This window comes from Bufo gargarizans, chromosome 5 (assembly GCF_014858855.1).
Source record: "Bufo gargarizans isolate SCDJY-AF-19 chromosome 5, ASM1485885v1, whole genome shotgun sequence".
In the NCBI taxonomy this organism is placed as follows: Eukaryota; Metazoa; Chordata; class Amphibia; order Anura; family Bufonidae; genus Bufo; species Bufo gargarizans.
In genome coordinates, this window is record NC_058084.1 from 185,629,418 (window position 1) to 185,773,596 (window position 144,179).

The window sequence follows — 144,179 nt, forward strand, 5'->3', positions numbered from 1 at the left end:
TACAATATCCGGTGAGTGTACACACATAACCCAAAAAAAAGGTAAAAAAGATAAGCCTCTACCTTTGTGCTTTACACCATCATAACCCTAGACATTAGGGATACTGGCGCCCCCTTTGTGGTCCTTTTTTGCGCTTTCGCGCAACCCCACTGTTTTCTTTAATTCCAGAACCACCATTCCATGGCTCCTGGCGGTCTATGTGTCCAGCACTGCAGCGATGAGCTGCCCGAAAGCTCCAGCCAATCTCTGGTCTCACCAAACCCCTGACTTTTGCATTGTAAGGCAGCAACTTTCTGTAAAATCATGTCTTCTAGAAATTTTCCTGGGGTCCAAATTTATTCTAGATGTCTGTTAAGAAATAATTAAAGACATATTCACCTAGTGAACTCAAATTTGAAAACTGACCCAAAATTGGAAACAGCACAAGGTATTCACAGTTAGCCTCTAATATTGAAACCTGAGGTGATGCCAGAGACAATAGCTCAGTGCAGCTGCAGGGGTGTGGACCGTCCGTAAAGGGGGACACATCCAAATAATACCAATTAAATATATATATATATATATATATATATCATCAAAGGATGAGGCAGCACTCCAAATGAGGTGAAAAAATGGTGGATCTTTTATTCCCCTTGCAACGTTTCAACCGCTCAATGCGGTCTTTCTTAAGCACCGCATTAAGCGGTTGAAACGTTGCAAGGGGAATAAAAGATCCACCATTTTTTCACCTCATTTGGAGTGCTGCCTCATCCTTTGATGTTATACTCATGATAGCCGTGTGAGCCAAATACACAAGGGCTTCAGTTGGAAGATGTATAGTTCAGCATGTCCACAAGAAGACTGCCACAGCTGTGACCAGAATTTGGGGCACCTTTGGGTGGGGGAATATATATATATATATTTTTTTTTTAACTATTCTGATCCTTTTCTCTAACAAAAATTTTCCAGGACAGTGAAGGGAATTATTCCAATATGCGTTGTGGTCTTGGGCAGTGAAAATTTCTTGCAAAGTCATAAAGGATCTATGTCATATCTAAGAACCTGTTTGCATATATTAATTTTATGGAAAAAGCGCAATTCTACTGTGTAGCATTTGTGAGTTAGAGTTGGTCTGGGAATTTTCCTGACCTTGTCCAAATCCACCAAGTGCATCACTAGCAATGCCTGTGTTCCCCTTTCATCCAGGACGAGATGTTCAGCCTCAACAGCCACTGGCTATTCTTGCACATGTGACTGCTGAGGCCATTGATTGGCTGCAGCAGTCTTGCGACCAAGAGCAGGTCCATCACTTCCTGTCCAGCAGGAACAGGAGTATTTGGAAAGAGGAGTGAGGGTAACATATACATAGTTTATAACGCTGAAAAAGGACATCTGTCCATCCAGTTCAGCCTGTTATCCTGCAAGTTGATCCAGGGGAAGGCAAAAAAAAAAAACTGAGGTAGAAGCCAATTTTCCACATTCTAGGGCAAAAAAATCACTCCAATCAGGCAATCAGAATAACTCCCTGGATCAACTACCTTTGTACTTACAATGGTTTAGTGCCGGATCCATCTTGTTAATTTTGGAGATACAACCAGATCGGTTCTGAACGGATGCAGATAGTTGTATTATTGACTGGATGTGTTTTTGCTAATCCCTGACGGATCCAGCAATAACGCAGCTGTGAAAGAAGCCTTACTTGTGTCAAAGAAATGCCAAATCATTCTGATATGCAATTCTGTTTGCACAGTAACTGATATAATCTTTTTTTTTTTTTTGGTGTACAGTCTTTTAGTATCAGTCTGATCACCTTGATTTGTTTAACTAGCAACTGAGGTAAATCATTAAACAAAGCAAAAAACTAGGTTTGTTTAAACCTTTTGTGCACTTTGATGTGCATGTGTCACGCTTCGGTGTGGGAGGGAAACACCACGCCGAGCATAGGAGGTAAGGGGGGGAACAGGGAATCAGGCCTGAGAACTAGGGAAGGAAAATGGACACCTCCTAGTGAAAACCCTAACCAAAATCCTGACTGACTACCAGTATGAACAGAAACCAAAAGGACCCTAGTACTAATGGCAGGGTCAGGATTAACAGTAGTCTCCTTCAGGCCCAATACAAACAATAGGGAAATGCAACGCACAGAACCCAAACAAAATACAAAAGGGAAAGGAAAGACTAACTTCAAAGGAGCAATGGAAGCACCAGGAACTCAGCCGAGATCCAACCACAATCTATCCAAAGTTCCAAACAGAAGCTATATACCGCACAGCATTGTGGGAGAAGCAACTATAAATAGAGAAGGTTAAATTACCCTAATAGTCACACCTGGGGAAAGAAGGTGTGGCAAGCACCATTTGATCCAAACAAAAAACATGTCAGATCAAACCACGTGTTGCCAGTCTCACCGATCTCCTGCCACCTGTCGCAGGAACGTCCGTGACAGTACCCCCCTTCTACGGGTGACCTCCGGACACCCAGGACCGACCCTATTCGGGTGAGACCTGTGAAAAGCTTTTACTAAATGACTGGCATTCGTGTCAGATGCCAGTACCCACATCCTCTCCTCTGCTCCATAACCCTTCCAGTGAACAAGATAAGAAGAGAGCTACGGAGAACTCAAGAGTAGATTATGTTAGCGATCTGAAATTCCAAACTACCGACCACCATGACAGGAGCGGGTGGCAAGGAAGATGGCAAAGATTCAACATATCTCTTCAACAAAGATTTATGAAACACATTATGAATTTTAAGGGGCTGAGAGAGTTCAAGATGAAAAGCTACAGGATCAATAATGGCAGTGATCTTACATGGACCAATAAATCTTGGACCCAACTTCCAAGAAGGTACCTTCAACTTAACCCTTTCAGGCACGGAGGATTTTTTATTTTATTTTATTTTTTCATTTTGTGCTCCCTACCTTCCCAGAGCCATAACTTTTTTATTTGTCTGTTCACATAGCAATATGAGGGCTTGTTTTTTCGTCACCATTTAATATTGCATATGATGTAGTGGGAAACTTTCCTCCTCAGGGATACCAGAAGTATCTGAACCAGAAAATGTGCCAAACTGCGGGTGAAACCCATATGCCCCAAAAAACGGCGACTTCCCAGTGGATTCCTGTCTACGATTATTTATGGCAAACTCTGCCAAAGACAAAAACAAAGACCACTCCTCCTGGTTCTCAGAGACAAAACATCTCAATTAAGTCTCCAGACTCTGATTGGTGCATTCCGTCTGTCCGTTTGACTGAGGATGAAAAGCTGAAGAAAAGGACAGTTGTACCGACAGTCGAGTACAGAACGCTTTCCAGAATCTGGAAACAAACTCCCATGATCCGAGACCAGGTCAGAGGGAATGCCATGGAGTTTCACAATATTGTCAACAAACACTTGTGCAAGTGTTTTAGCATTAGGTGGGCCCGGCAACGCTATAAAATGCACCATTTTACTAAAGCGATCAACTACCACCAGAATAACTTTCTTTCCTGAAGAATTAGGTACATGAGTCCATGGTCTGGACAGGATGGGCAACGGAAGTAGAGATTAGTAGAGAGTGTTGAGCGCGAACATTCGAATCACGAATTTTAATCGCGAATATCGCTACTTTGAGAATTTGCTAATATTTAGAATATAGTGCTATATATTTTCGTATTCGCGAATAGTGTTGAATGTTCTAATCGTGAATTCATTGTGAATATATTACATTGCCGATTTTTCGCAATCAAGTAAACAATGACTGGAGATCACGAATTCTCGAATTTGCAAATTTATGGCGAATATTCTGGCAAAAATTTGCGAAATATCGCGAATTAGAATATTGCCTATGCCGCTCATCACTAGTAGAGATTCGGAAGGCCGAGTATGTGTCACCTTAGCGCATGCACAGGTACTATATCTGAAGTCGATTCGCATGAAACTTTGTTTCAATATTGTACGGAGCGAGTGCTCCGTACAGTATTAGAATGTATTAGTATACTGTAAAAAAACATTTCCAGGTTTGGTTCCAAGCGGTATCAATTTCTGAAGTTATTATGCGAAGTCTAGCGAGATTTCGCGAAGTAATAACTTTGGCTCATCGGAGCCAATACATTCTAATACTGTACAGAGCGCTTTCTCCGTACAGTATTGAAACAAAGTTTTATGTGATCATATGTTCCTGATGTGACATCACAGCCCGAGCAGGGTAAATAGAGCCCAACAGGAAGAACGGAGCTGAGTAGCATATTTCAGTTAAGTATTTAACATTTCTTTATTGTAGGGTTGTCTGGTTTCCTGAAACTGGGAAACCCCTTTATCCCTTTATAGGGGTTTTTAAGGATTTTAATATTGATGGCATATCCTCAGTATAGGCCATGGTGGGGGTCCAACACCATTCCCCCTGCTGATCAGCTGTTCTGCAGCAGCTCTGGAAGTTGGCACCGGACCTACACCGCTTTTTCCGTTGTGTAGCAGACAGAACTGGTAGCTGCAGTGCTGCTCCAATTCACTGCAGAGCTACTGCAGAACAGCTCATCAGCAGTAGCTGTTCTGATCTGACCCTGCCTAGCAGATATTGATGGCCTATATTGAGGATAGACCATCAATAATAAAATCCTAGAAAAATGCTCGTTAAGGATTTCTTCAATGCAACAACATACAAACTATGGGAAACATTTATCATTTGCAGTATTTTTTGTGTTAGTTGTAAAGGGGTTCTCCAGGCTTTTAATATTAATGACCTATCCTCAGGATAAGTCATCAATATTAGACCGGTGGGTGTCCAACACCCGGCAACCCTGCCGATAAGCTATATGAAGTGAAGGCGCTCACATTGTGCACGTACTGTCTCCCTTCTCTCTTTCTGCTTGCTGCTGTTATGCTGCAGCGAGTAGGAAGAGAGACGGGAGATGGCACATGCGCACTGCACGTGCCGTCTCTTCATACAGTTGATCGGCGGAGTTGCCAGGTGTCAGACCCCTGCCCATCTGATATTGATGACTTATCCTGAGGATAGGTCATCAATTTTAAAAGTCTGGAGAACCACTTTGCTTTATGAGTCTGCACCAAATTTATGAAAAGGTCCTAAGTCTAACACATGCCCCCCAATGCTCAGGCCCCTCATATAGATTATACTTACCTCACTCCCTGGCACCCGCATCACTCCTGATCCCCACACGACCGCCGCTGAAACTCCCCGAGGGTGACACTAGGGAGGCTCATCCCCTTTGCAGCCTGCTATTGGCTTTCCCCCGTTGCTGAATGTATTGATCCGTGCAATGGGCAGATGCAGTGGGGGACTTAGGCCTCTTTCACACGGGCGTCATTTTTTTTGCCCGGATAAGAGCCGGGTGCGTTGCGGGAAAATGCGCGATTTTTCCGCGCAAGTGCAAAACATTGTAATGCGTTTCGCACTCCCGTGAGAAAAATCGGGCATGTTTGGTACCCAAACCCAAACTTCTTCACAGAAGTTCGGGCTTGGGATTGATGTTCTGAAGATTGTATTATTTTCCCTTATAACATGGTTATAAGGGAAAATAATAGCGTTCTGAATACAGAATACATAGTATAATAGCGCTGGAGGGGTTAAAAAAAATAAAAAAAGTTAACTCACCTTATCCTCTTGATCGCGTAGTTCCCAGTCTCTTCTTTACTAGATGTGGGCTAAATGACCTGTGGTGACGTCAGATCACATGCTCCAATCACATGGTCCATCACCAGTGGTGATGGAGCATGTGATCTGACGTCATCAAAGGTCCTTTACCTGTATTTAATGCTCACCATGTTATAAGGGAAAATAATAATGATCGGGTCTCCATCCCGATCGTCTCCTAGCAACCGTGCGTGAAAATCGCACCGCATCCGCACTTGCTTGCGGATGCTATGCGATTTTAACGCACCCTATTCACTTCTATGGGGCCTGCGTCGCGTGAAAATCGCACAATATAGAGCATGCTGCGATTTTCACTCGACGCACAAGTGATGCGTGAAAATCACCGCTCATGTGCACAGCCCTATAGAAATGAATGGGTCAGGATTCAGTGCGGGTGCAATACGTTCACTGCACGCATCGCACCCGCACGGAAAACTCGCCCGTGTGAAAGGGGCCTTAGACTTTGGAAAACCCTTTAATAATATATTTGGCTTGAGTGTAATGTGGTTTACATCTATATGTGTAAAAGTACATTAGTATGTTGCCTGGCGTATTCGCAAGTAGTAGATCTCACTTTTAGCTCTTAACCCCTTCCCGATACTAGGACAGCACTGGCCGGGTCTTTAAAGATGGCTGAGCAGAGCGGGCGCCATAGCCACGGGGTGCCTGCTGTTTCTTATAGTAGACACCCGTGGCTAATGTCTGCAACCGGTGGTAATGCCGGTCACGGACATTTTACACTTCAGATGCCATGGTCAAATTCGAATCACCCCCCTTTCCCCTAACTAAAAATAAAAGATCTAAAAAAATTAAAAATACACATCACGGGTATCGCAATATGCAAAAACGTCCATAGTCTAAAAATATAAAAATATCTTCCCCATAAGGCAAACAGCGAAACTGAAAAAATCACCAAAATGGCGAATTCGCTGTTTTTGGTCGCATCGTTTTCTACAAAAAAAAAATTAATAAAAAGTGATCAAAAAGTTAGACATACCCCAGAATGTATCTGATTAGATTTTTCCATAAGACATGCTATTATTGTACAAATATAGTGACTAATCAATAAAAACTATACATACCGTATTTATTATCAATGTAATCATTACCAACCTATCCAATAAAAGTAACTGTGCTGCACACTGAACGACACAAAGTGTAAAATGTAATATCAATCAATGACGGTATTTTTTTCCATTCCCCCAGAAAGAGTTAATAAAAGTTAATCAATCAGTTATATGAAATGAAACATACAACTGACTCTGCAAAAAAACAAACCCTCTTATTTGGCTGTAAGTTACCTGTACAGTATGGTTGTAAAACTATGACCATGATATATTTTAAAATTTATGTCTTAAAGTCTTAAAGAGGTATTCCATCTTAGACATTGATGGTATATCGCTAGGATATTCAATGTCAGATAGCTGTGAGTCCCACTTCTCGGAGCCACTCTTATCTCCAGAATGGGCCCTGAAGTGAAGGGAGAGCAGCTGTGCATGCACGGCCACCCCCAGTTCACCACTATGAGAGTTCCGGCTATTTCCAGTAGTCCCATAGCCTTAAATGGAGGGCAAGATGTGTATGTGTGGTGTGCTCTCCTTCACTTAGGGTGAAAAATTGGTATGATGGATATATATCATGGTTGCTTATAGGGTAAAAAATTGGTATGATGGATATAATAGGGAATATATCCATCATACCAATTTTTCACCCTATTAGCAACCATCACCCTTGGGGCCAATTTTGCTGTCCCTATAGGGCCATTTAGGGTTCATTTATTAGGGTTAGGTTCCGGACGAGGCCACCCCATGCGGGGAAAGGACCCTGTGTTAGGAGGCACCTAGGGACTTACAGGCCAAGTAGGGCAAAAACAGGGATAGATTCTCCCTGCAGCCCCTGGCACCAGGTGAAATTGAATAGAGGACGTGTTTTTCGGATCCGAGAAGCCCCTCATCCTCCAGGGTTTTGGACTACAAGGTCCCGACTGGCACCACCGGTAAGATCCACCCTTTTATTTGCCTCTTGGCATCTCTATTAGTCTGTGGCACCTTGCCAAAAGACTGCATTCAGTGCATTCAGTGTTTATTTGTCGTTCAGCTCCGCGTCTCTGTATAATTGCTAGCGGACTTGAGCGTTGGTGACTCACCCACGTGGGTCCCATACTGTTGATTGTTGTTTGTCTTGTTTGTCTGGTAGGGGCTTTTTCTTAAAACAGTCCAAATAAACTTTAAGTTTTAATACGTTACTGCCCCTCACTCGTTCGTCACCTCCACTATGTAATTGACAACTATATCTATGCAGGTTGTATTCCAGTGCTAGGAGAGCTATATTATGTGGGATAGAAGGATAAAAAGACACCACATCTAAGATGAGCCAGATGTATTCATCTCTCCAGGGTTTGTCAAGGAAAGCCCTCAGAACATCTGATGTATCTATGACAATTCCCGGTAGTCTCTTAACTAAGGGCTGGAGAATGGTATCTAACCACTCCCCTAATCTTTCGAATAGTGAACCAATACCCAAAACTATGGGGCGGGGGGGTACACTTTTGTATGTGTCTTGGGTAGAGCATGTATGATGGGAATGACTGGAGTCTCCACACACACGCTGTATTCTTTATCATTAATGAAACCCTTGTCTTTACCTTTATCCAACAAGGACATATAGAGTTTTTTAAATTTATCAGTAGGGTTTCCCTCCAGTCTTCTGTATGTGGAAGAATCAGACAGCATAGCCATCATCTGCTCAAAGTATACATGCTTATCCATAAGTATCACGGATCCCCCCTTACCCGCCATCTTAATTACTAGGTCTGAACAATCCCTTAACTGTTTTAAAGCCTCCACCTGTTGTCTAGTGAGATTCTGATACCTTTGTTTCTTATTAGCCTGGAGAGTATGGATCTCAGTGAGTTCCCTCTCCAAGGTTTCTTGGAAGGTATCCATGCTTGGAACCCGTGAATTCACAGGGTAATACCTGGCATTTTTTGTTTTAAATTCCTGACTGTCAACCTTGGCATCAAACATTTGGATTTCTATTTGCAAATTCTCAAGGCAAACTAATGAGTATTGTTCTGCAAAAGAAAGACCAGTAAATACATTATGAACTGACTCCCGGGGTTTCTCATTATCATCCCCATTAGCATGTAATGTTGTGGAACTATCGGAGAAATGTCTCCTCAGAGTCAGATTCCGAACATGAGAAAAGAACTCATGTATTGTTATCAATAGCACATAACCATAAAGACTGTTGGGAGTTGATTTCAGAATATATGTAGTATATATCATATAATACTCAAGATATAAATGGTTTTGAAAATACTGTAATAACTAAATCTGTCTGAGAGACAAGGTATTATTCCATCTAAATCACTATATATACATGATCGTGGGACAACTATTATGACACCGTGGTTTCGGGTTGCTCATATTTACTAACCTTATGATCTTTCCCTTTCTCTACAGGAGTGTTTTTTTGTTTTTAATCATTCCCCCACTCTTAAGATGTTCAGACAATATTTTTAATATTTTGAGGATTTGCGGAGGAATGTTTTAATACTGTCATGTGTTTTATATACTAAAAAAGCATTTCAAGTGACGTATGTCGATGGGTGTGGGCGGGGGGTTGTTTTTTTTTTTTTTTTTTCCTGTTACGGCGCTCACCACATAGGAAAATTTTTTGATATTTTAATAGTTTGGACTTTTCAGAATTGACGATATGTAATACGTTTATTTATTGTTTATATATTTTATATGTAAAAGGGGGTGATTTATACTTAATATTTTTTTTTTTACTTTTTTCTTTTTTTTCACTTTTTATTTAATAACTATTTCCCCCTTAGGGGCTAGAACCTGGGATATTTTCATCCCCTGTCCTATTCACCCTAATAGAGCTCTGTGAATAGGACTTCACACTCTCCTTGCTGCCCTGCACACAGCAACAGGGAGCTTTGTGCACATGGCTGCCATGGTAACTGATCGGAGCCCCAGGATTACACTGCTGGGGCTCCGATCAGAAACTGCTGCTGCCACCAATGAGGAGGAGGGGAGGGGACCCTGAGGCCACTGCCACCAATGTTTTTAATACTGGGGGGGTGCACTGCGCCACCAATGAAAATTACTTACAGATACAGGAGGTGGGTGCGGCAGAATCAGATAGCCGGCATCTGACCTCTGACAGGGAGCTGTGATCAGCGGCAGTTAACCCCTCAGGTGCCGCACCTGCCTCCTGTATCTGTAAGAGGACCTTTCATGGGTCCATACTTTATTAACTAAGTAGCAGGACATGTAGAGTGGCGCCCAGGGATCTCCCTGCACTTACTATTATATCTGGGCGCCGTTCGCCTGCTGTGGCCCCCGTTACATTCTCCCGTGCTGTATGCTAATCACTAGCATCAGAACACCAGGGAGGAGACATCAGCTTCTCCCCCTAGGCGTCCCTTCTCCCTGGCTGTGACGCTCTACGCAGTGAGTGGACAGCGCTACAGCCAGGGAGAAGGAACACCCAGGGAGAGAAGCTGATGTCACCTTCCTGGTGTTCCGATAGTAGTAATTAGCATACAGCACAGGAGAATGTAACAGGGGCCACAGCAGGTGAACGGAGCGGCGCCCAGGAATAATAGTAAGTGCAGGGAGATCCCTGGGCGCCGCTCTACATGTCCTGCTTCTTAGTTAATAAAGTTCAGACCCGTGAAAGGTCTTCTGGTTAATTATCATTGGTGGCACAGTGGCCACAGTCCCTCCCCTCCTCTGCCCACTCTCTCCTCATTGGTAGCAGTGGCTGGAGAGCATCACAGTTGGAAGGAAGGAACACTCTCCTTCCTTCCCGCTGTACGGCCACACGCTGTGTGTTATGTGCGCGTCTCCGCTCCTCTGTATTGCCACGGCCCAGCAAACAATCTTCCAGGGACCAGTCCTGGGCTGCTGCCCGGCGGTTGGGGACCGCTGCTTTAAGAGATTGTCTCACTTCAGAAAGTGGCATTTATCATGTAGACAAAGTAAATACAAGCCACTTAGTAAGGTACTGTTATTGTCCATATTGCCTCCTTTGCTGGCTGGATTTATTTTTCCATCACATTATACACTCCCCATTTCCAGGGGTTGCGACCACCATGCAATCCATGCAATCGGAAAAAGCACCAGCCTCTCTAGTGGATGAGACAATGGAAGCTCACATAGGAATGCATGCACAGCAGCTCCTGTCCCGACCACTTCATATCTGTACTGCAGCGGTGGCTGTAACCCCTGGAGCAGTTTACAAAGCGATGAAAAAATGAATCAAGCCAGCAAAGGAGGCAATATGGATATAATACATTAGTATGTGCCTTGTATTAACTTTGTATTACATTTGTTGAGATCAGCCGTACAAACCCTTTGAAATTATTTCTAGATTTAAAAAAGTTGCTCTTCATTGGACAAATAATTTTAGTGAGCACGTTTATTTAATTAGCAAAGGTTCACAGAACCGCGCTTGGTGCGGTGAAAACAGATAATGTGAGTACAGTACAATAGACCCTCAAACAGATAGGAACTGACTGTATAAAAAATCTGGGGAGCCGAGGTCGGTCTGGGAGATGTGGCCAACACAAGGCCTAGGTTTCCTGGAACGCGGTTATGTGAATCAGCCCTTATAGGAATTTTACCGCATGTAGATGAGCTGCTGAGACATAGGATATTACCTGAAAAACTGCCAAGTCATTCTGACATACATTTTTCTTTTCTGTTTGCACTCCAAGTGATGTCATTTTTTTAATCTATACATAGCTTTATTTAAGTAGCTCCTATTTAAACAGAGAGTGATCATTCCATATATGTAGTAAGAAGCCAGGTAGGTTTCCTTAAAAGAAGAGTCTATAGATCCAGCTAAAGAGGTAAGACATATTCTGGATTTCTCTTCTTTATATTGTTTTTTTTACTTTTATATTTTCTTAGAAGTACAGTATTACATTTTGTATTTAAGAAAGAAAGCTTTTAGAAAAGTATTGGCAACTCAATTATTGTACATGAAACATATTTGATAATTTCTACCGTAATCAGTTGTATAACTAAGATACTAAGATTGACTATGTACAGTGCCTTGAAAAAGTATGCATACTCCTTGAACTTTTTTCACGTTACACCCACAAATAAATGTACAGATGTAGTCGAGTTAACACTCATGCTTAATAAGACGTGTTAACTAAACTAGTTGTGTTAAGCAGACACCTTCAATTGCTTTTCAATGGCTTTTGTTTCGGAATATAATGAGGAGTTAAGAAATTTGAGTTAAGAGTTTGTGTGTTAACTCTGCTCAGCACAAAATACCACCCCAGCAGCAAGAAATGAATACTACATTGCTGCACAAAACACTGCCCCAACAGTAGCAAATAAATACCACAGTACAGCACAAAGGACCTCCCCAGGAGCAAGAAACAAATACCAAAGTGCTTAATGGGGTTGTCTTATGTCAGCAAATAGTATTTATTATGTAGAGGAAGTCAATACAAGCCACTTACTAATGTATTGTGATTGTCCATATTGCTTCCATTTGCTTAATTTGCCGGCTGGATTCATTTTTCCATCACATTATACACTGCTCATTTGCATGGTTACCACCACCCTGCAATCCAGCAGCAGTAGCCATGCTTAACACTATAGGTAAAAGGACCAGTCTATAAGCCCATGGTCCCGGCCACCAGAGAGGCCAGCGCTATTTCCTATAGTGTGCAAACACAACCACCCCAGATGGATTGCAGGATGGTCATAACCATGGACACGAGAAGTGTATAATGTGATGTAAAAATGAATCAATCCAGCAAAGGAAGCAATATGGATAATAACCAATACATTAGTTAGTGGCTTGTATTAACTTTCTATACATGATAAATGATATTTGCTGAAGTGACACAACCCTTTTAACAAAATACCTCCCCAATAGTGGCAAATGGATACTACAGTGCAGCACAAAATACCATACCTGCACTTGCAGTGGGCACTTGGCGCGCCGGGGGTCTCTTCTACATGTGTTATTAGAGTTTTTTAAGTATTTGTCATGACGCCAGTTGCATTTCAGCAACGAGGGATTAGATCCCCCTATGTAAAAGGTGATGGTGGACCCCAGGTGTAGGATTTGGTAGCAGAAATGGAGTCCAGACTTTTATTAAAGTAGAACACAGCTTTACTTGGCATAAAGTTTCATCAGGAAACAATCTTCCAACTTTATCTTGGTTATCAGCAGTTTTAGGGCTCTTTCACACTTGCGTTCTTTTCCTCCGGCATAGAGTTCCGTCGTCGGGGCTCTATGCCGGAAGAATCCTGATCAGTTTTATCCTAATGCATTCTGAATGGAGAGAAATCCGTTCAGGATGCATCAGGATGTCTTCAGTTCCGGACCGGAACGTTTTTTGGCCGGAGAAAATACCGCAGCATGCTGCGCTTTTTGCTCCGGCCAAAAATCCTGAACACTTGCCGCAAGACCGGATCCGAAATTAATGCCCATTGAAAGGCATTAATCCGGATCCGGCCTTAAGCTAAACGTCGTTTAGAGCAGCACAATCTTCCCTTTGCAGGGGGTCAACTCATGCAGGGCCTGCTGCTTCCCCAGACAGGGGCTACTCTGAACTGCCTCACAACCTGTCCCCAAGGAGGGGAAGGCTAGACTTGACCTCTCCCTTAGGAGGGTAGATTAGATTGACCTTCACTAACTAAACTCCTCCCTCTCTAGAGAGGGCTGGAATGGAACTAAAAGGTTCCTCTCCAGGGAAACTAGCTCTGCCAAGATTGCCGCCATCTGCTGGTGAACCAGGCACATTACACTTAAACAGTTATTTGCAAGGAAAAATATATACACATTATGCAGGAAATGGCATTAAGTATGCAAGATGATACAGGATCAAACTATAGGAGAGAGTGACGGTACAAAAAGAGTGGTAATGCCTCTCTGGGGTATTACACACTCAGAGCCAAATGAATAGCTGCACAAAATACCTTCCCAGCAGTGCCACACAAATACCACATTTGAAGCAGCTTTGGCTCTTTTCTCACCCCTTCCTCTCTGGAAACAGCATTTTTCCCCTTCTCACCCCCATGCTCCGCTATTTTTTCACCATTTTTGACAGAACCTCTGGCACAGATGTGAACATGAGCTACCATGAGACTAGCATTATTTATTTATTTTGATGGCGCAAATTGTACAGCTCTTTACATAGGGTGCACTTAATCATATCAGTCTCTGCGGCCAGTGGAGTTGACAATCTAATTTCCTTACGTTAGTCATAGGATGCCCTGTGTTACAACCTGATTATCAAGGTGCAATATCACACTCCATGGATAGAGTTTATTAAATGTTTTATGAAAGTTTTCTGCCATTAAAAAGTCACATATTTTTGTGCATTGCATATTTGTGCTAAAGCTTGCAATGTTTTCTTCCTTTGCCTCTTCTGAGAAGTAATGAGAAAAATGAACAGGGATAGACGGGATAGAGTAGAGCCACAGTCAGTCTGACAGATTTAATATAAATCAATCCAGAACGTTGGCATAAATGTTAGCGGAAATCTATGCCTACTCATAGAAGCAGTAAATTGCAGTTTCTGGGGAACAGACAGGAAAAGTTACACCAAATTGAAAGGGGTATCCTCTGGATAGATCATCAGCATCTGATCGGCGGGGATCCGACCCCCGGGGCCCCCACCGATCAGCTGTTTAAGAAGGCAGCGGCGCTCCAGGAGCGCCGCGGCCTTCTCACCGTTTACCGCAGGCCCAGTGACGTCACGACTAGTATCAACCACATCCCCCCACCACTTGGAACAACCTGTAAAGGGAAGCTAACTTACCTGTTTACAGATGCTGGCTCCTTGCTCCTTATCTTCCCAGTCTGCGATGCTCCACTGGACTCCCTTGCTATCAACATCTCGTTTAACAGGGTGGTGGGCGGGATGACGTGAGGGATCGCGTCTCGATCCTCCCCAGTGCTGGTCTCTCCCCTCCAGGCTAATGCTGGCCAGCTGAAGCCAAACAGCTGATGCCCAGACTCATGCTCTGAGACGCTGAATCTTACCTGGTCTGACCGCCGATCGCTTCTCCTGCTGCTGCTGTGGGCTGCTGCCGCTCCTTTCGTCCTGCTCTGGGTGTCCTGTCCCTCGGCCGTGCTTCCTTGCTTCCTCGCTGCCCCGCTCCTCTGCCTGCTGTCTGCCGTCCTCGCTGTGGCTGCTTTGCTTGGGCCCTTGACTGGTTCTGATTGGTGGGCTCTGCTGGTGCTGCCCTGCCTGCCGTCTTCCTCTCCCTGTGGCCGGACTGCCTTGCTCGCCTGGTTTCACCCTGCTGCTCTTTGCGGATACTGAACTGCTACTCTGCCGGATATCTTGCTGCCATTATACTTCATATCGCTGTCGCCCCTCTCCTCCGTTAGCCACGGCGTGCACTGGGACTAAGGCTCTGGACATCACACCCTGGTCACGTGAGAAATAGAAGTATTCTATTTTATTCAGTCTACACTTGCAGTACTGCTGATTCTTATGCTATTGGTGTAGAGAGGGGTTAGTAGTGCACACGGCAGCAAAGAGGGTGTAGTTCACTGCCAAAACTTTGCGTTACGCAAAAAAAAAAAAAAAAAGGCAGCCGGCGCGAAAAGAATCAAAAGAAATATAAAGGAAATATAAAGGAGAGTAAGGAGAGTACAAAGTAAAAGAAAAGACAGAGGCGAGGACATAGGGGAGGCGGGGGGGGGGGGGAAACCGGGGAAAAAGCGGTGGTAAATCAAAGGAAGAGAACGAAAAAAAAAAAAAAACTAGCACGAAAAGAAAAAGGGAGGAGGAAAAGGAAAGAAGGGGAGGAAGGAAGGAGAAAGAGAAAGAAAAAAAAAAAAAAAAAAAAAAAGAAAGGCAACAGGAAAAAAAAATGGCCCCAAAACGACGCTCAGTTGATTCCTCTGCAATTAAGCCTGGGGCAAAGACCCCAGAGAACAAAATCGACAAGTTTTTGAAATCGCCCTTTCTAAATGATAAAAATCCTGCTAAAACCAAACCCCCTGCTAAGACGAAAAAATCCGCTAAAACTTCCCAAAACGACGAACTTTCCCAGGATGGTCTAGAGGACGCGGATCAGGAGGTAGGCGAGGAAAGCCTCTCTGTACAAATGCGAACCGAATACGATCCAGCTGTCTTGGACAGAATTCTAAGCGCTGTGGAAAATAATGGCACTTTAGTGCAAGGAATGTCCACTCAATTGGGGTCAGTGCAGAGCGATATCTCATTAATAAGAGAAGATCTAGTAAAGATTCGGGATCGAGTCCATAGCATGGAAAAATCTGTTGACTCTCTGCAAACTGACATGGGCATATTAAAATCTAAAACTTTGCTTCTTCCTTCAGAAAATCAAGCACTTCAAAACAAGATAGAGGACTTAGAAAATAGATCAAGGCGCAACAACGTTCGTATAATCGGTTTCCCAGAAGGAGTTGAAGGCCGTCATCTAGAGGAACAACTTAAGGACGTGCTTATGAACAGCTTTGGCAGCGATAACTTTTCTTCTATGTTTCAAATAGAAAGAGCCCACCGAATTCCGGGAGGGAAACCTACCCCAGGGAGACCCCCGCGTGCAGTCTTAATTAAATTATTACTGTCCGCGGATAGAGATAGTATCTTGAGGAGAGCAAGAGAATGTACACCTATTGAATATCAGGGTACAAAACTGCTCTTCTTTCCCGATTTTGCACGGCAGACTCAGGAAAGAAGAAGAAATTTTATAGAGATAAAGAAACGCTTGGCGGCTAAGGAGATTAAATACTCCTTACAATACCCAGCGAAATTAAGAGTAATTCATAACGGGTCTTCCCTTTTTTTTGAGTCACCACAACAGGCATCAGACTGGATGGATCAGATGGGCATCTGAAATTGTGCTTCACTATGATTGGAGGGATAGGAGGGGGGGCCAGGCTGGGGGAGAACGGCCGGAGGTTAGAGGTTCGCTGACTAGTTCGGGCGGATCAAGAGAGGGGGGGGGGGAACCCCCCTTGCAGGAATGGCTTTTTTTTTTTTTCTTTCTCTTTTGTGAGTGATGTCCACTAGAATTGTAGCTTGGAACGGCAGAGGACTTGGGGAAAGAGTTAAAAGGCAAGCGATTATGGATGCATTAAAAAGATATCTTCCAGCAATTATCTGTATAGTAGAAACTCACCTAACTAAGGAAACCCTGTTCCGCCTGACAACGGGATGGCAGTCCCAATCGTATCATTCTACCTTTAGTGGCTCTTCCAGGGGTATTTCGGTTCTTATTCATAACTCCATAGATTTCACCCTTATAAAATCTCATATAGATGCCCAGGGCAGATTTATTTTCGTGCATGGCAAGCTTAATGGTGACAGTTATATCCTAGCCTTTTTCTATATACCTCCGCCATTTTCAATGTACCCACTGCTTCAGTTAATGCTCTTTTCTGAAAAGAGACCAGAATGCCGCTTAATCTTGATAGGGGATTTTAATGCGGTCACTGATCCTAATAAAGACAGATTTTCACTTGATGTGGAAAAGGGGAGGTATCCTTGTAACTCCCCGCTGCCTCAATTCTGCTCTGAGGTGGGAGTGGTGGATATATGGGAACATCTTGGTGGAGGAAAGAGAGTATACTCCTGTTTCAGTAGGGGGGGTAGAGCAATGTCTAGGATCGATCTAGCATTTACTAATGAGAGCAATCTGAGTAATATCTGTAAGATGCGATACGGAGTAAGAACAGTTTCGGACCATTCACCCGTACTGGTTGAGGTTCGCAGCGGGAAGAATAAGGATACTAGGGGGCTAGGATTTAAGCTAAATCCATACTGGCTCACTATTCTGGACAATCTGCCGACGATTAAACTACTGATATCCTCCTTTTGGGAGGTTAACCCTCCATCTGATAATATCAATACAGTATGGGATGCCTTGAAAGCATATTTGAGGGGGGTCTTTATAAGTGAGATTGCCGCAGTAAAGAGAACATTTAGGAAGAAAGAGGAGGAACTGGGTAAGATCGCTGCACTCACAGCTGAGCGATATGCTAGCCACCCCACTGAGCACAATAGGCAAGAGATGCAGAAGGCTAGTTGCTCCTTGGAGAAATATGTAACAGAGAAAGCAAATCATAGGGTATTCTTCAAGGGGCTCAATTATTTCATCGAGTCTGGACGTCCGGGCAAGCTTCTAGCTAGAATAATTTCGCAACAAGATAAGAAAAAACAATCTATTATCTCAATTCGTAATGTAGAGGGCGAAACCATAACAGATCCAGAGGGAATTGGGAATATTTTTCTACAATATTTTGCTCAGATATATAGATCTTCCCCTGGACTGTCATCTGAACTGGTGATGCGGTTCCTGGAGAAAATTCCACTTTCTATGTTAAATGAAACTCAAAAAGAATATCTGGAGGAGGAGCTTTCTCTTGCTGAGTTGCAGGAGGCCCTTGGGTCCGTCTCGGGGAACTCATCGCCAGGAACAGATGGCCTTCCATATGAGGTCTATCGCAAGCATAGTGAGGTGATCCTCCCCCAGCTGCTGGAGGTTTTCTCCCAAGCAGCACAGGGAGGGAGATTACCACACTCTATGATGGAGGCCCTTATTGTTCTAATTCTAAAAAAGGATAAAGATCCGGCAGAATTGAGCTCCTATAGACCAATCTCCTTATTAAATACAGACGCTAAGTTACTATCAAAAGTCCTTGCTAGGAGGCTCTCGCGGGTTATCCCTACGATTATCCATCCAGATCAAAACGGCTTTATGCCAAACAGGGGCACCCATCACAATTTGCACAGGCTATTTATGAATATTCAATCCCCGGGGCGCGGCGCCCGCTCCATCCTGTCGTTGGATGCTACTAAAGCCTTCGACAGGGTGGAGTGGATTTTTCTTTGGGAGGTAATGAAAAAAATGGGCTTTGGCCCAAAATTTATGGCAATGGTCCGGCTACTCTATAACTCCCCAGTCGCCAGGATTAGGATCAATGACTTGATGACAGAGAGCTTTATTCTGGGAAGAGGCACCCGCCAAGGCTGTCCCCTTTCTCCCCTTTTATTTAATATTTATATCGAACCCTTAGCGGCCATGATACGACATGATCCGGAGGTGGCTGGCTTTGGCATAATGGGGAAGTATGATCGCGTGTCCCTCTACGCAGATGACATTCTGGTTTTTATTCATCAAACAAATACCACCCTCCCTCGCATAATGGATCTGGTCGGTCACTTTTCCGACATATCCGGACTTGAGATCAATTGGGAGAAGACCGTACTTCTCCCTATAGACGAGCTGCGAGGCGAATTAAATAATCAGATAATGATCTCTGACTCAACAAAGTACCTGGGGATAATAGTTTCCGCCAAACCTCAGGAATACTTACAACTTAACCTGTACCCCTTGTTGATGAAGTTAAGAGCAAAAATTAAGATATGGCAAAAAATTCTGCTAGCAAGAGCGGATAGAATTTCACTAATAAAAATGGTAGTGCTGCCCCAGGTTCTTTATGTCCTGCGCAACTCGCCTATATGGATTACAGACAAGCATTTTAGATTGATAGAGCGGATGCTTAATGACTTACTATGGGGGAGGAAGCGTGTGAGACTGAAGGCACTTTATTTCTCCATGCCTTATAGTCGGGGAGGTCTTAATCTTCCATACTTTAAGGGTTATTTTGTAGCCTCCCAACTCTGCCTTTTTAATGACTGGGAAAATAGTCCTTTCTGCAGTAAAGTGGTGAAGGAGGCAGGTTTTTCTGATTTCTTCACTGTACTGGAATCCGATTACCTACTAAATATACTGAGCGGGTACACACTTTTCTCCAGAATGGCTATAAAGACCTGGTCGGTCATAAGGGGTTGGTGTGCAGTTAAGGCATCGCTTATCTGCACCCCATTATGGCACAATCCAAAACTTCTTAATTTAAACGACTTAAGTTGCTGTCAGTACTGGAGGACTAAAAATGTGCAGTACTTACATCAAGTAGTCAGCGGTGGACAAATTTTGCCCCTCATGGAACTAAGGGCAAATTTAGGTGAGGTGGCCTGGTTCGCATATTTTCAATTGAGGTCAGCACTCTTTAGCACTTTGAACAGCCACCTTTTTATTATAGACACTCCTTTATTTTTACAGGATTTAATCGGTAAGAAAACTGTCACGAGAATTAAACTATCTTACTGTTATAGACACTTAATGGATAATTTTTTTCTGGATGTTCTTTCTCCAGGACAGAGAGCCTGGTCTTCTCTTCTTTCAGAGGTGGGTCCCCCAAACTGGGAGAATATAGGGGAAAGCTTAAAATTGGTTTTACACAATTCTAACCACATTGTTGTACAATTTAATATTCTGCACAAAATTTATGCGACACCTATATGGCTATACAGAAGAGGACTCAGGGCCTCCTCTGACTGCCCCCGCTGTGGTGATTCTAACCACATTGTTGTACAATTTAATATTCTGCACAAAATGTATGCGACACCTATATGGCTATACAGAAGAGGACTCAGGGCCTCCTCTGACTGCCCCCGCTGTGGTGATCCCGGGGCAGATCATTTACATCTGTTCTGGGACTGCCCAATGGTGAGTAGGTACTGGAGCCTGGTCCAAAAGAATCTGGTGCGTAAACTTAAAATTGTTGTTCCTCTGTCTCCTAGGATATGGGTCCTGGGAGATTTATCTGAGGTTAATCATCAACCCATAAAAAGTCACTTGTTGATCAAGGTGATGTTCTTGGCGAGGCTTCTGATTTCTAGATCCTGGTTTTGCCCTTCTGCCCCAGATTGTAAGAACTGGCTGGGTCTGGTGGAGAAAGTGAAAAGCTATGAGAAGATCCTGCATAAACAAAGAGGATCTTACTTAAAGTGGAATAGTCTATGGAAAGATTGGGATACGGCTAATTAATTAGGATCCCCTTTTTTTTTTTTTTTCCCCTGCAAGGTGGAAGGGGGGGGGGGCGGGTTGGTGGGGAGAGACGGGGAAAATGCTATCTGTCCGGCTTTTCAGCATTTATTCTATAGATGTAGAATGTGAAGGTTCAAATGTCGACACTATTATGTATACTCGTATGAAATTATTGTCAACCACGTTCACAGATTAGAATTGGCGGACTTATGGATTTTATAATGTTAATTATGCAATATGTATTTAAGTTTTTGTATCACAACAAATAAAATAAAATAAAAAATAAAATAAAAAAAACATCTTGTTTAACATTGCAGCAGTCAATCACTGGCTACTGCTTATGCCGTCTCCTTTTACGGCATGACAAAATGGTTACATGACGCAAGGGGATCCAGTCTTTGCTATGGACAGTTATTGGATGCGGCAATGTTGACAGTGAGGGAGCCCAGTGGTGGCTGGGATGAGAAGGAGCAGGGAGCAAGTGCCAGGAATCAGGTAATTAAGCCTCCCTTCATAAGTCTTGCCAAGTCATCATCAGTCATTATTATTGTGCTACACTTACCTCCCTATGACTAGTTTGTGACCTATATCCCTACTGACCTGCATTTAATGATTTCATCACCTTGTGACCATGGTTCCCTGATGAACCAGAGTATGAAAACAGGTTTAAACTTGGTGATGGACACATTTCTTTATTTTTCATTAGTTTGTTGTACGTTTACAACATTTTTCAGTGTATCCACTATTTATCCTATGATATGTGACAGTATAGTATATCTTGTTTTTGGCCTTCTAGTTTAATGATATAATTTACATCCTTAATAAAGCGGTTGTCCAGGACCCAGCAACACACTCAGTTTGCACCTACAGTGCCTTGCAAAAGTATTTACCCCCCCCCCCCCTTCACTTTGTTCATGTTTTGTTACATTACAGCCTTAAGTTCAATGTTTTGTTAATCTGAATTTTATGTGATGGATCAGAACACAATAGTCTAAGTTGGTGAAGTGAAATGAGAAAAATATATAAAATAAAACTATTGTTTAGATATAGAAAACAGAAAATTGGCATGTGCGTATGTATTCACCCCCTTTGTTAGGAAGCCACTAAAAAGCTCTGGTGCAACCAATTACCTTCAGAAGTCACATAATTAGTGAAATGATGTCCACCTGTGCAATCTAAGTGTCACATGATCTTTCATTACATATACACACCTTTTTTGAAAGGCCCCAGAGGCTGCTACACCTAAGCAAGAGGCATCACTAACCAAACACTGCCATGAAGACCAAGGAACTCTCCAAACAAGTAAGGGACAATGTTGCTGAGAAGTCAGGGTTAGTTTATAAAAAAAATATCCAAATCTTTGATGATCCCCAGGAGCACCATCAAATCTATCATAATCAAATGGAAAGAACATGGCACAACAGAAAACCTGCCAAGAGACGTCCGCCCACCAAAACTCACGACCGAGCAAGGAGGGCATTAATCAGAGAGGCAGCACAGAGACCTAAGGTAACCCTGGAGGAGCTGTAGAGTTCCACAGCAGAGACTGGAATATCTGTACATAGGACGACAATAAGCCGTACGCTCCATAGAGTTGGGCATTATGGTAGAGTGGCCAGAAGAAAGCCATTACTTTCAGCAAAAAATAAAAAGGCACATTGTGAGATTGCGAAAAGGCATACGGGACACTCCCAAAATGTATGAAGGAATGTGCTCTAGTCTATTGAGACTAAAATTGAACTTTTTGGCCATCAAAGAAAACGCTATGTCTATGTTGCAAACGCAACACAATGCACAGTGCAATGGGCCGGGTGGCAGGGGAGATGCAGTGTCTGGAGCTGGTAGTGGTGGTAGTGAAGGTTGCTATTGTCCTCAAGATAGCTAATCTCTCTTCCTCTAGAGCTCCCTGGGCCAGTATGGAAGCACTTATTAGTATAGGAGGCCCATGGAGCGGTGAGTATAGTGTCTCTAGTGCACATGGTAGCACCAGCTCCATGACAGTGCTGCAGCAAGAGTGCAGTGGAGCCAGAGTGATGATCGTGGAGGCACCCTGAGTAGAAGAGGAGAGGTGAGTATTTTTGTCTGGTCTGAGGTCTGCATTTAGGTGACAGAGTGGTGGATGTTATAGGGGGTGACAGAGTTCTGAATGAATTTGGGGTCTGATCTGGAATCTATGTCAATTTTGATTCTGTATAAGGGCTCATGCACACGAATGTGTGCCAGCCGTTCCCGTATTGTGGCCCGCAAAAAGTGTAGTCCACAATAAATGGCCACCAGCCGCGTGCGCCGTGTGTTCATTTGAATGGGTCCGCAATCCAGACGATACGGAGCAGAAGCATGGAGCAGAAGGCCATGGAAGCACTACAGTGGGCTACCGTGGCATTCAGTCCATGCCTCCGAACAGCAAAAAAATAGAACATGCTCTATTTTTTTTGCGGTGCGGATGGATTGCGGACCCATTGAACCTGAATGGGTCTGCATCCACCAGCATAGGCCACATTGATGGTGCCCATGCATTGGGGACCACAATTTGCTGTCCCCAATGCACGGCACAAGTGGCACACATTCGTGTGCATGCGCACTAAATGTGATGTCTTATATGAGGTCTGTATAAATTTGTGGGCTGTTCTGGGGTCTGTACAAACATGAATGTGGGGTATATATAAATTTGAGGGCTAATGTGGAGTCTGTATAAGTTTTGGGTCTGTATAAATTTGGGGGCTGATCTGAGGTCTATACAAATTTACAAGCTGTTCTATGGACTACACAAATGTGAGGGCTGTTTTAGAGTCTGTACAAATTTGGGAGCTGTTCTGGGGTTTGCACAAATTTGGGAGTTGCTCTGGGATTTTATGAATTTGGTGTCTGTAGGAATTTAGGGGCTGATCTGAGGTCTCACAAATTCGGGTTCTGTATAAACTTGAGGGCTGATCTAGGGTCTGTATGATTTTAAAATCTGTATACATTTGGGGGCTGATCTGGAGTCTGTATGAATTTTGGGGACTGATCTGGAGTCTGTATGAATTTAAAGGCGGATTTGGGAACTGATCTGGAGTCTGTATGAACTTAGAGGCTGGTCTGGGGCCTGTATTAATTTTGGGGTCTGGTTTGGAGGTCTGCATTCATTTTGGGTTCTAGTCCGGAGGTCTGGATTAATTTTAGGATGTGGGATCTGTATTTATTTAGGAGTTTGTCTGGAGGTCTGTAATAATTTTGTGTCTTATCTGGGGTCTGTATTATGAAGGAGGTGTCCAGTTATGTAAAATTTCCTTTTCAAAACTGAATGTTATAAAATAGCAGTTATACCATTCTGGTGATGCCCCACCGTTCTTCTTTTACTGCTTCCTGTGTCGTTGTTGCTCTACGTAATTCCAAGTCTGTGAAAGCTACAGCCAGTGATTGGGGAGGGAGCGGCAGGAAATCAGTAAAGCATTACCACTTTTATAATTTCATCACACTGTAAGCAGTTAAAAAAAAAATACATGACTGAACAACCTCATTAAATGTGTATTCCATTTATAGAAAGTGATTGTTTTCCTTGGCACTCCCATACAAATGAATGGAGCAGCATTTCCGACCAGCCGCTCTGTCCATTTCTGAGGGCTCCAAAGGGTACAGGGCCCCTATTCTCGTGATCAGTGGGGGTCCCAGCAGTAGGATCCCCACCATTCTAATAGTAATCTCCTATCATGAGGATAGAGAATAACTTTCTATAACCAGACTACCACTTTAATTTTGATTTCAGATTTGAATCTTTTTAGGGGTCTGGTCTGCAGTTTTATGCCTGAAGTTTGCTCTGGCACCCATAACTTTATAGTTCTATGTCAGCATCCTTGGGCACTTATATTTTGGCAGTACAGTATTTGGGGTCATTTGGTAGCACTCTCGGTACAGTAAAGGGGGTACATGGGCCAGCTGCAGACATAGTATAGGGGAAGCTACAGGATGGCAGTGTTAAAGGGAGAAGTGGATACTAGGTTCCTGCAATCTTCAAGAAAAATCGATCATCATGAGGGTCTGGACCAAACAGAGAAGAAAAGAAAAATGAACACCTCAAACCATTGAACACATTACCTGTGAGTCACTTGGTTTGCATTTGTTAGGTCTGTGACTGCTTCTATTAAAATGTGTTTAAATCTTTTTTATTAGCAAGTTAGTTTAGTTTAAATTGATTCTGGAACGGGAGCACAAGTTGCATACTCTGCCTAGGGCACCAAAATACCTTGTCCCGACCCAGCTCCCCATTGAAATAAACATACATGCTTGATCAAGGGGTTGGCCAATGTATGTATGGCTACCTTGGGGGGGACCTTTCTGACAAATCCCCCATGTCATTGGACTTTCAGAGGGGGATAGTATACTTACCTGCTCCCCCCTGCTTGGTTCCAGCTCCTTTGTGTCATCATCCTGTGTGGTTTGACCCTAGCTATCAGTTTACTTTTTGGGTCTCCATTCTTGCTATTTATATTTTGTTATTGGCTTTTGGTTGTATTTATTTTTGGATTCATGATTTTTATTTTTTGTGGTCTTCCTATGCTATTGTTGGTTATGCAGTGGGTTAGTGGTTTTGGGGAGGTTATTATAATCCTCATATGTGCTTCTAATCTATTAAATTGTTTTTAATTTTGGCTGCTTTGTACTAAAAAGTGTGAAGTGACGTGAAGTGTATATTCTTCTTTTACTTGTGCTGGCATTTGTGCATACATTTTGTGTTATTTTTTTATTTGTGGTAGTAAGTAATAATTTATAAAAGTATAGCCATTTTTTACCTTAGTTACAACAATATCCATAATAAAGCAAATTACAAAAATATTATTTTAATTTTTATCATAATTACATCCTATAGTAAAATATATTTACATACTTTGAATAGATTTTTCTAGTAACAATAAAGAGAAGAAATCTTCCTTTCAGATTCGCCATGGCAAATGAAGCACGACCTTGCCCTTGTGAGCTTGGAGATCAGTTTGACCATAAGAATCTTGGAAATGAGATTCAGATTGAACATATAAAAGCTTACATCTCTAAACCAAAAACAAGCACCGATAAAGCCATAATTGTGGTTCAAGATGTTTATGGATGGGAGCTTTCCAATACAAGATACTTTGCTGATCTGCTTGCTTCACAGGGATACATGTAAGTAATAGTCTCGTTTCAAATTTCTAAAATAGATTGTACAAAATGTTATAATTTTTTGTTGACTTGATATTTGTCTGTTCCTTCTATTTTATAAATCACAATTCATTGACTGATTTGCGAAAACTTTTTAAAAAATCTACAACATATATTTTTTACTTGTGTTTTTTTTAATTTACACGCATGGATATAAGAAATGTTGTAATATACATTACATGTAAAATATATGGTTATGCAGGATAGGTCATCAATATCCTGACGTTTTCATTTTTCATATCCCGCCTTCTCAGAGTGTAGTGGGGAGATAATGGGGAAAAAAAAGCAATTCTGACACAGGTTTTTTTTTTTGTTTTTTTTTTTTTGGTTTTTTTTTTTACTGCGTTCACTATGCAGTAAAATTGACCTGTTACCTTCATTCTCCAGGTCAGTACAATGATACCACAGTTGTACAGTTTTCTCTTGTGTTTTAATACATGTACTGGGGGGAGGGGGGGGGGGCTTGGAAAAAAGTTTTCTTCATCACAAAATTCTGACCCCTATAACTTTTTTATAGTTATGTGTACAGAGCTATGTCATTGTTTTTGGGTCCATCTGTACTTTTCAGTGATACAATTTTCAAGTGTGTGTGACTTTTTGATAGTTTTTTATAAATAATTTTTGGGGAGTTGAAGTGACTGAAAATTGCTGTTTCAGTTTTTTTTTCCATCACGCCATTTGCTGTATGGCATTAATATTGTTATATATTAATAGTATGGGCATTATAGCAGGCGGCAAGGCCCATGATGTTTATTTTTTTATTGGTTAAGTATTTTTATTTTAGGGAAAGAGGGGTGATTTGAACTTCTACAATTTTTTCCTAACATTTTTTAAAACTTTTTTTAAGTCACCCTGCGTGACTATAACTGACAATCATTAAATTGCCCATTGTGTTCATTGATGGCAATATAGCCATAATTGAACACTTTGTTTTGAATATAACAATACAGTGCTGCCACCTAGTGGCCTCTAATAGTATATTCCAATAATAGAAGCCGAAGCCTGCTTAAGGCTTCGGGCTAATAGTATGCTGTAACAGGTTCCCTGATCTCAGCCAGGGAACACCGTTACGGGAGTGGGAGCGCACGGCTCCCGCTTACAGCCTGCTCAGGTGCTGTGGTCTCATTTGACCACAGCTTCTGAGAGGACAGATGATCGCATACATGTGGCGAGGGTCTCTGCTGTTTAAAGCAGCAAAAAGCAGGTGGTTTTGGCTTCCGCTGCACCATGTTTAAAACCATGACTTACGCCATACATGTATGGAAGTCGTGAAGGGGTTAACAGAGCAGTTATAATTAAAAGGGGCAGTAGTTTAAAGGGAATCCATCAGCAGCTTTATGGTGTCCTAAAGCAGGGCAGCATAAACTAGTGATAGATCCCTTTAACAAAATGCTGGATCACTTTCTTTAACTGACTCGGCAGTTTTGCTAAGATCTTGAACTGAGCAGCTCCAGCGTATGCCAATGAGTCCTGATATTCATATGCTCCCAGCTCTCCCCACCCACCTGCTGCTCATTTAGTTGGAAACAAAACTGTCAATGAGCAGTGAGCTCGTGAATATGGGGACTCATTGGCAGGCGCTGGAGCTGTTAGAACCTAGCAGCAAAAAACTGGTGACAGATTCCCTTTAAAGGGGGTGCTCCACCAACCTTATAGCTAGGTCTTCTTTTTCATGAGTGTAAGCTCAGGAATCCTGTCAATGTATAGTATTTCAGCGGTGCTTTGTGATGCCACAGAACGGAACAGGGGTGACTATCAACATATTAATTAGCCATCCAGAATATGCCAGCAGTACTATGTATGTGGTATTTCAATTAAAGTGGATCTGCTACCTCTCCTATTTTAGTAACTACATTCCCCATGTAATAACAATTCTTGAGCATCTAAATTATATATACCCGTGTTGTTTGTAACCAAAATACCAGCAACAAGGTATTTCTATATGTGGGCCAATACAGTGGGATGCGAAAGTTTGGGTAACCTTGTTAATCGTCATGATTTTCCTGTATAAATCATTGGTTGTTACGATAAAAAATGTCAGTTAAATATATCTATATATAGGAGACACACACAGTGATATTTGAGAAGTGAAATTAAGTTTATTGGATTTACAGAAAGTGTGCTATAATTTAAACAAAATTAGGCAGGTGCATAAATTTGGGCACTGTTGTCATTTTATTGATTCCAAAACCTTTAGAACTAATTATTGGAACTCAAATTGGCTTGGTAAGCTCAGTGACCCCTGACCTACATACACAGGTGAATCCAATTATGAGAAAGAGTATTTAAGGGGGTCAATTGTAAGTTTCCCTCCTCTTTTAATTTTCTCTGAAGAGTAGCAACATGGGGGTCTCAAAACAACTCTCAAATGACCTGAAGACAAAGATTGTTCACCATCATGGTTTAGGGGAAGGATACAGAAAGCTGTCTCAGAGATTTCAGCTGTCTGTTTCCACAGTTAGGCACATATTGAGGAAATGGAAGACCACAGGCTCAGTTAAGGCTTGACCAAGAAAAATCTCGGATAGACAGAAGCGACGAATGGTGAGAACAGTCAGAGTCAACCCACAGACCAGCACCAAAGACCTACAACATCATCTTGCTGCAGATGGAGTCACTGTGCATCGTTAAACCATTCAGCGCACTTTACACAAGGAGATGCTGTATGCGAAAGTGATGCAGAGGAAGCCTTTTCTCGGCCACAGCACAAAAAGTGCCGCTTGAGGTGGGCTAAAGCACATTTGGACAAGCCAGCTTCATTTTGGAATAAGGTGCTGTGGACTGATGAAACTAAAATGGAGTTATTTGGCCATAACAAGGGGCGTTATGTATGGAGGAAAAAGAACACAGCATTCCAAGAAAAACACCTGCTACCTACAGTAAAATATGGTGGTGGTTCCATCATGCTGTGGGGCTGTGTGGCCAGTGCAGGGACTGGGAATCTTGTCAAAGTTGAGCAATGCATGGATTCCACTCAGTATCAGCAGATTCTGGAGACCAATGTCCAGGAATCAGTGACAAAGCTGAAGCTGCGCCGGGGCTGGATCTTTCAACAAGACAACGACCCTAAACACTGCTCAAAATCCACTAAGGCATTTATGCAGAGGAACAAGTACAACCTTCTGGAATGGCCATCTCAGTCCCCAGACCTGAATATAATTCAAAATCTCTGGTGTGACTTAAAGAGAGCTGTCCATGCTCGGAAGCCATCAAACCTGAATGAACTAAAGATGTTTGGTAAAGAGGAATGGTCCAAAATACCTTCAACCAGAATCCAGACTCTCATTGGAACCTACAGGAAGCGTTTAGAGGCTGTAATTTCTGCAAAAGGAGGATTTACAAAATATTGATTTCATTTCTTTTTTGTGGTGCCCAAATTGATGCACCTGCCTAATTTTGTTTAAACAATTATAGCACACTTTCTGTAAATCCAATAAACTTAATTTCACTTCTCAAATATCACTGTGTGTGTCTCCTATATGATATATTTAACTGACATTTTTTATCGTAACAACCAATGATTTATACAGGAAAATCATGATGATTAACAAGGTTGCCCAAACTTTCGCATCCCACTGTAGATGGGGACAAGATACCTAATTGTTTATATTGTTAAGGACACTATAGTCCGAACTCACAAGCTGGGGGTTGGGATTGAGGGACAACCATGCCATGCCACCCACCAGTGTAGTGGAGCGCAGCTCCTGCTAAACTCAAAGTCTGAGCCAACGTCGAACCACTGAATGTTCTACATGTCATTGCACAGTCGGACACTGGTAGCACTGATTGTATAGTGTCAGACTTTGCAGGGGAACCCCCACCTGGTAATACCCAGACGGAGCTTTATTGTAGACTGCTGAGAATTCATTCATAAACTTCTAGTAGGAATAATACAGAAATGGCACATCATAGAGTTGTAAGAATAGATGCTGTCAAATTATTACATGGGAAATGCAGGTAGTAAAACAAACATGTCATTAGAAGTAACAGGTCCTCTTTAATACTGCTTGCAGAAGGTGACAGGTTCCTAAGAGCTCGACAATTAAATGTCTCTCTTTTTCTCTCTAGTGATATCATATTCCATAATAATAATATTAATAATTCTCTGTTCTTTCTTTACTGTATTGTTTGCAGTGCTGTCCTGCCTGACTTTTTTGTCGGACAGAAACCATGGAACTCAACCTATGATCATGCAGATTTTTTTAAATGGCTTGAAACGCGACCAGCCGATAAAGCATACAGGTAAGTTGTGATTTATAGACACTGCTATTTCATAAATCTGATATATAATTTTAAATGTGGCAATATATAGTACACTACTATAAACACCAAAAAATTGCTACCTATGCAAAATGCAATGGGAACAGGTCAGGCATCTTGATCACCTGATGTACTGATTATAGGTTCAATAACATAGGAACAGATCTGCATATTAAAACATACTAGAATTGTGCCTAAATTTCAGCCAAAAAACTGGTGTACATACTTTGCACCAGATTTATTGTGTTTCAGTGGGGAAACTTGCAGGAGGCGTTCAGTTCCCCTGTAACACACCACAGGGGAAATTAACCACTTCAGCCCCCCTAGCTGAAACACCCTTAATGACCAGGCTACTTTTTACACTTCTGCACTACACTACTTTCACCGTTTATTGCTTGGTCATGCAACTTACCACCCAAATGAATTTTACCTCCTTTTCTTCTCACTAATAGAGCTTTCATTTGGTGGTATTTCATTGCTGCTGACATTTTTACTTTTTTTGTTATTAATCGATATTTCTCTCACCCAGCATGGGTATATGTAAAATGACACCCCAAAACATATTCCCCAACTTCTCCTGAGTACAGTATACCACATGTGTGACACTTTTTTGCAGCCTAGGTGGGCAAAGTGGCCCACATTCCAAAGAGCACCTTTCGGATTTCACAGGCCATTTTTTACAGATTTTGATTTCAAACTACTTCTCACGCATTTGGGCCCCTAAAATGCCAGGGCAGTATAACTACGCCACAAGTGACCCCATTTTGGAAAGAAGACACCCCAAGGTATTTCATGATGGGCATAGTGAGTTCATGGAAGTTTTTATTTTTTGTCACAAGTTAGTGGAATATGAGACTTTGTAAGAAAAAAATAAAAATAAAAAAAATCATCATTTTCCGCTAACTTGTGACAAAAAATAAAAAGTTCTAGTAACTCGCCATGCCCCTCACGGAATACCTTGGGATGTCTTCTTTCCGAAATGGGGTCACATGTGGGGTATTTATACTGCCCTGGCATTTTAGGGGCCCTAAAGCATGAGAAGAAGTCTGGAATATAAATGTCTAAAAAATGTTACGCATTTGGATTCTGTGAGGGGTATGGTGAGTTCATGTGAGATTTTATTTTTTGACACAAGTTAGTGGAATATGAAACTTTGTAAGAAAAAACAAAAAACAAAAATAAAATCAATTTCCGCTAACTTGTGCCAAAAAAATGTCTGAATGGATCCACGCATCAATGGATCGGATCCGCAAAACACATACGGACGTCTGAATGGAGCCTTACATGGGGGTGATCAATGACAGGGGGGTGATCAGGGAGTCTATATGGGGTGATCACCACCCTGTCATTGATCACCCCCCGTAAGGCTCCATTCAGACGTCCGTATGTGTTTTGCGGATCCGATCCATGGATGCGTGGATCCGTAAAACACATACGGACGTCTGAATGGAGCCTTACAGGGGAGTGATCAATGACAGGGGGGTGATCAATGACAGGGGGTGATCAGGGAGTGTATATGGGGTGATCACCCCCCTGTCAGGCTCCATTCAGACATCCGTATGTGTTTTGCGGATCCATGGATCAGATCCGCAAAACACATACGGACGTCTGAATGGAGCCTTACAGGGGAATGATCAATGACAGGGTGGTTATCACCCCATATAGACTACCTGATCACCCCCCTGTCATTGATCACCCCCCTGTCAGGCTCCATTCAGACATCCGTATGTGTTTTGCGGATCTGATCCATTGATGCGTGGATCGGTAAAACACATACGGGCGTTTGAATGGAGCCTTACAGGGGGGTGATCATCCAATATAGACTCCCTGATCACCCCCCTGTAAGGCTCCATTCAGACGTCCGTATGTGTTTTGCGGATCCATGGATCGGATCCGCAAAACACATACGGACGTCTGAATGGAGCCTTACAGGGGGATGATCAATGACAGGGTGGTGATCACCCCATATAGACTCCCTGATCACCCCCCTGTCATTGATCACCCCCCTGTAAGGCTCCATTCAGACGTCCGTATGTGTTTTGTGGATCCGATCCATGGATGCGTGGATCCGTAAAAAACACATGCGGGCGTCTGAATGGAGCCCTACAGGGGGGTGATCAATGACAGGGGGTGATCAGGGAGTGTATATGGGGTGATCACCCCCTGTCATTGATCAGCCCCCTGTAAGGCTCCATTCAGACGTCTGTATGTGTTTTGCGGATCCGATCCATGTATCCGTGGATCCGTAAAACACATAAGGACATCTGAATGGAGCCTTACAGGGGGGGTGATCAATGACAGGGGGGTGATCAGGGAGTCTATATGGGGTGATCAGGGGTTAATAAGTGACAGGGGGGGTGTAGTGTAGTGGTGTTTGGTGCTACTTTACTGAGCTGCCTGTGTCCTCTGGTGGTCGATCCCAGCAAAAGGGACCACCAGAGGACCGGGTAGCAGGTATATTAGACGCTGTCATCAAAACAGCATCTAATATACCTGTTAGGGGTTAAAAAAAATCGCATCTACAGCCTGCCAGCGAACGATCGCCGCTGGCAGGCTGTAGATCCAGTCTCTTACCTTCCGTTCCTGTGAATGCGCGCGCCTGTGTGCGCGCGTTCACAGGAAATCTCGCCTCTCGCGAGATGACGCACGGATGCGTCCAGGAGGAATGAATCGACCGCCTCCAGGACGCATCCGTGCGTTAAGCGGTCCAGAGGAGGTTAAAGGGGTCATCCTGTAATTTAAATTGATGACCTAAATTGAACACACAGAAGCTCTCCCATGGGCTTCGGGGTTTGTGTCTCCACACAGCAAAGGAAAGGACAGATCCGATCTTTCGCAGCATCTTATGGATCGCAGATCCATTAAAGGCAATAGGTCTACACTGCAGTATGGAGTGCACACGGCTGGTGCTTGTGTTTTGTAGACCCGCGTTTTGCAGTCTGTAGCACAGGCTCAGTGGCAGCATGGTTGTGTCAATGTGGTCAGAAACAGGAGCTTTCTAAGGGTCGGGTAAAATACACAGAGTAGTGTCCCGGTGTCACAGGCAAAGAGCAGTACAGAACATGTAGAACCATACTGTACTGTAGAGAGGTGCTACTAGACAGCCAATACAGATGTTTCACCAGTGAAATGGCCATGTTGATTGGTCAGATCTACCAGTCAATCACATGATCCACTGATCAGCAGAGTCTAAGGCATTTTTGTGTTGAGTCTGGTTTCAAGTTACGATGGCCCAGAAAATAATATTGCATGTTGAGAATATTGTATCATGAGACCATCGTAACTTGACCACTGTCTTTATTACTGCCACAAAACACTAATCTCCAATGGTTTAACTGAACTATGCTGAGATCACCATAGAGTTTTACAGTGATCTAAGGTCAATTCAGTTGGACCAGTTTGGGGTAAGCACATTATAGCCATCAGAATGTAGCCTAAAGATAATTCCATACAAAGGATGTTTAGAGGCAACCGAAAACCCACACATTCAAGGGGAGAGCACAAGGTTTTATACCTGTTTGGATGGGAACAACAGTGCTGCAATAAAACAGTGAGCCACCATGACCACTGGGCCACTGCCATAGTCATAATTTTTAGCCAGCGACTCTGAGCCTCATTCACTTCAATGAAGTTGAGCTGAAATAGCATACATAAACCATGAACATTCTTTGACGTTTTCCAAATTCAAATTAATTACTAGTACTACTAGTAATGCTGCAGGAAAATGAATGTGGATCGATCAGATTCATTTTATGCTCTATGTAAGGTCAGCATATTACACATAAAAGTCCATACTACTAGTAGCCATATAGCACAACAATTTAATGCGTTTGACTACTAGGAGCACAAAAATAATACACTGGACACATACTTAAAGTCCATGTATTTCTGAGGAAAGTGCATCCCCTGACTCTACCCACATCCGCCACCTAGGTTTAACTAAGCAAATAGTTATGAGCCTCCTATTGAATAATTACTGCATGGGAGATTATCTTTCAGCTGGCAATAAGTTATTTAACCCAAACTGGTGCAATGACTTGCTTCTCATTTCTTAAACAACCATGTCGAAAGACACATCTCGTGGTCATGGAAAAGATGTTTGTTTGAGATGGGTCAAATCATTGGCATGCTTCAAGCAGAGAAAGGGAGATTGCAGAAACTGCTAAAATTGGGTTAAGAACTGTCCAACGCATTATTAAAAACTGGAAGGATAGTGGGGACCCATCGTCTTCGAGGAAGAAATGTGTCAGGGGAAAAATCCTGAATGATCGTGATCGGCGATAACTTAAACATTTGGTGAAATCAAATTGAAGAAAAACAACAGTAGAACTCAGGGCTATGTTTAATAGTTAAAGTAAGAGCATTTCCACACGCACAATGTGAAGAGAACTCAAGGGATTTGGACTGAACAGCTGTGTAGCTGTAAGAAATACACTAATCAGTGAGGCAAACCAGAAAAAAAGGCTTCAATTTGCTAGGGAGCATACAGATTGGACTCTGGAATAGGAATACAAAATGTACCCTATTCCAGAGTTATGGGCGCATCAGGGTAAGAAGAGACGCAGATGAAGTGATGCACCCATTATACCTAGTGCCCACTGTACAAGCCTGTGGGGGCAGTGCTATGATCTGGGGTTGCTGAAGTTGGTCATGTCTAGGTTCAGTAACAGTATGTGCTCCAAGAATGACTACCTGAACATACTGAATGACCAGGTTATTCCATCAATGGATTTTTTCTTACCTGATGGCATGGGCATATTCCAAGATGACAATGCCAGGATTCATCGGGCTCAAATTGTGAAAGAGTGGTTCAGGGAGCATGAGACATCATTTTCACACATGGATTGGCCACCACAGAGTCCAGACCTTAACCCCATTGAGAATCTTTGGGATGTGCTGGAGTAGGCTTTGCGTAGCAGTCAGACTCTACCATCATCAATGCAAGATCTTGGTGAAAAATGAATGCAACACTGGATGGAAATAAATCTTGTGATATTGCAGAAGTTTATCGAAACAATGCCACAGCGAATGCGTGCCGTAATCAAAGCTAAAAGCGGTCCAACAAAATATTAGAGTGTGTGACCTTTTTTTTTGGGTGGGGACTTTTTTTTGGGACAGGCAGTGTATAACCATATACAACCACCACCCTTAGAAAAAGGCTGAGGAGTGCTCTTCTCGTCAATAATGTAGACATATAAATTATGGGTCCATTGTATTCTTTCCTAGTAGCCAAATGGCCATTTTGGAAAACCAGTAGTATGGACCTGTAATTGTAATATGCTGCTCTAACACACAGCAGCATATTACGGCCGCCACTGCATCCCCCCCCCCCCAGGCGCCGGATGTTTTCATCCGTGTGATGTGGAGATGCAGCAGCGGCCGTGCAGGCTTCAGAAGCAACGTGGGTGCTAGGGAGTGAGGAAAGTACATTGTGTTTGAGGGGCCCGGGCATATGGGGGAGCATTTCAGGGGTCGGATAACCTCTTTAAGCTGACAGATCTGGTTCAAGAGAATAATTGGCCTCACATTTCTCCCTTTAAATTTTTCAATTTTTTTTCAGAGAGGCCGATGCTGTGCTGAGATATTTAAAGGAGCAGTGTCAAGCAAAAAGTATTGGCGTGATTGGATTCTGCTGGGGTGGCATTGTAACCCATTATCTCATGCTAAAATATCCTGAACTAAAGGCTGGAGTGGCATTTTATGGTAAATTGTTATCCAATATATTCAAATTTATTGAAAGAAAAAATACAGTATATAGACTGTCATGTTACATAGTTACATAGTTGATACGATTGAAAAAAGACATAAGTCCGTTAAGTTCGACCAAGGGATAGGTGGGGACGCGAATCCAACATTAGGTAGGGAACAGTGCAGCCCTGACCTCCATCCACACCACTGTCCCTACCAACTTGGATGATCCACTCTAAATGATGGCCCCAACTGTGCAACGGTCCCTGACCTGTCTAAGTGCACAGGGCTTACTTAGGGAAGACGAAAAAGGCAAGTCAGACAGCCAGAGTCAAAACCAGAGAGTAATGGCAGAACTATGGAAGAAACAGACGCAGAATAATTCAAATAATGCTTTATTTCTTCATTTAAAATTGGAGTACAGCAGAGTTTTCCATACCGTTCCCTCTGACGCATTTCAACCTAGGTGGTTTTAGTCATATGACTATGACCACCTAGGTCAAAACGAGTCAGAAGGGAACGGTATGGAAAACTGTGCTGTACTCCAATTTTAAATGAAGAAATAAAGCATTATTTGAATTTTAACCTGCTGGATCCATCCTTTTGATTTGGCCTAAGATGCAACATTTTGCACCACAATTCTGAAATAAAATTGAGCCACTGTGTTAAATCTGAAGCATGGTTAGACAGCCATATACAGACGTACTTCTCAAAGGGGTTTTGTAGTGTCAAGATATTGATGACCTATCCTCAGGTTAGGTCATCAATATCAGATTGATGGGGGTCTGATCCCGGCACCACTGCTGATTAGCTGTTTGAAGGGGTCACAGTGCTTGTGCAAGCACAGTGTCCACTTCAATGTTTAACTGCACACCATCTAGTTTGTAGCGGCAGTGTCCTTTACAAGTAAATGGGGTGAGTAGTTGTGATTACAATGCACTGCGGCTACATGCTAGCTGGTGTGCAGTCAAATCAGCTGATAGACAAAGGTGTCAGGAGACAGAGCCCCGCCAATCTGATCTTGATCAGTCCTGAGGATAGGTCATCAATATCCTGACACTGCAGAACCTCTTTCATTATAAAACTACTTCGGAATTTCCCTTTTAATAGGTGTTTATTATTCTTATCAGGTTTAGTCCGTGAAGAATGTGATAAATATAATTTGCTTAATCCAACGTTGTTCATTTTTGGTGAAAATGATCCCCTCATACCACTAGAACAGGTAAGTGTATTTATAATTTTAAAGCATAACTGTATTTTTAGGTAACTTCTCAGAATATGCAGGCATGGCTGTACATGAAGTTATTTGACTTCACCACTTTCCCAAAAAGGAGTGGTGAATAACAGCTTTATAGCATTCCGAAAACAGCCAGTACTTTGTGTATGGCATTCCCAGGTACAGACAGATGTAGAGAATGAAGGGGCTACAGAGTTCCTCCAAAAGACCTCTTCAAACAGCTGACCAATTGCTCAGAGTCTTACCATCACCAATCTGATATTGATGGCCTATCCTAAGAATAATGGGGTTACCTGAAGAAAACAAAGTCAGAGCTCTTTATTGATGGAAAGATATATCTCAGTGTGTGTATGGGCCAAAAACTTTGTATACATTTTTGAACAAGACAATCTAATTTAATACAAGCAACTAACATTTAAAAAGACTTTAAATTCTGTGAGATTATTTGTCTTCCATATTTGTATCCTGCAAAGAGAAGCTAGCATCTTGAGTTCTGTTCTTAAGCCTTACGTAGGCAAGTTGGCAGCAGTTAAAAATCGTCTTCAGGGTGCTGTCATATGTTGCGGCCATGCTGTATTTTGGTGCCGCAAAAACAAAATATATATTTAAAAAGGCATGTGGTTGCCCTTATATTTCTGCTGTAGGTTTGCATTTTGTCATTCCTCTGATCCACAGAGGATGTAGCTCCATTCAATAGGGCTAATCCACACGTGGCTACTCACTGCCGTTTCTGTGCACCAAGAAGTAACAGTTACAGGGATTTCAAGAGAGTAACTTGTTTATGGATAAAGCCGAGGACAATAAGCTGACCGTGTTCTAGATATGACATTTTCTCTTCTCTTGCAGGTTAGATCTCTGGATGAAAAACTTAAAGAGCATTCCAAGGTTGATTATAAAGTTAAAGTCTATCCAAAGCAAAATCATGGGTTTGCCCATCGGAAGAAAGAGGAGATCAACCCTGATGACAAGCCATACATTCTAGAAGCAAGGAAGGACATGCTTGATTGGCTGAAGAAATATGTAAATTAATTCCCTGGAGTGTTGCCAGATGTTGTACATTAATATAAAATATGTTTTTAATAAGATCTTTAAAATGATAACGTCAAAGAACACCATGTATCTAAAAGGCACAACAATTAAACTCACTTTTTTTTGCATTTGCCTTGATATCTTTTATTTTGTGATGCATCTAAAAATAATGTTCATTGTGCATGATATACAGTCATGTGAAAAAATTAGGACACCCTTTGAAAGCATGTGGTTTTTTGTAACATTTTTAATAAAAGGTTATTTCATCTCCGTTTCAACAATACAGAGAGATTAAAGTAATCCAACTAAACAAAGAAAACTGAAGAAAAGTCTTTTCAAGATCTTCTGTAAATGTCATTCTACAAAAATGCCTATTCTAACTGAGGAAAAAGATAGGACACCCTCACATGTATTCCCTCTTAAATTGGCTCAGATCTCACACAGGTATATCACACCAGGTGCACATAATTAGTAGATCGTTACTCTGCATGTTGAATGAGGCTTGCCCTATTTAAACCTCAGACATTTAGTTTGGTGTGCTCCTGACTGTTGAAGTGAGAGTGAGCACCATGGTGAGAGCAAAAGAGCTGTCAGAGGACTTCAGAAAAAAGATTGTAGCAGCCTATGAGTCTGGGAAGGGATTTAAAAAGATCTCAAAAGATTTTGAAATCAGCCATTCCACTGTCCGGAAGATAGTCTACAAGTGGAGGGCTTTCAAAACAACTGCCAACATGCCCAGGACTGGTCGCCCCAGCAAGTTCACCCCAAGAGCAGACCGCAAGATGCTAAAAGAGGTCTCCAAAAACCCTAAAGTGTCATCTCGAGAACTACAGCAGGCTCTGGCTACTGTTGATGTAGAAGTACATGCCTCTACAATCAGAAAGAGACTGTACAAGTTTAACTTGCATGGGAGGTGTGCAAGGAGGAAACCTTTGCTTTCCAAGAGAAACATCGAGGCCAGACTGACATTTGCCAGAGATAAAGTTGACAAAGACCAGGACTTCTGGAATAATGTTCTTTGGACAGATGAGTCCAAAATTGAATTATTTGGACACAACAGCAGAGGACATGTTTGGCGTAAACCAAACACAGCATTCCAAGAAAAGAACCTCATACCAACTGTGAAGCATGGAGGTGGAAGTGTCATGGTTTGGGGCTGCTTTGCTGCAGCAGGACCTGGTCAGCTCACCATCATAGAATCCACGATGAATTCTACTGTGTATCAGAAGGTGCTTGAAGAACATGTGAGACCATCAGTTAGAAAATTAAAGCTGAAGCGGAACTGGACCATGCAACATGACAATGACCCAAAACATACTAGTAAATCAACCAAAGATTGGCTGAAAAAGAAGAAATGGAGAGTCCTGGAATGGCCAAGTCAAAGTCCAGATTTGAATCCCATTGAGATGCTGTGGGGTGACTTGAAAAGGGCTGTACGTGCAAGAAACCCCTCAAACATCTCACAGCTGAAAAAGTTCTGCATTGAGGAGTGGGGTAAAATTTCCTCAGACCGATGTCGAAGACTGGTAGATGGCTACAAGAACCGTCTCACTGCAGTTATTTCAGCCAAAGGAGGTAACACTCGCTATTAGGGGCAAGGGTGTCCTATCTTTTTCCTCAGTTAGAATAGGCATTTTTGTAGAATGACATTTACAGAAGATCTTGAAAAGACTTTTCTTCAGTTTTCTTTGTTTAGTTGGATTACTTTAATCTCTCTGTATTGTTGAAACGGAGATGAAATAACCTTTTATTAAAAATGTTACAAAAAAACACATGCTTTCAAAGGGTGTCCTAATTTTTTCACATGACTGTATATGTAATAATACAATACTATCCATGATAATGACCTTTTTTTTTGTATAAAGTATTAACATATTCTGTGATGTACAACCATTAGACCTTAGTGCGCCTACAGTATGCTTGGCAATGTCCCTCCTACTCTTACCTCTGACAGACTCCCTTGAACTTTCTCACTTATTGCATCAGTGCATCTACGTCTTTTTTTTTACATGGGTAGCATTTTCCCCAAAATAAGCACATGCATGATACAACATCATACCTCCCAACTTTTTGGACTGTCAAAGAGAAACTCTTGTATTTCATTGCGTGAAAGTCCATTTTTCCTGCATATTTATACACTTTAAAGGGCTTCTGTCACCCCACTAAAGTGATTTTTTTTTTGTTGGGCTAGTGAAATTAGTTATATTGTGATATAATATAATTGTGTTACTTACTTTGATCCAGCAGTTTCTGCAAAAAACAAAGTTTTATAATATGTAAATTCGGTCTCTACCAGCAAGTAGGGCGTCTACTTGCTGCTAGCTGCTGCAGAAATCCGCCCCCTCATCGTGTTGATTGACAGGGCCAGCCGGGATCTCCTCCTCCGGCCAGCCCTGTCGGCATTTCAAAAATCGCGCGCCTGTGTGGATTCGGCGCAGGCGCTCTGAGATGAGGAGGCTCGTCTCCTCAGCACTCCCTCAGTGCGCCTGCACCGATGACGTCTTCTATTTCGGTGATGTCATCGGCGCAGGCACAGTTTTTTGCAGAAACTGCTGGATCAAAGTAAGTAACACAATTATATTGTCATATATCGCAATATAACTAATTTCACTAGCCCAAAAAAAAAATATCACTTTAGTGGGGTGACAGAAGCCCTTTAATATATTTCTTAGTGTACAATAGCACAAAATTATCTGAATAGAGAAATTTCTAAAATCCAAATTGCATCAAATAATGAAATAATATACAAGATGGAGTCTAATATACAGATAGGAACCAGACAAACAGTTTCTGGATAAATATTGTTTTTGTAAAATTGCAACTGTATTCCTCAGATCAAAAAGAGGGACAATTAAGGAGAAAAGAGGGATAGAGGGACTTTGGTCAAAAAAGGAGGGACACTTAGTAGGTCTGCAGCATGACGATTGGTACTTGTTTGATCCATTTACATGGAACAATCATCGACACTGTACAGTATGTGCCTGAATGATTGCCCATGTGATTCTGGAGAATGAGAGCTGAGCTGCAGTAACCCAGCATGGTCACTACACTATGTACGGAGCGGCCAGCTTCCAGCTCTGTACACTGTTAGTTCTGGTGGCCACGGCTCCTCTGTGAGGGTGAAACGTGACAGACACCCCACCAATCTGGTATTTATAACCTATGCTAAGGGTAGGTCATCAATATAAAAAATGTCTGGCTAGAATGGAGATGTTATATGGAGGTTCTTCATTTCTGTGCATACTGCAATTGCTATAGGGAGCTCCTCCATACAGAAGCTCCATTCTAGCTTGCTACTGAACTGACTAGAATCGAGTTGCTGCAGGCAGGTTCATCATTTCCATGCAGGTGGTAGTCGTAGACAAACCTATAGTAAATATGGACATTTGGTTTCCCATTTATATAACATATTCCACCAATCCATATCCATGGGGGTCCTGCCTGGGACTGTAGTGAACCCCCTACTTTAGGGTCCTTTCACACAGTTTTTGGTGGCTTTTTTTTTTTTGCACTAAAAAGATCATTACTTTTACCATTAATCTGATTTTCCATTAGCCTGCCAACACAAAGGCACTTGTAGGAGGATTCAGCTACTTTCACACTAGCATTTTTCTTTTCCGGCACTGAATTCTGTCAAAAGGGCTCAATGCCGGAAAAGAACTGATCAGATATATCCCCATGCATTCTGAATGGAGAGTAATCCGTTCAGGATTCATAAGGATGTCTTCAGTTCAGTCATTTTGACTGATCAGGCAAAAGATAGAACCATAGCATGCTACCGTTTTATCTCCGGCGAACAAAAATGAAGACTTGCCTGAATCCGGCATTTTTTTTCCATGGGAATGTATTAGATCCGGCATTCAAAATACCGGAATGCCAGATCCGTCTTTCTGGCCTGCGCATGCGCAGACCGAAAAAAAAGGTGAAAAAAATAAATGCTGGATCCGTTTTGCCGGATGACAGCGACGGAACTGCTTGCCGGATCACTCTACCACAAGTGTGAAAGTAGCCTTACCCAACCTGTCTAGGGACAGAAAACAAAATAGAGAACAGTAAATAAAATTCCCCTCCCCCGTTTTACCTGCTCCATTTAACGGCACAGGACTCTAAAATAGATGCTAGAAATCAAAATTATATTATCATTGAAAATAAGCAAAAAAATACAATCATAACATAATATCGGCCAAGAGTGAGAAATAAACAGCACCGTTGTGGAGCCTAATGGAAATTCAAATTACCCATAAGAGCAATTATCTTTTGCAGGTGCCTTCTGGAATGGTACTAGCTAGAGGATTAACAGAGAAGGAACTTAAATTAGGGTGGCAATGCCGCAAATAGTACTTTACGGCCAAAAGACAAGTCCTGGTTTGTCAAAATATGCAATTTATAAATGCTTAAAAAGGTAGATAGGTTTTCCCAAGTAATTGCCTGGTAAATCTGTTCCAATGAAGCCAAAGTACCTTTAGACCACGAAGCAGATACAGATCTGTTGGAATGGGCAATGAGAACATGTGGAGGAGAGATGTCTTTGACTTAGGCCTCATGCACACGACCGTTGTTTGGGTCCGCATTTGAGCCACCGTTTTGGCGGCTCAGATGCGGACCCATTCACTTCAATGGGGACGCAAAAGATGTAGACAGCACTCCGTGTGTTGTCCACATCCTTGGCTCCGTTCCACGGCCCCGCTAAAAAAAATATAACATGTCCTATTCTTGTCCGCGCTTTGCGGACAAGAATAGGCATTTATATTGCCGGCACCCGTTCCGTTCAGCAAATTGCGTAAGGCAACACGGGCGGCTTCAGTTTTTTGCGGATCCGCGGTTTGCGGACCGCAAAAAATTGCACGGTCGTGTGCATGAGGCCTTAGTAGAAAAGCACAACATCTAATTTCATCCAAAGAGCAATCGTAGCTTTGCTTGCAGCCTGCTCTATGGTTGCTGCCCAAATACTGAATCAGAAGATGGTCAGATTTCCAGATATCCTGCATAGCCACTAGATAAGCTAATACACATCTGATCACATCTAAACTATGGAACCAGACTTCCTCACTAAATCCAGATGGAGAACAGAAGGAAGTGAAGCTCTTGTTGGCAATGAAATCTAGAGACTTTAGGCAAAAAAGCAGAAGAATGTCTTTGAATAATTCTAAAATCACTGGACTGATCTATAAACTATCACAAAGTCGGTTTCATGTCAAGGCGTATATAAATTCAGAATTCACAGAGAATCATCAGAGAATTGTAACCTTTATAGGATGTCAATAAAATCTTCCCCAAAATTGTAAACTAAAATAGGACAGGATTACCAGGGGTAGTTATGAAATTAATCTTGGATCGGAAAGGTACTGGCCCTTGCCAATGGCCCTACAAACTATGACCCTGCCTATACATGAAATGGCAGCCCTGATAAGGGCGATCCCGTATCAGAAACCTACTGCACTTTCCTAGGATTCCCTAATAAGGGATAGGTACCTAGGGTGACCACGTGTCCCGGATCGCCCGCATTTGGAAAGTCTGTCCCGGAATGACCTGAGCCGCCGACCGCTGCTGTGACTGCTGCTGTCAAAAGGGGGCCGCCGGCAGGGCACAGCAGGAGATGAGCGCTGCGCTTCCATTGTGGAAGCGCTCACTGATCTCTATAATCATCTGTATCGCCGTCCTCAGGACGGCGATACAAATGTCTGTGCTGCGGCAGCCATCAGGGGAGGGAGAGGTGTGTCCCCTCCCTGTTCCTCTGATAGGCTGCCAGCACTAGGCCAGCAGCCTATCAGAGGCCGGTGCAGGCGGCGCGATAACGTCATCGCGTCGCCTGAGCCAGCGAGGGACACAGGCCGGAAGAGGCCTGCATCGCATCCTGGAGGAGGTAAGTATAAGTTGTTGTTTTATATATATATATATATATATATATATATGTGTACAAATTACAATACTGGCACATAAGGGGGGCTGCTGGCACATAAGGGGGACTACTGGCACATAAGGGGGTCTACTGGCACAGGATATGGGAGCTACTGGCACATAAGGGGTGCTGCTGGCACATAAGGCGGACTACTGGCACATAAGAGGGGCATGCTGGCACATAAGGCGGACTGCTGGCACATAAGGGGGGCTGCTGGCACATAAGGGGAGCTACTGGCACATAAGGGGGACTACTGGCACATAAGGGGGACTACTGGCACATAAGGGGGCTACTGGCACATAAGGGGAGCTACTGGCACATAAGGGGAGTTACTGGCATATAAGGGGGCTACTGGCACATAAGGACGACTACTGGCACTTGATAGGGGCATCTACTGAGGCTAAAAAAGGAGTATTTTATATGGGGGGCTCTGTATAGGGGCATTTTATACTGGGACACATTATGGTGTGTATTATGGGGAAGAGAGGAGCACTATGGGGTCATCTACGGGGGCACTAAGAAGGGGTATTTTATATTGGCACATTATGGGAACATTAGCTCAACTGGGGGCATTACAAGGGGTAATGTTTTGCACATTATAAGGAGAATTATTTCTACTGGGGGGCATTATGGTGGGCTTTATTACTCCCCCATGGTATGACCCCCTAGTAACAGAACCAGCCTCTCCCTGCTCTGCTATCCCTCTGCCCATTCTCCACATCCTTATTATAAAATCTTTCTCATTAGGATAAAACACAACATCAGCTCTGCCGAGACCCCCAGCCAAGTGTGGAAGTGGCGACCGAGACCCCCAAGGGCCAAGCCAAGTAATTGTAAGTTTTCATGTGGAGTATGTTTATGTTATACACATATAGCCTACACTGTGCCACACAATATACAGTATACCTCTATTGTACAGCATGGCACAGAGGTTATATTGTCCGGCATGGTGTAACCTCCATACATTTTATGTACAGTATACAGTAATCCACCTTGCCATCTATGCGTTCAATCTGGTTTTAGATGTTACTTGGTTTTTGTACATTTACTTGCGTGTGCTAGTTGAGACCTGCTGTGATTGGGTTTTAGTTAGTTATTAAATGCTAACATGACAGTTTTTTGGTTTAGCCAGTTAATGTGTGCAGAAATACTGAAAAATGCACAGGCAGATATGTTTTTGTCAGTTTTAAGTATAAGTTTGACAAAATGCACTTGTGAAAGTAAGTGTCTCTGAATGGCAGTTAGGAAATGTGGTCACCCTATATCCAGTGCACGCAGGCAACCCTACCGCTTAACCAGTGGCATACCTCCAATAGAGGCAGACCACGCAGCTGGGAAGGGGGCCCGCAGTGGAGGATAGGCCCCGCCTACTAATTACAATTGTATAGCTACATGAGAATGTAAGAGGTGGAGAAGGACCTTTGGTGATGTCATCAACCATGTGACCAGTGCAGGAAGCCAAGGAATAGCAGAGCCTCAGAAGTCTAAAGGACCTTTGGTGATGTCATCATCATGTGACCAGTGTAGAGGACTGGTGAAAGACCTGTGGCATATCCATGTGAGGGGCGGAGCTTCTGTGTGGTGCCTGGAGGGGAGGTTAGTGGTGTTCTGGGATAACCCATAACATCCTAGAAAAGCTGGGCGTTTTAGTTCTGTCCTATTATATCCCTCTCCATGTTATTTTAAACGTATGCCCTAGTACAGTCTGGTAATGCTGGGAGTTGTGGTTCTTCTGTCTTGTATTCCTCTCCATGTAATTTCAATTTATGCCCTAGTACAGTTTGGCAATGCTGGGAGTTGTAGTTCTCTCCTCTTATACCCCCTCTCTGTTATGTATACTGATGCCCCATAATTAGTCTGGCCATACTGGGAGTTATAGTTATTTCTCTTTAAAGCTCTCACCAAGTACAACTGGATGATGTCCTATAATAATCTGGACATGCTGGAAGTTGTAGTTCTCTCTTCTTAGGCTCACATCACCATTTAGTTTTCCGTTTTGTGTGCAGGACTTTTTTCTGTCTAAAATAACGGATCTCCGACAGAAATGGCATAAACGGATGACAAATGTGCAGAACTGATGCTTGAAATAAAGGATCAGTTTTTTCTTTATTTTTCTGCTCATCTGACAGATCAGAAGAACGGAAAACTAAACGGTGATGTGAACCCGGCCTTATACTCTCTCTGTGTAATATCTACTTGCATCCAATAATAACAGCCTGGACATGCTGGGAGTTGTAGTTCTCTCAATTTTACCTCTCCCTGTGTTGCTTCCTAATTTCCAATAATAACAATCTGGTGATGATGAGACTTGTAGTTACCTTGTCACTATTATAATGTCCTGCAGCCGCTGAGGTGTGTATTAGGCTTTGTTCACATCTGTGCTAGTGATGTTCACTGTTCTGCCGTCATAGCAGCAAATCAACGAAAATCACTGCAGTTCTGGATATGGCGCTTCATGGACGACAACAGCCAACGGATCCTGCTGACTATGATGAGATCTGATGGGTTTCCATCTGCCAGGCTAGAAAATTGTGTCCAGCATTTATGACCTGATCTGCGAATGAGGCCCCAACACAGATGTGGTCAAAGCCTTTTATGTTCTCTAGCATCAGATTATGATGTTCTGCAGCAGCTAAGGTGTGTATAAGGAGGTTCTGCAGCAGCTGAGGTGTGTATTAGGAGGTTCTGCAGCAGCTGAGGTGTGTATTAGGAGGTTCTGCAGCAGCTGTGGTGTGTATTATGAGGTTCTGCAACAGCTGAGGTGTGTATTAGGAGGTTCTGAGGCCGCTGAGGTGTGTATTAGGAGGTTCTGCAGCAGCATGAGGTGTGTATTATAAAGGTTCTGCAGCAGTCAGAAAAACATCAGTTGTGACTGGATAAGATCCTTTAGATTTCTGTGTCTGCACTTTGAAATGTCCCTGCCCTGTCCTGTTCCTCTGCCAGCACACATCATACTGTGACCTGACTGACCAGTCCAGACCTGACCTGATCCCGCACAGTCAGCAGCCCAGACTCCAGACTAGACTACTCCCTGACTGCACTCTGCCAGCAGCACAAACGGTAAGTCAGCATCAGGGAGGAGGTGAAGCATGACACACTATATAAAAAGTAGCAGCAGCGGGCACAATTCATTGGGTAAGGCTAGGTAGTCACTTGCCATCAGATTGTGGTATTCTGTTCCAGCATACCAGCAGAATACCAGAATCGCCAGATGCCAAACACTGCTGACACCTGCCGGATCCCATTCACAATAATGCGGTCATTCAAGATTGTTTTGCCTTTTGTTTTTGCTAGAATCTGCAATGGAGGCTTCTGCTGGAACCTCTGCAGTAGATGTGCACATACCCTAAGGGGTGCGATGGGTCACTCACGAGGGGGCCCAATTCAGATTCTTGCCAGTGATTTCTATGTACGCCCCTGCGCTTAACCCTCTCCTCCCTGAGCTGACAGAAACCTCTCTCAGCTGCAGACCTCTCCCTCTTTCCCCACAGCAGAGCCTCTCAAACCCTTCATTAACCCTCTCCTGCACTTGCGAGTTATTCAGCTAATTCCTGGCTATTAACCCATGTTATTTCACATGCAAAACATCACTCCCCTCAGCCCCCTTTAATATACAGTCCCATGTAAAATGCACCAATTCCCTCCATTCAGCCCCCTCCTACATGCATCCATTGCTCTCTCCTCTGCTGCTGCTTCCTGATTCTAGGAGGCTCTGCCCCTTCCCACGATATCATACTTACCAGGAACAGCTCTGCTCAAGACGTGACGGCACGTGGACACCAAGGTCAGCAGAAAGGAAGGGGCTGTCACCTCTGGTGTAATATGGGGGTGGCAGCAGTCTCAGAGAAGCAGGGTGCTGGCAGTGGTGTAACTATAGGGGTTGCAGCAGTCGCAATGGTGACCAAGTCCACTGGCCGGGGGTCTCATAGACCCCCTCACAAGACTATTTGTTTCATCTTCTTTCTGATTATAAATCTGAGACACTGCAGTGGAGGAGACTGCAGAAGAAGATATGACGCTGCATATCACCCACTGTCAGAAAGGAGATGATTAACCTTTTAATGACAAAAGTCACACTCGATCGTTATGTAGTCAAGGGAGGGAAGATGTGGAGAAAAATGCAGCTGGGTGGTTGTAAGGGTTACATTGTTCTCATAGTCTGACCTCCCAAATGTACACTCCCTACTTTTCACCCAAGTCCCTCTTTGTTAAATGACCCTGTCTGTGATCTGAAGTATAGATTTGCATGATCACATTTACAATATTGATGCAGAAAGTGTTTGTCTGGTTACGATCTGTATATTAGAGCCCGCCTTGTAGATTGTTTCATTATTTGATGCAATTTGGATTTTAGCCATTTTTATATTCAGATAATTTTGCTCTATTTAAAAGAAAACGATTGAAGTGTACAGATATGCAGGAAAAATTGATCTTAACACAGTGAACCATAGGTGTCCCTCTTTGACCATCCAAAAAGTTGGGAGGTCTGCCATAGCACACGTCTCTATAGAAGAGACTGCTGAGCTGCTCAGGAGATCACAGTCCACCCCCACCACTACCCACAGTACAGTAGGGTTATCCAGTAACTAGGGTGAGGTTCATATCAGGACCTACAGCCCCACGAGATTAAAGCTGGATATGCACTGGCACCAGAGAGGAACCACATCAATAGGACTATACAGAAAGCACAGTGTGGTATGAAAGCCCTCTGTCAAACACCTTAGATGCTACGGTGGCTGTTTAGGACAGAGCTGCATTGGGAATTTCGGGACACCACATAGACAAAGAATTTGGACCTTTGCTTCCCTGTGTGGAAAGTGGCAGGAGGGATGACAGGGGGGAGACATAAATCATCAAGGGCTGTGTGGAAGGGTGGGGTGAAGACAGTAGGTGGGCAGGGGGTCTGTAAGGGAGAAAGGCAGAGAGAATGGGTGGCGGTATTGGGGGAAGGACAAGGCTTGGAAACATTAAAGGGAACCTGTCACCGGGATTTTGTGTATAGAGCTGAGGACATGGGTTGCTAGATGGCCACTAGCACATCCACAACGATTTGATACATATGCAAATTAACCTGAGATGAGTCCTGTCCCTGAGATGAGTCCTGTACGTGAGATGAGTCAGGGACAGGACACATCTCAGGTTAATTTGCATATGTATCAAATAGTTATTTTTACACAATAAAAGCACACAGAGCTATGGGTACTGGGTATTGTGGATGTGCTAGCGGCCATCTAGCAACCCATGTCCTCAGCTCTATACACAAAATCCCGGGGACAGGTTCCCTTTAAAGCAGCAGTGAGAGAAGTAAGGCCAGAGGGGAGATCTAACCTGACAGAGGTTTTGTGGGAAGGCAGGGTGGAGATAGGTCGTATGCATGGGGTCTGTGAAGGTATGTTCCTATCAGAGGCGGAATGGGAACTTAAAGTAGCCCTGAATAGGGCCCCATGTTGTAGTCGGGTTTAAATTCACTGAAGGTGGGCCAACACAAGTAGGCAGGGATACCAGAAGTAGGAGGGGGCAGCAATACCATAGTGCAACACAAGATACCACCCGTGCAGAGTCAAATACAAAAGTGCAGCAAAAAAGCTGACTCAGCAGAATCAAATACCACAGCACATAATACTGCTGTCCTCACCACAGTATTTAACCGTATCACTATCCTGTTGGCCACTGGCCAAGTACATAAGTACTTGACACTCATAGCATTAATTAATGCTAAGAGCATCCAATTGTTATGTACCCGGCTAGCGGCAGTGAGGAGGGCTCGGGCAGTCCCCTAGGTATTGGCCCACCAGGAAGTTTGCTGCTTTTTTTTTTTCCACATGGAAAAAAAAGCAAGTGTTGTTTCCCATTGAAATGAATGGGAGGCTGTTTAAGGTGTTTTTGAAACTCATTTTGAGGTGAAAACATGCCAAAATCAGCAATACAGAATGGACAGAACTGTGTAGTTCTGGCACCAGAACTAAATTCGAACAGGCATGGGTGCTGGTGTTGGACCCCCACCAATCAGATAGTAATGCGCTATCCCGTGGTTGTCAACAAAACTGTTTTCACTGGTTTGTTGCATCATGGCGCTAGTTCAATGCAATTATATAACACTGTTATCAGTCATTACCTATACTGTGCTACAATTATCTGCCTATGACTATTTTGTGACCTGCATTTATTGGTTTCATCACCTTGTTATCCTGGTTCCTTGATGAACCACAGTATGGAAACACGTTGGGACCTAAGTTCTCAGTGTATCCACCATTTATTCAAGTGATATGTTTAACAGGGTCTGTCCAGGACCCAGCAGCACACTCCATTTGTACTAACTTACAATGTGCTTACTGCCAGGAAGTTGCCGCTATGTTCCATTCCGCCACTCTGTCATGTGACCCACCTAACTGCATATCAACTGACGTAAGGCCCATGACTGTGGATGACTGGTTGCCTGTCCTCTGTGACATGGTAGAATTTTTGTATGATCCCTTAAAGGGTTTCTACCACTTAGGTGTCACATATTTGGCTGTCAGACACTAGCGATCCGCTAGTGTCTGCTCTGGCCAACCATCCTAATATAATTGCTTTTGGGACGGTGGTTTGGGTAAAAAAACTACTTTTATTAATATGCTAATGAGCCTCTAGGTGCTATGGGGGCGTCATTAGCACCTAGAGGCTCCGTCTACCTTTAGAAACTGCCGCCCCCAGCGCGTCCCTCCAGCCCGCCCATCTCCTCCTGAATGCGATCCTCCTTGTGAGCGCCTGTATTCGGCGCATGCGCAGTAAATGTCTGACAGCTTCCCTGCTCAGACATCTCCATTGCGCCTGTTCCTCGGAGCACTATGGCGTCATCGCGCAGGCGCAGTGGAGATGTCTGAGCAAGGAAGCGGTCAGACATTCACTGCGCATGCGCAGAATACATACGAGGATCGCATTCAGGAGGAGATGGGCGGGCTGGAGGGACGCGCTCGGCGGCGGCAGTTTCTGAAGGTAGACGGAGCCTCTAGGTGCTAATGACGCCCCCATAGCACCTAGAGGCTCATTAGCATATTAATAAAAGTAGTTTTTTTAGCCAAACCACCGCCCCAAAAGCAATTATATTAGGATGGTTGGCCAGAGCAGACACTAGCGGATCGCTAGTGTCTGACAGCCAAATATGTGACACCTAAGTGGTAGAAACCCTTTAATAAGGGATCTAACCATGTTGTCTGCAATGCTCCAAATCTTAAAATTCAGTCTAGGGGCAAAATAGTGAGAAGACATGACTCATAGTGATATTTGAGTCTATATTCTTCTGATCCCAATCGGCAGAAGCAAAAACCTGGGTGTCACCCTTACAACCTATAAATACAAATGAGCCAATAGAATTCTGACACACAGGTCTAGATGTCTTCTAATTAAGATAGCTCTTAGGCGGGCCAGGTGGCAAAGCACAGCAATTCCTTTCTCTGAAATGAACAGCTCATACCAGCCCAGTCCTATGTATATCCTGTATTTATACATGATCCTAAAAATAATGCGGCACATTTATCAAGCTCGCCTGTTTTTAAGCGTAAAATGAGGCGTATTTGATTTGGCTGTCGGTCTTCTATCCAGTATTTATTAAAAGACGCACATCAGTTGATGAAATAGACCAGACTCGAATTGGCCCAGAGGAGAATCCCCAGTGGGCCCCCTGTCCACCAGCACAACACCTCAAATAACTTATATCAATATAAAGAAACTGGGTAGACTATCCAGTTTATTATTATAGACGCATCAGAAGGTTAGGATGGCCTCTAGGAATAGAGGCAGACAGGCCAGTATCCTCTCTTCCCTGGGACCCACCTTTTGAAGTTGTTGCAAAGACCCCCATAATCAATCATCTTGTAGTGTCTTGCCGCTGTCTGCCTCTGTGTGGGCAGGTAATATTTGCATGACGCTGTACAGTGGGCCCCCCCAGAATAAATTTTACTGGTTGGCTGTAGGCATCCCAGACAGAAACTGAATTAGACTTGACGTACTGTTATTAGTCTGACCTCTGGTGGTTGTTTTTCAGTTAGACAGGTTCATATTCTCTTAGACTGGTGTAATTTATTTGCGCATGAAAGCTGCATCTGTGCAGAGAAAAGTCACACATCTCCCTTAAAGTGTGACTTTTAATGCAAAAAAAAGTTGCACTTTACCAGATCTAGTAAAGCCCACTTATCTGCAAATGCGCCAGCCTCCTGTTCACGAAGCCCAAGCTTTTCATCTAGCTAGCAAATGCACACTCCAGGGCAGCCAGAACAGTTAGGGATACTGTACACTGAAAACATTGGCTATGATCAGTGCATATACCGTACTATTTTATCAATGTAGGACAGAATCGCTAGGGCAGATGTACTTCAGTCTACGCTATCCAAATAATCTGTACCTGCCTAGGTATAGACAGCCTATATGGAACCGCGCCTGCGCCAGTGATTCTGTCCTGCATTGTTATGATAGTAAAGTTACATCTTATCATTGGGTATGATCATGAATTGCTGGATAGGGTTAGATTAGGGATGCTCAACCTGTGGCCCTCCAGCTGTTGTAAAACTACAACTCCCACCATGCCCTGCTGCAGGCTGATAGCTGTAGACTGTCTGGGAATGCTGGTTTGCTATCTCTATTGTCTGATTGCAAATGAGCATAGGCAAGTAAGGTGTTAATTTGCTGTTGGGGGAGGAGCCTTTGTGGGAGTGTGTGTATATATATATCCACACAGTATTAGCTTGCTAATCATAGCTTGCTGCTAATTCAAGTGCTGCTTGTCTAAGTGCATTGGAGATACTCAGGAGGTAATCTGGAGGTGGATACAATCTAAACAAGTAAGATTTGTTTGTTTAAAATCGTTCCCCTCTTTACAATGGCAGACCTGGTTCTGTGCAGGAATTGTTATGCTTTTATTTCAGGTTCCACTCTTCAGAGGTTTGGATACTGTCTGATCTGTAGACAGCTCTCCATAATGCAGCAGGAAATTACCTTTTTGTGTCTTTGTGTCTCATGTTAGCTCTTGTTGGAATGGAAAAGAACTGTACAAGAAAGATGGTTTGCATCTTTCTCTCAAGGGAACAAATGTCCTCGGTGAACAGTTCCAAGTATTTGCTAAGAAGCATTTAAACTAGGAAAGGGGGGCAAAAGAGTGATAATCCAGCAGTCCGACTGCCCCCCCCCCCCCCCCCCCGGAACAATGCCAGAAGAGGCCAGTAGCACAAAGGTTAAGAAATGACAAGCTCAGAGTCTTGTCTACAAATGCTCGCAGTCTAGGGAATAAGATCAATGAACTTGAGGCTATAATGGCATCTGAGAATATAGATGTAGTGGCTGTTACTGAGACGTGGTTCAAGGGGAGTAATGACTGGGATACATCAATACCAGGGTTCTCTCTATACAGGAAAGACAGAGTAGGCAAGAAGGGGGAGGGGTGGCCCTGTATGTGAAAGATAGCATAAAATCTAATTTGATACAAGTTAGCGAGAACAATTTGGAGTCAGTTTGGGTTACCTTGCAGCTTGATAATCATAAGGTAACTCGTGTAGGTGTGATATATAGACCACCTAGCCAAGTCAAAGAATTAGATGATCTACTAGTTGAGGAAATAGCTAAAATGACATTGAAGGGGGTAGTTATCATTATGGGAGACTTCAATCTTCCTGATGTAAACTGGAAAACCAAAATAGCTAGTTCTGCCAGGAGTACAGATATTCTAAATTCCCTACTGGGATTATCTCTACAGCAAGTAGTGGAGGAGCCAACCCAGAAGGAGGCCATTTTAGATTTAGTATTCACAAATGGGAATTTGGTATCTGATATTACTGTAGGGGAAAGCTTGGGATCTAGTAATCACCAGTCAGTGTGGTTTACTATAAGTACAGTGACTGAGTCACACCACACAAAAACAAAAGTTTTAGATTTTAGAAAAACTGACTTTTCTAAAATTAGATTAGTGGTACACAAGTCCCTATCAGACTGGAACACTTTCATTGGAGTCCAGGAGAAATGGGACTACTTAAAAGTGGCACTATTGAAGGCAACAGAAAATTGCATTAGGCTTGTCAGTAAAAGCAAAAAAAGGAAGAGACCACTGTGGTACTCAGCAGAAGTGGCCAAAATTATTAAAAACAAAAAGATAGCATTTAGGAATTATAAAAAAAAAAAAAAATGAGGATGACAGACAAATTTATAAGATTAGGCAGAGAGAGGCCAAACAAGTTATAAGAGCTTCTAAAGCACAGGCAGAAGAGAAATTAGCTCAGTCGGGGAAAAAAGGCGATAAGGCATTCTTCAGATACATAAATGAAAAAAGGAAACTAAAACAAGGAATTACCAAATTAAAAACTAAAGGAAGGTATATGGAAGAAGATAAAGAACTAGCTGACTGCCTCAATTAATACTTCTGTTCAGTTTTTACAAAGGAAAATGAAGGAGAAGGACCTCAGTTAGGAAAGAAGACTAATGAATCTTTTGACGCATGTGTCTTTACAGAGGAAGAGGTTCTAAGTAGAGTTGAGCGAACACCTGGATGTTCGGGTTCGAGAAGTTCGGCCGAACTTCCCGGAAATGTTCGGGATCCGAACCCGATCCGAACTTCGTTCCGAACCCGAACCCCATTGAAGTCAATGGGGACCCGAACTTTTCGGCACTAAAAAGGCTGTAAAACAGCCCAGGAAAGGGCTAGAGGGCTGCAAAAGGCAGCAACATGTAGGTAAATCCCCTGCAAACAAATGTGGATAGGGAAATGAATTAAAATAAAAATTAAATAAATAAAAATTAACCAAAATCAATTGGAGAGAGGTCCCATAGCAGAGAATCTGGCTTCACGTCACCCACCACTGGAACAGTCCATTCTCAGATATTTAGGCCCCGGCACCCAGGCAGAGGAGAGAGGTCCCGTAACAGAGAATCTGTCTTCATATCATAGCAGAGAATCAGGCTTCACGTCAGCCACCAATGCAACAGTCCATTGTCAGATATTTAGGCCCAGCACCCAGGCAGAGGAGAGAGGTCCCGTAACAGACAATCAGGCTTCACGTCAGCCACCAGTGCAACAGTCCATTGGCATATATTTAGGCCCAGCACCCAGGCAGAGGAGAGAGGTCCCTTAACAGAGAATCTGGCTTCATGTCAGCAGAGAATCAGTCTGCATGTCATAGCAGAGAATCAGGCTTCACGTCAGCCACCACTGCAACAGTCCATTTTCATAAATTTAGGCCCAGCACCCAGGCAGAGGAGAGAGGTACCGTAACAGACAATCTGGCTTCATGTCAGCAGAGAATCAGTCTTCATGTCATAGCAGAGAATCAGGCTTCACGTCAGCCACCACTGCAACAGTCCATTTTCATAAATTTAGGCCAAGCACCCAGGCAGAGGAGAGAGGTCCCGTAACAGACAATCTGGCTTCATGTCAGCAGAGAATCAGTCTTCATATCATAGCAGAGAATCAGGCTTCACGTCACCCACCACTGTAAGAGTCCATTTTCATTAATTTAGGCCCAGCACCCAGGCAGAGGAGAGAGGTCCCGTAACAGACAATCTGGCTTCATGTCAGCAGAGAATTAGTCTTCATGTCATAGCAGAGAATCAGGCTTCACGTCAGCCACCACTGCAACAGTCTATTGTCATAAATTTAGGCCCAGCACCCAGGCAGAGGAGAGAGGTCCCATAACAGACAATCTGGCTTCATGTCAGCAGAGAATCAGTCTTCATGTCATAGCAGAGAATCAGGCTTCACGTCAGCCACCACTGCAACAGTCCATTTTCATAAATTTAGGCCCAGCACCCAGGCAGAGGAGAGAGGTCCCGTAACAGACAATCTGGCTTCATGTCAGCAGAGAATCAGTCTTCATATCATAGCAGAGAATCAGGCTTCACGTCAGCCACCAATGCAACAGTCCATTGTCAGATATTTAGGCCCAGCACCCAGGCAGAGGAGAGAGGTCCCGTAACAGACAATCAGGCTTCACGTCAGCCACCAGTGCAACAGTCCTTTGGCATATATTTAGGCCCAGCACCCAGGCAGAGGAGAGAGGTCCCTTAACAGAGAATCTGGCTTCATGTCAGCAGAGAATCAGTCTTCATGTCATAGCAGAGAATCAGGCTTCACGTCACCCACCACTGTAAGAGTCCATTTTCATAAATTTAGGCCCAGCACCCAGGCAGAGGAGAGAGGTCCCGTAACAGACAATCTGGCTTCATGTCAGCAGAGAATCAGTCTGCATGTCATAGCAGAGAATCAGGCTTCACGTCAGCCACCACTGCAACAGTCCACTGTCATAAATTTAGGCCAAGCACCCAGGCAGAGGAGAGAGGTCCCGTAACAGACAATCTGGCTTCATGTCAGCAGAGAATTAGACTGCATGTCATAGCAGAGAATCAGGCTTCACGTCACCCAACATTGGAACAGTCCATTGGCATATATTTAGGCCCCGGCACCCAGACAGAGGAGAGGTTCATTCAAATTTGGGTAGCCTCGCAATATAATGGTAAAATGAAAATAAAAATAGGATTGAATGAGGAAGTGCCCTGGAGTACAATAATATATGGTTAAGGGGAGGTAGTTAATGTCTAATCTGGACAAGGGACGGACAGGTCCTGTGGGATCCATGCCTGGTTCATTTTTATGAACGTCAGCTTGTCCACATTGGCTGTAGACAGGCGGCTGCGTTTGTCTGTAATGACACCCCCTGCCGTGCTGAATACACGTTCAGACAAAACGCTGGCTGCCGGGCAGGCCAGCACCTCTAAGGCATAAAAGGCTAGCTCTGGCCACGTGGACAATTTAGAGACCCAGTAGTTGAATGGGGCCGAACCATCAGTCAGTACGTGGAGGGGTGTGCACACGTACTGTTCCACCATGTTAGTGAAATGTTGCCTCCTGCTAACACGTTGCGTATCAGGTGGTGGTGCAGTTAGCTGTGGCATGTTGACAAAACTTTTCCACATCTCTGCCATGCTAACCCTGCCCTCAGAGGAGCTGGCCGTGACACAGCTGCCTTGGCGACCTCTTGCTCCTCCTCTGCCTTGGCCTTGGGCTTCCACTTGTTCCCCTGTGACATTTGGGAATTCTCTCAGTAGCGCGTCTACCAACGTGCGCTTGTACTCGCGCATCTTCCTATCACGCTCCAGTGCAGGAAGTAAGGTGGGCACATTGTCTTTGTAGCGTGGATCCAGCAGGGTGGCAACCCAGTAGTCCGCACACGTTAAAATGTGGGCAACTCTGCTGTCGTTGCGCAGGCACTGCAGCATGTAGTCGCTCATGTGTGCCAGGCTGCCCAGGGGTAAGGACAAGCTGTCCTCTGTGAGAGGCGTATCGTCATCGTCCTGCCTTTCCCCCCAGCCACGCACCAGTGATGGACCCGAGCTGCGTTGGGTGCCACCCCGCTGTGACCATGCTTCATCCTCATCCTCCTCCACCTCCTCCTCATCCTCGTCCTCCTCGTCCTCCAGTAGTGGGCCCTGGCGGGCCACATTTGTACACGGCCTCTGCTGTTGCCAAAAACCTCCCTCTGAGTCACTTCGAAGAGACTGGCCTGAAAGTGCTAAAAATGACCCCTCTTCCTCCTCCTCCTCCTCCTGGGCCACCTCCTCTTCCATCATCGCCCTAAGTGTTTTCTCAAGGAGACATAGAAGTGGTATTGTAACGCTGATAACGGCGTCATCGCCACTGGCCATGTTGGTGGAGTACTCGAAACAGCGCAACAGGGCACACAGGTCTCGCATGGAGGCCCAGTCATTGGTGGTGAAGTGGTGCTGTTCTGTAGTGCGACTGACCCGTGCGTGCTGCAGCTGAAACTCCACTATGGCCTGCTGCTGCTCGCACAGTCTGTCCAGCATGTGCAAGGTGGAGTTCCACCTGGTGGGCACGTCGCATATGAGGCGGTGAGCGGGAAGGCCGAAGTTACGCTGTAGCGCAGACAGGCGAGCAGCAGCAGGATGTGAACGCCGAAAGCGCGAACAGACGGCCCGCACTTTATGCAGCAGCTCTGACATGTCGGGGTAGTTGTGAATGAACTTCTGCACCACCAAATTCAGCACATGCGCCAAGCAAGGGATGTGCGTCAAACTGGCTAGTCCCAGAGCTGCAACGAGATTTCGCCCATTATCACACACCACCAGGCCGGGCTTGAGGCTCACCGGCAGCAACCACTCGTCGGTCTGTTGTTCTATACCCTGCCACAACTCCTGTGCGGTGTGGGGCCTGTCCCCCAAACATATGAGTTTCAGAATGGCCTGCTGACGTTTACCTGGGCTGTGCTGAAGTTGGTGGTGAAGGTGTGTGGCTGACTAGATGAGCAGGTGGAAGAAGAGGAGAAGGAAGTCGAGTAGGAGGAGGTGGCAACAGGAGGCAAAGAATGTTGCCCTGCAATCCTTGGCGGCGGAAGGACGTGCGCCAAACAGCTCTCCGCCTGGGGCCCAGCTGCCACTACATTTACCCAGTGTGCAGTTAGGGAGATATAGCGTCCCTGGCCGTGCTTACTGGTCCACGTATCTGTGGTTAGGTGGACCTTGCCACAGATGGCGTTGCGCAGTGCACACTTGATTTTATCGGATACTTGGTTGTGCAGGGAAGGCACGGCTCTCTTGGAGAAGTAGTGCCGGCTGGGAACAACATACTGTGGGACAGCAAGCGACATGAGCTGTTTGAAGCTGTCTGTGTCCACCAGCCTAAATGACAGCATTTCATAGGCCAGTAGTTTAGAAATGCTGGCATTCAGGGCCAGGGATCGAGGGTGGCTAGGTGGGAATTTACGCTTTCTCTCAAATGTTTGTGAGATGGAGAGCTGAACGCTGCCGTGTGACATGGTTGAGACGCTTGGTGACGGAGGTGGTGGTGGTGTTGGTTGTACATCCCCTGTTTGCTGGGCGGCAGGTGCCAACGTTCCTCCAGAGGCGGAGGAAGAGGCCGAGGCGGCAGCAGCAGAAGAGGCCGAGGCGGCAGCAGCAGAAGAGGTAGCAGGGGGAGCCTGAGTGACTTCCTTGGTTTTAAGGTGTTTACTCCACTGCAGTTCATGCTTTGCATGCAGGTGCCTGGTCATGCAGGTTGTGCTCAGGTTCAGAACGTTAATGCCTCGCTTCAGGCTCTGATGGCACAGCGTGCAAACCACTCGGGTCTTGTCGTCAGCACATTGTTTGAAGAAGTGCCATGCCAGGGAACTCCTTGAAGCTGCCTTTGGGGTGCTCGGTCCCAGATGGCGGCGGTCAGTAGCAGGCGGAGTCTCTTGGCGGCGGGTGTTCTGCTTTTGCCCACTGCTCCCTCTTTTGCTACGCTGTTGGCTCGGTCTCACCACTGCCTCTTCCTCTGAACTGTGAAAGTCAGTGGCACGACCTTCATTCCATGTGGGGTCTAGGACCTCATCGTCCCCTGCATCGTCTTCCACCCAGTCTTGATCCCTGACCTCCTGTTCAGTCTGCACACTGCAGAAAGACGCAGCAGTTGGCACCTGTGTTTCGTCATCATCAGAGACATGCTGAGGTGGTATTCCCATGTCCTCATCATCAGGAAACATAAGTGGTTGTGCGTCAGTGCATTCTATGTCTTTCACCGCTGGGGAAGGGCTAGGTGGATGCCCTTGGGAAACCCTGCCAGTCTTCAAACAGCATAAGAGACTGCTGCATAACTTGAGGCTCAGACAGTTTCCCTGGTATGCATGGGGGTGATGTGACAGACTGATGGGGTTGGTTTTCAGGCGCCATCTGTGCGCTTTCTGCAGAAGACTGGGTGGGAGATAATGTGAACGTGCTGGATCCACTGTCGGCCACCCAATTGACTAATGCCTGTACCTGCTCAGGCCTTACCATCCTTAGAACGGCATTGGGCCCCACCATATATCGCTGTAAATTCTGGCGGCTACTGGGACCTGAGGTAGTTGGTACACTAGGACGTGTGGATGTGGCAGAACGGCCACGTCCTCTCCCAGCACCAGAGGGTCCACTAACACCACCACGACCATGTCCACGTCCGCATCCCTTACTAGATGTTTTCCTCATTGTTATTGTTCACCACAACAACAAAAATATTATTTGGCCCAATGTATTGTATTCAAATTCAGCTGAATATAAATTTGAGGCCTAGTATTTAGGCGCTGGGTGACCGGTATGGATTTACTGACAGAATTAGACTTGGAAATGCACAGTAGCGTGTGTGTGAAGTTATTCTGAATGACCCTATGTGCACCTTGAATATTATATACCCTTTTAGGGATAGATTTCAAATAGCTCTGATACAGCAGAAACCACTAAATTAGGAAATTGCTAAATTGGGAATTGTATTTCAACCCAGAACAAAAAATGTGCTTTGACGGACACTAAATAACTTGCCCAGCCAGAACAGTACAGCGGTAACGACAGATTTAGCGGGATATAAATTTGAGGCCTAGTATTTAGGCGCTGGGTGACCGGTATGGATTTACTGACAGAATTAGACTTGGAAATGCACAGTAGCGTGTGTGTGAAGTTATTCTGAATGACCCTATGTGCACCTTGAATATTATATACCCTTTTAGGGATAGATTTCAAATAGCTCTGATACAGCAGAAACCACTAAATTAGGAAATTGCTAAATTGGGAATTGTTTTTCAACCCAGAACAAAAAATGTGCTTTGACGGACACTAAATAACTTGCCCAGCCAGAACAGTACAGCGGTAACGACAGATTTAGCGGGATATAAATTTGAGGCCTAGTATTTAGGCGCTGGGTGACCGGTATGGATTTACTGACAGAATTAGACTGGGATATGGCCAAAAAATAACCACACTATTGCTGGTTAAATGCACTTGGTGTGACAGCTTGACCAACCACACTACTGAGGGTTAAATGCACTTGGTGACAGGCGCAGCTTGCCCCTGATGTAGTATATGGCCAAAAAATGAACAGACTATTGCTGGTTAAATGCACTTGGTGTGACAGCTTGACCAACCACACTACTGAGGGTTAAATGCACTTGGTGACGGGGGCAGCTTGCCCCTGATGTAGTATATGGCCAAAAAATGAACAGACTATTGCTGGTTAAATGCACTTGGTGTGACAGCTTGACCAACCACACTACTGAGGGTTAAATGCACTTGGTGATGGGCGCAGCTTGCCCCTGATGTAGTATATGGCCAAAAAATTAACAGACTATTGCTGATTAAATGCACTTGGTGTGACAGCTTGACCAACCACACTACTGAGGGTTAAATGCACTTGGTGACGGGCGCAGCTTGCCCCTGATGTAGTATATGGCCAAAAAATAAGCAGACTATTGCTGGTTAAATGCACTTGGTGTGACAGCTTCACCCTGATGTAGGCTTTAGCCAAAAAACAACCACACCATTGAGGGTTAAATGCACTTGGTGACAGGCGCAGCTTGCCCCTGATGTAGTATATGGCCAAAAAATAAACAGACTATTGCTGGTTAAATGCACTTGGTGTGACAGCTTCACCCTGATGTAGGCTTTAGCCAAAAAACAACCACACCATTGAGGGTTAAATGCACTTGGTCGCAGCTTGTGCTGGCAAAATGGCCGCCGATCACCCCAGAAAAAAGTGACTGACAAACGGTCTGGGCAGCCTAAAAACAGTGAGCAATTGAGTATCAGCAGCTCAATGATCCACAGCTGCAAATCGATCAATTAATAAAGTCCTTTGGAGGAGTTAATCTGCCTAATCTCGCCCTACTGTCGCAGCCGCAACCTCTCCCTATGCTGATCAGAGCAGAGTGACGGGCGGCCCTATGTGACTCCAGCTTAAATAGAGGCTGGGTCACATGGTGCTCTGGCCAATCACAGCCATGCCAATAGTAGGCATGGCTGTGACGGCCTTTTGGGGCAAGTAGTATGACGCTTGTTGATTGGCTGCTTTGCAGCCTTTCAAAAAGCGCCATGAAAGCGTCACAAAAGCGCCAAGAAAGCGACAAACACCGAACCCGGACTTTTACGAAAATGTCCGGGTTCGGGTCCGTGTCACGGACACCCCAAAATTCGGTACGAACCCGAACTATACAGTTCGAGTTCGCTCATCCCTAGTTCTAAGTCAACTGTCTAAAATTAATACAAATAAGTCACAGGGGCCTGATGGGATACACCTAAAGCTATTAAAAGAGCTCAGTGGTGAACTAGCAAAACCATAAACAGATTTATTTAACCAATCACTGGCAACAGGAGTCGTCCCAGATGATTGGAAATTAGCAAATGTTGTGCCCATTCACAAGAAAGGTAGTAAGGAGGAATCGGGCAACTATAGGCCAGTAAGCCTGACATCAATAGTGGGGAAATTAATGGAAACCATACTTAAGGAGAGGATTGTGGACCATCTAAAATCCCATGGATTGAAAGATGAAAAACAGCATGGGTTTACTTCAGGGAGATCATGTCAACCTAATCTTCTTGATTTTTTTGATTGGGTGACTAAAATAATAGATGGAGGAGGTGCAGTAGACATCGCTTATCTAGACTTTAGTAAAGCTTTTGATACTGTCTCACATAGAAGGCTTATCAATAAAGTGCAGTCATTGGGCTTGTTGAATGGATTAGGCAGTGGCTGAGGGACAGACAACAGAGGATTGTAGTCAATGGAGTATATTCAGACCAAGGTCTTGTTACCAGTGGGGTACCTCAGGGATCTGTTCTGGAACCCATATTGTTTAATATCTTTATCAGCGAAATTACAGAAGGCCTCAATGGTAAAGTGTGTCTTTTTGCTGATGATACAAATATTTGTAACAGGGTTGATGTTCCTGGAGGGATACACCAAATGGAAAAGGACTTAGGAAAACTAGTGGAATGGTCAAAAATCTGGCAACTAAAATTTAATGTTGATAAGTGCAAGATAATGCACCTGAGACGTAAAAACCCAAGAGCAGAATATAAAATCAGTGATACAGTCCTAACCTCAGTATCTGAGGAAAGGGATTTAGGGATCATTATTTCAGAAGACTTAAAGGTAGGCAGACAATGTCACAGAGCAGCAGGAAATGCTAGCAGAATGCTTGGGTGTATAGCAAGAGGAATTACCAGTAGAAAGAGGGAGGTGCTCATGCCGCTCTACAGAGCACTAGTGAGACCTCATTTGGAGTATTGTGCTCAGTACTGGAGACCATATCTCCAGAAGGATATTGATACTTTGGAGAGAGTTCAGAGAAGAGCTACTAAACTGGTACATGGATTGCAGGATAAAACTTACCAGGAAAGATTAAAGGAACTTAACATGTATAGCTTGGAAGAAAGACGAGACAGAGGGGATATGATAGAAACTTTTAAATACATAAAGGGAATCAACAAGGTAAATGAGGAAAGAATATTTAAAATAAGAAAAACTGCTACAAGAGGACAAAGTTTTAAATTAGAGGGGCAAAGGTTTAAAAGTAATATCAGGAAGTATTACTTTACTGAGAGAGTAGTGGATGCATGGAATAGCCTTCCTGCAGAAGTGGCAGCTGCAAATACAGTGAAGGAGTTTAAGCATGCATGGGATAGCCATAAGGCCATCCTTCATATAAGATAGGGCCAAGGGCTATCCATAGTATTCAGTATATTGGGCAGACTAGATGGGCCAAATGGTTCTTATCTGCCGACACATTCTATGTTTCTATGGGTGTTGTAGTTTTGCAACAGCTGGAGGGCCGCAGGTTGAGCATGCCTGAGATTATGTGAATTGTTTAGAATGAACGGTGCCTGCTCCAGCAATTCTCTCCTGCATTGATACGAGTACATGACCTGATAACAGGGCCCCAATTGGTGGCTGAAAGGTAACAGTGATAGTCGGGACGTTTTAGGGCTACGGATCCCTCGCACAGGACCAAGACCTATGCAGTAACAGTGGAGGAGCCTGCCGGTGTTGATAGTGGTAGTTCTTCACACAGGGCACGCCCTCAGATGCCCTAGATGTACATGTAGCTGTTTAAGAAGGCGACGGCGGACGCAGTAGCACAGAGTATAGGTCAAAATCTTAGAAAACCCCTTTAAAGTGTATCCATTTTTTACTTTACAATATACTTTTACAATATAATAAATGTATTTTTCATAACTATATCCTACAGTAAAATACACTTATATACTTTGAATGGAATGTTATAATAAGAAGAATCTTCCTTTCAGATTCGCCATGGCAAATGAAGCACAGCCTTGCCCTTGTGAGCTTGGGGATCAGTTTGACCATAAGAATCTTGGAAATGAGATTCAGATTGAACATATAAAAGCTTACATCTCCAAACCAAAAACAAGCACCGATAAAGCCATAATTGTGATCCAAGATATTTATGGATGGGAGCTTTCCAACACAAGATACATGGCTGATCTGCTTGCTTCACACGGATACATGTAAGTAATAGTCTCGTTTCAAATTTCTAGAACAGATTATACAAGATTTTATAAATGTAATTTGTTCACTGAAATCTAGAGATTTGTCTGTTCTCTCTGTTTTATAGATAATTCACTGCCTGATTTTGGACAACGTTAAAGAGTAACTAAACTATTGTATACATTTTTGCTAACATGTCCTTACATAATAATAATAACACTTTTTGTAATGTACTTTATTCATTTTTTTTGTATTTTTAATACACTTTTGCCGACTTCCGGTTCCGGCGCCGCCATGTGAGGACGCAGTGCACGGAGCTCCTGCTTACCGCCGACCACCGCTTTCATTTTGCAGCGCAGGGCACTGATCTTCGGCCCTAGGAGACGTCCGACTGGCACCGCTTGCGTGGACCGAGGAACTGATGGACAGATATCTTCTCCGGAGCGGGCAGAAGTTTACAGGTGCGCAGATGGCAGCCTCACAGAGCGCGGCAAAAATGGCGGACTCTCAGCCACTGATTTTTCGGGAGGAGGGCTCCCAGAGTTCTCAGGGTGAGGGGTCCCCCCTGGGTGGCTCGGTCCCTTTAGACTATAAACAGCTAGCCATTGAAGTGGCAATGCGGATCATGCCGGATATCCAGAAAACGCTGGAAACGACAATAATGGCCTCTTTTAACTCCTTGAGGGAGGAGGTCAATCAAACCAGCGTGCAAGTGGGGGCCCTGGAGAAAGAGCTGCGTTCTTTACAGCAGCAAGCAGGGGACGCTGAATCCATGTTAAAAGCCCAACAGCAGTCCCTGGATTATTTGAGATTTAAAGTGGATGACCTGGAAAATAGGTCCCGCCGCAACAATCTGAGGTTGGTGGGGCTGCCTGAGTCCGTAACGCAACCAGACCTTTTGGATATATGTGAAAAGGACTTGCCGGAGGCCCTGGGCTTAAAGTTTTTCTGTCGGGTGGAGCGGGCCCACAGGATTGGCCCGGATAGGGGCGCTACTAAGCTCTCTAATAAGGAATCTCCACGAGGGGGGGATGGACGGCCTCGTCAAGTAATTTTTAAATTGCTGGACTTCAATGACAAGGTGGCCCTACTTCGCAGTTTTCGCAGGAGAAGGCACCAGATAACTATCAGAGGTCATAGAATCTTATTATTTGAGGACTTTTCGGCTGAGGTGGCGAAGAAGCGCAAGGCCTTCAGCCCAGTCTGTACTGCACTTTACCAAAGGGACATCAGGTTTCAACTTCTTTTCCCTGCGGTTCTAAAGATCCACAGAGCGCGCGGCGAAACTATTACCTTTAGATCCCCTTCTGAAGCAGAGGAGGCCTTGGATGCAATTGTGGATTCCGAGCCGCGAGATGTCCCCTTATCTCCTCAGCGGCCTAATCTGAAGGACTCATTGGGACCAGCTGTTCGCCGAGGGAATGACCGCTCGCAATCTGACCTGGATAGGCCCTCCAGAAGGGGGCGCTGATACTCCTCAAGTTGCTTTTTGTTCGGGACTTATTCCTGAGGGGTGGTATCTGTTAATGCTGCTCATTTTTCCTAGCTCATGGATATGTGTTTTCTGCTCCATGCGTCATGTTGGGGCCTTCTTTTGGTCAGTCGTACAGTTTGCCATTGTTTAGGCTAGGTATGCAGGGGCTCTGCCATGGTGGAAAGAAGGAAAGTCTATAACTAGATTAAGTGACGACTGATACCATCTAGTTGTAACCTGCTTAGCAGGATATTATTTGCTGCCACACACCTAGGCAGGGTTATTGTTGTATTTCTATTGGTTTTGCTTTTTGTTTTTCCTCTCTCCCTCCCTCCTCTCTCCTTCCCTCTTCCCTTCTCCCTTGGCTTTCTCTGTCCGGGGATCCGGGCACACCAGAGCTGAAATGAAAATCATCTCCTGGAATGTCAAGGGGTTACGCTCCCCACAGAAACGGTCCAAAATTTTGCGCCACCTGAAGCGTCTTCGGCCTGACGTGGTTCTCCTGCAAGAGACGCACCTGGAGGACAAAGATTTTTTTCGTATGAAAAAGTTCTGGGTAGGTTCGGTATATGGATCCTCGGCCAGAGAACGCAAAGCTGGAGTACTCACATTATTGCATAGAAATTTCTCAGGGAAAATGCTTTCAGAATCTCATGATAGTGAGGGCAGGTGGCATAGGCTTTTAGTTGAGATTGGAGGGATATCTTATAGTATTCATAATGTTTATGCCCCAAATGACAATAACGCCCCCTTTTACGCTCTTCTGGAAAACAGATTGCTGGTAGATGGAACTCACAATAAAATTGTGGGTGGTGATTTTAATTCAGTCGCATCTGTTGTGGAAGACCGGAAGAGGGATGGGGGGCCGGGTGGAGTGCAAAGGCTCTCTGACAAGGTTATACCTCCCCTTCTAACCTCTACAGGGTTGTATGATACTTGGCGCTCTCTGCATCCTGATGACAGGGAATACACACATTTTTCGCATGCCCACAATGCATGGTCTCGTATTGACTACCTCTTCCTTCCCTTGCATATGTCATCTAGGGTGGTATCTGCCGAAATTCATGACCTGCTTATTTCTGATCACTCACCTGTCTCCATTTCTATGCAGGATTCTTACCCTAGAGGAACTGATTTTCTGTGGCGCTTTCCTTCTTTTCTGGCCAAAGATGACAACTTTAAAGATACGCTACAAGGTTGGTGGTGGGAGTTTCAGGGTGACAATCCTCGGGGTGCATCAGATGTTTCGAACCATTGGGAGACTGCTAAAGCGGTCCTGAGAGGTCGAATTCTCAGTTATGTTAGTAATTTGCGCAAGGTGGTGGCAAAACAATATCAAGAGGCTAGCGCGGCCCTTAGGCAGGCGTATACTCAATTCCTCAGGGTGGCTACCGCTCAGCACAAGGAGGCTTGGATAGCAGCTAGGAACACCTTCGAGGTATGGGTGGACAAAAGGGAGGAAATGTATAGGTCAGAATTCCAGACGGATCTGTTCAGATTTGGCAATAAGTCAGGCAAAATGCTGGCTAACCTAGCTCGGGGTAGGAGAGCTCCTACGGTCATAACAGCTCTGAGGGGGGAGTGGTCCAAACCAATCCTAAATTGATAAATGATTTGCTGGGGTCATACTATGAGCGTCTCTACAAGGACCCTCCAGAGGACCCGGAGAAGGGTGCGCGCTTTCTATCTGGGGTCAAACTGCCGTCCCTGACTGAGGAACACTTGGGTTCTCTAAATGCGGAAATAACTGATGAGGAAGTACTCCGCATAATACGCTCCTTGCATAATGGAAAGGCGCCAGGCCCTGATGGATTCTCAGGGGAATTCTATAAAGTGCTTCAAGACAATCTTGCCCCCACGTTAACGGAATATTTCAATCACTTACTACACACAGGTAGCTTTCCTGCCCATGTAAATGTTGCCCACATCAAATTGATACTTAAACCTAACAAGGACCCACTAGATCCAGGCTCGTACCGCCCAATCTCACTTATTAACCAGGATTTAAAGATCTTGACGAAAATTTTGGCCGACAGGCTGAGCTTACTAATGCCTGCCCTGATAGGTCCCTCCCAGGTAGGTTTCATTAAAGGGAGGTCGGGGGTGGCCAATATCAGGAAGGTATTGGCGACTTTGGATTGGGTGCGGCGCCGCCCTCAGCCAGCCTCGGCCCCTATTTTGTTGGCTTTGGATGCGGAAAAAGCCTTTGACTCCTTGCGGTGGGACTGGCTGGGGGTGGTGCTCGATAAATTCAGGATTTTCGGGGATATTCGCACTTTTCTGAAGGGTCTTTATTCCAGCCCAGCGGCGCGCATCCATACGGGTGGTTTCCTGTCTCAGATCTTTCCTCTTCAGAGAGGGACTAGACAGGGTTGTCCGCTTTCCCCCCTCCTCTTTGACCTAGCCATAGAACCACTGGCTAGATTTTTAGAGGACTCTGACTTATACTCTGGTATCACGATTGGTAAGAAGGAGGTCAAATTAGCCCTGTATGCTGACGATCTTCTGATTTTCATGGACGCTCCTCAGCGACACCTAGGCCCCTTAATGGAGTTCCTGAGTTTTTTTGGGTCTTTCTCGGGCTATAAAATAAACTCGACCAAAAGCGAGATTCTGGAGTTACATACCACTAACCCTCCGCAGATTTGGCAGGACGTGGGTTTCTCTCTCTCTGTGGTTAAAAAGTATGTCACTTACTTAGGGATCAAAATAGGGAAGCTCCCAGGGTCACTATACTCGCTAAATTACCCTCCCCTTATTGCGAAAATACTATCAGAACTACAGAAGTGGCATTCCCTGCCCTTATCTCTGCTAGGAAGATGTCAGCTTATTAAAATGATGAGTTTCTCTAAGTTGCTCTACCCCCTCCAAACGCTTCCGATCCTACTGAAACACTCTGACGTCACTGCCCTAAACAAAGCGTTTACCACGTTTTTGTGGTCGGGCAGGCGCCCTCGTATCTCTCTCTCGAAGCTTATGCTATGGAAACCAGAAGGAGGGGTGAAATTCCCAAATGTACGGGGTTACAATTTAGCATGTCTTATGCGCCACATATCCGACTGGGTACATGATACCGATCTTTTCTCCAATAGGGAATTAGAACAAAACTTAGTAGCTCCTTGGAACTTGGTTTCGTGTCTTCACTCTAACATGGCCGCGTTGCCTGGGGATATTAAATCCTCGCTTTTATTGAGAGATACGATGGCAGCCTGGAAGGCGATTAGGAAGGCAATGGGTTTGCCTCATGCAATCTCAAAATGGTTACCGTTGTGGGGTCATCCAGAGTCTCCGCCAGGTACTAGTTTGAGACCCCCGGAGCTGTGGGTATCTAGAGGTTTGACCAAGGTGGAGCATCTGATGCACCCGGGGGAAAAGCGCTGGCTGACTCCAAAGGAATTGAAGGAGAGATTCACCCTACCGGACTCCCATTTTCTGCAAATAATGCAGATTTTGGGTTTTTGCTCATGTAGACTGCGTGATCTATCAAAGGAGGCGGCCTCAAATTCCTTTGACGAGATTCTTAGTTTCTCCCCCCAAACAGTTTCTCTCTCTAGGTTGTATAGGGCCCTCTCGGGCAATTTCACGAAAGCCAAAGCGTCTACACTTTTTAGGAAATGGGAGCTTGTCACCTTGGATGATGAGATTGGGGTGAAAATCCTGGAAGGTTGGAGTAAGGTACGTCAGTGTGTGATCAGTGAGACCTGGCGTGAAACTTTTTTTAGAATGATGCATCGAGCGATCTATGGTTTTAACTTCCCAGTCACGCCTCAGTTTCCGGACCGCATCACGCATTGTCCAAATTGCAAATTGGCGGCCACGGATTTCTGGCATGGCATGTGGACCTGTCCTGAGGTTGTAAAGTTTTGGGCTGTGGTGATTGCGTATGTCAAGACTACCTGGTCGGTGGAATTGCCTGCAGAATCCCAGACCCTGATTTGCCATTATATACGTCCAGAGACACCGACTAAGATACCGATTATAGTACACTCTGTCTTATTGGTAGCTAAAAGAGTACTGCTCCAGAGATGGCTCACGGATGCCATGCCAGACATTCCAGCGGTGGTTTCTGAACTGAGGACTCTATTGGGGTTTGAGAGGATTGAAGCATCTAGACACAAGGAAGGTTCGGCTTCCAAATTCTTCAATAAATGGCGTGCTTTTATTGAGGTGCATCTTAGTCCGACAGAGACTAGGGAATTGGTCAAACCATTTCAGTGTACATCGTGGTATCTTAAAGCATCTCTGGGTAATACCTTGGGACCCCTGGCAGTATAGTTCTGCCTCCCCCCCCCCCCCCCTGTCTATCCCCTCCCATTTCTTTCCCTTTTTTTTCTTCTTTTCTCTATTACTTTTGTTTTCACCTACTCGTTTAGTTAAAACTAAAAATGCAGTCAGATTTGTAAGTGCTGTACTCATGTTCCATGTGATACTGTGTTTGGCTCCCTGGCTTTCCCTGAAGGTCGTGGGGGGAAAGAATGTACAATGTATGTTGTCTGGATACATGACTTTTGTGTTATATTTCTTGTGATTCTGCTTTCAAATAAACAGAATTTAAAAAAAAAATACACTTTTGCCTCCCTAAAGCTCACGTTTCACTGTGCGCTTAAAATCTTCTTTTCAGTACACCGCTGACAAACTTTGTACGGGCTGTACAAACTTTATGAATGGGGTCGCAGCTCAGCGAGTACAGGCAGGAGCGCATATTGCTGCTCCTGCCCTCCAGAGGATTACTAACTCTTGGCATAGCACAGGGATGCTCAACCTGCGTCCCTCCGGCTGTTGCAAAACTACAACTCCCAGCATGCCCTAATAGCTGTAGGTTGTCCAGGCATGAAGGGAGTTGTAGTTTTGCAACAACTGGAGACCTGCAGGTTGAGCATCCCTGGCATAGCACATAGGTACTGTGGCCAGGATTAGCTGAGGGGAGCGGGATCCTGCTTCGCTAAGCTAAGAGCTGACTGTGAAGGGCAATACCTATAGGTGAAGAAGCTCCTACCTGCCTGTTGATTGACAGAGCTAGGCATCTAGCCCCGCCCTATCAATTTTGGCCCTGTGCCGGTTCTTTGAGTAGCAACGCAGGCGCCAATTCGGCTTTGGGAGCAGCGACTGTGTATGCGCCACTACCCAAAGGTGTACTGGTTCAGGCACAGTGATCTTTGGTGCCTGTGCCGCAGCTCCAAGCACCAGAACTGTACAATTTAAAGGAGGCTCTAGGACTCTGTTGGGCCATCTGTAGCTTGCATACAAGTTGAGATACGGTTGGGCATGGAGGCATACAGGTTGTCTATGGTATCCTACAGCAAATTTACCCACAGATTTTACAGCTGGGCTTCTAGATTCTGCACACTGGCAGGTTGCTAAAGGTCACATGGTGCACTGGCAGGTTGCTTCGGTCTGGCTGAGATCTCGGCCGGACCAAAGGATGACGCAAGGGAATAGGAGGGCGGGCGTAAGCAGAGGCTAGGCAGAGTAACAATGAAATGAGGCAGAGCATCCTGGGCTCCTACACAGTGAACGCCGCCCCTTGGCACTTGAGAGTGCTAATTTGCATATGAATTAAAAGTAGTTTTTCCAGCTTTTGCAAGTGTAAAGAAAATAACAAAGGTACCAATACATTCATGTATAGGTGTGCAATAGGACAATGTAAGCGCTGTATATGGCCATATTGAGGTGACAGACTCCTTTTAAGTACTTTTGCATTGAAAATGGCAAAAGCATTATTGCTGAATTTTTTGGGTTAGCTAATAAAGGTATTACTGCTTAACATGCCATTCATAAACTTTAAGTAGGAATAATAAAAGAATGATGCAACATAGAACCATAAGAACAGATGCTCCAGAATTGTTATTACATGGGGAATGCAAGTAGTTAATAAAACAGACATGTCAGGAGAGGTGACAGCTCCTCTGTTATATTGCTTGCAGGAGGTGACAGACTCCTTCTAAATGTCAGAGAATTAAATGGGTTGACCAGTTTTTTATATTGATGACCTATCCTCAGGATAGGTCATCAATATCAGACCGGTGAAGGGCCAACTCCCGACACCCCCGCCGATCAGCTGTTTGAAGAGAACGCGTACGAGCGGTGCCTTCTGTTCACTGTTTACCTGCTCGCCATCACGACTGCAGCAGTGAGCAGGTGTAATTACATCTCAGCAATCCCATTCACTTCTATGGGGTGGCGTCTTACTGTTCAAGTAAATAAGACAGAGCCGTCCAATAGAAGTGATTGAGGATGGAGCAGTTGTGATTACACCTTCTCAATGCTGTGGTAGCGAGGGCGAGCAGGTAAACAGTGGAGAGAAGGCAGCGCTCATCAATATAAATAGGTCATCAATATAAAAAAGCCGACAACCAATTTAATTCCCTAACTTTTAGGAGTCTGTCACCTCCCGCAAGAAATATTAGAAGGAGTCTGTCACCTCCCGCAAGCAATATTACAGAGAACCCGTCCCCTCTCCTGACGTGTCTATTTTACTAACTACTTGCATTAATAACAATTCTGGAGAATCTATTCTTATGGCTCTATGATGTGCCAGCTGATCAGCGGGGGCGCCAGGAGTCGGTCCCCCGCCAATCAGATATTGATGACCTATCCTGAGGATATGTCATCAGTATAAAAACGTGGACAACCCCTTTTAACTCCTTAAGGACATAGGGCGTACAGGTACGCCCTTGTGTCCTGGTACTTAAGGACACAGGGCGTACATGTACGCCCTGTGTATTTTTGATCACTGTCGCGCAGCGGGCGGTGATCGAAATCCTGTGCCTGCTCAAATCATTGAGCAGGCACCTGGGGCAAATGCGCCGGGTGGTCCTGTGACCCCCCCCCCCCCCCCATGTATTCGATCGCAGAAAACCGCAGGTCAATTCAGACCTGCGGTTTGCTGCGCTTTCTGCAGTTTCTGATCCCCGCAGTCCCTGACCGCGGGGATCAGAAACTTTAGTATTCCTAAAATATATATGTTTCACCCCCCCTGCAACCCTGAATGATATTATGGCGGCGGGTGGTGCAGGGGAGGTGTTGAGGGAGGCGGGCGGTGCGGCAGGCGGGCGGGCGGTGCAGCAGGCGGGATCTCGATCCCCCACCCGCCTCCTCTTGAATAATCGTTGGTGTTCAGTGGGTATACCAAGGTGTCAGCACATTGCTGACACCCTGATATAAACAGCTGACATCTGTGATGCAATGTCAGCCGTTTAACCCTTTCCATACCGCGGTCCGTACAGACCGTTGTATGGAAAAGGTTAACAGCTCAGGGAGCTCCCTCCCTCTCCCATCGGGGGGCTGCTGTGCCTTTGCAGCCCCCCGATGGAGATGGAGACAGCCCCCAGACAGCACCCCTCCTTATCCTTCCCCGTCTGCGCAGTTCTGGCCACTACTGAGCAGACTGAGAAGGTTCCCATGGCAACAGGACGCCTTCTCAGTCATCCTGCTGCCCATGGTGCTGAACAGATCTGTGCTAAAGGCATAGGTCTGTTCAGACAAAGTGTAAGTAAAATACAGTACAAAACAATATATAGTGTACTGTACTGTACTGTAATATACAGACATCAGACCCACTGGATCTTCAAGAACCAAGTGGGTCTGGGTATAGTAAAATAAAGTAAAAATCAAAAAACACATTTATCACTGATTAAAAATGAAAAAAAAAAAAAATTCCCTACACATGTTTGGTATGACCGCGTCCGTAACGACCTGATCTATAAAACGGTCATGTTACTTTACCCGAACGGTGAACGTCATAAAAAAAAAAACTATGATGAAATTGAAATTTTGCCCACCTTACTTCACAAAAAAGGTAATAAAAGTGATCAAAAAAGTTGCATGTACGCCAAAATTGTAACAATCAAACCGTCATCTCATCCCGCAAAAATCATACCCTACCCAAGATAATCGCCCAAAAACAAAAAAAAATATGGTTCTTAGACTATGGAAACACTAAAACATGATTTTTTTTTGTTTCAAAAATGAAATCATTGTGTAAAACTTACATAAATAAAAAAATGTATACATGTTAGGTATTGCCGCGTCCATATTGACCGGCTCTATAAAAATATCACATGACCTAACCCCTCAGGTGAATACCGTAAAAAAATAAAAATAAAAACGGTGTAAAAAAAAGCAATTTTTTGTCATCTTACGTCACAAAAAGTGTAATAGCAAGCAATCAAAAATTCATATGCACCCCAAAATAGTGCCAATCAAACCATCATCTCATCCCGCAAAAAATGAGACCCTACTTAAGATAATCGCCCAAAAACGGAAAAAACTATGGCTCTTAGACTATGGAGACACTAAAACTTTTTTTGTTTTAAAAATAAAATCATTGTGTAAAACTTACATAAATAAAAAAAATTGTATACATATTAGATATTGCCGCGTCCGTGACAACCTGCTCTATAAAATTACCACATGATCTAACCTGTCAGATGAATGTTGTAAATAACAAAAAAAAACTGTGCCAAAAAAGCTATTTCTTGTTACCTTGCCTCACAAAAAGTGTAATATATACATATATGTAATATATGTACCCTAAACTAGTACCAACAAAACTGCCACCCTATCCCGTAGTTTCTAAAATGGGGTCACTTTTTTGGAGTTTCTACTCTAGGGGTGCATCAGGGGGGTTCAAATGGGACATGGTGTAAATAAACCAGTACAGCAAAATCTGCCTTCCAAAAACCGTATGGCATTCCTTTCCTTCTGCGCCCTGTTGTGTGCCCGTACAGCAGTTTACGACCACATATGGGGTGTTTCTGTAAACTACAGAATCAGGGCCATAAATAATGAGTTTTGTTTGGCTGTTAACCCTTGCTTTGTAACTGGAAAAAAATATTAAAATGGAAAATCTGCCAAAAAAGTGAAATTTTGAAATTATATCTCTATTTTCCATTACATATTGTGCAACACCTAAAGGGTTAACAAAGTTTGTAAAATCAGTTTTGAATACCTTGAGAGGTGTAGTTTCTTAGATGGTGGTTTCTATTTGGGTGGTTTCTATTATGTAAGCCTCGCAAAGTGACTTCAGAGCTGTAGTGGTCCCTAAAAATTTGATTTTTGTAAATTTCAGAAAAATTTCAAGATTTGCTTCTAAACTTCTAAGCCTTGTAACATCCCCAAAAAATAAAATATCATTCCCAAAATAATTCAAACATGAAGTAGACATATGGGGAATGTAAAGTCATCACAATTTTTAGGGGTATTACTATGTATTACAGAAGTAGAGAAACTGAAACTTTGGAATTTGCAAATCTTTCCCAATTTTTGGTAAATTAGGTATTTTTTTATGCAAAAAAATTATTTTTTTTTACTTCATTTTACCAGTGTCATGAAGTACAACATGTGACGAAAAAACTATCTCAGAATGGCCTGGATAAGTCAAAGCGTTTTAAAGTTATCACCACTTAAAGTGACACTGGTCAGATTTGCAAAAAATGGCCTGGTTCTAAGGTGAAATAAGGCTGTGTCCTTAAGGGGTTAAATGTATCTCTTTTTCTAAAAGATATCATATTCCATGCAATTAAATAATCCCATTTTAAAATTAATTCTTACTTTTCTATAATGTTTACAGTGCTGTCGTACCTGACTTTTTTGTGGGAAAGGAACCATGGAACCCATCCTATGATCGTGCAAAAATGTTTAAATGGCTTGAAACGCGACCAGCCAATAAAGCATACAGGTAAGATGTAATTTACAGTTAATTCAGAAAGTCTTCAGACCCTTTCACATTTTGTTATGTTGCAGTCTTTTGCTAAAATTTCAATCTGTACTTAATACCCTATAAAGAGAATGTGAAAAGAGAAGTTTAAAAATGTTTGCAAAATTATTAAAAATGAAAAAAACTTTGCACGGGCATCAGTATTCAGACCCTTTGCTACAAAACTTGAAATTTAGCTCTGGGTGCCTCCCATTTCTCTTAATCATCTTTGAGATGTTTTTTTCACTTTGACTTGATCCACCTGTGGTACATTCAATTCATTGGGCATGATTTGGAAAGACAGACCTCTGTCTATATAAGGTCTCAGAGCTGACAATGCATTTCAGAGAAAACCAAACCATGAGTAGGAAGGAACTGCCTGTAGAGATAAGAGACAGGATTGTGAGGAGGCACAGCTCTGGAGAAGGGTCAACATTTTTTTGCTGCACTGAAAGTTCCCAAGAGTACAGTGGTTTCCATAATTCCTAAATGGAAGATGTTTGCAACAACCAGGACTCTTCCTAGTGCTGGATGACTCACCAAACTAAGTCATCACAAGGGCCTTGGTAAGAAAGGTGACCAAGAACCCAATTGTCACTCTGGGTGAGCTCAAAAGATCCTGTATGTAGATGAGAAAAATTTCCAGGAGGATGTCAACCATCACTGCAGCATTCCATCAATCCCGGCTTTATAGCAGAGTGGCCAGAAAGAAGACTCTCCTCAGTCAAAGACACATGAAAGCATAGATGGAATTAGCAAAAGAGCACCTAAAGAACTCTCAGACTGTGAGAAACAAGATTTGCTAGTCTGATGAAAGACTGGAGGCTGAACTTTCTTGCTTCAATTCTGAGCATCATGTTTGCAGGAAACCCTGGCACTGCACTACAGTGAAGCATGGTGGTGGTAGCAACATTGTCATGGAACCATGAACCAGACGTACAACAAGAGATAAGTGGAAATAAGAAGGCTTTATTGAACATCAAGCTGTAAGCAAAAGTCCAAACGGATGGCTAAACCGAAGCAGGGTCTTGCGTAGACAGAGGTCAGGAACCAGAAGGGTAGTCAGACGAAGCCTGGATCAGGAACCAGCAGGGTAGTCAGACGAATCCGGGATCAGGAACCAACGGGGTAGTCAGACGAGGCCAGGATCAGGAACCAGAAGCAGCAGCAGTCTTAGAAGCATGTGAACACAGGAGGACCAAGCAAGGAACTGAAGCCACAGACCTCCTATATATATGAGCTAGGCATCCAGCTCCTCCCAGTGGGAAGGAGAAGCCGCAGGGTGGGAGGCTACAAGAAACCCAGAAACCAAGATGGCCGCCAGCACATGTCAAACGAAGGAGAACAGTAAGAAGGTAAGACCATGACAGTACCTCCCCCTCAAGGGCCCCTCCTCCGCGGAGTAAGGAACGGTTTCTGAGGGAAGCGTGCGTGGAAGGCTCGGAGCAAAGCAGGAGCATGGACATCTGCGGAGGGAACCCAGGAACGCTCCTCTGGACCATAACCACGCCAATGGACCAAAAACTGCAACCGACCGCGGACCAGGCGTGAGTCCAGGATATTGCTCACCTCATATTCCTCACGATTGCCCACTTGGACCGGACGGGGCCGAGGAACCGAGGAAGTGAAACGATTACACACCAATGGCTTCAACAGGGAGACATGAAACACGTTGGAGATCCGCATGCCAGGAGGAAGCCCAAGGGCATAGGCTACCGGGTTTACCCTGCGAAGCACTCGGAAGGGACCAACAAAGCGAGGCGCCAGCTTGGGAGTGGGCACTCGAAGGTTGAGGTTGCGGGTGGACAACCATACACGGTCTCCGACCTGGTAGGAAGGAGCGGGCGCTCGTCTGCGATCAGCCTGGAGTCTCTGGCGCTGCGCAGAGACCTCAAGGGACCTCTGGATCTGTACCCAAGAAACACGTAGGACAGAAAGGTGATCCTCCACAGCCGGAATATCCTGGGGAGAGAATACCTCCGGTAACACGGCAGGTTGGAACCCATAATTGGCCATGAAGGGAGACGTCCCAGAGGAAGAGTTCACCGCCGTGTTCCTGGCAAACTCAGCCCAAGGCAGGAGGTCAACCCAATTGTCTTGGTGATCGGAGACATAGCAACGAAGGAATTGCTCCAAGGCCTGATTGGATCGTTCTGCGGCCCCATTGGACTGAGGGTGGTAGGCCGAGGAGAAAGAGAGATGAATCCCCAACTGGGAGCAAAAGGCGCGCCAGAACCTGGACACAAACTGACTCCCCCGATCCGACACAATCTCCTAGGGCAAACCGTGCAACCGGAAGACCTCCCTGGCGAAAATCGTGGCCAACTCTTGTGCAGAGGGTAACTTCTTGAGAGGAACACAGTGGCACATTTTGGAAAACCGATCCACTATCATGAGAATGACCGTATGGCCTCGGGATGCAGGGAGGTCCACAATGAAATCCATCCCCAGGTGTGACCATGGGCGCTCCCCGGTGGCTATGGGTTGCAAAAGGCCCAACGGAAGGTGCCGAGGGGACTTACTCTGGGCACAAACGGAGCATGCCGCTACATATGCGGCGATGTCGGAACGTAGAGAAGGCCACCAGAACAGACGTGAAACAGCCCAGGACAGCTGATTCTTTCCAGGATGCCCCGCGGCCTTGGAGTTATGGTAGGTTCGCAACAACCGAGTGCGCAACTCCTCAGGCACAAAACACCTGCCGTTGGGTCTCCCAGAGGGAGCACCAGATTGAGCCGCCAAAATCTGCTCACCCAGGGGAGAGGTCAGGCTGGTGCGAATGGCGGCCAGGATCTGATTCGGAGGTATGACCGAAGTCGGAATCGACTCCTCCCCGGACAGCTCGGAGTACTGCCGTGATAAGGCATCCGCTCTGATGTTCTTGGAACCGGGTAGGTAGGAGACCACGTAATTAAAACGTGACAAGAACAGAGCCCATCTGGCCTGACGTGGTGTCAATCTCTTGGCCTCAGAGAGGTAGGTCAGATTCTTGTGGTCCGTCAGGATGAGAACCGGAACCACCGAACCCTCGAGCAAGTGCCTCCATTCTTTAAGGGCCTGCACGATGGCCAATAACTCCCTGTCACCAATCTGATAGTTGCACTCCGCGGAAGACAGTTTCCGGGAGTAAAACCCACAAGGAAGCAGAGGACCCTCTGGTGTTCTACGCTGAGACAGAAGGTCGCCTACTCCCGTCTCAGACGTGTCCACCTCGAGGACAAAGGGCAACCCAGGGTTGGGATGCGACAGAATCGGAGCCGACACAAAGGCGGACTTTAGAGCCTCAAAAGCTCGGATGGCCTCGAGCGGCCAGACCTGGAAATTACTGCCCTTCCTGGTCAGATCCGTGAGAGGCTTGGCTAGCATAGAAAAGTCCCTGATGAACTTCCGATAATAATTGGCGAAGCCCAAAAAGCGCTGCAGGGCACGGAGACCACTGGGCTGGGGCCACTGTAAGACAGCCGAAACCTTCTCAGGATCCATGGAGAACCCCACAGCGGAAATGATGTAACCTAAGAAGGTTACCTGGGATCGGTGAAATTCGCATTTCTCAAGCTTACCGAACAGCCTGTTCTCTCGTAAGCGTTGCAACACTCGTCTGACATCCATAATGTGGGCCTCCATGGATTCAGAATATACCAAGATGTCATCCAAATAGACCACCACACACTGCTGCAACAGGTCACGGAAAACATCGTTGATGAATTCCTGGAAGACTGCGGGCGCATTGCACAACCCAAAGGGCATAACCAAGGATTCATAATGACCGGTCCTGGTGTTAAACGCGGTCTTCCACTCATCGCCCGCCTTGATCCTTACCAGGTTATATGCCGCCCTCAGGTCGAGTTTGGTAAAGACCGTGGCCCCTTTGAGGCGATCGAACAGCTCGGAAATCAAGGGTATCGGGTAAGCGTTCTTGATCGTGATGCGATTGAGACCCCTGTAATCGATGCAAGGCCTCAACTCACCGCCCTTCTTTTTCACAAAGAAAAATCCAGCCCCTGCCGGAGACGAGGATTTGCGAATGTGTCCGCGTGAAAGCGCCTCCCTCACGTACTCCTCCATGGCCTCATTCTCCGCTACCGACAGTGGATAGACTTTGCCACGAGGAGGAACGGCACCAGATTGTAACTCTATGGCACAATCGTATGGGCGGTGCGGAGGTAGGGCAACCGCGCGCACCTTATCGAATACATCCCGGTACTCTTCGTATTCAGGAGGCAACAGAGAGTCCGAGGAAGTACACAGCAACTTGACAGGCCCATGGATGCAACTAGCCCCACACTGCGGTGACCACGAGAGGATCTCGGCCGATCTCCAATCGAAAGTCGGATTATGCTTCTGGAGCCAGGGGTACCCCAAGACCACCGAGTAGTGTGGAGACGAAATCACCTGGAGACAGACCGACCCTCTGTGAACGGCACTAATGGCTATCCCCACTGGAAGGGTCTCATGAGTCACGTGTGGCGGCAGAAGGGGTCTGCCGTCTATCGCCTCAAGAGCCAGTGGGGAACCTTGAGGCTGCAGAGGAATGGAATTGGCGGCAGCGAACACACTATCAATGAACAAACCACCAGCACCAGAGTCCACCAACGCCTGGGTCGTCACCGAGCCCCCGACCCAGGAGAGGACAACAGTGATCAGTGGTTTGTCAACACGGGAAACCGGGGACGAGGAGACTCCACCCAAGATCTGCCCCCGACAGGATCTCAGGTGCGAGCGTTTCCCGGACGGTTCGGACATGCCAACCGAAAATGCCCACCGAGACCACAGTACATGCATCGGCCCTCACGTCTCCGGAGTACCCTCTCCTCCTCGGACAGGCGAGCAAACCCCAGCTGCATGGGTTCACCCCCAGACGAGTCATCCCCAGGAGGCGTGGGAGGAGAGGGAGGCACGGGTGGGACAGCAAACGTAGGCGCCAATCTGTTAGAAGACCTCCGCAGGCTCTCCTTAAAGGAAGGTCTCTCCCTGAGTCTGGTGTCAATCAAAATCAGGAAAGAAATAAGAGACTCGAGCTCCACTGGTAGGTCCCTAGCTGCAACCTCATCCTTCAAGGCATCCGAGAGACCATGAGAGAAAGTAGCGACCAGAGCCTCATTATTCCAGCCCACCTCTGCTGCCAGGGTACGAAACTCAATGGCGTATTCAGCTACGGATCGTGAACCCTGTCTGATGGACATAAGGAGCTTCGCAGCAGAGGCAGCACGAGCCGGCACATCGAATACCTTCCGAAGAGAAGCAACAAAACCGGAAAACTCGGCAACCACCGGATTGTTGTTCTCCCATAATGGGCTGGCCCAGGCCAAGGCCTTGTCCGAGAGCAGCGAGATCAAGAAGCCCACCTTTGATCTCTCAGTAGGAAAGGCATGTGGCAGCAACTCAAAATAAATGCCCACCTGGTTAAGGAAACCTCGGCACTGAGTTGGCTCTCCCCCAAAGCGCTGTGGAAGGGGGGCAGAACCGGTCATACCCCGAGACACCGCAGGCGCAGCAACAGGTGTCGGGGTAGACTCTGGCGCAACAACCGGAGCGGCAGTAGGAGCGACAACCGACCCATCGGCAACGGAAGCGAAATGAGCCGTGCGTTCAAGCAGGGTTTGCAACGCCACAGCGAACCAACCCAACAGGTGATCCTGCTGATCAAGTCTGGCAACCAGCGTAGGTAGCGAGGATGGCCCTGTACCGTCAAAATTCAGGGCTTGGTCCTAATGTCATGGAACCATGAACCAGATGTACAACAAGAGATAAGTGGAAATAAGAAGGCTTTATTGAACATCAAGCTGTAAGCAAAAGTCCAAACGGATGGCTAAACCGAAGCAGGGTCTTGCGTAGACAGAGGTCAGGAACCAGAAGGGTAGTCAGACGAAGCCTGGATCAGGAACCAGCAGGGTAGTCAGACGAATCCGGGATCAGGAACCAACGGGGTAGTCAGACGAGGCCAGGATCAGGAACCAGAAGCAGCAGCAGTCTTAGAAGCATGTGAACACAGGAGGACCAAGCAAGGAACTGAAGCCACAGACCTCCTATATATATGAGCTAGGCATCCAGCTCCTCCCAGTGGGAAGGAGAAGCCGCAGGGTGGGAGGCTACAAGAAACCCAGAAACCAAGATGGCCGCCAGCACATGTCAAACGAAGGAGAACAGTAAGAAGGTAAGACCATGACAATCATGCTGTGCAGGTGTTTTTCAGTGGCTGGGGAGGGAAACTGAGCAGAGTTGATGGAAAGCTGAATGGAGCAAAGTACAGAGATATTCTTAATGAAAATATAATCCAGAGTGCTCTAGACCTCAAACTGGACCAACGGCTTACCTTTCAAAAAGACAATAACCCTAAGTACACAGCCAAGACAATATAGGACAACTCTGTGAAAGTCCCTAAGTGGCCCACATGGAGCCCTGACTTCAACCCAATAGAATATCTCTGGAGAGACCTGAAAATGGCTGTCCACCGACCGTGTCCACCTAACTTAACAGAATTTGTGAGAATCTGCAGAGAATGACAGAAAATCCTCAAATCCACGTGGCATCATACCCAAGAAGACTTGAGGCTATTATTGCAAATTAAAGTGTAGACCGGCACTCAAATATAGGAGAAAGCAAAATTTATTATACTAAAAATAGTTGGTAAAAAGACCTGGTGCAGTCCAGAGTGTGCAGTGGGGACTAAAAGTCTCACCTGTATAATAGAGGTGAGAAAGTAATAAAGGAATTGTATAGTATTGTAACGAAACCAACCTCGCCACGGTGTTTTGGAGGGGGCTGTTTGCCAGCCTCCTGCCCCAGGATTATGGCCCTCTGAGATACTTTTACTAACTTTTAAAACCCCTGAACCTATTCAAGTGAATTTTGGATGGGTTTGTCCCCAAGTTATACTGGTTGGGTTGATGTGGGTTATGTGTATGTACAATGTAGGCTCACAAAGTTGTGGCAATTTATGAGGTGTAACTTTTCAGCTTAGGAGATAGTTGGGTGATACAGAAATTGACTCAATTGTCTCCTAGACAGAGGGGAGAAATATGCTGGGTGTGTTTCTATTGTCCCATTGTGCCATTGCCCCATTGTGTGTTTAAATGGTGATGTCTGTCCTGTTGTCTCCACAAAGGGAAATCCCCTTTGTCCTGAGAGATAATTGGATTGCTCCTCGGGTGTCTCCAGGGCAGAGAGGAGGAAACCATGATGCATTGTGGGGATGTGTTGTGCCTGTATCCGGAATTGCTAAATATCTGTCCTGTGTTGCAGTCTCCCTTCTGGTCCCCTAGGGGCGTGAACGATTGGTTGCTGTACTTACAGTCATGTGAAAAAATTAGGACACCCTTTGAAAGCATGTGGTTTTTTGTAACATTTTTAATAAAAGGTTATTTCATCTCCGTTTCAACAATACAGAGAGATTAAAGTAATCCAACTAAACAAAGAAAACTGAAGAAAAGTCTTTTCAAGATCTTCTGTAAATGTCATTCTACAAAAATGCCTATTCTAACTGAGGAAAAAGATAGGACACCCTTGCCCCTAATAGCGAGTGTTACCTCCTTTGGCTGAAATAACTGCAGTGAGACGGTTCTTGTAGCCATCTACCAGTCTTCGACATCGGTCTGAGGAAATTTTACCCCACTCCTCAATGCAGAACTTTTTCAGCTGTGAGATGTTTGAGGGGTTTCTTGCACGTACAGCCCTTTTCAAGTCACCCCACAGCATCTCAATGGGATTCAAATCTGGACTTTGACTTGGCCATTCCAGGACTCTCCATTTCTTCTTTTTCAGCCAATCTTTGGTTGATTTACTAGTATGTTTTGGGTCATTGTCATGTTGCATGGTCCAGTTCCGCTTCAGCTTTAATTTTCTAACTGATGGTCTCACATGTTCTTCAAGCACCTTCTGATACACAGTAGAATTCATCGTGGATTCTATGATGGTGAGCTGACCAGGTCCTGCTGCAGCAAAGCAGCCCCAAACCATGACACTTCCACCTCCATGCTTCACAGTTGGTATGAGGTTCTTTTCTTGGAATGCTGTGTTTGGTTTACGCCAAACATGTCCTCTGCTGTTGTGTCCAAATAATTCAATTTTGGACTCATCTGTCCAAAGAACATTATTCCAGAAGTCCTGGTCTTTGTCAACTTTATCTCTGGCAAATGTCAGTCTGGCCTCGATGTTTCTCTTGGAAAGCAAAGGTTTCCTCCTTGCACACCTCCCATGCAAGTTAAACTTGTACAGTCTCTTTCTGATTGTAGAGGCATGTACTTCTACATCAACAGTAGCCAGAGCCTGCTGTAGTTCTCGAGATGACACTTTAGGGTTTTTGGAGACCTCTTTTAGCATCTTGCGGTCTGCTCTTGGGGTGAACTTGCTGGGGCGACCAGTCCTGGGCATGTTGGCAGTTGTTTTGAAAGCCCTCCACTTGTAGACTATCTTCCGGACAGTGGAATGGCTGATTTCAAAATCTTTTGAGATATTTTTAAATCCCTTCCCAGACTCATAGGCTGCTACAATCTTTTTTCTGAAGTCCTCTGACAGCTCTTTTGCTCTCACCATGGTGCTCACTCTCACTTCAACAGTCAGGAGCACACCAAACTAAATGTCTGAGGTTTAAATAGGGCAAGCCTCATTCAACATGCAGAGTAACGATCTACTAATTATGTGCACCTGGTGTGATATACCTGTGTAAGATCTGAGCCAATTTAAGAGGGAATACATGTGAGGGTGTCCTATCTTTTTCCTCAGTTAGAATAGGCATTTTTGTAGAATGACATTTACAGAAGATCTTGAAAAGACTTTTCTTCAGTTTTCTTTGTTTAGTTGGATTACTTTAATCTCTCTGTATTGTTGAAACGGAGATGAAATAACCTTTTATTAAAAATGTTACAAAAAACCACATGCTTTCAAAGGGTGTCCTAATTTTTTCACATGACTGTACATTGTATGTGTTGTAATATATTGATTGGTTGCATTTCAAAACCCTGTGGGCAGTACTATGTTTGCGGTTTGTGACTAAAAGAGGCTGTACGTGAAAGTACAGTCAGTTCCTGTTTTAACCCTCAAAGTGAAGAGTCGTCTCATTCTTGGGGGAGGATTTATGGTATGCTGTTCCAGTTTGACTGCTAGGAGCGTAAACCTATTCGTATGGTTTCCTATTCCACTGTCTACAGCATTCATATGCTTGAGAGGATTGCTATGCTTCTTCGGTTCGGTGATGGTGGTGTCTGCCAGAGTGCTTGGAGACCTCAGGAAACGCTAGGAGCATCCAGCAACAGAGGTACTCAGTCGGGGTGCCAGGTGATCCGTTACAAGTATACTATTAAAACATTGTATAAAAAATTAAAAAAAAAATAAATAAATTGAAAAAATTGAAAAATTGAAAGGCTATTATTGCCACCAAAATGAACATTCATTGGATGAAACCTAACAAAATCATTTTAGCTCACTGATGACAGACCATTATCGTGTAAAAAGAATTTGACCGTGTTTAATATTTTCATCCAGTGGGTTGGTAAAATCGGGACAAAAATTAATGGCCCCCCCCCTCCCGGATCACCCACCCCCACATACCTCTCGGACCTCCCACCCAAACACCCCTTCAGGATCTCTCACCCCAACATCCCCACACCACACTATTAAAGGGATTCTGTCATCAGATTTAACCCCTCTAACCTAAACATATGCTCATGTCCAGACTAATAAGAAGAATCCTAAGCTGGCCTTATTAAACCTCACTGTGGCTCTATTTGCCCCCAAAAAATTGGTTTTTATAACCTGTCAATCACTTACTTAAGGTGCCCAAGGTAAGGTTTGTTAATACAGGGTGCCCGGCCGCACCCCTTACCGTCCGTTACCCAGCGCCGCCTTCCCTGTTATCAGCGCCGCCTTCTACAGCTCAGTGCCGCCTCTGCAATCCTCCCCGTCCCTCTGCCAGATCCCGCGCCTGCCGCTGCCAGGAGTCCGCACGGGCGCATCAGGCTGAGCCTAGTGCGCAGGTGCAGGATCTGGCAGAGGGACGGGGAGGATTGTGGAGGTGGCGCTGAGCTGTAGAAGGCGGCGCTAAAGACAGGGAAGGTGGCGCTGGGCACCAGACGGCGAGGGGTGTGGCCGGGCACCCTGTATTAATGGACCTGCCCTTGGGCACCTTAAGTAAGTGATTGACAGATTATAAAAACCTGTTTTTGGGGCAATAGAGCCACAGTGAGGTTTAATAAGGCCAGCTTAGGATTCTTTTTATTAGTCTGGACATGAGCATATGTTTAGGTTAGAGGGGTTAAATCTGATGACAGAATCCCTTTAAATAATGCAGCTACGCCTCCCAGGCTTGAGCAGGTATATGTGTGAATATGGATTAGGGAAGATGCTGAGATCCAGCTGTACATCACTGTGAGGTACAGCCGGATCTCAGCATCTTCCCTATTCACACATATACCTGCAACTGCTCCTGCATTATTTAATAGTGTGGTGTGTTAATGGCGCCATTGGTGAAGACACAGCCACCTAATCCTATCTGAGGGGTCTGTGACCCTGCCAGGCTTGAGCAGGTATATGTGTGAAATTGTGAATAGGGATTAGTAGGGAAGATGCTGAGATCCGGCTGTACCTCACACACACAGATGAAATAACTCCAGTCTCCTCCACTTGTCCACTACACTAGTCTCCAGAGTGACTCCAGTTACACTACTCCAGTCTCCACATCTCTCCACTGACTGACGCTGCCTCCTGCCACTTGGGTCGGACACACAGTGCAACAGTGACAGACTCAGTCAGACTCAGTCCCACTCCCCAGCCAGCCCTCACCTCAGCCACTTGAAGTTGAACCAACCGAACCCCGTACTGCGCATGCGCCGCCCGCCGAGCCAGCCTGCCACCCACACTCCAGCAGCTCAACTCGCAGCTTCCTAGTACGTGCCGCTCCTAGTCTGCGACCCCGCCTCCTCCACTTCCGGCGAACCGCCGCCCAGATTGCCTCTCTACCTCCGCCGGCTCGGAGTCCGACCGCCCCCTATCACAGAGCGACCCCCGGCCCACTCGCCACATTTATTTTTATTTTTTATCCCCAGTCGGCGGTGGGCCCCCAGTGGCATAGGGCCCCATAGCCATTGCTATGGCGATCCCTACGCCACTGCCCCCAGGAACTCCCAGACTCTGCCCGGAAACGCCCACTTATGGGCAGTGTTATCGTTAACCCTGCCCATTTTGGGCTCGGGACAGCCTGAATTTCCCCGGACTGTCTCTGAAAATTAGGGACAGTCCCTGCAAATTTAGGACAGTTGGTAACTATGTAGTGGTATGGACCTGTAATTGTAATATGCTGCTCTTGCATACAACAGCATATTATAGATATTTTCCAAGTGTTTTTTACTGATGATCTATAATCTGGATAGGCACTCATTAGTCTCTGATCGGTGGGGGTTTGATACAAAGGACTCCTGCCAATCAGCAGCACTCGCAATAAAAACGCTGCCTTCTTCAGCTTTTCCTAGGCCTGTGACGACACGTTCATTGGTCACATGGGCTAGGAGGCACAGCTCAGCCTTGTTGAAGTGAATGGGGCTGGGCTGCGATACCAAGCACAGCCATTATACAATGTACGGCGCTGTGCTTTTAAGCAGAGAGAAGGCCGTGGCGCTACTGTGAGTTCTCAAACAGCTGATCGTCGGAAGTCCGGCTGGACTCCCATTGATCAGATACTGAAGTGAAACACACTTGGAAAACCCCTGTAAACTGACAGATCTGAATCAAGGGAATTATTGGCCACATATTTCTCTCTTAACAATTTTCATTTGTTTTTCAGGGAGGCCGAGGCTGTGCTGAGATATTTAAAGGAGCAGTGTAAAGCAAAAAGTATTGGAGTGATTGGATTTTGCTGGGGTGGCATTGTAACCCATTATCTCATGCTAAAATATCCTGAACTAAAGGCTGGAGTGGCATTTTATGGTAAATTGTTATCCAATATATTCAAATTTATTGAAAGAAAAAATACAGTATACAGACACCATGGCCCCCATTTACCAATGTGAGTGAACCAATATTCTGTCATAAATAGCTCCAAAATGTGGAGCAGTTTGGCTCGTCTACGTTTAGAGAATGTTTCTGAGCTTGGTCCGAAAAGGCGATGTGACTTATGCCTCTTGCACACGACCGTATGCCCTCCAAGATCATATGAGTGCGAGACAATAGCCCTGCGGGCGGCCCGACGTCCACAGCATCATTGTAATCTATGCCGCTCCGGGACATATGACCCGCTCACGGACTGTATATCTCGGAGGGCATATTATCGTGTGCAAGAGGCCTTAACGAGGTTCTCCTGGCTTTTAATATTGATGACCTATCCTCGAAAAAGGTCATCAATATCAGATCGGTGAGGGTCCGACTGGTCCGCTGATCAGCTGTATGAGCAGACGGCGTGCGCAGTGTACACGTGCCGTCTCCATTCTCTCTACCTGCTGCTATGTCTATGACAAAGCAGCGGCGAACAGGAAGAGAGACTGGAGACAGCACGTGCACACTGAGCGCACCGTCATCTAATGCAGCTGACCAGCGGGGGTGCCTGGTGTCGGACCCTTGCCTATCTGATATTGATGACCTATCCTGAGGATAGGTCATCAATATTAAAAGCCCAGAGAACCCCTTTAAAGGGAATCTGTTACCACATACCTTGAAATAAATGCAGCTGACATGGGGGATGTGCGCTTGTTAGCAGATTCTAATGCTCTTTGCCCAATCTTAATTTGTGGCCCAAATCTAAAGAAATAAGCCTTTTAATTTTATGCAGATTAGTCCCTGGTGCAGCCAGGATGTTGTCGTTGCACCTTATTACAGCTGAGGCTACGCTCAATTTTTTTTTTTACCACCCACCTCTTTGACTGACAGGTCCACGCAGTGTAATCGTAATCACATCTGGCCCTGAAATCTCATAGCTGCGCATGCGCCTCTGTGATCAGTACACACGCAGTACAGTACTGGAGCTCGCTGGGTGAATGGAAACTGTACATCGAGTGCGGCGAACACAGAGGTGCAAACGCATCTGCAAGATTTCAGGGCAAGGCATGATTACATCTACACTGCCTGTCCCTTAGTGAAAGCTGTGGGGGGCAGCTGGCATAGAAAATGAGCGAAGCCTCAGATGCAGTGGCAATGCCCTCTTTGCTAATTTGCATAAAATTAAAAGGCTTATTTCTCTGGATTTCGGACACATATTAAGATGGGACATAGAGCATTACAATCTGCTCACAATCGCATGTCAACTGGATTTATTTCAAGGAATGTGGTGACAGATTCCCTTTAACTGATAAAGGGGTGTGGCTTTGTGGGAAGGGGGCATGGCCTAAGATGAGACATCTTGTGCCACAATTCTGGCCTAAAATTCTGTCTCAGTTATCATTTATCAACCAGCATGAGCCACTGTGATAAATCAGATGCATGGCACCATCTACAGACTTACAGTACTTCAAAAAGAGGTTCTGCAGTGTCAGAATATTGATGACCTATCCTCAAAATAGGACAGCAATATCACGTTTTTGAGAGTTTTCGTTAGAATGAGATTGTCATGTACTATATGATGTCTGATTTTCATTTTTTACATTAGTCATGGAATAACCAATTTAAGAAAGACTTCAGAGCTCAGAATTCCCTTTTAATATATGTTTATTATTCTTATCAGGTTTAGTCCGGGAAGAAGGTGATAACTATAATTTGCTTAATCCAACGCTGTTCATTTTTGCTGAGAATGATCCCATCATACCACTAGAACAGGTAAGTGTATTTGTAATATTAAAGGGGTTGTCTCACTGACAGTAAATGGCATGTATCATGTTGACATACATGTTAATACAATGCATTTACTAATGTATAGTCATTATCCATATTGTCTCCTTTGTTGGCTTAAAGGGGTTTTCTCATCTCAGACAATGGGGGCATATCGCTAGGATATGCCCCCATTGTCTTATAGGTACGGGTCTCACCGCTGGGACCCACACCTATATCGAGAACGGAGCCCCGAAAGTAAAGGAGGGCGCACGCTCCCATTCACTTCTATGGGAGAGGCAGGGATTAGCGCTTTGTGGTGGACGGACCCCGAGAAATCTGGGGTCCTCCAGCCACAGCGCTCCCCGCTCCATTCTCGATATACAGGTCCTTCTAAAAAAATTAGCATATTGTGATAAAGTTCATTATTTTCTGTAATGTACTGATAAATATTAGACTTTCATATATTTTAGATTCATTACACACCAACTGAAGTAGTTCAAGCCTTTTATTGTTTTAATATTGATGATTTTGGCATACAGCTCATGAAAACCCTAAATTCCTATCTAAAAAAATTAGCAGATTTCATCCGACCAATATAAGAAAAGTGTTTTTAATACAAAAAAAAGTCAACCTTCAAATAATTATGTTCAGTTATGCACTCAATACTTGGTCGGGAATCCTTTTGCAGAAATGACTGCTTCAATGCGGCGTGGCATGGAGGCAATCAGCCTGTGGCACTGCTGAGGTGTTATGGAGGCCCAGGATGCTTCGATAGCGGCCTTAAGCTCATCCAGAGTGTTGAGTCTTGCGTCTCTCAACTTTCTCTTCCCAATATCCCACAGATTCTCTATGGGGTTCAGGTCAGGAGAGTTGGCAGGCCAATTGAGCACAGTAATACCATGGTCAGTAAACCATTTACCAGTGGTTTTGGCACTGTGAGCAGGTGCCAGGTCGTGCTGAAAAATGAAATCTTCATCTCCATAAAGCTTTTCAGCAGATGGAAGCATGAAGTGCTCCAAAATCTCCTGATAGCTAGCTGCATTGACCCTGCCCTTGATAAAACACAGTGGACCAACACCAGCAGCTGACATGGCACCCCAGACCATCACTGACTGTGGGTACTTGACACTGGACTTCAGGCATTTTGGCATTTCCCTCTCCCCAGTCTTCCTCCAGACTCTGGCACCTTGATTTCCGAATGACATGCAAAATTAGCTTTCATCCGAAAAGAGTCCAGTGCTGCTTCTCTGTAGCCCAGGTCAGGCGCTTCTGCCGCTGTTTCTGGTTCAAAAGTGGCTTGACCTGGGGAATGCGGCACCTGTAGCCCATTTCCTGCACACGCCTGTACACGGCGGTTCTGGATGTTTCTACTCCAGACTCAGTCCACTGCTTCCGCAGGTCCCCCAAGGTCTGGAATCGGTCCTTCTCCACAATCTTCCTCAGGGTCCGGTCACCTCTTCTCGTTGTGCAGCGTTTTCTGCCACACTTTTTCCTTCCCACAGACTTCCCACTGAGGTGCCTTGATACAGCACTCTGGGAACAGCCTATTCGTTCAGAAATTTCTTTCTGTGTCTTACCCTCTTGCTTGAGGGTGTCAATGATGGCCTTCTGGACAGCAGTCAGGTCGGCAGTCTTACCCATGATTGCGGTTTTGAGTAATGAACCAGGCTGGGAGTTTTTAAAAGCCTCAGGAATCTTTTGCAGGTGTTTAGAGTTAATTAGTTGATTCAGATTATTAGGTTAATAGCTCGTTTAGAGAACCTTTTCATGATATGCTAATTTTTTGAGATAGGAATTTTGGGTTTTCATGAGCTGTATGCCAAAATCATCAATATTAAAACAATAAAAGGCTTGAACTACTCCAGTTGGTGTGTAATGAATCTAAAATATATGAAAGTCTAATGTTTATCAGTACATTACAGAAAATAATGAACTTTATCACAATATGCTAATTTTTTTAGAAGGACCTGTAGGTGCAGGTCCCAGTGGTGGGACCCGCACCTGTGAGACAATGAGGGCATATCCTAGCGATAAGCCCCCATTGTCTAAGATGGGAATACCCCTTTTATTAATATTTTCATCATTATACACTGCTTGTTTCCAGGGATTATGAGCATCCTGCAATCCAGCAACAATGGACATTGTTCCTATAATGCACATTATAGGAAAAATTGCAATTAACTTTGTCTACATAATAAATGATAAGTTTTCATGATAAGTTTTCAGAATAAGTTGTCATGTGTGCATATTTCACCACTTTCCCCTCTGCTTTATTTCCATTTGTCAATTTTCCCAAAGGGAGTGGTGAATAACAGCTCTATAACATGCCTTGCTGCAGATAAAGGGGATAAGAGAAACGGGAAGGGAGGAAACTGCAGTCATAAGTAGAGATAAGCAAAAAAAAAAAAAATTTGATTTGGCCGATTCGCCATAGTTTGACAAGAAAGTCCATTCATTACGAAGTGATTTGTCACAAATTGATATAAATCAGGTATACCCTTATGTCACCAACTGTATGGAGCAGGCTGCTGCAGTGAGCCCGCTCCATACGCGGCGGGTGGCAGCACGTCCCTGACCTCTCACAACACGTGCTTCCACAAATGCTCCCATCGTTGGGAGTTGCACGCCAAAAGGAGTCCACAGCAGACCTCTAACATGTACAGTACAGACCAAAAGTTTGGACACACCTTCTCATTCAAAGAGTTTTCTTTATTTTCATGACTATGAAAATTGTAGATTCACATCAAAACTATGAATTAACACATGTGGAATTATATACATACAGTACATGGCAACTTTTTTAACCATGGTGTCATACTGACGCTATGTAACGCAACAGCTAACAGAAGGCATTCACTATAATCAATTTAGTTCCACTGTACAGGGCAAAAAAAAATATCACACCGTCCTGGAATACGGACGCAATGTAACTGTAAATACTAAAATAAGGGATTAATTCTGTATGTGGGTGCACTAGAACGCGATGCACGCAGCGATTACATCTGCGTTATATACTCAGGCACACTAACTGTATCACTAAAATAAGGAATTAACTCTGAATATGGGTGCACTATAATGTGATGCAAAAGGTAATAACACTCAACCGGCAGTCTCCCAGATGTCTCCCTACAGTCTCAAAAAACTCTCCCTATGATCTCCCTGCACTCTCCCTCTCCAATATTCCTTTAAAAAAACCGTTTTCAGCAACACTGTCCCTAGCTTGCCACGTCTCTCCCTATGCTTAGCTCACAGTGAAATGACGGCGACCGCGTGGGACCAGGGTTGTGACATCACAGGGGATGGCTATCTGTGGATTGGCTGGATCTGCCATTTTAGGAAAACCTGATTTGTGACCACAAAGCATGAGGAAACTCTAATGGGATATGACACCCAACCTTGTATTACCCGATGGGAAAAAGATTTAAATATCACATTCACCCCCAACGAAGTCAAAAATGCATTATCAAACCCATCCAGGGTGTCCAGGTGCGTCAAACTACAGGAAAACAGTTATAAGTTATTAACAAGATGGTACTACACACCATATCGTCTCAGGAGCATGTTCCCAGACTGCGCTTCAGAGTGCTGGAGGTGTCGGGGTGAAGTGGGCCTTCATGGTCACATTTGGTGGTCCTGTGATAAGATAAAGCCTTACTGGCAACTTGTATGTAAAACCATTTCTGACCTCAGTATGATTACTATTACGCCATCCCCAAATTGTGCCTTTTTGGGATATACAGTGATATTCAGTGCTCAAGGCACACTCGCACCCTTTGCAATATTCTGTTAGCGGTAGCTAGGTTATTAATTGCGGTGAATTGAAAATCTATGATCCACCCACAAAGCCACATTGGATACAGAAGTGTGATCAATTATATAGTCTTGAACAAATAGCACACTGGGACTCCCGTACTACTCATAGATTTGAAAATATTTGGGGACCCTGGAAAAATTACAGGAAATTCTCCAACAACTAATGGTAGAGATTATAAAGAGTAGATGGTTCCCAGCACTTTGTATGCTTTTTGGTGTAAAGATAGATCCCCCCCCTCCGAATAACAGTAAAATATTAAGCGAATGGCTCTATTCTAGTTAAATCACTTTTTTACATTGTCTCTTTGCCCATGTGAATTGACTCATGTAGTGCCGTATCTGTGGCAGTACTTTACATTCAATCAAAACTTGCCTTTGGACCGCTCACTCCTGCGACTGATCTGTTCCATACCCCTCCCCCCCCCCCCCCCCCCCCTCCCCTCGTACTCCTAGACATCTCCGGACATTGTTCATAACTGTTCATGTTACTATACTGCAATATTGTAATGTTATATAGCTACAGTTGCAAGAAAAAGTATGCAAACCCTTTGGAATGCTATGGATTTCTGAACAAATTGGTGATAAAATGTGATCTGATCTTCATCTAAGTCACAACAATAGACAATCACAGTTTGCTTAAACTAATAACACACAGATAATTAAATGTTACCATGTTTTTATTGAACACACCATGTAAACATTCACAGTGCAGGTGGAAAAAATATGTGAACCCTTGGATTTTATAACTGATTGAACCTCCTTTGTCAGCAATAACTTTAACCAAACGTTTCCTGTAGTTGCAGATCAAACGTGCACAACGGTCAGGAGTAATTCTTGACCATTCCTCTTTACAGAACTGTTTCAGTTCAGCAATATTCTTGGAATGTCTGGTGTGAATCGCTTTCTTGAGGTCATGCCACAGCATCTCAATCGGGTTGAGGTCAGGACTCTGACTGGGCCACTCCAGAAGGCGTATTTCCTTCTCTTTAAACCATTCTGTTGTTGATTTACTTCTATGCTTTGGGTCGTTGTCCTGTTGCAACACCCATCTTCTGTTGAGCTTCAGCTGTTGGACAGATGGCCTTAAGGTCTCCTGCAAAATGTCTTGATAAACTTGGGAATTCGTTTTTCCTTCGATGATAGCAATCCTTGCAGGCCCTGACGCACCAAAGCAGTCCCAAACCATGATGCCCCCACCACCATACTTCACAGTTGGGATGAGGTTTTGATGTTGGTGTGCTGTGCCTCTTTCTCCACACATAGTGTTGTGTGTTTCTTCCAAACAACTCAACTTTGGTTTCATCTGTCCACAGAATATTTTGCCAGTACTGCTGTGGAACATCCAGGTGCTCTTGTGCAAACTGTAAACGTGCAGCAATGTTTTTTTTGGACAGCAGTGGCTTCCTCTGTGGTATTCTCCCATGAAATCCATTTTTTTTGTGTGTTTTATGTATTGTAGATTCGCTAACAGGGATGTCAGCATATGCCAGAGACTTTTGTAAGTCTTTAGCTGACACTCTAGGATTCTTCTTCACCTTATTGAGCAGTCTGCGCTGTGCTCTTGCAGTCATCTTTACAAGACGGCCATTCCTAGGGAGAGTAGCAGCAGTGCTGAACTTTCTCCATTTATAGACAATTTGTCTTACTGTGGACTGATGAACAGCAAGGCTTTTGGAGATACTTTTATAACCCTTTCCAGCTTTATGCAAGTCAACAATTCTTAATCGTAGGTCTTCTGAGGCAATTCTTCTTGTGAAAGGCAAGCCCAGAACTGTTGTGTGGTTTTTATAGGGTAGGGCAGCTGTAACCAACACCTCCAATCTCATCTCATTGATTGGACTCCAGTTGGCTGACACCTCACTCCAATTAGCTCTTGGAGATGTCATTAGTCTAAGGGTTCACATACTTTTTCCACCTGCACTGTGAATATTTACATGGTGTGTACAATATAAACATGGTAACATTTAATTCTTTGTGTGTTATTAGTTTAAGCAGACTGTGATTGTCTATTGTTGTGGCTTAGATGAAGATCAGATCACATTTTATGACCAATTTGTGCAGAAATCCATAAAATTCCAAAGGGTTCACATACTTTTTCTTGCAACTGTATGTACAGATTTCTGTAATTGTATTCTGTTAATGCACTCTGATACCTTACTGTACTAATACCTAATAGCAACGCTAAGCACTTTATTGCTACAATGTATTATGTACCAACTTCTATGATTTAGTGTATTGTCCAGGATAAAAAACTATAAAAATAATTTTACAACAAAGCACGAGGAAATTCGGCTTTGTTGTAAATGGAAGATTTGCGAAACTTCGGACCAAATTCCACTTTGGATGCTTCGCTTTGCTTAACATTATTCATAAGAATAGCAGGTACTATGTGTATGGCATTCCTTGGTATGGACAGATGTAGACAATGAAAGGCCACAGCGCTCCTCCACAATGTCATAGCATGGGTTGCCAGCGCCCAGGGAAAGCCAAGTATTGCGCCCCCCAACCTGTGAACATGCACCTTTTTACACATATTGTAGTACATGTCTCCTGCAGTACTATGTAGCACCACAGAAAACAGTGATAACTCAGTACAGATAGTGTAGTAGATGGGTGGGAGGCCCTAGAATTCAGAACACGCACAGTGTGACCTAAAATCTGGGGCCAGGCTGCTGCAGTGTGGGAATAATTTTCAATCTACCCCCACCCCCTCTAACCCTACCGTGAAAGAGATATTTAGATGGACATTACAATACAGCACCACATATCTCTTACATTCAGTGACATCTCCTCTGATGTAGACTCTTTCCTCAATGTCTCTATTCAGAAATAATATATATATGATACCTTCTTTTAGCTGTGTCTTGTCACTGCAGAGCTTATCACACAATACACTTTACTATCATCCTACCCCTCCTGGTTCCTCAACACTGTCATCCTGCTGCTACCCCCCAATACTCTGCTAGTTCCATACAGATACTCCCCCATAGTAATATGCTCCAAAACTGTCCTTAATGGTAATAGTGTTCCCTACAGTACTACAAATAGCAACCCCATTAGTAGTAATGCCCCCTAGTGGCCTGACACCTATGAAGCAGAAAGGAAGGGACGGGAGGCTCCCGTGGCTCTCATCGAACTGGCTGCCTAGGAAGTGACCCTGCTGCCTGGCATCCCCTGCAATTTGGTTCCCTGGGCAACTGCACCACCGCCTTCCCGCCCCCGCTACGCCACTGCTCTTCAAAGAAGCCTTTTCAAACAGCTGAGTGTGAGACCATCACCAATCTGAAATTGATGGCCTATCAATATAATCTAGGAAAACCGCAAGATATAAATACAAGGATTATGTTTCCCAGGATGATAATTTGCATAATCCTTAAACTGGCTTTTCAGCATGAACAAAGGTTCACAGACACTAGGTCTATATTCACATGGCAGATTTTGCTATTGGCTGACCGTCAAACTTCTGCCGGTTTGCATTTTGCCACTCCTCTGATCCACACAGGAAGTAGCTCCATTCCGTAGGCCTAATCCACACGTGGCTACTCACTGCCGTTTCTGTGCACCAGGAAGTGACAGTTACAGGGATTTCAAAAGAGGGACTTTTTTATGGGTAAAGCCGAGGCCAATAAGCTGACCATGTTTAAGTTTTCTCTTCTCTTGCAGGTAAGATCTCTGGATGAAAAACTTAAAGAGCATTCCAAGGTTGACTATAAAGTTAAGGTCTATCCAAAGCAAACTCATGGGTTTGCCCATCGGAAGAAAGAGGAGATCAACCCTGATGACAAGCCATACATTCTAGAAGCAAGGAAGGACATGCTTGAGTGGCTGAAGAAATATGTAAACTAATTCACCAGAATGTTGCCAGATGTATTACATTAATATAATTTTTTTAATGAGATCTTTAAAATTATAACATTAAAGAAAAGTTTGTCAAATTGACAGCAATTAAACTCACCTTGCTTGCATTCGCCTTAATATCTTTTATTTTGTGATACATCTAAAAATAATGTTCATTGTGCATGATATATAAGAAATAATACAAAAATATCCATAATTATAACCTATTTGTAACTTACAATCTAGAACAGACTCACTTTAACTTCCACACTTTATTCCATTAGTGCATCTATATATGTATCCTCATTTTTTACGAGTCTTTTTACATGGGCATTTTTGTTTTTCTATATTAATTGTACTTGCTCTGATAAACTCAAACAGCAGGCTGAACCCACCTCCAACTGTTCTCCCCTGGCGAGATCTGGCCAACGGGTCTGCTCTGCAAGCCAGCCTGTTCCCAGCGTGTGCTCTCCCCCTCTAACTCTTAAAGGGCCAGTGTGCACATGTCCCAGTCTTCACCAAGAAATGGCTGGCAATCTTTGATTTTTTTATGGTACTTAGATCCCGAGTTTACTAGTTCCTTGAAAAGTAGTTTTTGTTGTTGTCCGCCCATGTACCGCCCTTTGCCCATGTCCTGACTCCTCTTCTTCCTGATCTGACCAGTGCCTGATTTCCTGTATCAACTCTGTGCTGCCTGTCCTGACCTCAGTTCTGTTTCTTATATTTGCATGAACATTGCCTGCCTGACCTTGGCCTGTTGACTATGGTTTTACTTAAAGCCTTGGTGCCCTGCCAAGGTTTCTCAAGTAGCTCGGGTCCTAACACTCACCTACCTGAGCCGTATGTGCAATACCAGGGGCCAGTGGGCGAATTACAGGAGTGTAAGGACCGACTCACAGACAACTCACCAGTTAACTCCAGCATCTACCATGTTAGCAATGGGAGAAGGGAGGAGTCTGTGAGTACCACTCAAGACTGGCTGGTATGGCCCAGGCTTCACAGGTGCACCTCTGAAGCCTGGGCCATACCAGCCAGTCTTGAGTGGGACTCACAGACTCCTCCCTCCTCCCATTGCTAGCATGGTAGATGCTGGAGTTAACTGGTGAGTTGTCTGTGAGTCGGTCCTCACACTCCAGTAATTTGCCCACTGGCTCCTGGTATTGCTCATACGGCTCAGGTAGGTGAGTGTTAGGACCCGAGCTACTTGAGAAACCTTGGCGTGGTGCTCGGGCTCAGACATGTCCTCCTGGTAGGACATGTTTGCTAATCTCTCAATTTTAACATCAGTTTGAGGGCTTAGGAAGATCGCAGAGTGCACCTGTCCTTGTTGTTACCAGTCTTTCTGACCCTCGTGGATCAGCTGCTAATCAAATCAGGATTATTCCACACCCACTGCTGTAACACATACCGAGCATGCAGTATAAAATATAACATTTTTACAACATAATCATAACAAGATGTGACCTTATAATTCCAGAAAAGTCTTTAAAAAATTCTCACCTCAAGTTTATTTCACTTAGTTCACCCTTCTAAATATGTCAAATGCAGCATAAAGCTTTCCATGACCTGTGAGAGAACAAGCAGCTATACAACAGCAATCCTACCTGGAAATTATTAGGCCCATTAGGGAATTGGTATACTTTGTATATAGATACCTTCTCAAGCAATGTAACCCATTTCAAAAGGCTACAAGAAGCACAGGGCCCGTGGGACAGCCTGGCATAATCAATAGGGGTTTGATTGCCCAGAGATTGAAAAAAGGTGAAACATTTGTCTCAATAGTGGAAATCTGTTACCACTACAGTATAAAGACAAAAAGATTATGTACACATAACTAACATACAGACACTGCCTCTGAAAGAAATCCAAAGGCCTATGAGTGGTGTCAACTTTTCTGACCAGGTCTTAAAATGATACAGGCTTGGTAAAAAAAAAAAAAGTCCATTTACATCATGAATTATTTGTCTAGCACACACAGACAGTAGACATACAACCTGTACCAGGAAAATATGTATGACAAATAGCTGTGGCAGTTCTCCATAGCCAGGTTTCTGAATTATCGACCTAGATGTGCAGCCAGGTTTCTCCAGAGGAGCTCTGCTAGAAAATGCAGAATCTAGCTGGCAATAATGGTGCCCACAATGGAAATGAAAACACAAAACACAACCATGGGTGTCAGTAGCCAATTGAGTATACACACAGTGGTGTGGCTATATAAATAGACTTCCCAACTTTCTATGTGACTAGACAAGCTTTTAAATGCAAGGAAAAAACTAAAGAACTAAAGCTCATAAACGTCCAATAGTGAAAAATAGTATACTTTATTCATTACAAAATCAATGAATAATAAATACCATAAAACAAGGGGGATAGGGAGCATAAAACCATCCCAGCATTACAGTGTCGACATGAATAACATCAGCAGTAATAAGCATGAAATTGATGAACATGAGTCCTAATAAAAAAAACATCACAGCAATTACCGAACCATATAACTGTAGCAGGTAGTATCCAGGGGGTATTTCACACAGGAAAACCCGCAACCACAGGCGGTTGTATGAGCCCACTGGAACTATGTCCTACCTATATAACAGACGCCATGGATGAAGATGGAAATGACAGAGAATAGCAGCGACCTGAATGCCTGGGATGGCGTTACCCCGACGCGCGTTTCGGCGTACCTTCGTCAGGGGTAACGCCACCCCAGGCATTCAGGTCGATGCTATTCTCTGGTGAGTCCGTGTCATTTCCATCTTCATCCATGGCTTCTGTTATATAGGTAGGACATAGTTCCAGTGGGCTCATACCTGCTACAGTTATATGGTTCGGTAATTGCCGTGATGTTTTTTATATTAGGACTCATGTTCATCAATTTCATGCTCATTACTGCAGATGTTATTCATGGCGACACTGCAATGCTGGGATGGTGTTTATGCTCCCTATCCCCCTTGTTTTATTGTATTTATTATTCATTGATTTTGTAATTAATAAAGTATACTATTTTTCACTATTGGACGTTTATGAGCTTTAGTTCTTTTGTTTTTGCCCACAATGGAAGCATAGTGTGTAGGCCTCTAGGTCCCAGCACTTTCTACAATGTCAATTCTAACCAAAATTAAAGGGGAATTCCCATGGTGCCTTTTCATACTTACCTGCTGCCGGCGCGCAGTTCACTTCCTGGATTCTGGCTGGGGGTAATATTCATCTTGATTGACGTCTTCTCCTGGCCAGGCTGCGCACTGAACTGAATGCGCACGCCGCCGCGCATGCGCCATGGTGACTTATCCCTGGCCAGTATAGTACAGAGCTGGCGTGAGCGTTTGCGGCTCTGTACTATTCTGGCCAGAAAGAAGTCACCATGGCGCATGCGCGGCGGCATGCGCGTTCAGGACAGCGAGCGCCTGGCAAGGAGAAAAGAAGGAGTCTTCTGCGTAAGCGCAGCCACCAGGATTCCGGAGAAGAGCGGTGGCCGTAACCAGGGGAGACCAAATAACAACAATGAGGTAAGTGGGGATGAATTTTTTCCTAAAGGGTGGGAATTGGTTAATCAAATATAATTACAAAAATGATCACTGTCAAATGATTAACAGATTCAACAGTGATCATTATGATGAGAAAGTCTGATGTAGAGGGGAAAGCTGAAAAAAACTCTAAGGAGGGTTTCTAGCACCAAGGGAGCATCAATGTGGTGCTGATAGAGCTGGATCTCAGTTTTCAGCTATGGGACCCTGAAATTTCACATATTTCACATATGTTTCTTTAGGTACTATTATAAGTTCATTAAAGGGGTGAGGGGTGCATCATACAGCCACTTTATTACAGACGCCCATCTAATAGCTGATCTTGGCCCCATTTGATATTGTGTCCGCTGGATCCAATGGGTGGGAAGTTTTCAGTCTAGGAGTCAATAAAATGGGGTTTCCTTAGTTTTAAAGACAGCAGATGGCAGCTGCATATGTAAATGAGAACATGACATCACAGCATTCCATGACATCACAATGATGGCTCTTGTATAAGAACACCAGACACTTATGGGGCTGCTTATTCCTTTATAGGAGGATGACCAGCGTGGTCAATGGCTACAGCATGGCTCCGTATGACGGAGATTCTAAAACTGCTTCTATGTTAACAGGACACATGGGTAGATAGACAGACAGATCTGATAGATCTGGCCGCTTTATTACAGACACCCATCTAATAGCTGATCTTGGTCACTTTTCACATTGCGTCCACAGGTTCTAAAAGGTGGGACATTTTCAAACTGGGAAGAAATTAAAGGGGTTTTCCATAGTTTCCATACCAATAAAGTCTAAACAGGTTTTGATTAAAGAGATAGAGAGAGATCCTCATGGCAAGTTATTGGGGCCAATGTTTTTTTTTTCTCCTGGACCTTTGGGGCCCACTATGGATTTAGAGACCAGGCCCACCGGAGGATACTCTGGTATTTTGATGGGCCAATCCGATGCTGGAAACCACAGTTTTCTGAAACTTTGATGTTATCTGTTACTGTAAGAAACTGTGCCGTGTTTCTTTTTGTAGAGCATCTTCCTAGGTAGCTAGCGTTTTGAGAGTCCTATTTTGTTTTGTGTTTTTTTTCTTTAATTGTCGTCATGTACATCTGTGTATTTATTCACAAAATATCTCCCCAACAATGCCAAAAAAATACCATAGTGCAGCATAAAATACCTCCCAAAAAGTGCCTAAATACTATCCTGGCAGCACCAACCAAATACCATAGTGCAGCACAAAATACCTCCCCAAAAGTGCCAAAATACTTTTCCAGCAGCACCAACCAAATACCATAGTGCAGCACAAAATACCTCCCCAAAAGTGCCAAAATACTTTTCCAGCAGCACCAACCAAATACCATAGTGCAGCACAAAATACCTCCCCAAAAGTGCCAAAATACTTTTCCAGCAGCACCAACCAAATACCATAGTGCAGCACAAAATACCTCCCCAGAAGTGCCAAATACCACAGTGCAGCACCAAATACTTTCCAAGGAGGGCCACATACCTCCCCAGCAGCAGCAAACAACACAGTGCAGCACAAAATACTTCCCCAAAAGTGCCAAAATACATTCCTGGCAGCAACAACCAAATACCATATTGCAGCATAAAATAGCTCTTCAGCAGTGCCAAATACCACAGTGCTCTTCAGCAGTGCCAGTGCCACAGTTATCAAAAAATAAGCAGCACCAAATACCATAGTGCAGCACAAAATACCTGTAGTCCAAGCACAGAATATAATTCATAGCCCACATTTAAGGCTTAATTCAGACAACTGCATAGCATATGGACCTATTAAAGTAAAAGGTGCAATCGACACAGACCAAGAAAGTCTTTGCATGCAGCATTCTTGGCCATTTTTCATGCGAAAGTCATTCACTCAAATGAATGGGTCCGGAAAAAACTGATATATCCGAATGCCATATGGATGTCCAGACACATCAGTGTTTTCCGGGCAGAAATTGCAACAGGTTAGTGTTTAGGTTCTGCTTGTTATCATGCTTTAGAACTACTGAGATATATAATACTAAATATGATAGAAAAATCTAATAATTAAAAAATAACAATTGAACCAAAATATTTTTTTATTTTTGCTTCTTATGTATAATAAAATATCTGGCAGACAGGAAAACATATAAAACAGGAGCTGAAATCTGTATAACTCGCTTTGCCTGCTGAAGAATATTTTCACCACATGGTGGCACCATACCACCACTAAACTAAACCAGTCTCCTGTAAACTGATGTAGGTCAAATAAGGATTTTCCTGTAATTTTTACACTTTCCTCCTGGTACCGCACCAAACAATATTTCTTTGTATAGAATTCGAGTACGTATTAGGAACTAATACTAATGTATCCATCTTACATATAAAAGATTATTTTTATTTATTTGTGTATCTATACACAGACGGAACCCATTCGAAATTTAAACACCATGTTTTATATTTTATATTATTTCACAGCTGTATACTTTTAAGAACTACAGGTCAGAATGATAATGAATGTTCTTTTTTTTTTTTTAAATGCTCCAATTTGTGCGTCTGCCCCCCCCCCCCCCCCCTCCCGTTTTCATAGTCTCACAGTTAGTAAAGACACCTCCTGTGGAATGATGTTTGTTCTTGTCGTTTGCTCCCATAATTTTACATTGTGGAATGAATCTGAGCTTGTTTTCTAAGAGGATGAGTTTTTCTTTAAGGGGTTGGCTCACAAAGATATTTGTGGCTTATCATTAAGATATGCCAGTGTCCAGTCAGCGGTGGTCCAACCATTCTATCTTTCTATCTATAAAAAAAAATCTGTAGAACAACATGGTAGCGACGCTCGGAAAGTGTAGCATCACTTTGTTTCATGTCGTCTCTGCTAGACTTTATCCTCATAGCCATAACAGTTAAGAGAAATGACCACTGTACCTTACAATGTGTTTTTCACACTAGAAATTTACCGTATTTTTCGCCCTATAAGACGCACCGGCCCATAAGACGCACCTAGGTTTTTGGGGAGGAAAATAAGAAGAAAAAAAAAATTTAACCAAAAGGTGTGCTGTGTGTTTGGAACGAATGGTGGTCTCTGGATGGCACTATTGCTGGGGATCTGTGGATGACTGACACTTATGTGGGGGATCTGTGGATGACTGACACTGTTATGGGGATCTGTGGATGACGGACACTGTTATGGGGATCTGTGGATGACGGACACTGTTATGGGGGGATCTGTGGATGACGGACACTGTTATGGGGGGGATCTGTGGATGACGGACACTGTTATGGGGGATCTGTGGATGACTGACACTGTTATGGGGGGGATCTGTGGATGACTGACACTGTTATGGGGGGATCTGTGGATGACGGACACTGTTATGGGGGGATCTGTGGATGACGGACACTGTTATGGGGGGGGATCTGTGGATGACGGACACTGTTATGGGGGGATCTGTGGATGACGGACACTGTTATGGGGGGATCTGTGGATGACGGACACTGTTATGGGGGGATCTGTGGATGACGGACACTGTTATGGGGGATCTGTGGATGACGGACACTGTTATGGGGGGCATCTGTGGCTTGCACTATTACAGAGGGATCTGTGGATGGCATTGTTACAGGGGGGGGGGGGGGGAATCTGTGGATGGCACTGTTATGGGCTGGGGGGGGATCTGTGGGTGGCACTGTTATATATGTGCCATCCACAGACCCCCAGCCCATAACAGTGCCATCCACAGACCCCCCCCCAGCCCATAACTGTGCCATCCACAGACACCCCCCCCCCCCAGCCCATAACTGTGCCATCCACAGATCGCCCCCGCCGCCAGTATACTAAAATAACATGTTATATTCAATTTATACTTATTAAACATGCCCCCTCAGTCCTATTCTACCTTACATCCGAATCGCTGCTGTAGAAGTGCAGGCAGGCAGGACGGGCGGCCGGCGCGTCTCTTACTGACGTCACTTGCCTGCGCCGCCTGCTTCATTCATAAAGTAGGCGGCGCAGGCACGTGACAAGAGTTACGCTGCCGCCCGCCCGCCCGCCCGGCCTGAATTCTACTGCCGCGATTAGGATGTAAGTTAGTAATAGGACTAAGGGGGCAAGTTTAATAACTATTATTTGAAAATTACATCTTATATTAGTATACTGGAGCGGCGGGGCGGTGCTATACTACACTGACTGCACCGCCCCGCCGCTATTGCCAGCCCCCAGACCCTCCCCGAGTCCCCGCTCACTGATACATCGCTGCCAGCGATGTAAAACTGCACGCATTCGCCCCATAAGACGCAGGGGCATTTCTCCCCCATTTTGGGGGAAGAAAAAGTGCGTCTTATGGGGCGAAAAATACGGTATTTTTATATGCTTATGTAAACACACATAAGACAGTAGGCAGAAATCTTTCTAAAAGGCTTTAAAAAAAAACTCTCGACTGCTGAAAGAAATTATGATGTGAGTAATAGAGAATTGCTGGCCATTAAGTTGGCTTTTGAGGAATAGCGCCATTGGTTAGAAGGAGCAATTCATCCTATTACGGTGATTATTGATCATAAGAATTTGGCTTACCTGGAGACGGCTAAACGACTAAACCCAAGGCAGGCCAGATGGTCGTTATTTTTCACCCGATTTAACTTCATTGTCACTTACCGCCCTGGGGTTAAGAACGTCAAGGCGGATGCTTTGTCGCACAGCTTTCCTGGGGGGGATTCTAAAGATCATAGTCCTATTTTGTCTGAAGGGGTAGTCATTTCTGCCCTATATCCTGATCTTGAGGCAAAGGTGTTAGAGGCCCAGGAGGATGCATCGGACTCTTGTCTTCTGGGGAAATTGTTTGTTCCCTCCGAATTACGTCACAAGGTGTTCGAGGAACATCACTGTACGGTGCTTGCTGGACACCCTGGGAGCAGATCCACTGTTGATCTCATCTCTCATAGATCTTGGTGGCCGAGGCTGCGTAAGTGTGTTAAGGACTATGTGTCAGCCTGTTGTATCTGTGCTCGTGCTAAGGTGACACATACTCGGCCTTCCGGATCCTTTCTTCCATTACCCATCCTGTCCAGACCTTGGACTCATTTGTCCATGGATTTTATTACGGATTTACCGAATTTTGCGGGGCAAAAATGTGATTCTGGTGGTAGTTGATCGTTTTAGTAAGATGGCGCATTTTATAGCATTATCTGCTCTACCTAATGCCAAAACTCTTGCACACGTGTTCACTGATAACATTGTGAAACTACATGGCATTCCCTCTGATGTGGTGTCTGATCGGGGGACTCAGTTTGTGTCCAGATTCTGGAAGGCGTTCTGTACTCGATTGTCACGGCCTTTGGTGTGAGCTCTGACACTTTTGCCACGCTTGCTGTTGTTTGTGGCAACGTGTTGCTGTTTCGGCATGCGGAGGCAGTGTCACGGCCTTTGTGGTGTGTGCTGTGACATGGTTGCCTTGCATGTTGTTGCCTGCGGCAACGTGTAGCTTTTTTATGCTGTTGTGTGCACTTCCCCTTGTAGTTGTTTCCTCCTCTGTCTGGTGCTGGAGGGGTTAACCACCTTGTTGGGTGTGGTCACTAGGTGCTTGAACTTACCTGTGGCTGGAGGCCAGGAGTCAGTGGTACTCAAGCCATGGTGTGTGCTGGAGTTATGCTCCTGGTCTTTATGTTTCATCTCCCAGAATGAGGGCCTCCTAGTGGGACATCGAGGTCTCCAGCGATGTCTTCCCACCCTTACATGTGTTGTATGTTTGGTGTGGGGTTAGGATTTGGTGTGTTGTAATGTCTAGCTTGGTGTTCCATGTCTGGTATGTTTCGTGATATCTTCCAGCATGGTTGCTTGACATTTCCCCTGTTTGTTGTCTTCCTCCAGAAGGGGGCTGGTTTCCCGGAGGGGTGAACCAATAGTCTGTATGCTGCACTGCCCGGGGCCGCCGTGCATCTTGCTGCATGGGGGTCCAGGCAGTTACTGGTGAGCTGGTTTCCTGTATGTGTTGTTTGTACGGTGCCCGGTTTGGTGTGTGGGCTCCTGTATGTATGCGCAGGTTCCAGTCGTGGTTGCAGCGGCAGGTAAGTGTGTTTTCACTTGCCGATCCAGTTGCTGCATATGGTATTTTCCTTTCTCTGCTTCTAGGCCTTTTGAGACTCCTGTTATTCCGTGTCCTGGAAGAACAGGACGCGTCTCAGCTCCTTTGTGAGGGATTCTCAGGGCCTCAGGTATCCAGGGTATGAGCCGTCCTATCATTCAGGTCCGCTCATACAGTGAGGAGTTAGGGCGAGGTATAGGGATGCAATAGGACGTGACCTGCTCCCTTATCCCGGCATCCTGGCCTAGCTGCTTCCCCTTTATACCCGACATCGTACAGTGGGGGGGGTTTCCCCACTCCCCACCGTGACATCGACTGGGGCTACAATTGTCCTTTTCTTCGACTTTTCATCCTCAGTCGAACGGACAGACTGAGTGCACTAATCAAAATCTGGAGACTTACTTGAGAAGTTTTGTTTCGGAGAATCAGGAGTGGTCTTCATTCTTGTTGTTAGCTGAGTTCGCCATTAATAACCGTAGACAGGAGTCCACTGATAAGTCACAGTTTTTTGGGGGATATGGGTTCCATCTGCAGTTTGGCACATTTTCAGGTTTCCAAACTTCCGGTATTCCTGAGGAGGAAAATTTCTTCTCATCTTTGTCTTCTATTCGGAGGAAAATTCAAAATAACCTGAAAAAGATGGGCAACAAGTATAAGCGTGTGGCTGACAGAAGACGTATGAATGGTCTGGACCTGAGAGTGGGTGATTCTGTGTGGTTGTCCACAAGAAACATTAAGTTTAAGGTACCTTCTTGGAAGTTGAGTCCAAGGTTTATTGGTCCACATAAAATCATTGCCATTGTTAACCCTGTAGCCTTCCATCTTGAACTTCCTCAGGCTTTGAAAATTCATAACATATTTCATAAATCGCTGTTAAAAAAAACTGTGTCGACCCTGTTGAGCCGTCCTTTTTGCCTCCCGCTCCTGTCATGGTGGACGGTAATTTAGAATTTCAGATCAACAGGATTGTGGACTTCCAAGTTCTCCGTAGATCCCACCAGTATCTTATCCACTGGAAAGGGTATGGACCAAAGGAGAGGATGTGGGTTCTAGCAGCCAATGTTTATGCTAATAGTCTTGTGAAGGCCTTTCACAGAGCTCACCCTGATAATGTCGGTCCTGGGTGCCTGGGGGTCACCTGTAGAAGGGGGGCTACTGTCACGGTCCCTTCTGTGACAGATGTCAGTAGATCAAGGAGACTGGCAGAGCGTAGAGGAATCTAACAGCCTCTTTGATAACTCTTTATTTAGTGTTTGTTTGTGACCTCATCCCCTGTTTCAGGTTTAGCTTAGTACTCATTACTCTACCCTATTTAGTGTTGCCCCACCCTTCTGACTGTGCGGTATATAGCTTCATTTGGGTTTGGCAGAGCTGGTGTGAGGTCGTCTCTGGTGTTCCGGCTCTTCCATCACTACAGAGGTTAAGTGTCACATTTGTTTGTGTTTTGTTTTCCCTTCTTTACTTTTTGTTACTGGGCCCCAGGGTGACACCTGTTCCTTCATCGAGGAAGGAACGGGTTGCCTCAGCCCTGACAATATTCTTAGGGATCTCTAGGGTCTCCAGGGTCCCAGGTTCCAGGGTATGGGCATTTCTACCTTCAAGGAATGCCCATACGGTAAGTAGTCAGGGCCAGGAGTAGGGTACTTGGGGAACGGAGCTGATGGCACTGGTGGATAGTGGAGCCGATGGCACTGGGGGGAACTGAAGCACTTGGGCTGATCACACAGGGGGGAACGAAGGGTGTTGGGGACTGATGGCAGAGGGTCTCATGAGTTTTCATAAAGGAAAACAGTCTATTAATTCATTTTTTCTTATTAGAATACTTGATTAATCATAACATTTATCGATAGAGTATTCGATTTTTAAAATAATCGTTTACTACAGCCTATACCTCATTCGTGACAAATATATTGGCTAAGAGTCTCAGATTTTATCATTAGCGTTAGGGCTTCGTCCATATGTTATGTTTGCATCTATTGCTATAGTGTGTTATTTTCTGTGACTTTATAAATGTAGCCATGCACATCTGCATATTTACTATCATATTGTGCAGGATGTTTTGTATCTTTTTTCCGTTATTTTTATTTTCCGCAAAAAGACAGAACATGTCCTATACTTGTCCGCACATCACGGACCCATTGAAGTCCATGGGTTTAAAAAATATGCGGATGCAATACGGACGGTGTCCATATTTTGTAGATCCGCAAATTGCAAACCACTAAATCTAATACGGTTATGATGTTGAGACCTGAGCTGGGAAGCTGATGCTAAAAACATAGCCAGCATTAACCCATCATATAGCTAGCTAGCAAGTGGAGGTGGTTAGTAATAGCCATAGCAGTGCCACACCTCAGGACATAGATGAAGTCAAGAGAAGCTGAAGATCACAGAGGAGTTAAGGCCAGAGCAGAAGGGTAGAAAAAAGCCTGTCAATCCTGGAAGCATCTGAGGTCTGTATAATAGGCCTGTGATCAAGACCAGCTATCCTGCAACCTGTAAACAAGGGAGGGCATACCATGTCTAATTGGGACCGTGCCGATTAAGTGGCATTTGAAAAGAAATCTGTTGTGAAAATTGTAGATACAACCCTCTCCATTGCTGCAACATTGAGACCACAAGAAAAAAAGTGCCAATGTCCAAGGAGTTGAGTATAATGCAAGCCAGAGGGTGAGTTGTTGCATTTTAAAGGGACTTTGCTTGTTGCTACTTAAAGAGACAGTGTACCTAATTAATCAATTGTCCCAAACTATTCCTGGCTATTATTGAGCAACTGTACCCACTAAGCCTGTTGCTTGTCAAAAGAATGTTGTAACTATTAAAGGGGTTATCCTGGAAAAAATAATGATAATTTCACTGCCTGTATATGGACGGTAAAAAGAAAACAACAAATATTTTATTAAATTCAATTAAGGTAAAAATTGGGCTAAACCTTATAATAAGCACCACAGACAAATCAGTGGGAGCTGTATCCACACAAAACAAGACCTAAATTATTATATTCAGGTGTAATGGTATGGTGTGGGATTACAGTGGTCTGGGTTAGTGCACACTATGGATATTGGTGCACTATTGTGGAGTGCCAACAATAACAGTTCTGGCTTGTCCAAATATCATAATCAGACCAGGTCCCTTATTGTAGAACAGCAAAGACACATGCGTTTAAACAAAGTGTCTATAAGTCAAGGAACTAGTGTATCCTTGCAGCTCAGGCTAATGTAGCTCACGTTAGATACTTTGTATCCCTATCACCCTGTGTACCTTCCTGGTTAGAAGAACCCGTAGTGGGTCTATATGGAACTCAATAGTACACATATACAGGCAGTGAAATTATTGTGTTATTTAATGGTACAGAAACCAGATACCCTTTTCTATCCGTAAACTTGGATTTGTCATCATTATCACCTCAGCAGGGGCCCAGGTCCCACATCCCCGCCATTCAGCTGTTTCAGGGATCTGCTGGCCTCACTCATCGTATAGTGGCAGTGCTTGGTACTCCAGCTCAGCCCTATTGAATAGGGCTGAGCTGCAACTAGGCCATGCGATCAATGTACAATGTCATCACTGGCCTAAGAAGAGGCTGCGGCGCTCAAGGCCTCTTCTAACGGCTAATTGGTGGAGGTCCCGGGTGTCGCACCCCTGCAGATCAGATACTAATGACCTATCCTGAGGATAAGTCATAAATATCTTTTCCTGGATAACCCTTTTAAGCTTGTTTCCCCAAGTGAATCAAATTCGAGCCTAAGGGCTCACTCACACGACCATGTGTGCCCCGTGCAAATTGTGGTCCACAATGCACAGGCACCAGCCGGGTGAATCCCGTATTGCGGTGGGGACCCATTGATTTGAATGGGTCCGCGATCTCCAATATACGGCAATAGATAGGGCATGTCCTATCTTTTGAGGTGTTGGGGCACGGACTAGAAAGCCCATTGTAGTGCTTCTGTGGGCTTCAAATCCGTGTCTCCGCACCACGCCGTATCTTACAAATTGCAGACCCATTTAAGTTTGTGGTCCGCAATACGAGCACGGACGTCCTAAGGTCATGTGAATGAGCCCTTATTTAAGTTACAATTGTGTCCACCTTATTTTTTTGACCATCTTAGAATGGGGACCAAAAACTGTCAGGGTGCTGGCACATAGTCTGCTCAGCTGCATTCCATGGCAGTCCCGGTGGTAATGTTAGCCCCTCAGTATCTTGGAAGAGGAGGTTATTGTGCGATCTTGGAATATAAGCAGGTTTTATGGAGACCCTGCGGTATACAGCCATATACCCCTGCATCAGGAAAGAACTGTAGACTGTACCATAAGAGAACCACCACTGATACTACTGTGAGTTGGACTGTAACATTAAAGAGCTGTGCCTCTCATGTGAGAAGAACTATTATCTACCCAAAAGTGGCTGAAGCAAGCATTTGGCCACTTGACCTGCCATTACATATAGAATAAAGTTAATTTTGTAAAGTGATTTTTTTTCCACCTACTGCCTCTGTGACTTATCTTTGCGACTGCTCAGTATCCACACAGAAATAAGACATCCTCAGACCTGCATATAATAGGCCACAACTACACAGTAGTCCTCCATTTTACATGCCGTTAATTAGCTACACATCAGTTGGTAAATTCCCATTTATTTACATTTAACTATTTGCCTACCATCGCACGACTTTATACGTTGCGGCGGTAAGCCTCTATCTGTAACCCAACATATAAAAGCGTTGGGTTACATCACGATTTGCCGGCGGCAGATCGCTGTGACCGCGCTGTCATTAGACAGCTGCGGTCACAGGGAGAAATGCCGTGACCTGCAGGAGCGGTTAGGCAGTAATATATGCTTATAGCTCTCTGCTAAAAGCATCTATCTAATTGTAAAATCTAAAAGCCAGTAAGGAGCGCTTTTTGTTATGTAAGAGCGCCACATGCTGGCTATAAAATGGACTGTCAGCCTGCAGGCTGGGAATTAACCTCTTCCTGCCTTTACTGTGGCAGGAAGGGGTTAATTCACTTAAAAATAAATAAAAAAATAAATAAATAATAAAAATATATTTTTTTAAATTAATTAAAAAAAATACAGAAAATAAAAAAAGTTATAGCAATATTTGCTAGTATAGTAGCAGTAGTATATCAGTCTACGTACACACCCATACACCCCTTTTTCATTCATAACATTTTTAAAAAATATATATATTTATTATATTTATATATATTTATTAGTTTTTGAGATATATATATATATATATATATATATATATATAGGAATTTGTGTGTGTAAAATATACAAACATACACACATCTTTTTATTTAAAAAATGTAGGTATTCATTTTAGCTATATTTTGTATTGCAAAATGATTTGTTTATTTTTTGCGTAAAACAACAAATATTTTATTAAATTCAATTAAGGTAAAAATTGGGCTAAAACCTATAATAAGCACCCCAGACAAATCAATGGGAGCTGTAGCCACACAAAACAAGACCTAAATTAATATTTTCAGGTGTAATGGTATGGTGTGGGATACAAATGCATGCATATTTTTTTCAATTATAAAAAATAAATAAACTTAAAAAAAAAAAAAGTTAAATGTCCAAATTTCCCCAAGATTAATACTTTAGGGCAGGGATCAGCAACCTCCGGCACTCCAGCTATTCTGAAATTACAACTCCCAGAATCCTCCTTTCACTTCTATGGGAGTTAAAAAAAAAAAAAAACAGCCAAGCAAGTGTGCATGCTAGGAGTTGTAGTTTCACAGCAGCTGTGGTACCGAAGGTTGCTGACCACTGCTTTACATAACATAAAAAAGTCACTTTGAAGGTGCCTGTAACATTTTGGTGCTGTACAAGATTTTTCTGGCATTACGATGCCATAGAACCAGCAAAAGAAAAATAGGCCACCAAAATCCAAAATACACTCCAGTCTTTTGAAGTCTTGCGGCGGGCCCAGCCAGTAGATACATTACATGAATAACGTCCATTTCCAGGGTACAAGTGTACGGTAATGGTTTTAGAAATGCTTCATCTTGAAACCTTTTGTAATAGTTCTAAAAAAAATTATAAGAAAGGAAAATATTTTATTTCAGAATTTTCAAAGTTTTTCCTTAAATATTTTTTTTAAATATTATATCCATTATCTAATGGACGCTAATGTTTGGAAAGCGCTGTGGAATATAGTAGCGCTATATAAGTGCATAAAATAAATAATGGCACCAAAGAAAGTTCTAAGGTTTCCCATAAAAAAAAAAAAATAGCAAATACATGTAAGCTAGCTCACAAATTAATCAGTTATTTGCAGTTAGATAGGCCCATTGCTACAACTAAAAAAATGGCCTGGTAAGGAAGGTGGATAAACACTCCAGTAATGAAGCGGTTAACATCTGTTTGTTGTGTTGTTTTAAAAGTATATACTAAAGGGAGAAAAAAAGAACTGGATCGCATATCCACATGCTATGCTTTGATCTAATTAAACTTGCTTCTCGGCACAATATTTAGTGTACAGCCCCCTATACAAGAGGCATTGGTGTACATTTTGATCAAAAGGCATGAGCCCACTCACCACGGCAAGGTTGCCTCTTAGAGTGGAACCTACTCTAAAGTATAGCGCTGTGACAACGTGGCACTGCCCTAGTAGGCGTCAGGATCAAGGAGTCAAACAGCAACCCTGCTATCTGACAATGCCAACCATGGCACTGGGTCCCACCGACCCACCAGCACAGCTCCACAAAAACAAAGGCCACCACGTAGTACTGCACCAGCTGAACAGTTGTCGAATACAACATGTCCTATGCTATCAGGAAATCCAACTGAATGCTGGCGGGTCCATTCTTACTGATATGCAGACTGCTGCTAAATAAAAAAACACCTGTACCAAATGGTAGGAGTGCCGATACCAGAAATGAAGAAGAAAGGTTGAACATGCATATACCAAAGGGAGTGCCGTATGACTCCTGGGTCTCACCGCCTACTAGGGCAGTGCCGAGTTGTCACTGCGCTATGCCGCGCTTATTTTAGAGTAGGTCCCACTTTCAGAGGCAACCTTGACGTGGTGAGTGGGCTTATGCCTTTTGATCAAAATTTACACCAATGCCTCTTGTACAGCATGCAGTATAGGGGTCTGTACACTAAATGTTGCGCTGAGAAGCGAGTTTAATTAGATCAAAGCATAGCATGTGGATGTGCGATCCAGTTCTGTTTTTCTCCCTTTGGTATATGCTTGTATTAAAAGTATAATTACACATTCAATAAATACCACAAAAAATCACTGTCTGAATACAGCCTTACAGAATCCTATAGCATTGATGATAATTTCATTGGTGGTGACATGCTAGGTCACAAGACCAGTCTATAAAAGTCCCTATAAGTCCCTGGTTTGTAAGTGTACTTTCTTGCATCTTCATCAGATGGCCTAGTAGGTTAAGCGCATGGTATTATGAGGGTTTATGCACTTTAATCCTTGCTTTTTATATCCAACTACAAGACAGTTCAAGTGACGAGTGTTTGATTCTTCCATTAAAACCACCTAAGGCTCCATGCACACGATCGTATTTTTTGCAGACTAAATGCGGACTTATTCACTTCTATGGGGCTGCAAAAGATGCGGATAGCACACTGGATGCGGCTCTGCAGAAAAGATGGAACATGTCCTACTCTTGTCTATATTTTGGAGTTCAATAGCCTTTTCTACAATAATGAAGGACGTACAGAGCGAAAAAGTGTGGGCCACACACGATCGGTATCCATGTTTTGCGGACACGGTCGTGTACATGAGACCTAATATTGTATAGCTCTTCCGTGTGCTGCCAAAACAGCTTTGATCTCTGAAGGCACGAACTCTACAAGAGCTTTGTAGAGGTTTCTTTGATATCAAATCAACATCCTTGAACTATTCATTATAGTCCTAAAACCATCAAACCATTCCTGACAGATTTTGGCATTGTGGTAGAAGGCTTTATCAGGCTGAAAGAGGCCACCACTATTAGGGAAAACTTCTACCATGAAGGAGGTAGACTTGGTCTACAACAATGTCTAGGTAGGTGTTACATTTCAAAATAACATCCACATTATTGTCAGGACCCAAGGTTTTCCAGCAGAACATTGCCTAGAGCTGGCCTGTCGTCTTCCTATAGTGCATCCTGGTACTAGTGATCAACGAACATCGGCCGGGACGATTCGCGAACAGCGCGTTCGAGGCAGGCACCATTCACTTTAATGGCAGGCGAACCTGAAAAACCTTCTGGTCATATTTGCAGCCAGCAAACACTTACTAGAAGTACACAAATAGTCCCACAACATGGACAGTGATATACCAGAGGGGGATCATTGGCAAAAATTCCCACAAAAAATATGTATTTTAGGACTCTTTCACACTTGTGTTGTCCGGATAAGTCGTGTACTCCATTTGCCGGAATTTGGAAAAACGCAAGTGAACTGAAAGCATTTGAAGACAGATCAGTCTTCAAAATGCGTTCAGTGTTACTATGGCAGCCAGGACGCTATTAAAGTCCTGGTTGCCACAGTAGTAGTGGGGAGCGGGGGAGCAGTATACTTACTGTCCGTGCGGCTCCCGGGGCGCTCCAGAATGACGTCAGAGCGCCCCATGCGCATGGATGACGTGTCCATGCGATCACGTCATCCATGCGTGTGGGGCGCCCTGACGTCACTCTGAAGCTCCCCGGGAGCCGCACGGACGGCAAGTATACTGCTCCCCGCTCCCCACTACACTTTACCATGGCAAACAGGACTTTAGCGTCCTGGCAGCCATGGTAACCATTCAGAAAAAGCTAAACGTCGTATCCGGTAACGCGCCGAAACAACATTTAGCTTAAGGCCGGATCCAAATTAATGTCTTTCAATGGGCATTAATTCCGGATCCGGCCTTGCGGCAAGTGTTCAGGATTTTTGGCCGGAGCAAAAAGCGCAGCATGCTGCAGTATTTTCTCCGGCCAAAAAACGTTCCGGTCCGGAACTGAAGACATCCTGATGCATCCTGAACAGATTTCTCTCCATTCAGAATGCATGGGGATAATCCTGATCAGGATTCTTCCGGCATAGAGCCCCGACGACGGAACTCTATGCCGGAACAGAACAACGCAAGTGTGAAAGAGCCCTTAATCAGAGGCCATTTTTATGCGTCTTAAAGGGAAACTCTCAAAAATGTGCCCTGCTGGAGCCTAGAAAATTTTTATTTCCTATCGGTTTGATGTATACAAATGTGCAGCACTTCACATTTTTGTATCCTGCAGAGTCTATTAAAAAAATGCATACGTTAACATAAAAAAAAATTATATTATGGAACTGTATGGTGAACGGACGCCACTGTACGGCATCAGTCTGAGGCATCTGTTAACTGCATACATTTTTGGTATGCATTAAATGGATGACAAAAATAGGATGTGAACCCAGCCCTAGTGTCAGAATAAGCACCAGTACACAGCGGATCAGCATGACAGAGAGGGGAGGATGCCATGTACTGGCAGAGCGCTACCTGGTCCTGGTGGTCAGGGATGAGGACTGTGTTTCCCAAGGATCATTTTCTACTGGGAAATACAGGGCACAGTATAATACACTAGAATCTATATAATATAAAGATATTAGCCCTACCCCCGAATAATAATACAATTAGGTGGTCATTTATTATATAGAAATACGTTTATGTTAGGCATATTTCTGACACAGATTGTGGCCAAATTTTTCCTGCTCATGCCAGGTCTAAAAAAGGGATGGCGTGGGCAGGGAAAGGGATACACTTATGGCCATCCAGTTATTGGATACCAAAGCCTTACATTGACCGGATAACACCGCCATACTGACCGGATAAAAGGGTATAAGAGGGCACAGTACAGGGAATGACTAGGGGCAATGCACAGAGTGTGGTAAGAGGGCACAATGCAGGGTATAAGGTGTTACAGTATGGGGTGGGGGGCACAGTCACATGACCCTGTGTGACATTAGAAGGTCCTTATGGTGAATGCGGTTTATACGCCACCATAATGAGAGACAGAGGAGTGAGACAGGGGTGTGATTATGTGGTTAGAGATACAAACTGGATTCCAAAAAAGTTGGGTCACTAAACAAATTGTGAATAAAAGCTGAATGCAATGATGTGGAGATGGCAAATGTCAATATTTTATTTGTAATAGAACGTAGATGACAGATCAAACGTTTAATCCGAGTAAATGTATCATTTTAAAGGAAAAATACGTTGATTCAAATTTTCACAGTGTCAACAAATCCCAAAAAAGTTGGGACAAGTAGCAATAAGAGGCTGGAAAAAGTAAATTTGAGCATAACAAAGAGCTGGAAGACCAATTAACACTAATTAGGTCAATTGGCAACATGATTGGGTATAAAAAGAGCTTCTCAGAGTGGCAGTGTCTCTCAGAAGCCAAGATGGGTAGAGGATCACCAATTCCCACAATGTTGCGCAGAAAGATAGTGGAGCAATATCAGAAAGGTGTTACCCAGCGAAAAATTGCAAAGACTTTGCATCTATCATCATCAACTGTGCATAACATCATCCGAAGATTCAGAGAATATGGAACAATCTCTGTGCGTAAGGGTCAAGGCCGTAAAACCATACTGGATGCCCGTGATCTCCGGGCCCTTAAACGACACTGCACCACATACAGGAATGCTACTGTAAAGGAAATCACAGAATGGGCTCAGGAATACGTCCAGAAACCATTGTCAGTGAACACAATCCACCGTGCCATCCGCCGTAGCCAGCTGAAACTCTACAGTGCAAAGAAGAAGCCATTTCTAAGCAAGATCCACAAGCTCAGGCGTTTTCACTGGACCAGGGATCATTTAAAATGGAGTGTGGCAAAATGGAAGACTGTTCTGTGGTCAGACGAGTCACGATTCAAAGTTCTTTTTGGAAATCTGGGACGCCATGTCATCCGGACCAAAGAGGACAAGGACAACCCAAGTTGTTATCAACGCTCAGTTCAGAAGCCTGCATCTCTGATGGTATGGGGTTGCATGAGTGCGTGTGGCATGGGCATCTTGCATGTCTGGAAAGGCACCATCAATGCAGAAAAATATATTCAGGTTCTAGAACAACATATGCTCCCATCCAGACGTCATCTCTTTCAGGGAAGACCCTGCATTTTTCAACAAGATAATTCCAGACCACATTCTGCATCAATCACAACATCATGGCTGCGTAGGAGAAGGATCCGGGTACTGAAATGGCCAGTCTGCAGTCCAGATCTTTCACCTATAGAGAACATTTGGCGCATCATATAGAGGAAGGTGCAACAAAGAAGGCCCAAGAAAATTGAACAGTTAGAGGCCTGTATTAGACAAGAATGGGAGAGCATTCCTAATTTTAAACTTGAGAAACTGGTCTCCTCGGTCCCCAGACGTCTGTTGAGTGTTGTATGAAGAAGGGGAGATGCCACACAGTGGTGAAAATGGCCTTGTCCCAACTTTTTTGGGATTTGTTGACACCATGAAATTCTGATTCAACATATTTTTCCCTTAAAATTGTACATTTTCTCAGTTTAAACTTTTGTTCCGTGATTTATGTTCTATTCTGAATAAAATATTAGAAGTTGGCACCTCCACATCATTGCATTCAGTTTTTATTCACGATTTGTATAGTGTCCCAACTTTTTTGGAATCCGGTTTGTAAAAAATGTAACTGTCTGCCAGTACAGCCCCAAAAATTAGCCAATAGGCATTCACCTGGCAGCAAAGAACTTTGGATTCTGTGGCTGGAGGTACATTAGGTGGTCACAGGATAAAAATGTAACCGTCAGCCAGTACAGGCCCCAAAAATTAGGCAATAGGAATTCACCTGACAGCAAAGAACTTTGGATTCTGTGGCTGGAGGTATATTAAGCGGTCACAGGATAAATATGTAACTGTCGGCCAGTACAGGCCCCAAAAATTAGCCAATAGGCATTCTCCTGACAGCACAGAACTTTGGATTCTGTGGCTGGAGGTGCATTAGGCGGTCACAGGATAAATATGTAGCTGTCGGCCAGTACAGGCCCCAAAAATTAGGCATTTACCTGACATAAAAGGCCTTTTATGCAGCTTTATATACATAAGGCAAGGACCATTCTTTGTTCTGGGTGGTGACAGATATGTGTGGGCTGGCATAAGGAAATTCAATTACACGTGGTCATCACAGGTGTTGAATTCCTCCGAGATCCATGCCTCATTCATTTTGAAAAATGTGAAGTAATCCACACTGTCGTGAGCTCGGCGAGTGCGCTTATCGGTCATGATCCCCCCTGCTGCGCTGAACGTCCTTTCGGACAGGACACTCAACGAGGGGCAAGCCAAGAGTTCCATAGCAAATTGTGCCTGCTCTGGCCATAGATCAAGCCTGCATACCCAGTAGTCAAGGGGTTCCTCGCTTTTCAGAGCGTCCACATCGGCCGTTAACCCGATGTAGTCGGACACCTGTAGGTCTAGACATTCCCTGAGACTGGATCCGGAGGACGGCTGTCGATGGGTTGGCTGCAAGAATGATCTCATAGCCAAAGTGACCAACGCATCTTCAAACGGCCCTCTTTTTGCAGGTAAAGTAGGATTGGTACCTGCACCTGTTTCGCTATGGGTGGAAATTCCTCTGCCAGTGCCCGCAAAAGCAGAATGCAGCATCTCTCGCAGCAAGGCCTGGAAATGCTGCATTCTGACAGCCCTCTGTGATGCTGGTAGCATGTCCGCCATTTTGTGTTTGTACCGAGGGCCTAAGTACGTTGCCACCCAGAACAGGTCCTTGACATTTATGCTTTTTATTCGGGGCTCCCTCTTCAAACACTGAAGCATGAAGGCCCCCATTTGCCTATCAAGCATATACAAGGTGGAGTTCCAGCGCGTCAGGCATTCACAAATCAGACGTCTGACAGGCAAGTGGTGTCTACGCTGAACGTCAGCAAGGCGAGCCATGGCCGTGTAAGATCTTCTAAAATGGCCAGAGATTTTCCTGGCCTGCCGCAAGATGTCCTGGACCCCGGGGTATTTGGCAATGAATCGCTGCACGACTAAGTTCAGGACGTGTGCCATGCACGACACGTGTATCATTTTGCCCAGTGCGCACAGCAGATTGGCACCGTTGTCGCACACCACTTTGCCAACTGTCAAATTGAGCGGGGTTCGCCACTGATCGGCCTGTGACCGCAGAGCTGAAAGGAGTGCAGGATTGGTGTGGCTCTTGGCTTCCAGGCACAACAGCCGCAGCACAGCATGGCAACGTCTCACATGGCATGTCAAATAGGTTCTAGGGAGCTTGGGGAGTGCAGTGGAAGAGGCAGTTGCAGTGGAAAAGGAGGAGTCAGCCGAGGAGGAGACAGAGGATGGAGTAGGAGGAGGAAAAGAAGAGGCAGGCCTGCATGAAATCTCTGGCGGTAACACCAAATCCACACGGGTGCCACGGGTTACATGCTTGACGGCCATCAGAAGGTTCACCCAGTGGGCAGTAAAAGTCATGTACCTTCCCTGCCCGTGTTTGCTAGACCATGTGTCTGTGGTCTGATGTATCTTGGCACAGACACTGTGTGCCAGAGATTTATTAACTTGCCGCTGAATGTGGCCATATAGTTTAGGGATGTCCTTCTGGGAGAAATATTTCCTTCCCGGGACCTTCCATTGCGGTGTGCCAATGGCCACAAATTTTCTAAAGGCCTCCAAGTCCACCAATTTATATGGCAGTAGTTAGTAGGCTAGCAGTTCCGACAAGCCAGCGGTCAGCTGTTGGGCAAGAGGTTTATCCAGCATCATAATTTTTTTACGCTCAAACATTTGGGCCACGGAAGCCTGCCTTGTGCCAGATGAACGAGACGACGGCACAGTGGAAGGTGGAGGACAAATGGGAGGAGAGAGGAGAAGGAGAAGAGGCAGGACGTGGAGCGCTGGGAGTGCAGCTTTGTGGGTTCTGACAGCGTTACTCCCACTGGGCTCGGTGATGGGAGGCCAGGTGCCTTCTTAAGACGGTCGTCCCTAGGTGAGTGTTGGGCTTACTGCAACTTATGTGTTGACAGCACAGGCTGCAGATGGCAACAGTATTATCAGCAGCTGGCACGTTAAAAAAAGCCCACACTGCGGAGACATGTGGCGGCGTCCTGGGAGCACAAGATGTGACCGTTCATGGTGGATGGCTCGTTCCAGATACATTAGCAGTCTGCTTTTTGCCTCCTGTACACTGCGAGTTCTGCCTGCTTCTCCTCCTTCTCCTCCCTATCTGCTGCTCCGTCTCTCCCTCTAAACTCCCCTCCTCTTCCTCTCTTGTGGGCACCCACGTGACGTCCATCGACACGTCATCATCGTCACCTTCACCACCACTGACATTAGAGATCTTGAAGTAGGCATCAACAGTGGGGACCACCCTCCTTGGGCTGATCTGGGTACTGTCATCAGACCGCTGGGTGGCAGCCTTTGCTATCTCCTCTTCCTCATCCGATGCCAAGAATGGCTGCGCATCGGTATGGTCTGGGAATGGATGGGAAAATAATTCCTATGACTCGAGTTGGGGGCTATGGTGGTGGTGTTTTTGGGGGTGCACACAGCAGAGAGTGAGGAGAGTGCAGATACAGAGGATGAGGAGGGTGCAGAAGCGGAAGGCTGAGTGAGCCACTCAACCAACTCAGGAGCACCCTTTGAAGTTATCGCACGTGCTTTCTCCAACTTCCCACTTAGGCTCCGGCCTGGTGCACCTGCCCGACCCCTACCATCCCTGCAGAACGGTCTGCCTCTTCCTCTGCCTGTCATTTTTTAAATTACCCTCTGCCTAAGTCCGTAGAGAAGAGCAGTATTTGTGGAAGAAGGTATATCACAGCCCTCAATCAGTATTTCGTGGAAAAAGGTATATAGCAATAACACCCCTCAATCAGTATTTTGTGGAAGAAGGTACAAACCGGATTCCAAAAAAGTTGGGACACTATACAAATCGTGAATAAAAACTGAATCCAATGATGTGGAGGTGCCAACTTCTAATATTTTATTCAGAATAGAACATAAATCACGGAACAAAAGTTTAAACTGAGAAAATGTACCATTTTAAGGGAAAAATATGTTGAATCAGAATTTCATGGTGTCAACAAATCCCCAAAAAGTTGGGACAAGGCCATTTTCACCACTGTGTGGCATCTCCCCTTCTTCTTACAACACTCAACAGACGTCTGGGGACCGAGGAGACCAGTTTCTCAAGTTTAGAAATAGGAATGCTCTCCCATTCTTGTCTAATACAGGCCTCTAACTGTTCAATCGTCTTGGGCCTTCTTTGTTGCACCTTCCTCTTTATGATGCGCCAAATGTTCTCTATAGGTGAAAGATCTGGACTGCAGACTGGCCATTTCAGTACCCGGATCCTTCTCCTACGCAGCCATGATGTTGTGATTGATGCAGAATGTGGTCTGGCATTATCTTGTTGAAAAATGCAGGGTCTTCCCTGAAAGAGATGACGTCTGGATGGGAGCATATGTTGTTCTAGAACCTGAATATATTTTTCTGCATTGATGGTGCCTTTCCAGACATGCAAGCTGCTCATGCCACACGCACTCATGCAACCCCATACCATCAGAGATGCAGGCTTCTGAACTGAGCGTTGATAACAACTTGGGTTGTCCTTGTCCTCTTTGGTCCGGATGAAATGGTGTCCCAGATTTCCAAAAAGAACTTCGAATCGTGACTCGTCTGACCACAGAACAGTCTTCCATTTTGCCACACTCCATTTTAAATGATTCCTGGCCCAGTGAAATGCCTGAATTGTGGATCTTGCTAAGAAATGGCTTCTTCTTTGCACTGTAGAGTTTCAGCTGGCAATAGCGGATGGCACGGTGGATTGTGTTCACTGACAATGGTTTCTGGAAGTATTCCTGAGCCCATTCTGTGATTTCCTTTACAGTAGCATTCCTGTTTGTGGTGCAGTGTCATTTAAGGGCCCGGAGATCACGGGCATCAGTATGGTTTTACGGCCTTGACCCTTACGCACAGAGATTGTTCCAGATTCTCTGAATCTTCGGATGATGTTATGCACAGTTGATGATGATAGATGCAAAGTCTTTGCAATTTTTCGCTGGGTAACACCTTTCTGATATTGCTCCACTATCTTTCTGCGCAACATTGTGGGAATTGGTGATCCTCTACCCATCTTGGCTTCTGAGAGACACTGCCACTCTGAGAAGCTCTTTTTATACCCAATCATGTTGCCAATTGACCTAATTAGTGTTAATTGGTCTTCCAGCTCTTCGTTATGCTCAAATTTACTTTTTCCAGCCTCTTATTGCTACTTGTCCCAACTTTTTGGGGATTTGTTGACACCGTGAAAATTTGAATCAACATATTTTTCCTTTAAAATGATACATTTACTCGGATTAAACGTTTGATCTGTCATCTACATTCTATTACAAATAAAATATTGACATTTGCCATCTCCACATCATTGCATTAAATTTTTATTCACAATTTGTTTAGTGTCCCAACTTTTTGGGAATCCGGTTTGTATATGGCACCCCTCAATCAGTGTTTTGCGGAAACAGGTTGTTGAGGAAGGGTTGAGACGTATGCATATATATATCCATACATGCATGCAAATACGCGCGTGCATGTGTGATATATATGCATGCACTGACTGCCACGTCAAAGGATGATGTGCGGAGATGTGCCCAGCATCTGCGCATGTCTGCCCCTAGTGGTCCACAGGTACTCATTGTGGCCCCTGTGGAAAATATGTGCCCCCAAATAAGTATATATACATATATATATATATATATATATATATATATGTAGAGGGAAGTGTATTCAATTCCCTATGAACTCTTATCAACAGTTCATCCCCCATGTTTAGAGTAAAACTTGTGCTGATAGCCTGTAGGATAACAGCTGATTAGTATCTAGTCCTCTTTTGTTCAGGCCCCAAACAATCAGACTCTCTGGCACCGTTTGTCAGGGGGCTTTCTAACCAAAGACATCATAAACCCACACCTCTGCCCCATGGCCATGCTTGGGGAGGACTCTGGGGATTTGAGGAAGGCACATTATGATGTCACATGCCTGATGAGGGGGGAGGTGGGCTGTTTCTGAGGCTGATATAGGAGCCCCACGCAAGGAACAAGGTCTCTTTCAACCAGACTAGAATCAGAGACACATGGGAGAGAGCAGCTACATGATGACCACCTGGAAAAGGCCTACTAACTCTGGAAGGATTAAGTATCTACCTGTCTAGCCCCTATCTACCCCTCACATACCCCCTATAACCCCTTTCCTGCCACCAACACATCCCATTGCAATAACCCCTGACCTACACCACTGATGGCAACCCCTGCATACCCCTGAAGCACAGAACCCCTGCATGGTGCCCTGCTCTGCCACACATCCCCTCACTGTACACTTGCAGGGTATTAACCCTTGCATTGCTGTACAGCCCTGATCACCCCCATTGTTAACTCTTCCCTGATCTACTTGTGTTTGTGGTCTGCTTACACCCCTGTAAGACCACTGTTAACCCTCGTCGTACCCCATAGGGATAGTAAATAGAACCAGGTGGGTGGGCGGTTAATATGTGTATGTGTGAACTGTATAGTTAGTTTATGGATGGAATTCGGGAACGTGTAGTGTAGTTGAGTACTGGATATTTAGTGCTGTATTGTTAGTGTATTGCGTGCTTAGGGTATTAGGTTTTAATAAATACTGTGTTTTATGTACAACTATCTGTGTAACGTGTTGTTATTAACGATAGTTATTTTAGTAAGGTGCATGCAGCTAGCGTAGTGATTAGTGTAAGGCAAAGTATAGTCAAAGCATTGTATTGTTGTTATATAGAGGTATAAATAGGCGGAGTCATTAATAGATGGCTCCTCCTATTTATGAATATTAATTTATCGATATTTGCATAAATATTGGTGATTAATATTCCCCCTTTACACAGGTATATAGCACCCCTCAATCAGTATTTGGCGGAAACAGGTATATAGCACCCCTGAATCGGTATTTGGCGGCAACAGGTATATGGCACCCCTCAATCAGTATTTTGTGGAAGCAGGTGTATCGTAGCCCTCAATCAGTATTTGGTGGAAGAAGGTATACGGCACCCCTCAATCAGTGTTTTGCGGAAACAGGTATATAGCACCCCTCAATCAGTATTTGGCGGAAACAGGTATATAGCACCCCTGAATCGGTATTTGGCGGAAACAGGTATATGGCACCCCTCAATCTGTATTTTGTGGAAGAAGGTGTATCGCCGGCCTCAATCAGTATTTGGTGGAAGATGGTATATAGCAATAGCACCCCTCAATCAGTATTTGGCGGAAATAGGTATATGGTACCCCTCAATCAGTATTTTGTGGAAGCAGGTTTATCGCAGCCCTCAATCAGTATTTTGTGGAAGAAGGTGTATGGCACCCCTCAATCAGTTTTTGGCGGAAACAGGTATATAGCACCCCTCAATCAGCATTTGGCGGAAACAGGTATATAGCACCCCCCAATGAGGATTTTGTGGAAGAAGGTATATCACAGCCCTCAAGCAGTTTTTTGGGGGGCAACAGGTATATCACACCCATTGCAATTAGTTACTCCAATAGCGTTTGTCCCTCTATCTAGCTGCGATGTCGCAGCAGAACCGCACACAACTGCTGCACGATAGAAATACACTATAATATAATTTCTATGTTAGAAAGTATATTATAAGTATATCACACCCCTCTATATTACACCTATCGATAGCACACCTATACCAGTCCTTAAAAGGACTTTTGTGGCCCTATTAGCTAGCGTTTGGTGTCCCTAACTGTCCCTAGTCCAAAATGCAAACTCTCCCTATACTGGCAAAACACATAATGTAAAATGTAAAATGGCTGCCAGATCGGGTTCTTTTATAGGGTTGGGGGGTGTCCATGTGCTGAAATGTCTCAATTAGCTGTCCTGTCCCACCTGATAGATGTATCAAAGTTCGGCACTATGCAAAAAAAAATAGCGCGTGCGAATATCACCATATGTTCGCATGTTTGGCGAATCTCGAATGAGCAAAGTTCGTCGCAAAACGACCGCCGGGCGAACTGCAAGGCCATCTCTACCTGGTACCAAATCTTCACTTAAATGGAAGCTGAGCTGCAGTAACCAGGCATAGCCATTACTCATTGCCCAAGGCTTGTGGCTCTATCCGCGGGAGGGGCATAACTAATAACTAATGGATTATTTATATCCCAACCCCTGCAGTATATATTATGTCCCCCATAGTGGCCCCCATTAGTAATAATGTCCTCCATGGTGGCCCCCAGCAATAATAATGCCCCCCATAGTTGCCCTCAGCAGTAATAGTGGCCCCCAGAACTAATAATGTGCTTTTTTATGACAATAAAAAAAAATATTCCTCATCTCATCCACTTGCACACACAGGGCCAGTCATTCTTTACTTCATGCAGAAGGACCTGCGCTTCCAGTGTGATAACGTCACCATGCGCTCTCAGCAATCATGCTGTGAGCACAGAGTGACATCATCACGCTGGGAGTGCAGGTCCTTCTGCATCAAGGGAGAAGGGACTGTCTGTGCACATGCAAATGCATGAGGTATGGGATTTTTTTAACCTTTAAAAGGCCATTTTTACTAGTGTGCCTGTTTTTAAAGTCCATTATCCTGGAACACTCCTGTCTAACAGCCGTTAAAAACTGTCCCATTCATTTCAAAGGGATCTGTCTGGCTGTGAAAATGGCCAAAAATAGGTCATGTCCTACCTGATTTTTAATGACGTTCCGATCAGGGGACTGTGAGGGTCATAGTAAAACCTTCAGCTTGCACTTTTTGAGGTAGTTTATTGCGAGTTGAGTTAGGAATTTTTTTTCCAATTGTAGAAGCCATCCTCTTTTCAACTTCAGCTTTTTTACAGTTGGTGTTATTTTGAGTCTAGAATTTGCTGGAATTTTATGGAATCCATTATTTTCTATACATGTGAAATGTTCCCCGTCCTATTGGCTGCAATACATGTACAGGGAGTGGGGGACTAGGGGCCCACTTGGGGATTCATCTGTTCCCCGTGGGCCAGTCTGAGCCTGCTCCTCAACACAGCACCCATATTATATTCAGGCAGTTGCTATTGAACATCTGTGGCATCAGTGATATAGGTTATAGTTACTAGAATTCTGGAAAAGGGTCGTTGATCCGGGGAGTTATTCTGATTAACTGTCGGCAAGGAATTTTTTCCCCTAACATGAAGAAAATTGTCTTCTACCTTATGGGTTTTTTGCCTTCCTCTAGCTCAGCTTTGCAGGATAACAGGCTCAACTGGATGGATAGATGTCTTTTTCAGCTTTACAAACTGTGTTACTATTGATGGGTCGTTTGCAACTGATTCGGTACAAAGAGTCAGCCCCTATACCTGAATGATGGGAGTTGGCACCCAAGTGAGAGTGAGCCGAAAACACAGACAGGGCAGAAGGCAGGCATAGTGATAGTCTGCAGAAAATAAATGAGAAGGAAAGGCAGAGTTTCTGAGGAAATAGTGGCCCTTCTGGGCAGGCAGTGGGGCAGAGAATAAATGGACAGGAAATGCAGGGTTTCAGGGAGGCATCAGTGGTCCAGCCCTACTAGCCTTGTGATGATTAAACATTGGGGGCATATCGCTCGGATATGCCACCAATGTCTGATAGGTGTGGGTCCCACCTCTGGGACCTCCACCTATCCTTAGAACAGAGCCCGCAAAGTCTTGAGTGTGCTGCTCAGCTATTTTCAGTGCTCCCATAGGAATAAATGGAGGGCGGCCATGCATGCTTGGTGATCCCTCCGGGACTTTGTGGGCTTCGTTCTAAGGATAGTTGCGGGTCACAGAGGTGGGACCTGCACCTATCAGACATTGGGGGCATATTCTAGCGATATGCCCCCAATATCTGAGACAGGACTATCTATTTAATGCTTCTTATTTCACATTATTTCTTTTGTATTTGGTACAGTGGCGTAGCGTGGGGGGCGGGGGCACCTAGTGCGGTTGCCCCAGGCACCAAATTGCAGGGGGTGCCAGGCAGCAGGAATTTTAATGAGGGCCACAGGAGCCTAAGGCTCCCGTCCCCTCCGTTATGCTCATAGGCTTCAGGCCACTAGGCCTGAAGCCTATAAGGCAGTAGAGCGACGCAGGACTCGGTCATGATTAACTCACTGTGAGCCCCTACATCGGATCTCGCGAGATGGCGCGATGACGCGCCTGAGCCGGGCCGCCACAAGCTGTAATGGAGAGCGGTAAGTATTATTTTTTTATGTACCCTACCCTAACTGCAGAGGTACTGGGGGCACTATGGGGGTGAGGGAGGAGCAAAGAGAGGAGGACATCATACTAATAAGAGTGGCCACTATATTAATAACAAAAAGGGTCATTACATTAATAATAAAGAGGGGCCATTACATTAATAATAAAGAGGGGGCCATCACATTAATAACAAAGAGGGGCCATTATATTAATAATAACGAGTGCTTGGGGGGTCTTCCTACACCAGACGCGTTTCTGGACTCTCTGGTGTAGGAAGACCCCTGAACATTTATGCAGCCATAGATTGGGAATTTAACAATATATCAGAGCACTCCGAAACTTTATGAAAGGACTGTACTTACCAACATCACCGCTGCACTGCTTGCAAACAATTGCGGCAGCCAGCGGATACCATCCCCTAGCATACGATAACAAACTGAAAATTTTCATTTGAGGTAAGATCGCTTCAAGCCCAGCGACACGTGGGACGCCACGGCCGGCATGTAACTGAGATCCTTCAGCAACTAACTGTGAGTCAGTACGCATATGGGAAGAATAGAAAGGGGAGATTGCCGTATCATATGTATGAATGCAGCGTGTTCTTAAAGGTACCTAGGCTGATAAACTAAAAGTAAAAAGGATCTGGGATATCTACCAACCTACCGTGAACAATTCACATTGGATACCTTTATTTTTATACAAATAAGTGCCACCAAAAGGACACAAAAAACGGTCACTGTTACAGATATAGACCACCACAGGTTGAATTTTATTGTAGGAAGTAGTGCTGCATGAATTTATATGGTGTAAGTTATATACTGGCTATTAATTGACTATTAATTGTTTATACGGATACACATGAATTGCTCTGTATCTTTTTAGTGCAGACTCCACTATAATAATTGTGTATATATATATATATATATATATATATACACACACACACACACACATACACATACACACACACAATTTTACCATCAACAGACCTTTTTGCTATTTATTGATTGTGGTTTTTATGTTCCACATTTTTATCGAGTGTCCAATATCAAGAGCTCATTGCCATATATTGATATTTATATTGTGATTATCTATACCTCCCTCACTTACATTCTTATATTTTTATCATTTTAGTTTCACCAAAAAAATGTATTATTTTATTTGAGAATATACATCTCAGTGTGAGTCCAGAAAGAGAGCCAATCATCTACTGAACTATTTCTATTTCTATGTGCGGGTGAACCATATTGATTAGAGCACCTATATCCTAGTAGTGGACAAGTGAGCAACCCTATTTACCCCCTTTTTATTGTATTATTATATTAATAATAAAGAGGGGGTCATTATATTTAAAATAAAGAGGGGTCCATTATATTTAAAATAAAGAGGGGGGCATTATATTAATAATAAAGAGGGGGCATTAAATTAAAAATAAAGAGGGGGCATTATATTAATAATAAAGAGGGGGCATTATATTAATAATAAAGAGGGGGGCATTATATTAAAAATAAAGAGGGGGGCATTATATTAACAATAAAGAGGGGGGCATTATATTAATAAAAAAAGAGGGGGCATTATATTAACAATAATAATACAGAGGGGGTCATTAATATTAATAATAATAATACAGAGGAGGCTATTATAATAATACAGAGGGGGTCATTAATATTAATAATACAGAGGGGGTCATTAATATTAATAATACAGAGGAGGTCATTATAACATACAGGGGGAATAATATTATGGGGAATGGGGGACTATCTGTCTGGCTCTAGCACAGTATTGGGGGGCAGCAGGATGACAGTGTTGAGACACCAGGAAGGAGAGGATGGTAATAAAGTGAGGAACCCACTTTTTTTCAGTGAAACTCTGCAGAGACGAGAAGCGGCTGAAAGAAGGCGTCATGGCTGTCTTATCTCTGAATGAAGACATTGAGGAAAGTCTACATCACAGGAGACGTCACTGGATGTAACAGGTATGGTGCTGTATTCTACTGTAATAATAATGTCCATCCGCATATCTGTTTCACGGTCGGGTTGGGGGAGGAGATCGAGAATTTGGCCCACCCTGCCGCATCCTGGCCCCAGACTTCAGGTCACACTGTGCGTGTTCTGAATTCTGGGGCTCACACCCATCTACTACATTATCTGTACTCAGAGAGTTATCACTGTGTTATCTGAGGTGTTACATAGGACTGCAGGTGACATCCACTACATTATCTATACTCAGAAAGTTGTTACTGTTATCTGTGGTGTTACATAGGACTGCAGGTGAATCTACTACATTATCTGCACATGGAGAGTTATCACTGTGTTATTTGTGGTGTTACATAGGACTGCAGGTAACATCTACTACATTATCTGTACTCAGAGAATTATCACTGTGTTATCTGTGGTGTTACATAGGACTGCAAATGATCTACTACATTATCTGTTAAAAGGGGTGTGCCAACAGGCTGGGGGGGGGGGGCGCAATTTTTGGCTTGCCCCGGGTGCTGGCAACCCATGCTACTCCACTGATTTGGTATATGGCACAATATACAGCATGCCAATAAAAAATATTGCTAAATTTCTCAGAATAATAAAAGTTCTACTAAAAGAAGCCATTTAAAAGCCAAAAGAGCCAGTTCTTTTTGGTGGGCTGAGCCAAGTGATCAGGATCACTAAAAAGAGTCAAAATGCCCATCACAAGTTACTATGCATGTCCATTCTTCCCCGGCCCTATTTATTTATGCTCCTTTAGGCCTAGTTCACATTTCCGTGTCCTTTTGATGTCTGTATTTCATCCATCCGTGTTTTCATTTGGAAGATGTCTGTGAAGAATCCGTGTTTGGTGCGTGTGTCTGTTTTTTCCCTCTGTGTGTTATCCGTATTCCACAGACACTGCTCAGCTACAAATAAATATCCAGAGCTTTGCATACCAGTGGTCCTTGAAACACTAACAGAACACAGATTCCATCTGTTTTTGTCAGTGGTTTTTCACTGACCCACAGACTTCAATGGACATGTTTAGTCCGCATCACAGACCAAAGTAGTGCACCGACCGTGGGTAAACAATTGCAAACACATTAAAATCAATTGGTACACGTGCTGTCTGTAGAAAATGAGGATGGCACATATCCGTGAAAAACTAAAGAATTCTGTTCTGTATAGAGGCTGCATCTAAAGCTAAGGCACAGCAATAAGTGCAAGATTAAAATAAGATTGTTTTTGATGCTATTGTGATGTCAAAGTATTAATTATTGGGCTAAATATGATTTACTGAACAAACTTTTTTACAACACAGCATAAAAATGAGTTAAAACTGCATTTTCTACTATTTCTCAAAATTGTCTGTGAATAAGACCTACAAAATAGAGATAAAACATTTGGGGTACACTAAAAAACGAATATATAAAAACCTTACAGAATGCAGCAATCCAAAAGGTGAAATTTTGCTCCAAAAACACTCCTGGCCATGGAAAGGTTAAACTACCAACCTTTTCTATAATTGTCACGGACGTTCCCGTGACAGGTGGCAGAAGATCATAAAGACTGGCAACATGTGGTTTGATCTGACAGGTTTTTCTTGTGGATCAATAGGCGCCTGTGTTGTTTCTGGTAATGGCCACACCACTTGCCTCAGGTGTTGCTGATGTGGTCATTTAACCTTCCTTATTTATTGTTGCTTCTCCCACAATGCTGTGCGGTTTATAGCTTCAGTTTCAGTTGTGGATTGCTGGTGTGTAGATCTCGGCGGAGTTCCTGGTGGTTCCATAGCCCCTTTGAAGGTAAATCTTTCCTTTCCCTTTTGTATTTTGTTTGGGTTCTGTGTGTTGCATTTCCCTATTGTTTGTATTAGGCCTGAAGGAGACTCCTGTTCGTCCTTCCTTTTGGAGGAACAGGTAGTCTCTTCCCTGCCATTAGTACCCTATTTAGTCCTATAGGGCTAAATAGGACTCTAGGTATTCCTGCTGTAAGAAGGTACAAGGAATCATCGTGGATGATAGATACGTGTCAACAAGGTTCCTGGCCTCGTTGGAGTAAGAGCCAGTTTTTATGTGTCAGCAACAGTTGCTGTTTGACACCTAGATACTTACTATGGCTGTAAATAGCCAGGTATAAAAACCAGCCAGCACTGCCTAGTGAGGAGGATTACCTCCGTCTGACAGTGGAGTAACACCCAGGAGAACTTATATGAACTTTTCATGTGTGTGAACGATCACCAAGCAACTTGTGTTTTTGTTTAGCTTTCAAGTGTGAATAAACACTGATGTTTTGAACCAAGAACTTGTACTTTGCCTCTGTGCTGCACATGCTTATCCTAACTACCAGTGCGAATCCCCACATTTGGTGGAGGATGCGGGCAAGCGCAGTGAGGCTGGAGTGAACGCTGATATATTTTTGGGGTTTGGATTTTTGGGCACGGGTGTATGTCATACATCAAATCAGCGGTATTACAACCCGTACCCCATGACAAAATGGAGGCTGTTGTGAAGGCCCTTTTGGAAGCTAATCTGCAGCAGCGAGAGACCAACTTGCACCAACGAGAGGCTAATAAGCAGAAGCAAGAGACCAACCAGTTGCTGCTACAACACGTGATGGCTTTGCAGACAGCAGGAGCAACCCCAAGCGTCCACGATGCCCGGAAAGCAGTCCGTGCAGTGATCCCTAAGATGACACCCGCAGACGACACGGAAACCTACCTGGCGATATAAGAGAAAGTGGCCACCAGGGAAAAGCTGTCCCATGACCAGTGGGCTGAGGTCATCGTTCCTTTCCTGGCATCAGAGTCCCAGCGTGTATATTTCGACTTGCCGAACGATCAAGCGGCCGACTACCCAGAGGTAAAGAGGAAGATTTTGGCAAGACTGGGGGTAAATGTGTTGGTCCGGGCCCAGCAGATACATCAGTGGGGGTTTAAGCCGGCTGAGCCCACGAGACCCCAGTATTTTAACTTACTCCACCTTTTGCAAAAGTGGCTACAGCCTGATGTGCTGAGTCCCACGGCTATGTTGGATAGATTATTGGCTGACATATTCTGGAGGGCGCTGCCCCCCCCTCTCAGGCTCTCGATCAGCTAGGTGTCTCCTGGAAATGCCCTGGAAATGGTGGACCCGGTGGAACGCTATGAAGCCACTAAGAATCTTAAGGAGCGTTCTTTTGGGAGGGGGGCAGGTAAACCCCAGAACTCCCCACCCCAGGCCCAACAGTATGAGCTGGTGAAACCCACCTGGGAGGTTCCCACTATGGGCCAAACCCAGATAATCTGCTGGTGGTGTCAGGAACCTGGCCATATAAGGGCTGAGTGTCCCCATCGGGTTGAGCCCATGGACACTAATTGTGGTTACCATCAGTCACTGTATGCTATGAAACTGTGTGCCACAGGTACCCCGAAGGCTCTAGACCACTTGTCGAAGGGAGAAGTGGGAGACACTCAAGCTGAGGCGCTGCTGGACTCAGGGAGCTTAGTGACCCGAGTAAGGGCTACCCTAATGCGGTCCGTTGCGTATACTGGCTGGAAAGTTGGGGGGATGTGCATTCACAGAGACTTAAATGACTACCCCATAGCGCTGGTGACTCTAACCACGATAGCCAGCAGGTGGACCTACGAAGTGGCAGTCGCCGCAAACTTGCACTACGAACTCATAATAGGGAGAGACTTTCTGTGTTTCCCTGCCCTATGGCCGGTTGTGAGAGTGACTGGTACCCCTGAGTCAGAGGTGAGCCCAGGAGATTGGCCTTGTTCAGGAGGACGGCCAGAACCCTGGGAACCTGAGGCCGAAGGGCTAGCAGTAGGGGTGACCACCACCACGGTGGAAGAGGGGAAGACAACCTGCATAGAGTAATGGTGGGAGACGTGGGGGAAGTTCCACCGGGACCCGAGTTGGCAGACCTCAACGTTTCCAGGGAGAATTTCGGTACAGCCAACCCTATCCCGGGCTTGGGAGAATGTGGTAATAGTTGATGATGGGGTACCCCAACAACCTGGGGGCTGAGTTGATGTTTCCCCGTTTTGTGGTCAACCAGAATATGCTATATCAGGTAAACCAGCTGCGGGGTGAACCTATTGGACAGTTGGTGGTGCCCCGGGCTTATCGAAAATTTGTGTTAGAGTTAGCCCACCAACATGTTCTTGGAGGTCATCTGGGATTGCAGAAGACACAGGACCGGATACTACAATGGTTTTACTGACCCAGTATGTTTAGAGAGGTGGATGACTTTTGTAAGTCTTGCCCGACCTGCCAAACAACTAGCCCCCAGCACCTGTTACGCAGTCCCTTAGTGCCTCCCCCGATTATCGAGACTCCATTTGAAAGAATCGCTATGGATCTCGTAGGCCCCGTACCAAAGTCCACTAGGGGGCACCAACATATCTTGGTAGTCCTAGACTACGCCACTCGGTACACGGAGGCGGTGCGACTGTGACATACATCGGCCAAACTCATATCAAAGGAGTTAATGTAGATGTTCTCCAGAGTGGGGCTACCTAAAGAGGTTCTGACTAACCAGGAGAACCCTTTTATATCCAAGGTCATGCAGGAACTCTGTAAGTTGCTGAACATCAAGCAGATACGGACATCCGTCTATCACCCACAAACTGACGGCCTAGTAGAAAGGTTTAATAAAGCGTTAAAAAACATCTTAAAACTAGTAGTGTCTTAAGTATGGGAAGGACTGGGACCTCCTTCTGCCCTATTTTATGTTTGCAGTGCGAGAAGTGCCCCAGGCCTCTACTGGGTTCTCACCCTTCGAATTTCTATATGGCAGACATCCACGTGGTCTATTGGATATAGCCAAAGAGGCGTGGGAGCAACAACCTACACCATATAAAAGCGTTATTGAATATGTTATCCAGATACAGGAACGTATGGAAACCGTGTTGCTGCTGATAAAAGAAACATATGGAGGCAGCTCAGTGAGCTCAAAGTCAGGTGTATAATCGGCAGGCTCGGGTCCGGATCTTTAACCCGGGAGATCGGGTTTTGGTTCTGGTACCAACAGTGGACAGTAGGTTACTGGCTAGGTGGCAGGGACCCTACAAGGTACTCGAAAAGGTTGGAGAGGTAAACTACAACGTACACCAGCCAGGGCGGCGTAAGCTGGAGCAGGTGTACCATGTGAATTTGCTCAAACCTTGGAAAGATAGGGAGACCAGTACTGACGATAGCCCGCGGCCGAGTTTTCTAGGAGGAGAGGTTCCGGCCTCGCCTCTAAACAGACACAGGAGGCCAGGGAGTTAGTCAGCAGGAACACGGAAGTGTTCTCAGACCTCCCTAGACGCACTTCGATAATCCAGCATGACATTGTCACTGAGCCTCAGGCCAAAATCCAGTTGAAACCATACTGGATACCTGAGGCTTGGCGAGAAGCCATCTCGGAGGAAGTGCAGCTGATGCTGCAACTAGACATCATTGAGGAGCCCAAAGGTGAGTGGGCCAGTCCAATAGTCTTGATATCAAAGCCAGACGAGTCGTTACAATTCTGTAACGATTTCCAGAAACTAGACAAAATCTCCAAGTTCGATGCATATCCCATGCCCCGGGTAGACGAGCTGATTAAGAGGTTAGGACAAGCCCGGCATTTTTCTGTTTTGGACCTTGCCAACGGGTAATGGCAAGTATCCTTAATGGAGGCTGCCAAGGAGAAAACAACCTTCATCACACCGGAGGGGCTATACCAGTATAAGATGTTATCCTTTGGTCTGCATGGTGCCCCTGCCACTTTCCAAAGGCTACTGGACATTGTGCTGCAACCACATCGTCGGTACGCTTTGGCTTACCTGGAGGATATTGTATTGACTGGGAAAATTGACTGGATACAGTATTGACTGGGAAAGTCACCTGCCCAAAGTACAGGCTGTAGTAGACTCCCTTCGAAAAGCTAGACTAACCGCTAACCCAAAAAAATGTGCAATAGGGTTAGAGGAGACAAAATACCTGGAGTATGTCATTGGGCGCAGGGTGATAAAACCCCAAGTAAACAAAATAGTGGCGATAAGAAATTGGCCCCGACCTGTCACTACAAAACAAGTAAAGTCATTCCTAGGAATGATAGGCTATTACATGAGATTTATTCCCCCACTTTGCTACTGTAGCCGCGCCATTGACAGGGTTATTGAAGGGATGCAAGTCAGTGATGGTTCACTGGAATGACCGGGCAGAATAGGCTTTCTCCGCCTTGAAGTCGGCCCTGTGTGAGTCCCCGGTTTTGGTGACGCCAGACTTCATGCGGGAATTCATAGTACAGACAGACACTTCCGAGATAGGCCTCGGTGCTGAACTGTCTCAGGAAGTCAACGGGGAGGAGCATCCCATTGTCTTCCTAAGCCGCAAGCTTACCCCAGCTGAAACTAGGTACAGTATGGTGGAGAGAGAGTGCCTGGCTATCAAGTGGGCGCTCGAGTCTCTCCGCTATTATTTGTTGGGGAGAACATTCCGCCTGGTGGATGAGCCAGGCCAAAGCGAGAACTGCCCAGGTTACCAGGTGGTTCCTGTACTTACAAAACTTTAAGTTCTCTGTAGAACACAGGACAGGCCGGTTGCAGGGAAACACGGATGCCCTGTCCCGAGTATACTGTATGGCATGTGTTAACCCCCTCAGGGTTGAACCAAGGCTGGGAGGTAGGTAAGAAGGTTCCTGGCCTCGGTGGAGTAAGAGACAGTTTTTATGTGTCAGCAGCAGTTGCTGTTTGACACCTTGATACTTAGTATGGCTGTAAATAGCTAATCTGGGATGGCTCTTACTGGGAGTAGTCAAAGTACTGGGTGGTTGACTACTCCCCATGTTGCAGGCCGGGTTTTGCCAGGCATAAAAACCAGCCAGCACTGCCAGGTAAGGAGGATTACCTCCGCCTGACAGTGGAGCTGAGGTCTGTGTGCTGTGATCTGAGGGCTGTGTTGGGATCCGCGGCTTGAGTCGGGCTGGAGGGCTCAGACCCCTGTGAGGGCAAACAGGCCGCCTAACGCCTGTCTGTGGACTTGACAAGGCAGAACTTCCAACAGGGTGTGAAGTAACACCCAGGAGAAAAGGTGACTGTTTTGTATATGAACTTTTCATGTGTGTGAACGATCACCAAGCAACTTGTGTTTTTGTTTAGCTTTCAAGTGTGAATAAACACTGATGTTTTGAACCAAGAACTTGTACTTTGCCTCTGTGCTGCACCCGCTTATCCTAACTACCAGAGCGAATCCCCACACTGCGTATGAACACACCTACCTCTGGGGTCTGTTTATACTGGTAGTAAGTCAGGATTTTGGTTAGGGTTTTACTAGGAGGTGTCCATCTTCCTTCCCTAGTTCTCAGCTCAGGCCTGATTCCCTGTCCCCCCCCCCCCCTTTCCCTCTTATGCTCGGTGTGGTGGTTTCCCTCCGACACCGAAGCGTGACAATAATATTGGCAAAGTTGCATGCATAGGCTATTGCTATCTGGTAGTTTGTCTACAAATCAACCAGTGGGTTAAACCTTTGATAAAACTAGATCATAAAATACAGGGTGAAGCTTTCTTTAAATCTAGTGACTGCCAGGGCCAATGTTCTCATGTGTATTTCCCTGTGCCATATCCCAAATAACATTTCTGACACAACTAGTAAAGGTCCACTGTCAATGAACGTCTGTGTCCCCGTTTTAGAAAGTGAGGGTGGACCCACTATTTGCAACGGATTTGACTTGGAGATAAACCTGAGAATGGAGTCTAAGCTAAGCGGAGTCACTTTTTAACACGTTTAACAGGGATCCCCATAACACAACCACAGGAGTGGAGTAGTTGTTGCACAAATGCTAAAAGTATGGTCAATAATTCCCCCGGAAGAAGCGCACCTTGCGAAACGTACGTCGGGCTTTTGGCTCTCCCTAAACTGGTTGGTATTTATTATTACAGGTATTCTGCCTCTTGTGTTTAAGTTCAGGGTGTGGTTGGTTGTTGGCTGTGTTGCGTATCGGCCATGCCACCACATATACCCTGCTATACCCAGTTTTTCACACAGTGAATTTTGCTGTTCACATAGAGTTGCAAAGGGAAATTTTTCCTGGGATAAGGGATGATCTATTTATGTGGTAGATGATTTATGTTTATTGTCACCCCACTATCAATACCTGGTATCCTCACACTACTGTTACTGTATTTTATCTCATTGATCAGTACTTTCTGTGTTAGATTAACTGGTGATACAATATGTCTCAAGTTATGGTTATATACCTATGAAATATTTATTACCACATATTACCTCTGCTTTGGGGTTCACCTATTTTCTCTACTTTTCAACATTCCCTGCATTTTTTACTCGTTGTTGTATTGACTAATAAAGATGTTATTTTAGTATTTATCTATGAGTCATTTTGATTACTTTTAGGTTTTCTCAAATGTAATATGTATTAGTTTATTTTTATGGGGTACCTGGTTGTGACATACCTTACATAGTCTCTCTTATCGACAGTAGAATCAACACTAGCAAGAGACACCGGAACATAATCGGGAGGCAGAAGTCGTAGTTAGGGCTCTTTCACACTTGCGGCAGGACGGATCCGGCAGGCTGGTCTCCTGGCCGGATCCGTCCTTCCGCTGTTTCGCCGAGCCGCCGGACCGCTGCTCCGTCCCCATTGACTATAATGGGGACGGGGGCTGAGCTCCAACGCAGCACGGCACTGCACAGCGAAAGCCGCCGGACTAAAAAGTCCTGCATGTCCGACTTTTTAGTCCGGCGGCTTTCGCCGCGCACCGCCGTGCTGCGCCGGAGCTCAGCCCCCGTCCCCATTATAGTCAATGGGGACGGAGCGGCGGTCCGGCGGCTCGGCGAAACAGCGGAAGGACGGATCCGTCCTGCCGCAAGTGTGAAAGAGCCCTTAGCTGGGCAGAGGTCAGGGCAGGTGGCGTTTGGGCAGCATGATAGCCAGACAGAAAGTCAAGAGAACAGGCAGGAGACAAGTAACAAAGTCAATGGGTGGTCCTGGTCAAAAGCCAAGATTACAATTTAGCAAAATACAGGCATCAAAACAGAATTCTAACTCTAACATAAGTATTTTGGATTTACATTACTGAAATGCTTTTCACTTGCCTTCTATTTCAACCTAATTTCTGACCTGATGTTTTTTCCACCCCTTTATTGATGTAATGCTCATTGATAAAACAAATGTAATTCTTTTTTAGAGACTTGTTGACGTCACCATCATCATAATTCTATGTCTCTGTATTTATGATTTTGCTCAATAAAAGAGTTAAAAGTAAAAAAAAATGGACCTACTGCTCAGGCACAGGACACTACAGAAAGGACATTAAAGGGGTTGTCCAGTTTCCCAGACAACAAAGGGGATCTGCCTTCCATAAAAAAGTGATCATTACTTACCTGGCAGATCCTGCATCACCAATCTGGTTCTTCTGGGTGGGATCTGTTTACTTGACAACTGGGGCAATGTTATATCAACAACACGTGACTGCTGCAGCCAAACGCTACCTCAGCAATGCACCGAAGCGGCCAGTCACTGGCTGCAGCAGTCAGGTGTTTTCAATGTGCCAGGTAAACGGATCTCAGCCAGGAGAACCAGAGTGGCGATGCGGGATCTGCAAGTTAAGTAAGGACTACTTACAGCCAACCGCTTTAAAAATCCTGGATTAGCTGGATGTTGGCAGACTAACTAGACCATGGTCCTTAAGAGCCAGGAGTGAGCGTGCATGTGCAAGGGAGCAGTAAGGGACCAAGCATGAGAGACATGGCAGAAAGGGGGTGGAGGCACCGGGAATGCAAGACCCAAGTAAAGGGTAGAGTAGAATGGTGGCCCCAACTAGAGCTGAACTCAGAAGCAGTAGAACAACAGCAGGGTGGTGAGCAGGGCATGGCAATACAGTAGCTAGCCAGGATAACATATGGGTGCGTATAACAGGAGCACTATGAGGGCATTTATTGGGGCACTATATAGGGGTATTTTATACTGGCATTCATTATGGGGACATTAGCTCAACTGCAGGCACTAAGCGGGGGTATTTAATGTACTCATATTATAAGGATAATTTCCTGATCTTGTTTTATAGATCATTGGTCATGAGAACTTTAACACCTCTCTCTCGCCTCCCATTTTATTAATATTGTCATAAGAATGACTCGCAGCACACCGTGCCATCACTGCTAGACTATAGTAAATGGACACTGCTAGGTGCTTTCGCTCTCCTATCCATCTGCCCTGCTCTTCTTTCTTACTTTCACTAAGGGTATTTTAAGATAGTCGCAGCAAATCAGTAAAAGACTTGCATGATCCAGCGCCTTGATATTAAAACATTACCTCTGGATAGTTCATCAGTATCTGATAGGTGGGGGTCCGACGCCTGGGACCCCTGCCGATCAGCTGTTTAAGAAGGCAACAGTGCTCCTGTAAGCACTGTGGCCATCTCGTACCTTACCAAGCACAGTGCCATACATTGTATAGTGGTTGTGCTTGGTATTGCGCTCAGCCCCATTCATTTTAATGTGGCTGAGCTGCGCCTAGTCCATATCACTGATGAACGTGTCGTCATTGGCCTACGGAAAGCTGAGAAAAGACCGAGGTGCTACTGCAAGTGCCACTGCCGGGTGTCAGACCCCCACCGATCAGATACTGATAGGCCATCAGTATAAAAATCATGGAGAAAAGGATTACTCCTGAAAGATCATGGTGTTCATGCAGATGATTACAAGTAGGTGCTCCATTATCATGTGCTTATTTCGTTTACTAAGACGTCATTGGTTGCTTTTGATTTTAAGCTTCTTTCCTTTTGGTCCTCCCCTGGGCTTTGATGAAGTGAATTGTGCACAAAATCTGTTGCCAAAGGACACCATGGATATTGTAATATGCTAAACTAAAAGTTATGTTTTAATGTCAAGGCACTGGATCACGCAAATCTTTTTCTGAAGTTATTCCTAACCCAAGGTCCAGGGACAGATCCCCACTGCCTACAACCAGCCAGGGAATTTTCCACAACCGTCGGTCTCTGGGTGAGCTGTGCTATTCCCCCCACCCCCCACCCTTTTTTTGTACTACGCAGAAAATCAGTGGCCTAATTTACATGTGCTGCATAGAGATATTTGCCTTACAAAGGGTGGAATCTGCGGCTACATATACAAACCGGATTCCAAAAAAGTTGGGACACTATACAAATCGTGGATAAATACTGAATGCAATGATGTGGAGGTGCCAACTTCTAATATTTTATTCAGAATAGAACATAAATCACGGAACAAAAGTTTAAACTGAGAAAATTTACCATTTTAAGGGGAAAATATGTTGAATCAAAATTTTATGGTGTCAACAAACCCCCAAAAAGTTGGGACAAGGCCATTTTCACCACTGTGTGGCATCTCCTCTTCTTCTTACAACACTCAACAGACGTCTGGGGACCAAGGAGACCAGTTTCTCAAGTTTAGAAATAGGAATGCTCTCCCATTCTTGTCTAATACAGGCCTCTAACTGTTCAATCGTCTTGGGCCTTCTTTGTTGCACCTTCCTCTTTATGATGCACCAAATGTTCTCTATAGGTGAAAGATCTGGACTGCAGACTGGCCATTTCAGTACCCAGATCCTTCTCCTATGCAGCCATGATGTTGTGATTGATGCAGAATGTGGTCTGGCATTATCTTGTTGAAAAATGCAGGGTCTTCCCTGAAAGAGATGACGTCTGGATGGCAGCATATGTTGTTCTAGAACCTGAATATATTTTTCTGCATTGATGGTGCCTTTCCAGACATGCAAGCTGCCCATGCCACACGCACTCATGCAACCCCATACCATCAGAGATGCAGGCTTCTGAACTGAGCGTTGATAACAACTTGGGTTGTCCTTGTCCTCTTTGGTCCGGATGACATGGCGTCCCAGATTTCCAAAAAGAACTTTGAATCGTGACTCGTCTGACCACAGAACAGTCTTCCATTTTGCCACACTCCATTTTAAATGATCCCTGGCCCAGTGAAAACGCCTGAGCTTGTGGATCTTGCTAAGAAATGGCTTCTTCTTTGCACTGTAGAGCTTCAGCTGGCAACGGCGGATGGCACGGTGGATTGTGTTCACTGACAATGGTTTCTGGAAGTATTCCTGAGCCTATTCTGTGATTTCCTTTACAGTAGCATTCCTGTTTGTGGCGCAGTGTCGTTTAAGGGCCCGGAGATCACGGGCATCCAGTATGGTTTTACGGCCTTGACCCTTACGAACATAATTGTTCCAGATTCTCTGAATCTTTGGATGATATTATGCACAGTTGATGATGATAGATGCAAAGTCTTTGCAATTTTTCGCTGGGTAACACCTTTCTGATATTGCTCCACTATCTTTCTGCGCAACATTGTGGGAATTGGTGATCCTCTACCCATCTTGGCTTCTGAGAGACACTGCCACTCTGAGAAGCTCTTTTTATACCCAATCATGTTGCCAATTGACCTAATTAGTGTTAATTGGTCTTCCAGCTCTTCGTTATGCTCAAATTTACTTTTTCCAGCCTCTTATTGCTACTTGTCCCAACTTTTTTGGGATTTGTTGACACTGTGAAAATTTGAATCAACGTATTTTTCCTTTAAAATGATACATTTACTCGGATTAAACGTTTGATCTGTCATCTACGTTCTATTACAAATAAAATATTGACATTTGCCATCTCCACATCGTTGCAATCAGTTTTTATTCACAATTTGTTTAGTGTCCCAACTTCTTGGGAATCCGGTTTGTAGAACTGTAGACTTTCACCATTTTGCTTTGCAACAGGGGATTGTGGGTGATAAGAGGGGCAGGGTGTGGAATGATCTATATAACTGTATTGGAGAGAGTGGCCCTAAGGTTTCCTTCATAAACAAATTTTCTCTGGCATTTTTATTTTTTTATTTTTTCAACAAAAATCACGCCAAAAAAAAGCATGGACAAAAAAATTAAAAAATACAAGAGTTGAAAAATGTCACTAAAAAGCTATATGCGACTCTACCGTTGGACGTTACTTCCAGATGGTGAACAATTGCTTGGAGCCTGTCAAAATCGGTAAATTCAGATGACACGTATCTAATGAGCATAGTTGAGTTCGGGAATTATTTAAAATGGCTTCCAGGAACCATATTGATACATTTCCTGTCAGGCTGCTCAGCCATGATGGCATATCGTAGGCAGAACACATCATTACCGTCTATTGTAGAACAGTGTAGTGAGAGCTCGCCCCCTTACCATGCTAGGAAACTCTGGAAGTAGCTGTAACAAGTCCTTCTCATATTCCAAGACAGATTGCTGGCGGCCATTTTAAATAATTCCCGTGAACCCCTTTAACATAGGTTGAGCATCTTGATCACCTCTACTTAGGACACAGAGTTTACTGACTGCTGTGCCATATATCTAAAGTCGTTCCCCACATCTGAGACAATTCACAAAGGCAAAAAAACTGAAAACAGGCACTGCCAGTAATCAATCCTCAAAGTACTTGAGTAACGATCCTCCTCTATTGAACATGCTACACATTACAGCAGGGGACATAAACCACCGACAATCCAGTTGTTCTGAAACTACAACCCCAGAATTCTCTGTTCACTTCTATGAGAGTTACAAGAACAAACAAGCGAATGTGCATGCTGGGAGTTGTAGTTTCACAGCAACTGGAGTGCCGAAGGTTGCTGATCCCTGCATTGCAGGGTTGAACTAGGCCCACATGAAGACGCGTCACTACTGATGCCAGCAACTGGCTGCAGAGGTGCACGTGACCCTGCCCGTGCAGAAAGTTTACATGGAGGGACCAGAAGTCCGTGAAGACAGTCTGGCAACCATAGAGCCCATATGGAGTGGTGGGGAGCAGGTGTGTAGCTCTCTTCACAGAATCTGATGGGGGAGGAAGAGGGAATTAATAAAAATAATCCTGGACAACTCCTTAAATAGGACCCCTTATAATTCACCCCTGTCAGGCAGATTCAGAACAGATATGGGATCAGGGGAGGGCTGGCAACCTTAGTCCTGGGGGGCAAATCCAGTCAAGTGGGCCATTTTTATTTTGCAGACTTTTATTTTATTTTATACAGGAACACATTGCATTTACTGCCCTCAAATGTAGCACGTGTAGCTCGCTGCGCCAATTCTTTTGCCCGCCCATTTTTCAAAGCCCCCTTCATATTTAAAAATGCAGCACGCATAGCCTGGCCATTTCTAAAGACCCTTTAGGAGTGGAAAAACGCGGCGCACATAGTGCGCAGCACTACATTTTTAGTCCCCTCCCCATTATTAAAAGCCCCTCCTACATATAATAGGCCCCTCCCAACAAACACTGTACAGCTGACATTCTATTGTTGAGGCCTGTCTCTACACATCATACGGAGAGGGTAGAGCGTGTCCTGGCTGCACTGCATCATACAATAAACAGCAGGCTACAGCCAGGAAGCTCCTCCACTCTCTTCCCTCCCCAGATCCTGCTCGAGGCTTGTGGTTCCCCCCACCATCTGCCACCCGCCCGTGGCCTGCTGCCCCCTTTGGCAGCACTCACCCAGCTCTGAATTCTCCTTCTGCAAATGGTAGGGGGAGGAGCCAGAGCATCTCTTCTCCTACATAGCACCCCATACCTCTTACATCCAGTGATGTCACCTTTGTTGTAGATGTTCTCTTTCCTCATCTTCTCCATTCAGACCAGACCGCCATGATGATTTTTCAGCCATCTCCCGTCTCTGCAGAGATTGACAAACAGACATTAGTTTCCCACATTTCCATCATCTTCACATCTTATGAACACCTTTTTCTGCCACCCCCAATACTATACTGCAGAAACAGTCCCCCTGGAAATACTGCTACCAGATAGTGCCCGCTGTGCCCCCAATACTATACTGCAGAAACAGTCCACCTGGAAATACTACTACCACACAGATAGTGCCCCCTCCAACAATTATTGGCACACAGTGCTCTAAAAAATAACTGCGCCCAG

The 144,179-nt window shown here is 44.6% G+C and overlaps 2 protein-coding genes across 7 annotated transcripts; both read left to right on the plus strand.

The window, feature by feature from the left end:
* The first annotated feature begins 11,372 nt into the window (after positions 1-11,372).
* LOC122939615 (carboxymethylenebutenolidase homolog) lies at positions 11,373-37,995 on the plus strand. 4 transcript variants are annotated; one of them, XM_044295727.1, is made up of 6 exons: positions 11,373-11,479; positions 25,389-25,610; positions 29,781-29,888; positions 35,467-35,609; positions 36,725-36,816; positions 37,678-37,995. In XM_044295727.1, exons 2-6 carry the CDS (start codon positions 25,396-25,398, stop codon positions 37,858-37,860), a joined length of 741 nt encoding a protein of 246 aa, XP_044151662.1. In that variant the 5' UTR covers positions 11,373-11,479; positions 25,389-25,395; the 3' UTR covers positions 37,861-37,995. The 4 variants fall into 4 exon arrangements, with proteins under 4 accessions (XP_044151662.1, XP_044151663.1, XP_044151664.1 ...); XM_044295728.1 differs by lacking the exon at positions 11,373-11,479 and adding an exon at positions 15,962-16,013; XM_044295729.1 differs by lacking the exon at positions 11,373-11,479 and adding an exon at positions 19,811-19,832.
* Positions 37,996-46,698: 8,703 nt separating this feature from the next.
* Positions 46,699-96,699, plus strand: LOC122938992 (carboxymethylenebutenolidase homolog). 3 transcript variants are annotated; one of them, XM_044294901.1, is made up of 6 exons: positions 46,699-46,819; positions 63,821-64,042; positions 75,068-75,175; positions 86,967-87,109; positions 88,836-88,927; positions 96,398-96,699. In XM_044294901.1, exons 2-6 carry the CDS (start codon positions 63,828-63,830, stop codon positions 96,578-96,580), a joined length of 741 nt encoding a protein of 246 aa, XP_044150836.1. In that variant the 5' UTR covers positions 46,699-46,819; positions 63,821-63,827; the 3' UTR covers positions 96,581-96,699. The 3 variants fall into 3 exon arrangements, with proteins under 3 accessions (XP_044150836.1, XP_044150835.1, XP_044150837.1); XM_044294900.1 differs by lacking the exon at positions 46,699-46,819 and adding an exon at positions 46,860-47,543; XM_044294902.1 differs by lacking the exon at positions 46,699-46,819 and adding an exon at positions 52,515-52,575.
* The last annotated feature ends 47,480 nt before the right edge of the window (positions 96,700-144,179 follow it).

What these genes read in the sequence shown, in the direction of transcription:
- LOC122939615 (XM_044295726.1), top strand. Translation starts at nt 20,935, where the DNA reads ATGAGAAGGAGCAGGGAGCAAGTGCCAGGAATCAG. An exon ending in CTTGCTTCACAGGGATACAT is followed by an intron (nt 25,611 to 29,780) that starts GTAAGTAATAGT and finishes TATTGTTTGCAG; the next exon opens with TGCTGTCCTGCCTGACTTTT. An exon ending in GGCTGGAGTGGCATTTTATG is followed by an intron (nt 35,610 to 36,724) that starts GTAAATTGTTAT and finishes TATTCTTATCAG; the next exon opens with GTTTAGTCCGTGAAGAATGT.
- LOC122938992 (XM_044294900.1), top strand. Translation starts at nt 47,422, where the DNA reads ATGCATCCATTGCTCTCTCCTCTGCTGCTGCTTCCTGATTCTAGGAGG. An exon ending in GACGGCACGTGGACACCAAG is followed by an intron (nt 47,544 to 63,820) that starts GTCAGCAGAAAG and finishes TCTTCCTTTCAG; the next exon opens with ATTCGCCATGGCAAATGAAG. An exon ending in CTTGCTTCACACGGATACAT is followed by an intron (nt 64,043 to 75,067) that starts GTAAGTAATAGT and finishes TAATGTTTACAG; the next exon opens with TGCTGTCGTACCTGACTTTT.